Below are 143,211 nucleotides of genomic sequence, written 5' to 3'. Positions count from 1 at the left end.
CCTGAGTGTGTCCCTTATGGATCTGAGGAGTTGCAATCTGGATGGTCCCCCTCTGACCACTGGGTACAGTGGCTCCTGGATCTAAGGAGGTGCTAATTCAGCCTCTGCCTGAGGCCACACAGCAGGAGCCACGAAGAGGCTCAGCTGTGAAGCAATGCAAGCCGCTGCGGGGCCTTGGGCCTTCTCTTGGAAGTTCCGGGTCTGCCTGGTTTGGCTGCAGTTAGGTACATTCACATGCAAAAGCCTCTGCCGCAGCCTGGGTGGGGCGGGGTCTCAGGGAGTCAAAGGGCGGAGAAAGCAGCTATGGCTGATTCTCCACCCGGAGTCGCGGGTCTCAGTGACCCGCTAATTGCTGCAAGCACCTCTGAGGGAAAGCCGCCTTCAAGTTCGCCCGCTGCCGGACAGTCCAGCTTCTCCATGTATGAGTCCTGGGTCCCCAGAGACTTCCCGGAACCGGAGTTCAGAGCAGTCGGGAGCTTGTGATTCAAAAAAAAACAGCCTCGTCCTCAGGTGCCACCCCCTTCCCGTGCGCGCACGCGCTAGCCGCTGTACCTCTGCACTTGTACCTCTGCACTTCACCTCCGCAGTTCCTCTCAGTGTGCTTTTCTTTCCTTCTAGTTGTAGAATTTACACTCAGCCAGCCTTCCTGTTGTTCTGGGTGATGTCCACTCTGTCCTTTGCGGTATTTTTCAATTGTTGTGGGAGCGGCAATTTCCCGGTGTTTATCTATGCCGCCATCTTAGTTTGTTCCCCAATTTTTTTTTTATTAACCCTTATCTGAGGATATTTTTCCATTGATATTTAGAGAGAGTGGTAGTAAGGGAGGAAGAGGAGAAAGAGGAAGAGGAGGAGGAGAGAGAAACATCAGTGTGAGAGAGACACATTAATTGGTTGCCTCCCGCCCACAACCTGACTGGGCCAGTGATTGAACCTGGGTGGAGGTACTTGCCCTTGACCGGGAATTGAACCCTGGGCCCTTTGGTATGCAGGCCAACACTCTAACCACTGAGTCACACCAGCCAAGGCTCTATTTTTTTAATTTTTGAGGACCCTTCATACTGTTTTCCACAGTGGCTGCACCAATTTTCATTCTCACCAACAGGGCGCAAGGGTTCCCTTTTCTCTACATCCTTGCCAACATTTGTTTGTTGATTTATTGATGATAGCCGCCAATGGCATTCTTGAGACCCATGTTTAGATGTCTCAAAGGGACCTCAACTGAACATAAAGGTCAACTCATAACCTTCTTCCTCACTCTTCCTCCTCTCTCAGATGTTGGCCTCCACCATTGATATATGTTTTAGTAAATGACCTCATAATCCACACAATGGCACAGACCAGAACTCAGAAGTCATTCCTGATACCTCTTCTCTAGTCTCCTCACCCCCACCCACTCCATCACTTTTCCTCCTACCTATCTCTTCAACCCACCATAGCCTAGGCCAGTGGTTGGCAAACTGCAGCCCCTTGTGTGTGGCTCTTCCACAAAATACCACGTGCGGGCGCGCATGTACAGTGCGATTGAAACTTCATGGCCACACTCAAGGGGCCAAAGAGCCGCATGTGGCTCATGAGCCGCAGTTTGCCAACCAATGGCCTAGGCCACTAGCATCTCTCACCTGGATTACTTTCTTTCTACCTGGTCTTGCTCTCTTCAGGTTGTTCTAACATGTAATAGTCAGACTTTTTAAGAAACACAGACTTTATCACATTACTTTCATGTTTAAATTCTTAATGGCGTCCCATAACTTTTCAGATAGAGATCAATTCCTTAATGTGATTTAAGGAATCTTCTGGGCCATGAGTTCCTCAGCCAGTTGGTTATCTTTTAGCTGTAATACCAGGCTTTCTCCTGTCTCAGGACTTTAGCACTTGCTGTCCTCTCTGTCTGGAACACTCATTTCCTTTTCTTTACTCACTTGCTCATTCTTCACACCTCAATTCAAACATAACTCCCCAGACCCCAAGGTTAGAGTGGGTCCTGCTACTATATGCCTTCAGATAACCCTATAAATTTATAACTTGGTACTTATCAGTTTACAACATATATTTCTGGGATTATTCAATTACCATGTTTCTCTCACTAGACTAGTAGGCTTTATGAGGACAAGGACTGTATTTTGTTCATTATTATCATGAATTTTACTATTCATCTTTATATTTTATGGTGCAAATTTAAAATGGAAACATGAGCAATTAATTCATATGTGGAAGCACCAAAATGACACAATTCATAGTTTGTAGCTCAACCATGTGCATGTATTTTGTGTCTAACAGAACAGTGGAAATGCTGCACAAAATAAACTCAGATGTTCTATTTCACTTCTTGACACACACACATTCTACCCACACACTCTACCTTTGAGGTACAGATGAGTGAGGAAGGAGTGAAGGGAAAGGAGCTATGTATTACTCTAGCCTTCCTTTTCCTTCTATGTAATCATTTTGGCATATGTGTTGGTTAATACAGGGATTATCAATAGTAGGAAAGGAGATGATAGGGTTCCTTGGTCATTTCTGTTTCTTTAAATGCCATTGTCTTCTTCCTGTAAGCAGAGTAAATTCTGGTTTGAATGGGAAGCATGGCTTCATAGGCTTTTGAGCATCCCACTCAAAAGCCTATGAACCAACACCCTTGTTCTCAGCTTGAGTGTCCCAGCACTCCCCTAGAAGCTCATGGGATATGGAGAAGGCTATATGTGGATGGGGCGGCAAGGAGTGGTGGGCACTCACTTGACCTGAATCTCCTCTATTGGTGTAACTGCTCCACTATCCCACTGGACTTCACTTACAAATCACAAATATAAAGATAAATTTATTAATAATCTTGACATAGTGATAGCAGAGCATTTAAACCAAGTAGTGGGCCCTTCTGAGCACAGGACCCTATCTGACTGCACATGTCCCACACTCATGGGGGTGGCCCTTCCTAACACGTATAGTAGATACTTAATACATGTATTAAATGAATAAATGAAGGGTTGTTACTTGATAGAAGATAAAGAGTTCATTTGGTTTTGATAAAAGCCAAAGGCCTCTCTCCTCTATCACCTTGGAGATTCATCATAAACACCACTGCTTATAATTGCATGTCTTGGGGAGAGACACTTCCTCCAATATTTCACAGCGAGAGTGAGAGAGAAGGAAGTGAGGGGGCAGAAGAAACCTGTCAATTAATCAATGCACTTTTCACATACAGCATGTAACACCTTGTAGCCTTAGCTCTTAAGACATGGCCTAAGTGTGAATTAAGCTTCACAGCTCACTGCCTTCATTCATACCCTCTCACCCCATTCAGCCTCCACCCCGACTGCAAGATAGAGCTGAGGTTGCTACTTCATTAGCAGAGGACCTGTGGGACCCACCCTGGAGGGGAAGGCAAGCAGGGCAGCCCAGCCAAGGTCAGGCCACTGGTTGCTGGGGGATGCTCAGATTCCTTGTCTCTGGCCTTGACTTCTGGTCCACAGTTTGGCACACGCAGAAAGATCTCTGAGAACTGCAAAGGCCAAGAGTTAAGAGGCCTCAGCTCAGGATCTGGCTTTACTATACACACTCCATTGTGACCTTAGGCAAGTGATGTCCCCTCTCTGGGCCTCATTTTCTCCTCTATTAGATGAGAAAGTGAACCACATAACTGGTTCATAAGTAGTGTTCCCAGACTTCCAATGTCTCAGGAGTCATAGTAGTTGAAGCAAGGGGAAGTCTCCCCAACTTTAATCATTGGTGGTAATAATAATAATAAAAAAAATAAAAAAAATAATAATAGGAAATACAGAGCACTCACTGCTCCAGGTGTTTCATAAGTGCTTGATATACACCAACTCATTCAGTAGTCACAATATTCCTATAAGATAGTTTTAACTATTTGTCCATTTTCAGATGAGGAAACTGAGGAGTTAAATGGTTAAGTGACTTGCTCATAGTCGCACAGCTAATAAATGACAGCTGGAATTTGAACCTTATAGTCTGGCTCTAGAGTACATCTTCTCAACTACATTATCCCCATTTTATCTACCTACTTATCCGTCCATCCACCCATCCATCCATTCATCTGTGTTTCATGTAAGAGTTTATTTGATAAAAGTATTCTTCTAGCCCTAACCGGTTTGGCTCAGTGGATAGAGCGTCGGCCTGCGGACTCAAGGGTCCCAGGTTCGATTCCAGTCAAAGGCATGTACCTTGGTTGCGGGCACATCCCCAGTAGGGAATGTGTAGGAGGCAGCTGATCAATGTTTCTCTCTCATCGATGTTTCTGACTCTCTCTCCCTCTCCCTCTCCCTTCCTCTCTGTAAAAAATCAATAAAATATATTTTTTAAAAAAGTATTCTTCTAACAAATAATAAAAATTTAAAAACTACTATTGCCATTCAAACTGGAAAAGCCCCAAGGGGTGGGGTGCTGTGACTTTTTCCCATTTCCTGGGTCATTTATAGAGCAATTTCTGTGGTGGGGATGAGGAAGAATTGGCAGCAGTCAGAAAAAGAGAATATTTTAAACCAATTTGTCAAACATGATACCTTCAGCTTGTGTGTAAACATGCTACATAAGAAAGCTCAGATGGCTTGGATCTGTCTTCCTCCCTGCTTCCCTTTTTCTTGTCTTTCCATCTCTTTCTGGAAGGCGGAGCTGGAAGGAGTTTAGGAATTGACATATAGGATGAGACTTTAGAGGGCTGACCTGGGCCAAATGGGAGAAAGGTAAAAGAAGGCAGATCACACTCAATATAACAAAAATCTCCCTAGCCCTTTCGTCATCCTAAAATTAGATAACGATCCTGTGATGCAGGGACCTGTTTGTCCTGGGAAATTTTGGCAGAGTCGGGGGATCAGGAACGATGTGGTGGGGATGCTGGCATTTGGGTGGCAGGATGTCCAGTAGGTGAGCTCCCAGGTCCTTCCTTCTCCTCGGTCCAGGGATTCTGCCCAGCCCCGGAATCCACTGTGGGACTGCAGAGAATGGTGGACCTTGGCCCCAGCTCATGCAGCTTGTCAGGGGCAAGAGGGCAGGTTAGAACCAGTAACCAGGGTTCCCAGACCTGTGGCTCCAGCTTGAAACTTTCTCATGTATTCTCAATGACAACCCACAGTCCTCCCTGCCCCCATACCCCCCAAAAGAAGGAGGAGCGCTGACCGGTTTGGCTCAATGGATAAAGCGTCAGCCTGTGGACTGAAGGGTCCCAGGTTCGATTCCAGTCAAGGGCATCTACCTTGGTTTCGGGCACATCCCCAGTAGGGGGTGTGCAGGGGGCAGCCGTTTGATGTTTCTCTCTCATTGATATTTCTAACTCTCTATCCCTCTCCCTTCCTCTCTGTAAGAAATCAATAAAATATATAAAAAAAAAAAGAAGGAGGAAAATTCTCTCCATGCCCTTTTCACTGCAGGGCTTTCTGGATGGTCACAATGTGCCCGTGAAATTTGTAACCTTCTCCAAATTTGAGGCCGGCCATGAACGGGGCTGGAATGGGGGAACCATGAGGAAGGGCTACTCTCATCTTCACCTGGGCCCACAGGTTCTGTGTGGATCTGGGTTTATGCCTCTAACACTTTCCTGTTCATATGGAACAGTCACAGGTGTGAGTTCAGGGGATTCCCATTTCACAGATGAGGATGGGGAAGCTCAGAGAGAGTAGGTGACTCACCCAGGCACCATGACCAGCAGTGTGAACTTTGTCTTCTGACTCTAGGGAGATATAACAGCTCCTATTAAATGCTAAAAACAAATAAACATGGATATTGTGCTACCATAACAACCCCATGATACCCATTGCATAGGTGAGGAAACTGAGATTCAGACAACTCAAATAACTTCCCCAAGGTCACATAGATAGGGAGGAGGAGAGTGAGGGTTCAAGCCCATGTCTGCCTTTTCTAAAACCCATGTTCCTTTTCTATGACTCTATTCCATTCCTAAATCCAGAGACGCCCCTAGGAAATGGTATCTTGGGAGAAGGGGTGTGATGACTCTATTCAAGCCACAAAGCTCAGGGTGCCTTCAGAATACCCCCAAATCTGGTAGGACTGGCTTGATCCATCTGGTGGGCAATTAGGTATGAATGCGGCTTTCCCAGTCCAAATACGACTGCGAGACAGCCTCAGAGGCTCCTTCTGAGGCCCGTGCCATGAACTGCATCCCTTCAACCGACCTTTGCTAGGCAAGGTGTGGAAAAGTCACCTCCACGGCTGCATTTAAGAGGAGCTCTGGTTGAAAAAACCTACAGCAGCCTTGCCTGAGTGGGATTCTGCTCTATATTTGCTAGTCTTGTTGTGTCACTTCTTTGTGTGTCCCTGTTCCTTTTTCTGTAAAATGGGGTGAGTCAAAATACTCCATAGGCTTTTGGTGAGAACTAAATAAGATCATGTATCTGTGAAAGTACTTTATACATAGTATAGCCCCATCGTCGGCAAACCGCGGCTCGCGAGCCACATGCAGCTCTTTGACCCCTTGAGTGTGGTTCTTCCACAAAATACCACGTGTGGGCGCGCACGTACAGTGCGATTGAAACTCCGCGGCCCATGCACAGAAATCGGTTTTCGGCCTGGGCGAGTCTATTTTGAAGAAGCACTGTTGATATTTGGTTCTGTTGACTAATGAGTTTGCCGACCACTTAGGAATAAAGCTGATTTTTACCGAACATGTGTTCTTTGCCAGACCATTGTTCTAAGTAAGGTAACAGGAGTTACCTCATTTAATCATACACACACAAGTATAAGGCCATTGCTGCCCCCCATCTCTGTCCCCAGCTTATCTGCTTCATGTTGGATGTCCTAACATGTGGTGAAGAAGAAAAGACAGTGGGGGCTTAGGAGATTTGAGTTCCAGTCCTGGTTCTGCCTTTGCCGGCTGTGTAACTTCAAGGAAGCTATCTACCCTCTCTGAGCCTCATTTGGCACATCTGAAAACATACACGTCTTGCTCACCACTCACCAAGAATCAAATACAACGAAAATGTGTGACTGTGCATTACATGCATTATTTATTTATCCTTACAGTAACCTGTGATGTGGACTCAATTATTATTCTCATTTTATAGTTGAAGAAACCAATGCCTAGAGATATTTAAAACGATACAGTGAAATACAAATGCTGGCTAGGAGTTTCATCACTATTATTATATAACAATAAAGCAAGTTTATGTGAAAACAGACCCGAAAGGTCACAAGGAGAGACAGTATTTGCTTTACTTCCCTGTAGGCTGATAGCCTGATTTAGTTCTAGTCTTGGAAACAGAGTACAGAAAAGCATGTGTGAGCAAGGAGTTCTGGCTGTGTGAGGCCAGAGGGCTGACGAAATGATCCCAAATGCCCCCTCTAGTCTAGTCTAGCATCCATCAAATCTTCTGGGCAGGAGCAGAAACAGCCACTTGCTTCCCCAGCCCCACATGCCCATCTGGACAACTGTCCAGTCAGAGCCAGGTGTGAAACCTGTGAGCCTTCTGTGCTGAAGCAAGAGGGTTTCCCCTCAGGGTGATGCAGCTGGTGGGCAGAGGTGGCAGCACCTTCTGTTCTTGTCAGTTTGTTGGGGGAGAAAAGAGGCTGAGTTATTAACCCGAGCCAGAAAAAAGAAAGCCTTGCTGTTCCCGCAGGTGGTTATTAGACATCAAAGCTCTCATCAGTAGCCCTTCTGCTCCCATCAAATTATCCCAGGATTACAATTTTACAAATATATATGTCGTAGCTAAGAGGAAATGCAGAAATGACCTTGCCCATAGTCTCAATTTTGAAACATTTTATTGTTGATTATATATATACATGTGTAAACAAGTACACATACACGAGTCCCACCAAATGTCCCACCATGTCATTTTATTTTGTTTATTTTCCTATGTAGCTTCCCTTGGCTTGGATTTTGCTGATTACATTCCCTAGGTGTTTTGACATGTTTCTGTTTCTTCTAAAAATTTTTGGTAAATTAATAATTGAATCTAGAAGCTTGATAAGGTTCAAGTATGATTTTTTTTCACCATTTTATTTTAAAAGAGAGACATCTGAGGCCTAAATGGGTAAAGTGTCATTTCTATGGCTGAATTCTTCTCTATAGCTAAGCATAACTGTTCATTGTCCTCTTTTTCCCCCACTTCCATCTGCTACTTTATTCTTTCCTTGAATACTTATTGTGTCCAAGGCCCTGGGATAAGGCACCAATTCTTGCCCTCAAGGAGTCTGCAGTCCAGGAGGAAAAGGAAAAGAGCAACACAGATAACCACACGACAGGAGAGAGAGAGAGAGATAAGGTACTATAGAATCTAAAGAAAAGGAAAATGGAAGATACTCATGGCATAAGTGGCATTTATATTGAGCCTTGATGGGACAGGGTTTGGACATGTAGGGATTCAGGAAGAGCACCTAAGACAGTAGAAAATACTTTTTCAGGATAGTGAGAAGCTAGGAAAATTCTAGGGTAGGAGGAATAGGAAACGGAGACAAGAAAATTAAACAAGGCCAAACATGCAGCCAGCTTGCTGCAAAACCTTATCTTGAGAACAAATGACACTAAGGAATGCCAGAAAGCAAGGGGGAAGGGAAGGAGAGAAGGGGAATTTAATACTTCTTCTCCGCAACCAGAGTCTACATAGTGTAAATCACCCTGGAACTGCCAAGGTAGGAAGGAAAGAAGGGAGAGCCTATCTCACTAAACAAAGAAGTCAGCCATCGTGGGGAAGGAGGAGAAAAAAGGGAGTGATCGTGTCACTGTTTAAACAGTAGAGCCAGCAGGCTCGTGTCACTGTTTAAACAGTAGAGCCAGCAGACTCGGGGCTTGTCAATATAAAATTGCCAGGTACTTCTCATAAATTCTAGGAAAGCCGTAACAAAATAAAAGAGGAGACCTTGAGAGTTAATCTGTACCAAGATATTTGGCAGAGGAATTTTGAAACCTAGAGGCAGAAGGATATATAACCCACTGAATCCCTACTAGACTCACTCCTCAAATTAGCTGAGAGAGCCCATCCCCGCCTTATAGGTTGGGTGTATTTTGATAAATTTGCTTGCCTTGCTTCTTTAATAAAATTATTTGTTTTATTTCTTTAATAAGTTACCTTTGTTACAACACTGCTGTCACTAGTTTGAATTCATTCCTATGAGACTAACAAGAACTGAGGAGGGAACAGCCCTCTCCCTTCAACTCAGGGGCTGTCTGATAGCACCTTTACTGGTGTCTGTGAGGTGCCTGTAACAATATGAGGGAAACAGAAGAGTGTGGGTTGATCTGAAAGGAGCAAATGGTCCCATTTGGTTGAAAGCTAATATTCACTGGGAGGCGTGCGGCAGAGGGGGCAGGGGGGTGCAGTGGCGGGGAGGCACAACGCTGGAGGAGAAGCTGGCATGCAGTGGCAGAGAAAGGTAGAGCAGCCAGAGTTCTGGGAAGCAAACATGGGGCATGGCTCAGGGAAGGTGAATCCCAAGCTCACTTGTAGGCTTTTTCCTCTAGGACTCCTCACTTCTGACAATGTGTGGGAGACAAGACTGCATTAAGGTCTTAAGACTAGAGTTCCAGTTCCAGCATTCCACCTATCTACAATTCTGTTTCAGGAAAGTTAAGATTTCCTTGGACCTCAAATTTTGTGTCCTAAGAGGGTAGTAATAGTTTCTTCCCTGCCTTCCTCAGAGGTGGATGTGAGGGTTAAATGATAATAAATATGAAAATGTTTTGTAAACTGGGAAGTGCTACACAGATGTAAGTCATTAATTTTTTTGCCCTCTGTCTAGCTCAGGAGTGCACAATATTGAGGTGCATCATAATCACTTGGGTGCTTATTAAAAATGTAGTTGTTGCGGTTCTGGTCAAGATGGCAGCATAGTTAAAGATGGTACTCGCCACCTCCCACAACCACATCAAAATTACAACTAAACTACAGAGCATACCTGAAATATAGCTGAACGGAAGTCCTACAACTAGGGAATTAAAGAAGAAACACATTGAGACTGGTAGGAGGGGCAAAATCGTGGAACTGACTGTCCCCACACTCACATTTAAATCAGGAGGGATGTCTTGGCTGTGGAGGTTTCCCTGAGGAGTGCCACACTCAGGCCCCCCCAGCACCGATTCCAGTGCTGGGAAGGGAAGTACCCACAACTTCAGGCTATAAAAACCAGCAGAGATTGGTTTAAAGGGCCCATGTATGGACTTACTTGGACTCACTCCCTCTGAGCTCCAGCACTAGGGCAACAGCTTGAAAGGATCCAGGGACATACAGGAAGGACTAACTTATCTGGAATCAGGGCAAGAGTTGTAGGGGCAGCTTTCTTCTACCAAAGTGCTGACAGAGACTACTGTTCCTTTGCTGAGCCCTCCCCACCACAGAGCCCCAAAGTAGGAGCCATATCTGCATCTCCATCAACCTGGCTCACACTTTTTGCCCCACCCTGGTGATTCCCTGAGACCTCTCCCCTTTCTACTTGTCAGTTCATCCATGCCATTTCCAGTGGCTTTCCCATACAACTGGCCTCTCTTGCCTCATGCTTCAAACTTTCCTAAAATCTCTCAAACAAATAGCAGATGGCCTCAGCATGCCCTGTACCTCTCAATAAGTGGCCCCACGCTGGGCACTAGTGGCAGCCCACCTCGGTTCATAGCTCCTGCTAGACACCTTCAAGCCCAACACAAGTAGAAGCCATCTGTAGATTGCTCTGTGGCCCTGGGTAGGGCACAGGTAGTGGCTGACTTTGTACCTCCCGGGAGGCTCCAGAGCCAGTGCACCCAGTAGTCAACTTTGACCACACTGGATTACAACCGTATCACCTTCATGAGTGACACACTCTAAGGAAGACTTTGTGAGCACCGAAGCCACACTGAAGCAAGTCCTGCTCCATAGGGTTGGATCCTGAACAGAAGCTCTTCTGCTGTAGTTGCAACTGGTCTTCACAACCAATCGGCCTGGGGGTCAGTGCCTCCCAGTGAGACCAACATCAACCAAGGCTCAACTATAATAAGACAGCGCACATAGCTTACACAGGGGAGCAACCGAAGTGCCTAGCTCAGGTGACTGGGGAGGCTGAACCACTGGGCCCTACAGGACACCTACTACACAAGGTCACTCTACCACGTCTGGGAGACATAGCAGATCTACCTAATACATAGAAATAAACACAGAGACGCAGCCAAAATGCAGAGACAAAAAAAAATGTCACAAATGAAAGAATAGGAGAAATCTCCAGAAAAAGAACTAAATGAAATGGAAGCAAGAACAGTATCAGATGTAGAGTTTAAAACAATGGTGGGGAAAACCAAGATGGCGGCATAGGTAAACACCAGAGTTTGCTGCCTAGAACAACCACTTCAAAAATACAACTAAAAGACGGAATGGACATCATCCAGAACCACAGGAAGGATGGCTGAGTGGAAGTTCTACAACTAGGAGGAAAGAGAAAAACATACCGAGACTCAGAGGAGGTGCAGTGCTGAAGTAAAATACTAAGGTGCGGAGTGCATGCGGAGCGGGCTGGCGGCTGAGGGTGTGGTTGTCGTTTTCAGTTGGGAGGGAGTCTCAGGCTCTGAGCTCCAGTTCCGGGTGAGTCTCTAGGGACCCAGACTCATACGGGAGAAGCAGGACTGTCTGGCATCGCTCAGAATCCTAGGGCAGCGTTCTCTCTGTGGGGCTTGCAGCGATTACTGGGACACTGAGAAGCAGAGCCTCTGAGGGCAAGAATGAGAGCAACCATAATTGCTAACCCTGCCCTGTTGACCCCGTGGGAACCGCCCCGCCCAAGCCCTGCAGGGAGACTTTTGCTGGATAGCCTCAGGCAAAGGCTAGATTAGCACCTCCCTAGAGATCCAGGAGACAGGAAGCCCAGAGGTCAGAGTGGGACTATCCAGTTTGCAGCTCCGTGGAACCTTAAAAGACACACTCAGGGGGCAGACTCAGTGATCACCAAAGCCCCATCGAAGCAAGTCTAGCCCCAGAGGGGTGTCTCCAACACAGAAGTTCTCCCACTGCAGACACAGCTGATTCTCACAGCCAATTGGCCTGGAGGTCAATTCCTCACAGTGATACCTACAACAATCAAGGCTTAACTACAACAAGACTGTGCACAAAGCCCACAAGGGGGTGCACCAAGATTGTCTACCTCAGGTAATTGGGACACTTAGCACAGAAAGCCACTCTATCGACACAGCAAAGCATAAAAAATGCTGAGACAAAGAAACAGGACACAAACAACAGAATTGGAGGAAAGCAAACTGTTGGATATAGAGTTCAAAACCACACTTTTAAGGTCTTTAAAGAACTGTCTAGAAGCCACCGATAAATTTAATAAGGCCCTCAAAAAGACTGGTGAGACTGCCGATAAATGTAGTGAGATCCTCAAGAAATCTAATGAGACCCTTGATGTTGTGATAAAGAACCAACTAGAAATTAAGCATACACTGACTGAAATAAAGAATATTATACAGACTCCCAACAGCAGACCAGAGGATTTCAAGAATCAAGTCAAAGATTTGAAATACAAAGAAGCAAAAAACACCCAACCGGAAAAGCAAAATGAACAAAGAATCCAAAAATATGAAGATAGTGTAAGGAGCCTCTGGGACAGCTTCAAGCGTACCAACATCAGAATTATAGGGGTGCCAGATGATAAGAGAGAGCAAGATATTGAAAACCTATTTGAAGAAATAATGACAGAAAACTTCCCCTTCCTGGTGAAAGAAATAGACTTCCAGGTCCAGGAAGCGCAGAGAACTCCAAACAAAAGGAATCCAAAGAGGACCACACCAAGACACATCATAATTAAAATGCCAAGAGCAAAAGACAAAGAGAGAATCTTAAAAGCAGCAAGAGAAAGACAGTCAGTTACCTACAAGGGAGTACCCATACGACTGTCAGCTGATTTCTCAACAGAAACCATGCAGGCCAGAAGAGAGTGGCAAGAAATATTCAAAGTGATGAATGCCAAGAACCTACAACCAAGACTACTTTATCCAGCAAAGCTATCATTCAGAAGTGAAGGCCAGATAAAGAATTTCACAGATAAGAAAAAGCTAAAGGAGTTCATCACCACCAAACCAATATTATATGAAATGCTGAAAGGTATCCTTTAAGAAGAGGAAGAAGAAGAAAAAGGTAAAGATACAAATTATGAACAACAAATACACATCTATCAACAAGTGAATCTAAAAATCAAGTGAATAAATAATCTGATGAACAGTATGAACTGGTGATTGTAATAGAATCAGGGACATAGAAAGGGAATGGACTGACTATTCTTGGGGGGGGGGGAGGAGTGTGGGGGTGAGGGAAGAGATTGGACAATAATCGTGCACCTATGGATGAGGACAGTGGGTGGGGAGTGAGGGCGGAGGGTGGGGTGGGAACTGGGTTGAGGGGAGTTGTGGTGGGAAAAAAGAGTAATTAATGTAATAATCTGAACAATAAAGATTTAATTGAAAAAAAATAAAACAATGGTTATAAGGATGCTCAAGGAACTTACTGAGAACTTCAAGGAATTTAGTGATAATTCCAAGGACCTTAGTGAGAACATCAACAACATAAAAAAGGATCAGTCAGAAATTAAGCACACACTAACTGAAATAAAGAATAATTTACAGGGAATCAACAGCAGGGTAGAGGACACCAAGAATCAAATCAAGAATTTGGAATATAATGAAGCCAAAAACACCCAATCAGAATAGCAAAAGGAAAAAAGAATCCAAAACTATGAAGATAGTGTAAGGAGCCTCTGGGACAAGTTAAAGAGTACCAACATTCAGAACATGGGGGTACCTGAAGAAGAAGAGAGGGGATAAGAAATTGAAAGCCTATTTGAAAAAATAATGACAGAAAACTTCCCTTACCTGGTGAAAAAAATAGACATACAAGTCCATGAAGCACAGAGAGTCCCAAACAAGAGGAACCCAAAAAGGCCCACACCAAGACACATCATCATTAAAATGCAAGGGTTAAAGACAAAAACAGAATCTTAAAAGCAGCAAGAGCAAAACAGTTAGTTACCTTCAAGGAAGCACCCACATGACTGTCAGCTGATTTCTCTACAAAAACTTGGCAGGCCAGAAGTGAGTGGCAAGAAATATTCAAAGTGATGAATAGGAAGGACCTACAATCAAGATTACTCTAGTCAGCAAAGCTATCATTTAGAATTAAAGGTCAGATAAAGAGCTTCACAGGCAAGTAAAATTTAAGGAGTTCATCACCATCAAACCAGTATTACATGAAATGTTAAAGGGTCTTCTTTAAGAAGAAAGAGAAAAAAGATTAAAAATACAAGTAATAAAATGGCAATAAATACATATCTATCAACAATTGAATATCAAAATGAACAAACAAGCAGAACAGAAACAGACTCATATATACAGAGAACATGCTGATGGTTGCTAGTGGGAGAGGAGTGGGGGATGAGTAAAGGGATTTAGAAATACAAATTAGTCATAGCCCATAGACAGACAATAGACAGGTGAAGGTCTGGGATAGAGTGGGAGATGGGTGGGTGTAAACAAAGGGTGGGGGAGGGGACATTTGTAATACTCTCAACAATAAAATAAAATTTTAAAATGTAGTTGTTACCTTCTGGCTATTAAAAACTAGCCAGAAATAAAAAATTGGGATTACATTTGCCCTCCTATTATCAACAACTAGATATTGTTACATGCCAATATATTCACACTAGAGGGCCGCTGCATGGATTCATGCAACCATGGGGTCCCTGGGCCTGGCCTGCACCCTCTCACAATCTGGGACCCCTTGGGGGAGTTTGGAGGCCTTGTGCATGGATTTGACCCAATCCCCACAGGCCAGGCCGAGGGACCCCCACTGGTGCATGAATCCATGCACTGGGCTTCTAGTATGCATATAAGATCTTTGGTTAATCACTTCTCGCTCTCTCCCCCTCCCCACTTTCCTCTGAGACTCATCAGTCTGTTCCATGTTTCCATGCCTGTGCATTGAGGGTCTGCCCCCTGGTGATCAGTGCGCATCATAGCTACTGGTCACACAGTTGCTTAGGCTTTTATATATATAAATATTTTAAAACCAATTTTCTGACATTGGAGAACTAGCTTCATAGGACTATGATCCCTAAGAAAAGGAAAACTAGGAGAGCCCTACAATCCCCTTGGCTTACTTACTGCCTGAGGACTTTCAACATTGCATTCAGGAAGAGGGAAACAAAGCAAAGCATAACAGACTTTCTGAGTTGAAGTCACAGAGATTGAAGTTTGGGGAGGCTGAGGTAGCTGGAATTTATAGGCCTGAGTACCAGAGAAGAGGAATATAAAGAAAGAGCTCTCTCTGCAGAGAGCCCTCCTTTAATCTGAACACTAAACTGCACACGTGTAGCATAAAATTCCACATACCAGAGCAAATAATGACTGAGGGATTTGGACTCACACAAGGCTGGAAGAGATTAGAGTTCCAACCAGCCAAACTGAAAAGACATTGATGGCATTCAATCAGATGACAGAATGATCACACTATAGTAGTAGAAATAAATTAGTCCTGGAATAGTGATTACTCTAGACTTGCCCTAAAAACAAACAAACAAAACAACAACAACAACAAAAAACCCTTAAAAATAAGTCTTTTGAAAGTATCAAGTGGATCCTTAACTACTTGCAAAAACAAAGTACAAGTCCAATACTCTTTAAGAGAAAACAACAAAATACAGCATTCAATAAAGTCACGTGCAAAACGCCCAACAGAGAATAAAAAAATTACTAGACATGTGAAAAAGCAGAAACATGAGAGTCCAAACTGGGAGAAAACATAAACATAATGAAGTGAGAAATGAAAGATACAAAAAAGAAGTAATTGAAAATTCTAGAGGCGAAATTATCCAAATTGAAGCACAGAGAGAAAAAAGGCAGAAAGGAAAAAAATGAATAGAGACTCAGTGACCATAAAGTAATATTAATCAGTTTAGTTTATGTTGTTGTATCTTTAAGTATACTGACTTTTTTTAAATTCTGCAATATGTATCTGCTCTTTATTCTATCCGGTAAAACTTTCATTTCAGATGTTATAATTTCACCTCTAGAAGTTCCATTTAGTTCTTTTTTGTATCATCCATTTCTCTCCTCATTGTGTTCATATATTTATTTAAATCTTTAAACATACAGGGTGGGACAAAAGTAGGTTTATAGTTGTTTGTATGGAAAATAACACAATAATTAATAAATAATAATACAAGAATAAACTGTGTTCCACGTACTCAAAACTATAAATCTACTTTTGCCCCACCCTGTATTTATGATAGCTATTTTAAAATCTTTGTCTGCTAACTCCACCTCTCTGTCATTTACCATTTCATTTCTATTAATTACTTTTCTCTTCATCTAGATCATAACAATGGTAAGAATAATTACAAACTTCCTGCCAGAAAATGCAAGCCAGAGACATTGGAACAATATCTTTAAGTGCTGACAGAAAACACAAGTCAACTTAGAATTCTACATCCAGAAAAAAAGAAATTTCAACAATTAAAAGGAAATAAATACTTTTTTTAGAATAGAAAAAGACCTAACTTGCCATCAACAGACCTGACTATAAGAAATGTTAAAGGAAGTTCTTCAGGTAGAAGGACAATTAAACTACATGGAAACTTGGATTTACAAAGAAATAAAATGACAGAAATGGTGTGTATGTATGGATAAATATAAAAGATACCTTTTCAATTTATTGAAAAGATAATTGATTATTTAAAGCAAAAATGATAACAGTGCAGCCCTTACCAGTTTGAGTGAGTGGTTAGAGCATTGGCCTGCAGACCAAAGGGTCATAGATTTGATTCCCAGTCAAGGGCAAGTACTTGGGTTGCAGGTTCCTCCCAGGCCCAGTCAGGATGCATGCAGGAGACACCAATTGATGTGTCTCTTCCATATTGATATTTCTCTCTCTCTTTCTCTCACACTCTCTCTCCCTCCCTCCATCCCTCCCTGTCTTCCACTCTCTATAAATCAATGGAAAAAATATCCTTGGGGGAGAATTAACAAAAAATAAAAAAGGATTACAATGCATTGTGGGACTCATACATAGATGTAAATCTATAATGATAATAGCACAGAGGATGGAAGAATGGAAATAAACTGTTGTAAGATTTTACATGCAAAATGTTATCATATTTGAAAGTAGAAAATGAAAACTTAACAAGTATTGTAAAACCTAGAGCAAGCATTAAAAAATAAATAAACAGGTATTGTCAATATGGCGATGAAATGGAGCACCAGAAAATACTCAATTTAAAAGAAGGCAGGAAAACTGAACAAGAACAAAGAACAAATGGGACAAATAATAACATAGCAAGATGGTAGATTTAAATCTAACCATATTGATAAATTAAATGAAATGTAAATGATCTAAGCACCCCATTAAAAGACAGATTGTCAGGCTGGATTTTCAAAAAGCCAGATCCCACAAAATGTTATCTATAAGAAAAAAAACACTTTAAATTTAAAGATTTAGGTTAAAAGTAAAAGGATGGGGAAATGTAATGTTCTGTATTAGTTTTCTGTTGCTGCCATAACAAATTAACACAAATGTAGTGGCTTAAGCCATTCAAATTAATTATCTTACAGTTCTGTAAGTTAGAAATCCAACATGAGTCTCACTAAGCTAAAATGATGATGTTGGCAGTCCTTCATTTCTTTCTGAAATGCTCGGGGAGAATCAGTTACCTTGCTTTTTCCATCTTTGAGAGGCCACCCCATGCCTCATGGCCCTTTCCTCCATCTTCAAAACAAACAAAGTAAGTCTAGTCCTTTTCACATCACACTACTCTGACCATTCTTTTGTAGTCACTTTTTCCTGTGACCACAACCAGAAACGTTCGTTATCTTTAAGGATCATACAGTTAGGTTGGACAACCTGTATAATTCAGGACAATCTCCTCATCTCAAAGTCTTTAATTTTTTTCTAGTATCTGTGAATTTTTTTGTTAAATTTATTGGAGTGACATCGGTTAATAACATCATATAGGTTTCAAGTGTACATTTCTATGATACATGATCTGTATATTGCATTGCGTGCCCACCACCCAAAATCAAATCATTTTCCATCACCATATATTTGGCCCCCTCTACTACCCCCCATACGGTAGCCACCATACTGTTGTCTGTTGATGAGTTTCAGTTTAATATTCCACATGTGAGTGAAATCATATCGTTCTTAGCTTTTTCTGACTATTTGGCTTAGCATAATATTCTCAAGGTCCATCCATGTTATCGCAAATGGCAGTATTTCATTTGCCACGCTGTCCAGAGCGATGTTAAGTTCTTTACTTGGAATTTTTCTTGTTTCTTGAGATAGGTCTGTAATGATAAAAAACTTTCCTCTTGTTATTATTTTTGCTGTATCCCAGAAGTTTGGTATGTTGTATTGTCATTCTCATTTGTCTCTCTATATAATTTGATTTCCCCTTTTATTTATTCTTTGACCCAGTAGTTTTTTAGTGGTATTGATAGTGGGCAAGGGCACATAATTAGAATAGAGCCACAGTTGTTTAATAATTATTCACCTTACTAACTATAGATAAGAAGTTTTCTTACAGACCCTGGGAAACTAGAGGATGAAACAAGGCTGTAAAAAGATAAGATGCCTCAATGAGTCCATTACTCAGAAAGGAAATACATTTGCAGAACAGATCAAGGACAGAACACGTTTTGATTTGGTTGCTATGCCCAGACCCTGACCCGCTTCAGGAGTTTGCCTCAGGAATGGTGACCACTCTCCGGTCCCAGGAATGGGCTGAGCTGTTTGTAACATCATAGAAGCCACCTTGTTACTGGACTTTGAGCTACTGAAGTAGCTACTGAAGGCCTGCCTGCAGACCCTCCTCTTCCCTTTCACTGTGACACTCGGAGCTCAAAGCTGCATGTAGTTACCTTCTCCCTTGCTGTATATATTCAGCCAACTGGCGAGGGGAGTCAGAACTGAATTTCCAGGGTGACCGACTGCTCTCCCCATACTGCTGGCATTATTGGAATAAATGCTCATTATGATTCAACCCTGTCTCTGCTTAATTTGGCTCAAGTAGTGACAGTGGCCTCAGAGCCATAGTGTCCAATATCAATATGTTGTTTAATCTCCACATATTTTTGCATTTCTATGCTTCCTTTTTGCAGTTGATTTCTAATTTCCAAGCATTGTGTTCAGAGAATATGCTTGGTATAATTTCAATCTTCTTGAATTTGTTGGGGCTAGTTTTGTGACCCAATCAACATATGGTCTATCCTTGAGAATGTTCCATGTGCGCTGGAGAAGAATGCATAATCTGATGCTCTGGGATAAAAGTCTCTGAAAATGTCAATTATGTTCATTTGGTCTAGTGTGTCATTTAAGGCCAATATTGCTTTATTGATTTTTCTGATTGAATGATCTATCTAGAGCAGTCAATATTTAGGTCTCCAACTATAATTGTGTTTTTGTCAGTGTCTCCTTTAGTTTTGTTAGTAGTCCGTCTTATATATTTTGGTGCTCCCTGAATTGGGTGCATATACATTGAGAAGTGTTATATCTTCTTGATATAGTGTCCTTTTTTAATTATAAAATGTCCATCTTTGCCCTGGCCAGTGTGGCTGTTGGTTGAGAGTCATCTTGTGCACTAAAAGGTCGCTGGTTTGATTCCTGGTTGGGGCACATGCCCAGGTTGCTCGATCAGTCCCCTGGTCCAGGCTGTGTGTGGGAGGCAATCAATTCATGTTTCTCTCTCTCTCTCTCTCTCTCTCTCTCTCTCTCTCTCTCTCTCTCTCTTCTTCCCTCCCTCCCTCCCTCCCTCCCTCCCTCCCTCCCTCCCTCTCCCTTCCTGTTTCTCTAAAATCAATAAAAACATATAAAAATAAAATGTTCATCTTTATCTCTTTTTACCTTTGTTATCTTGAAATCTATTTTGTCAGATATGGCTATACCTGCTTTTCTATGGATGCTATTTGTTTAGAGAATCATTTCCCACCCTTTCACTTTTGAGTCTATCTTTTTCTTTGCAGCTTAGATATGTTTCCTGAAGGCAGCATATTGTTGGGTATAGGTTTTTGATCCAATCAGCTACTGTGTGCCTTCTTATTGGTGAATTCAGTCAATTTACATTAAGTCTTTAATTTTAATGGCATCTACAAAGTCCCCTTTGTCAAGTCAGGTAACATACTCACAGGTTTCCAAGATAGGAACCATTTGGGAGCCACATGCAAACATTATGTATTATTCTTATTATTCTTTAATCCTCACTCAAGGATATGTTTATTGACTTTAGAGAGAGAGAAAGGGGGAGGGGGAGAGAGAGAAAGAAACATTGATATGAGAGAGAAGCATCAATCAGTTTTCCTCCCATATGCACCCTGACTGGGGGTCGAACCCAGAACCTTTTCGGTGTATGGGATAACGATACAACAGAGCCACCTGGCCATGTGATGCGAACATTACTAATGAGCAAGCTGAAGTAGATATCAGACAATTGTACATGAAGCATTCAGCAAAATGGACCATAAATTGCACCATTTAAAAGTTTCAAAATAATGTCAATAAATTTAAAAAGATTAAATTAGAACTCAATAATAGAAAGATTTGAAAGTAATTGGGAAATTATTAAATATTTGGCACTGAATGAAAATGAAAACATTTCTGGAATGCATCTAAAACAATGCTTAGTGGTGACTTTAAAACTTTTAAAGTGTTTAAAAAGAAGAAAAGTCTAAACTCAATAATGTAAGCTTCCATCTTAAGAAGATGGAAGAAGCCCAGCCAGTGTGGCTCAGTGGTTGAGCATCGACCTATGAACCAGGAGGCAGGGCACATGCCTGGACTCAATCCTCAATATGGGGTGTGCAGGGGGCAGCTGTTCAATGATATTCTCTCATCATCAATGTTTCTGTTTCTCTCTCCGTCTCCATTCCTCTCTGAAATCAATAAAAATATATATACGTTTTTTAAAAGATGGAAGAATAGCCCTGGCCAGTTTGCTCCGTGGTTAGAGCATCAGCCCATGGACCAAAGCGTCACAGGTTCAATTCCAAGTCAATGGCACTTACTTCAGTTGCAGATTCCCCAGACCTGGTAGAGGTTCATATGGGAGGCAACCAATCAATGTGTCTCTCTCACATCAATGTTTCTCTCATGTTGATGTTTCTCTCTCTCCCTCCAGCCCTGTCTCCCTTCTACTCTCTCTAGAAATCAATGGGGAAATATCTTCTGGTGAGGGTTTAAAGAAGAAGAAGGAGGAAGAGAAGGAGGAAAAAGAGGTGGAGGAGGAGGAGGAGGAGGAGAGGAGGAGGAGGAGGAGGAGGAGGAGGAGGAGGAGGAGGAGGAGGAGGAGGGTAACGAGCAAATAGACACAAAAGTAGGTAGAAAAGGGGAAAAATATAAAGAAAAGATATTGGTGTAATAGAAAATGAACAAACAATAGTGAAAAATCAATGACACCAAAAACTGGTATCATAAAGATAGATAAATCTCTATCCAGTATAATTTTAAAAATACACAAATTAGCAATATCAGGAATGAAAAAGGAGACATCACCACAGAGACTACAGACATTAAAAAGCTAATAGAAAACAACTTCATGCCAACAACTTTGACAACTCAGACGAAATGGATACATTCATGGAAGACACTTGGACACATTTCCTACTACAGCTGTTCAATTACCATAAGCATAGTGACTTAAAATAGCACAAAGTTATTATCTTACAGTTCCAGAAGTCAGAAGTCTAAAATGGGTTTCACCTGGCTAAAATCAAGGTATTGGCAGGATTAAATTCCTCCTTCTGGAGGCTCTCAAGTAGGATCTGTCTATCTTCCTTTTCCAACTTTTGTAGGCTACCTGCATTCTTTGGCTTCTATTTCCCAGCTGTGGATTGCTGATAGCTCCAAACAGAGTACTCGGGGCCAGTCACAAATAGTGTCTGACATTGTCCTGCATTAGAGATTGGGAATCATAGCAGCTCTACTTAACACATAGACACAAACCCAAACAGACAGCCAAAATGGAGAGACAAAAACACAACCTTCAAATGAAAGAACAAGAGATTTATCCAGAAGAAGAGCTAAACAAAATGGAGATAAGAAATTTATCAGATATAGAGTTAGGAATCATGATGGCAAAAATGTTCAACAGCATGCATAAAGATATAGTAACTATGAAAAAAGGCCAGTTGGAAATAAAGAATGACATTGCACTAATAAAGAACACATTGGAAGGAATACACAGTAGCCCATACACAGAAAGTAGGGGAAGCTGAGGATCCGATCAGTGAATTAGAAAAATGGGTAGAAAAAAATCATTCAATCAGAGAATCAAAAGAAAATACAATTAAAAAACAGAAGGACAGCTTAAAGGAGCTATGGGACAACATGAAATGTAACAATATTCACATAATAGAAATGCTAGAAGGGGAAGAAAGTGAGTAAGGTATAGAGAATATGTTTGAAGAAATAATGGCAGAAAACTTCCCTAACCTGGTGAAGGAAAAAGTCACACAAGTCCAGGACCCACAGAGAGTTCCAAGCAAGAAGAACCCACACTCAGACACGGTATAATTAAAATACAAAAAATTAAAGACAAAGAGAGAATCTTAAAGACAAAAAGAGAAAGGCAATTTGTTACCTACAAAGGAGCTTCCATAAAGATGTCAGCTGATTTCTCATCAAAAACTCTACAGGCCAGAAGGGAATGGCATGAAGTAGTCAAGGTAATGAAAAGCAAGAATCTGAAACCAAGATTACTATTTCCAGCAATGCTATCATTCAAAATAGATGGTGAAATAAAGAGCTTCCCACACAAAAAAGGCTAAAGAAGTTTATCATCACCAAACCAGCACTGCAAGAAATGCTAAAGGGCCTGCTGTAATGAGAAGAAATCTACACTAATAAAAAAGAAAAATGGTAATTGGCATACGGCGCTACCCTTTTCATTGGCTAATCAGGGCTATATGCAAATTAACTGCCAACTAAGATGGCAGTTAACTGCCAACAAAGATGGCGGCTAATTTGCATATGTAGGCACAATGCAGGGAGGCGAAAGGGAAAGCAGGAAGAAGCCCCCTGACACTGACAGTGATCGGAAACCCAGGGGGGAGCTAAGAGCTGGGGGGCAGGGCAAAGGCGGCCCTGGGGCCACCTTTGCCCTGCCCCCCAGCCATGATCGGAGAATCAGGCGCCTTTGCCGCCCTGGCCAGTGATAGCAGGAAGTAGGGGTGGAGCCAGCGATGGGAGCTGGGCACGGTCGAAGCTGGCAGTTCCGGGAGCTAGGGGTCCCTTGCCTGGGCCTAAAGCGGAGCCCACGATTGTGGGGCCGCTGCAGCTGCGGGTCCCCGCTGCCCGGGCCGGGCGCCTAGGCCAGAGGCGTTAGGCCTGGGCAGGGGCGGAGCCTGCAACCGCGGGGAGCTGGGGGTCCCCTGCCCAGGCCTAATGCTTCGGCCAGAGGCGTTAGGCCTGGGCAGGGGTGGAGCCTGCAACCGTGGGGAGCTGGGGATCCCCTGCCCAGGCCTGACACCTCTGCCAGAGGCCTCAGGCCTGATCAAGGGGCCGATCCGGTGATTGGTGATCGGAGGGTGATGAGGGTCAACTCCTCTGGCCTAGGCATCAGGCCTGGGTGGGGGGCGGAGCCGGGGATTGGAGGGATATGATGGTCCCCTTGCCCAGGCCTGAAGCCTGGGTCAGAGGCATCAGGCTTGGGCGGGGGGTGGAGCAAGCGATCAGAGGGAGATGGGGGTCCCCTGCCCAGGCATGATTCCTGGGCCAGAGGCCTCAGGCCTGGGCGGGGGTCAGAGCCAGTGATCGGGGGGAGATGGGGGTCCCCTGTCCAAGCCTGACACCTCTGGCGGAAGCGTCAGGCCTGGGCAAGGGGCTGATCAGGCGATCGGAGGGTGATGGGGGTCTACGCCTCTGGCCGAGGCATCAGGCCTGGGCAAGGGGCAGAGCCAGCAATCGGAGGGGTCTGGGGGTCCCCTGCCCAGGCCTGACGCCTGGGCCAGAGGCATCAGGCCTGGGCTGGGGGCAGAACCAGTGATGGGGGGAAATGAGGGTTCCCTGCCCAGGCCTGACACTTCTGTCAGAGGCGTCAGGCCTGGGCAAGGGGCCGATCCTGCGATTGGAGGGTGATGGGGGTCAATGCCTGAGGGCTCCCAGTATGTGAGAGGGGGTAGGCTGGGCTGAGGGACACTCCCCCCCACACACACACCCAGTGCACGAATTTCATGCACCGGGCCCCTAGTATATACATATATACATACTAGAGGTGCGATACACCAAATTTGTGCAAGAGTAGGCCTTCCTTCTCCTGGCTGTTGGCACCAGCTTCCCTCTGGTACCCAGAACCTAGGCTTCCCTTGCAGCCAGGGCTTCATCCGGAAGGTCATCCAGAAGGATGTCCGGTCTAATTAGCATATTATGTTTTTATTATTATACTAGAGGCCCAGTGCACAAAAATTTGTGCAATCGGAGGGGGTCCCTCAGATGGGCACTTAGGCTGTTTCCAAATCTTAGCTATGGTAAATTGTGCTGCTATGAACATAGGGATGCATATATCCTTTCTGATTGGTGTTTCTGATTTCTTGGGATATATTCCTAGCAATGGGATCACTGGGTCAAATGGGAGTTCCATTTTTAACTTTTTGAGGAAACTCCATACTGTCTTCCATAGTGGCTGTACCAGTCTGCATTCCCACCAGCAGTGCACAAGTGTTCCTTTTTCTCCACATCCTCTCTAGCATTTGTCGTTTGTTGATTTGTTGATGATAGCCATTCTGACAGGTGTGAGATGGTACCTCATTGTCATTTTGATTTGCATCTCTCAGATGATTAGTGACTTTGAGCATGTTTTCATATGTCTCTTGGCTTTCTGAACATCCTCTTTTGAAAAGTGTCTATTTAGGTCCTTTGCCCATTTTTTGATTGGATTGTTTATTTCCTTTTTGTTAAGTTGTATGAGTTCCCTATAAATGTTGGAGATTAAACCCTTATCGGTGATAACATTGGCAAATATATTCTCCCATGCAGTGGGCTTTCTTGTTGTTTTGTTGATAGTTTCTTTTGCTGTGCAGAAGCTTTCTATTTTGATGTAGTCCCATTTGTTCATTTTCTCTTTAGTTTCCAATGCCCTAGGAGCTGTATCAGTGAAGAAATTGCTTTGGCATATGGCTGAGATTTTGTTGCCTTTGGATTCCTCTAGTATTTTTATGGTTTCCCATCTTACATTTAAGTCCTTTATCCATTTTGAGTTTATTTTTGTGTATGGTGTAAGTTGGTGGTATAGTTTCATTTTTTGCATGTATCTGTCCAATTTTCCCAACACCATTTATTGAAGAGACTGTCTTGACTCCATTGTATGTAGAAGGATCATACCTCAACATAATAAAAGCCATATATGACAAACCCACATCATACTCAATGGGCAAAAACTAAAACCATTTCCCCTAAGAAAAGGAACAAGACAGGATGGCCACTCTCACCACTCCTGTTCGACATTGTACTGGAAGCATTAGCCATTGAGATTAGACAAGAAGAAGAAATAAAAGGCATCCAAATTGGAAAAAGAAGAAGTAAAACTGTTCTTATTCGCAGATGACATGATATTGTACATAAAAAACCCTAAAGACTCCATAAAAAACTAATAGATTTAATAAATGAACTCGGCAATGTAGCAGGATACAAAATTAACACCAAGAAATCTACAGCATTTCTATACACCAATAGTGAACTTACAGAAAGAGAGACTAAAAAAGCAATCCCATTTACAATCACACCAAAAAAATTAAGATACCTTGGAATAAACTTAACTAAAGAGGTAAAAGACCTCTACTCAGAAAACTACAGGACGTTGAAAAAAGAGATAGAGGAAGACATAAATGGATGGAAGAACATACCATGTTCATGGATTGGTAGAATCAACATCATTAAAATGTCCATACTACCCAAAGCAATCTTTAAATTCAAGGCACTCCTCATTAAAATACCAATGGCATATTTTACAGACCTAGAACGAACTCTCCAAAAATTCATCTGAAATAAAAAAAAAAAAGACCCCGAATAGCTGCAGTGATCCTGAGAAAGAAGAACAAAGTAGGTGGGATCTCAATACCAGATATCAAGCTGTATTACAAAGCCACTGTTCTCAAAACGGCCTGTTACTGGTGGCACAGAACAGACATATAGATCGATGGAATAGAATAGAGAACCCAGAAATTGACCCTAAACAATATGCTCAATTAATATTTGGCTGGTGTTTTTGTTTGTTTGTTTGTTTGTTGTTGTTGTTTTGTTTTGTTTTTTGTTTGTTTATCAGGGAAAGCTGTGTTCCATGGCAGGCAACTTTCAGCAGAGCTCCCATCATTTGCAATGGATTTTTGATGAAAAAGATCTGTGGATTGAATGCCAGGACTTAACGTTTCTCTCAGAAGAAGAATATTGGAAATTACAAATATTTTTACAAATGTTTTACAAGCATTAGGTGAACATTTTAAATTAAGACAACAAGTTATTGCCACTGCAACAGTCTATTTCAAGATATTCTATGACAGGTATTGTCTGAAAAGTATAGATCCTATATTAATGGCTCCTACATGTATGTTTTTGGCATCCAAAGTAGAGGAATTTGGAGTTGTCTCAAATATAAGACTGATTTCTGCTGCTACTTCTGTATTAAAAACTAGATTTTCATATGCCTTTCCAAAGGAATTTTCTTATAGGATGGACCATATATTAGAATGTGAATTCTATATTTTAGAACTAATGGATTTTTGCTTGATAGTGTAACATCCTTATAGACCTTTGCTCCAGTATGTTCAGGGTATAGGTCAAGAAGACATGTTTCTTCCCCTTGCATGGAGGATAGTGAATGATACCTACAGAATGGATCTTTGCCTACTGCATCCTCCTTTCATGATAGCTTTAACTTGCCTACATGTAGCTTGTGTTGTACAGCAGGAAGATACCAGATAGTAGTTTTCTGTGGATATGGAGAAGATTTTAGAAATAATCAAGGTTATTTTAAAACTATATGAATTGTGAAAGAATTTTAATGAGAGAAAAGAGATGGAAACTATTCTTAGCAAGATGCCAAAACCCAAACCTCATCCAAACAGTGAAGGAGAGCAGAGTCCAAATGGAAGTCGTAATTCTAGCTATAGCCAATCTTAAAACATTCCTAAGAATTCCGAAGTGGACCAGTTGGAAATAAAACATTGGACAGATTTCAGTAATGTCTTCAATGGAACACAAGTAAATATGAATAGCTTGTTTCTATCAAGCATATTGGGAAGTGGCTTTATTTTTGCAAAATAAGTTTTTCCTTATCTAATTTGATTCTAGTATATAAGTGACTAAAGGCACTTGATCATAAAAGTTTGGAAAGGCTCTAAGGGGACCTACAGCCAGACATTTCAAAATTAATAGCTTTTGCCAAGTATAGTTTTTTCTTAATCTGGATAACAGTAATTGTAGTCTTTTATTAAGCCAGGAAACATACAGCATAACTTGTTTAAAATTCTCTTTGGTCATTGAAGGACCAAAAACAGGACATAAGAAGTGAAATATATGAGGGTGCTTCCCCTTCCTTAAGTTAAATTTTGAAATGTATTTAAGAAATCAAATCCTACAAAATCTTGGAAGATTTTGGCAATGATGTTGATAATTTCAGGGTAATTAATCAAGTACCTATTGATTTTAAAGTGTATTTTATTCAGTAGTTTTAGTATCTTGCCATGGAAGATACTAGCCCAGCCTAGCAGAAGAGTGTAATCTGTATAGCATACTTTGATGTTTTTAAATTTTAAAAAGTTATATTAATTCTGTAACTATTTTGAAATTCTGAGCAAACTTAAAAAAAAACCTATATGAAGTTATTTGCATTTGATTCACAGTTAAATCAGGCATTAAGAAAGATAATTGGATAAAACATAATATGGTTGAAATTTGGTAACATTTTAATGTTAATTTATACTCTACTGTGAAAAGTTTTTTGTATGACATACACGCTCTAGTTTATTTTTATGTCTTAATTTGGATCCTGAGCCAGAAACACAATCAGGTTTCAGACCAGTTTGATACTGGCTATTCTTAATTCTCACATGAGCATAGGACTTAAGACTAAATGTAATGTCAGTGGGACTGTGCTGTCTGTGGAACTTAATAAATTAATCATTTTCTTCAAACTTGAAGAAGAATGATAAATAAAATTTAGAGTCATAGGATACTGATGTACAATTTAAGGATTAAAAATTTTTATAAATCAATTGTGAACAATGAATTATGAAATTAAACATTGATTTCCTAGTATAAAACTACAAAAATAAAAGTATATTCTCTAGCTAAAAAACAAACACATAGTAAGTGAAGAGAAACCAATATATTTTCAGAACACAGATCCCTTCCCATAAGGTCATTCAAGATGGGCTTGGCTGGCCAGGTCACTAGACACATGTTACCTATGGATATACCTACCCTGGGGAACAGCAGATAGCCAGGGAGCCTGATGGATAACTGTGTGGAGAACAGAACAGTACTACAGTAGATATGCTAAGAGCACTCTTAGCCCAGAGGAAAGGGTCATTTCCCTGCCAAATTAAACCTGGGTGCTCAGTTTCCATTCCTTAGTCTGTTCCTGCTATCTGACATATCTCTATTCAGTCTATCCTTCTCAATTTCCATGGCCCAGCTTGAATAACACCTTCTCCTTATCAGGCCCCCATGGTCAAGCTCTCCTTCCCTGGAACTTGGCCTCAGAACTCTTACAGAAATTTTGATTTGTATTTTAGTCATCATGTGCATACCATATCTACTCTACCAGACTGTAATCTTGTTGATTATAGAAACTATAACTTATTATCTATGTTAGGTGTAGCCTGCCTACTTTCTAGTACATTACTTAGAACTTGGTGGGTGTGTTGTGTACATTTACTGTAGAAGTTAATGAATTATGCAGTTTATGTTGGTTCATATCTCTGAGCTTTTGCTTACACTGTTTCCCTTTTCTGGAAAATCCTTCCCACTTCAAGTGTTATTTCCTCCAATAAGCGTCCCTAGATCCCTAGGCTGTTGGGCTCCTATAGCACTTTGAGCATCTTCCTATCTTATCACTTATAACCACCGTTGTATATTAAAATTAAATATTGATTACCAGTTTGACCTACTTTACCATAAGCTTCAAGAAGTAAAAAAATTCATCCTAGTCATCCTTATTTTAGCCCAGTGTTGGGTAGTAGCATGCACTTTATAAATGTTTTTCAAACATTTATATAATCCCTCCAGAAGTTTCTGGAAGCATTAGCCCATGACACAGAGGCCCCGGTTTGTTTACTTTGTGTTCCTATTAGAGTGGGCAAAACTGTCCTGAGCTCCAATTCCCAGAGAAAACCCAGCATAAACAACCTTGTCATTCTAAGTTTCCTTTTGGCTGAATGAAGGAGTAGGACTAGGTGTTCTCTAGGGCCTCTTATAATCCCTTGATCCTTGTGTTCCAGGAATTCCCCAGCAGAATAGGTTGTTGAATACAAAAGAGGCAAGCGTGGCCTCTCTTCCGAAGGTCTATAAGATGACCCACTGCCTCTGGGATGGCTGGACATAGGGAAAAGAATTCGTGACTCTTCAGAGTACCCATGATTCCTCTTTTTAAATATCTCTCTCTCTCCTTTTGCCACCTTCCCTTTTCCTCATTCTCCCAGCCTCTCTCTCTTTTTCCCCTTTTTCCTTATCTGCCTCTCTTCTCCTACCCATTCCACTGCACTTTCCTGGCACCTCTACTTCTGCCTCTCCCGCTTTCCCTTTCTCTGCAGATTTACTTTATCCATCTCAGCTCTCCTTCATTTATCCAGCGTCTCTACCCACTCTCTCCCTTGCCTCCCTCCTCTGCTGTCAGCCCTGCAGGAAGCCAAGACTCCTCACGACGCCTGGAGGTGGGAGGGTGAGTGGGTGGGCCCCGGTGCAGCGGTCCCGCCCCTCGGTGCGTGTGTGAATGTGTGGTAGTGACGCGGCACAGGCGGCGGGGAGGGCGGCTGGGACGGCGGAGAGGGAAGCGAGCGGATCGCTGCGCGCCCTCCCGCTCCCTGCCGCCTGCCAAGGCGAAGGCAGCGCGCAGGCGGCGGCGGGCGGCATGGAGAGCCTGCTGGAGAATCCGGTGCGTGCCGTGCTCTATCTTAAGGAGCTCACGGCCATCGTGCAGAACCAGCAGAGCCTCATCCACACCCAGCGCCAGCGTATTGATGAGCTGGAGCGGCGGCTGGATGAGCTAAGCGCCGAGAACCGCAGCCTGTGGGAACACCAGCAGCTGCTGCAAGCTCAGCCGCCGCCCGGGCTCGTTCCTCCGTCCCCAGCCCCGCTGCCCGCTATCCCAGTCACCGCCGCCACCGCCACTGCTGTCGCCCAGGAACAGCTCCAGAACCACGGACAGCTCCCGCCCACCTCGCCACAGACTGTACCGGAGCAGCCGCCGATTCAGCACCACGGACAGTTCCTGGTGCATCCCTCACCGGGCCACAGCAGCAGGGCGCAAGCACCCCAGTCGCCCCACCAGCAGACAGGGGCGTCAGGGGCCATCGCCAACAAGGAGAAGGAGCGTCCCCCGAGTTGTTGCGCTGCCGCTGGAACCCTCCTTCAGCACAAATCCCCCGCTGCTCTCGGCAAGGGCGTCCTGAGCAGGAGACCCGAGTGAGTGGAGAAGAGGGTTTGCGGACAGTTGAGGTGGGAGAAAGGGAAGCAAATGGGTATGAGGAAGAGCCAAGGGGGAAATGGGTGCACTTAAGAATCTGAAGGACTAAGGTAACGTGAAGTGAAGGGGCGAGAAGATGCCTGAGGGTAGAAGTGTGTCAAGGAGATTTGGGGAAAAGGAGGAAATGATATCAGTGTTTGAGAGGGTTTGGGGGTTGTTGGAGAAAAGGGGAATATCCAAACCATCATTGGGGGCAAAGAAGAAAGAAATTTGGTTTAAGTGATTGGGGATGTTGAAAACTAGCAGTTCTTAACGGGGACAAGATTGAAAGAAAGTTGGGGTGAAGATTAAACTGAAGAAAAGGGAACAGTTGGAGAATGTATTTAAGTTGGAAAAATCTTAGAAGAGAGTTTGAGTGGTAAAATTATTTCAATGAGTAGTAAGATATGAAAAAGATGGAGGCTTGGCAAACAGGCATGTTAAGGGCTTTAAAAAGGCTAGGGTCTGGGAAGAGTAGACTTGGGTCTGAGGGAATTCAGGAGGCAGAAGATAAAGCAGGAATGATGTAAAAAGTCCGGGGCGGGGGGGGGGCCGTGCTGTAGATAGAAGATGAGCTGGCTCTTTAATTGATGCAGTGGGAATCAAAGCCAGGAGTGGCTCATTTGGGGAATCTTACCCTGCTCTGACCTGAGTGACTGCCTTTCTTATGAATCCCCACAGAACTAAAGGGGTGCAAGGTAACAACCCACCAAGCTAATGGAGGACTAAGTTATAGTATGAGGACTCAGTCTGGTTATAGCTTTCCCTCTGACTCAAAGAGGATTTCTGTGCAGGGTGGTTGGCAGTCGTACAAAGGGAACAATGATGAGAGAGACAGTTGCCAAACGGAGTTGGTATTTCAGTGTAATTCCTGTTTAAATCTCTCTGTTAGGTCTAGTGACTGCCAATCTTCTTTCCCTTTGGATTTTTGGTGATAACTGAAATCTCATGTTGAGTTGCGAGAGAAATAGTAACCCCCCACGAGGGACTCTAGGACCTTGAGCTCTTTCTTCACACACAATATCCATAAACTAGGAATATGGAAAGAAGAGATGAAAGGGGACTGGAATATTCTCCCCTGAGTATTGGGAAAGCTGTGATCATGTCAGTTTCCTTTCTCTGATTAGAGGTGATGGGATAACTGCATGGAAGAACGGCTCTGGGGAAATCAGCACCTGGTCAGCACCTGATCCTGACAATGATGACGCTAACGGAATTGATTAGGGGAAAGAGGGAAAAGAGCCAAGAATCTCATCTTCATCCAGTCTTGCTGTGCTTTAGATCTGGGGATACTTGTGAAGATTTTTATATATTTCTTAAAAACCCATGTTCTCCTCACATCTACTGTAGGTTAGAGAAGTTGGGTCAGGACATGTTAACTCACAGGGTAGATTTGACCAAAACCATGAGACTTAAGGGGGAAAGGTCTAGGCCAGTGATGGCGAACCTTTTGAGCTCGGCGTGTCAGCATTTTGAAAAACCCTAACTTAACTCTGGTGCCGTGTCACATATAGAAATTTTTTGATATTTGCAACCATAGTAAAACAAAGACTTATATTTTTGATATTTATTTTATATATTTAAATGCCATTTAACCAAAAAAAAAAATCACCCAAAAAAATGAGTTCGTGTGTCACCTCTGACACGCATGTCATAGGTTTGCCATCACTGGTCTAGGACCATCTGAGTTGGCTGACCTAAAGCATTTGATTTGAACCCCCAAGAAGATGGTTTTCTTAGCTCCCTCAGTGGTCCAATTGCCCACCCTTTGGTTTCATTGTTTTCTTTCCTTATCTAGCATAAAAAGCAGAAAGTCAGTTTTCCCTCATGCTCATAGCTAGTTAAAAGGCCCATGATACTATGTGGCTTTCCCCCCAAATAGGGAGATAAAAACTATTTCATTCCCTTTTCCTGAGGGCAGCCATGGCTTCATAAAAATGATGATTCTTCACCTGATTCCTTTCCTCTTGTTCTTTATTGTCTCCTTCTCTTCCATTGCACCCCACATTGTTTGCATCCCTTCAGGATACTATGTGGGCCAGAGAGGTTGAGAAAAGATCCTTTTTCTTGAATAAAAACTTTGCTGTGGCCCCCACAGTGGCTTAGAGAGCCCTAACTCTCCTGCCCAGGTGCTCTTGCTGGGAATTCAGGGGTTTAGGAACCATCTGGATTCCATCCAGCCTCATATGGCAAAACTGGAGAGGAAACATCGTTTTTCCTTCTCCCTTGTCCTGCTTCTGCTTCCCAGGAAAGCAGAACAAAAATAAGAAATAATTAGAGTGGTGGATGAGAGTAGAGATTGTTGGAAATCTCTCACGTAGGAAGTTGTGCCAGGCACTAAAAGGTTGATATCACTGGTAGCTCCTTCATTTATCCAGATCCTCCAGCTTTTTCTCCTGCTCCCAAGTCTGAACACCAAGAGACTTAGAGAGCTTGGGTATGGACATGCATGGCTCACCTCCTTCCCAAGGCACTCTCTCTTCCATAGATGTGAACTGTTGGCTTGCCGGATGCCTTTGGACCACTCATTTCTCCCCACTGTTTTGCTTTAACCCAAATTTTCCCCACAGGACTTCAGGAAGGGATTATCTTTGTTGACCAGATCTTTGGCCTCAGCCTGCTCTCTACCCATGACATCCTCCTTGTATGTCCATCCTCCTCTCCATGCCACTCAATGGTGCAGAGCTAGATGCAGCCAGCAGGCAGGGAAGATATCTCCATGGATAGAGTTAGGGGAGGAGAAGAGCAGAGCCAGCAGCTCTCTCCCCAGTATTTCTCCTAGGGAACTCCCTGCTGAATCAGTTCTCTACTGGGGGTGCTGAAGTGGAGGAAGAGATGACCGAGGGGGGGTGTCTTTGGATTGTAATTTTGCTGAACTCTTTTCTAATTTCATACTTTCCCTTCCCTGGCCTCATTATAGTGAAAATGAGGCCCTGGTGAGGTTGCTGAAAGGTAGGTGAGGGTTACGAGGGGCCAAGCACTGTGTTAGATGCGTTATCTCATCATACAGTTGTCTCTTATCCACGGAACTCCTCTTCCTGCCCAAATCCAGGAGAAGCAGGAGCCCTAGGGAACCTGGGACTGAGAAATAATGGATTGTTTAATTGTCATCAGATCTGCATTAATATGCAGCTTGGCCTCGCTCCCTCTTTCAGCTGAGGGAGATAAAATAATGGTGGCCTTGGAAATTAGGCCAAGGAAGTGACATTATGGAGATAAGTGATTGCAGAGACATCATGGAAGAAGAGACTTCAGGGGTTAAAATTCTTTCTTTGCATGTTTCCTGGCTCTTGCTACGCTTCAGCCCCCACTGCTTTTGCCTCTTAATGAAAGCAGCAATCTTAGCTTCCTCCTCTTTATTTTTTCAATCAAGGCTCACTACATCTACAGAATTGATTATGCTCTTCCTGGCTGAAGCCAGAACCTCAGCCTGACCTGGCAAAGTCTCCTCCTTGCCATGGAAGCATATGGCCCTACTTGAAGCTACTGGCTTCAGTATGACCACAGTTTCTCTGTTTGAGCACAGGTTTGCCCAGCCATCCAGATATGCATTTAGAGCACCTGGACCCCAGGGCTTGCCAACATACCCAAGCCCTTGGGCAGAGGATTTTTGGAGGCTAGGTAAGAACCTTGCATTATAATTCAAATTTAGCTCCTACCCCAAACTCTCCACCTCCAAGTGGCCATGAAGTCTGAATGGCTCAGTAGCGCCTGTCCTTTTTCTTTTCCTTCCTCCTTAGTTTTTTTTCTATACACTTCTTCCTCACTATCCACCCTTTCTCTTCTTTTCTTCTTTCTTGCCCCTTTCTTCCTGCCCCTCACACACTTTCTCTCTCCCATATTTTCTTCTTTCTATATTTTGCTTCTACTTAAGCTGCATAGGGAAGTCTCCCCCTCTCCACTCCCACCCTCTCAGCATAAAATAAATATTGGGTCATCTTTTGAGTTATTATACTGACTGGAGGCTGGAGGCTGGTTAGAAGATCATTGGAAGTGCTTTTTACCCTGTTATCAAGTTGCTGGTTGGAGTAGGTGTCTCTGTTTGGAGGTGCAACTCATGACCAACCCATCCTGAGAGCTATTAAAAGAGTATGAAGGTCTATCAGTCAGTCAACTCTATTGTATCAATTGTCCAGTTAATTCAAAACCCTGCATTCTGTGCTGTGGAAAGAGGAAATAAGCAAACAGTTGTGGTTCAACATGCAGGAGACACATATTTGGAAACATCCAAACAAGTGTAAGCAGATTGCAGCTGCCTAGAGCTACCCTCTATCAGAACAGAATGGTGAAAGGGGTGAGCATACAAATCACATTCAGAGTCCAGAGAGAAGGTTTTATTGGTTGGACTCAAGGGTTTGTGTCAGGAACAGTAAGAGTCAAGGCTAGCTGGATGGAGGACAGGGCCCAGAAGATTCAGTGCATGGAATCACTATAGCATCTGCATATATCCTGTCTTCTGATGACATAGTTCCCTAATCCCCTTATCCCCTCCCTCCAGGCAAAACCCTATCTATAGGGTAAGGAAAGCCCTGGGACTTGGGGTTCTTGTCTATCGCATGACAGAAGGCCTGGTTGCTGAGGCCAATGCTCACCAACCTGCCTATGCCCCTTCTCTTCCTCTGTCTGCTGCAAGGGGAGGACTTGTAGATGGTTAGCTGGAAAATGGGGCCAGAACGAAGGCTCACTGAGAGGAGGGAGTGTGTGGCTTTTTGCTCACCTGGAAGCTGACATGGAGTGGGCATTTGTAAAGATTTTCTGTCCCCCTCCTTTCCAATGGCCCAGACTGCTACGCTTCCTTCCCATTCAGCCAAAAAGAACACAATTCAAGAGAAACAAGTCATCCTGCCTTCTGGGAAATGCTGATGGCCTTTCTCCTCCTCACCAGCCCCCTTTGCCTTGCTCTACCCCTACTCTTTCCTTCCTTACTCCTGAGCCCTTCCCAGGCCCACATAGTCAACACCGTGGGGCTTCACAGTGGCAGCCTGGAGCATTTTCCTGTTGGCCCAAAACCAAGCAAGAGGAGCAGCAGTTGGTACTGCTGATTCAGCAAATATCTGTGCAGCCTGAGTTTCAAAGGTCACTCATGAAAAAAGGTAGAAGGGGTCAGGTCTGGGTGGAGAACCAATGAAAGGGAGGGTGATATGAAAAGGAAGAGGGGAGCTGGGACAAATAGCTCCGCTCATGATCTGGAAAGAGATTCGGATCCTGAATTTAAATCCTATGTAAAGATTTTCAGACAGACTGGCTTTGTTGGGAAACTTAAATATTTTTCATGGGGGCCCAAACATACCCTCAGTGAACTGGACACAGGGCAGCAGCAGCTTAGTATGGGGTTTCTTAGTAAGAGTTTCTGGGGACTCTGATGGCACCTCGCAGGTCCCCAGACACAAGGCCATCTGGCAGCTTTCCAAGGCTTTGGGCACTGCAGCTCTTTCCTCCTCTGCAGGTTCCCACAGGGGCTGCAAAGGGCTTCTGGTTTCAACAGAGGGAGAGGTAGTCATCTCCATTTCGTGCAATGAGGAAATAACAACCAAACGAAAAAGGATCAGGAGTGAGGGAGAAATTAGATTTTTCAGGCTGAAAAGAAAACCAGAGAATCACAGAATTGTCAAGATCTAGGGCCGTGGTCGGCAAACTGCGGCTCACGAGCCACATGCGGCTCTTTGGCCCCTTGAGTGTGGCTCTTCCTAAGCCTTAGGAGTACCCTAGTTAAGTTAATAACAAGGTACCTACCTATTTAGTTTAAGTTTAAAAAATTTGGCTCTCAAAAGAAATTTCAATCGTTGTACTGTTGATATTTGGCTCTATTGACTAATGAGTTTCCAGTCACAGATCTAGGGGATGAAGAACATGAGTTTTGGAGTCAGGCAAAGCTAAGTATGAATCCTTCTCTCCTACTACCAGCGCGAGACCCTACATTCATTACTTACCTTCTTTGAGCCTCTGATTCCTCATTTATAAAATGAGAAGTAGTATGTGCTTTGAAGGGTTGTTGTAAAGTTTAAAAGTTAAATAGTATCAGTTGCTTAGTATTGTTCTGGGCACATAGTAAGTGCTCAATACATTGAAGTATTTCTAGAGATAGAGAACCCAGGGCCCAGGACTCATCCACAGTCAGACCATAGTTACAGACTGGGATCCAGGCAGGATTCCCTCCCTTCTTACAGGCCAGCTATCCCACCTGTCCTTTCCCCATCTGCCCTTCTACCTCTGGACAATGTGCACCCAAGCGATTCTAGCTACATGAATGTACAGCTTACTGAAATGCAGCCAGGCAGGCCAAATCCACCATCCATTAGTGATCTATGTTGAAGGCTCACAATTTGATAGCTGAGAAATGTTTCCTTAAGCCCAACTTAAATCTCATCTGTTGTATTTGGGGATTTGTACTTAAGGTCATTGAAAGGATCTGAGTTATCACCCAATGCCCTATGGTAATAAGGATGATCACCCATTTTCTAAATGTAGAAACTACAGTCTCATCAAGTATACAGACTTATGAAGGACAGAAGGGAGGGTGGGAACAATGGGGCCTGAACCAGGAGACTGCCTCCCACCTGAAATGAATGAAAACTAAATCCACTCCTTCAAATTCTTCCAGCCCGGGGATGGAAGGGTAGACCTGCTCTTTTCAGGACTCTGAGGTCAGAAAGCTGAAAAGAATAGCAGGATGAACTGAGGAAAGGAGAGGCCTGTTGTGTTGTTGTGGGGTTTTTTTGGCGGTGGATGGGGGAAGTAGAGGTTAGGGGAGGATTCTGCTTTATCAGGTCAAGCATAGAAAGTAAAAGAGTTTCTTCTCGAGAAAGACTTTCTTAGATGAAATACCTCCTAGGAAAAACAAAACAACTGGAAAAGTAGAGATGGTGGGCTTCTAAAATTCTCTCCCAGGGTGGTTGTGGCTGTGAGGCCACCATAGGCAAAGGCTGCTGCTGCTGCTGCTGGTGTGTGTGTGTGTGTGTGTGTGTGTGTGTGTGTGTGTGTGCTGTTTTGCTGTTGCTCTTTGTTTGGAATATCCCATCTGGGAGGGTTATGTAACACTGCAAGACTGGTGTATGCACTGAATGGTGCCTCTTGTCTTCAGCAAGTGAGCAGGCTACTGTGGACAGAGAGCACGCAGGCCTGTCCAACTCCCTGCCCACTTCCTGTACTGGCATCAGGCCATTCCCTCTAAGCCATAGCTACAGGGGATGGAGGGCTTTAGGAAATGGAATAGGGTTCCTCAGCCCCTCTGAGGAGTCAGGTGAATGTCAGAGCTAGAAAGGTCCTATTAAAGGTCATTTGATCCAAACTTCTCGGCCCAAGATACAAGTGACTGGTGCTTCCAAACTAGTTAGTGGCAGAACTCTTCATCAGATATTCCACAATTAGGGATTCCTTGGTACTTCAAGGTTATCCCCTTGTTAAAATGTAAACTATCTGAGGACAGGAGAAAAACAACACATTTAGCTATATCAGCCTTTTACACTTCAGCATGAAAGAGTGTATTTGAGCCATGTCTGAGAACAGGTTTGATAAGGGCGGAGGTTGCCATGGTTGACTAAGGGCCAGGTCAAGAGGCTCATAAGGAGTTGAAGGGCCCATGAAGGGGGCTGTCCAGAACTTACATGATCTTTATCACTGCTATATTTTGCATGGAGTTGGAACTGCCTTGCCTGGACCTGGCAAGCAAAGGGGAGGGAACTGGGCACTCCCTCATTGGCTTGTCTTGGAAAAGTAATTATCTGAGCCATAGAAGGGATACTGTTCCAATGAGCTTCATGTGTAAAGTCATAAGGCAGGAATTTAAGGAGCACCTGGTGCTTGGTAACCCCTTTTGATTCTCTCTAGCATCTTAAAATAATATTTTGGAAGGAAAAATTTCACACAACCCTATTGGGGTTAGCTATGGAGCAGGAAGATGTGGGCAGGAAGGGCTAGCAGACAGTAGAGGCTGGTGTTGCATAGGCCTGAAGAGAATGAGGGATGAGAGGCTAAGTCAACATCTAGGAGGTATTTGATAAACACTGCTTGAATGAATAAACTCTTAGTGTGTAGGGCTCAGGCAAGCTCATAGGTGGTTGAATGGAGGGACAGAGGTCAGCTGGAGGGAGGCCCCACTGGGCAAATAAGTTGTGCTCAGGCCCAATAGCAGTTTCTGCAGCTGAGCCTGTGTGAAAACCTGGATCTGAGGCTCAGCTCTTAAGGATGTTTGGGGAGCGATGGGGACATGTGTGCTCCTCCCAGCTAACAACTCTATCCATGTGAGCCCTCCTCTCTTTCTGTGTCTGCTGCTGACAAGTCCAGTCCTCAGCCTGGGAAGCTGCATTATTAAGCATGACAAAGCACTTGAGCGTTTCATCTCAGACACACACACACACACACACACACACACGGCCTCCTCAGCAGGTTGAACTAGAAATGTGTAATGGGTCTATGATAATGGGAGGGAAAGGAAGCTTAAATTGTGGCCATGTCTCTAGGTAGAAAGAGACAGAGAGTGAGCTGGATACTGGGATCACCCTTTGGCCTGGGAACGCAGCAAAAACCAACAGCCAGGCTCTATCGAGGACTTTCCTTCCTATTTCTGCATCAGGCAGCGTCAGGTCTGTTCAGGGAAATGTTAGGGCACTAACAGGGGGCTGAGGGGTAAGCGGGGGTGTGTATGGTATGGATGTGTGTGTGGGACTGAGTGGATACAGCTGCGCATGGGTGAGTGTATTACTGATTTGGGCTGGGGGAGACTGATGTCACCCACACCATGCAGAAGATGTGTGGGCCTCACAGAAAAGCTCAACAGAGGTCTTCTTCCTGCCTCCCCATGACACCCTGGTCTGTCTCCCTGTCAGGACTCGAAGTTCCTTCTTCTTTCTCTGCATGGCTTGTTTCATCTCTCTTGGCTGGCCAGTTCCTTCTGGGTCTTTTCCTCTACAAAATGGGGTGAGTCTACAGTGCCTGGCTCTAGGCTTTCCCTGTCTCAAGGGAGCCTGGGGATCAGGGGATTTGCAGTCTCTGGAGGCTGTAAGCTCCTGGGAAGAAGGCTATCTGGAGGGTGGATGGGTGCAGGGGTGGGCGTCTGGGACTCTCTATTGAGCTATTATATTTGGAAGCTCATTAACCCGGCAGCAGGGAGATGCCAGGGATGCAGGGAAGGCTGCAGTGTGGGGTTTCCCTGCACCTGATTTGGCCTAGCTGTGGCCTTGGCCTTGCACCACATGACCTCTCAGGGATCTGGATAAGTCAGGTCAAACCGCTGTCTCCCTGCCTACAATGAGGAATGCACCCCACATACCAGGCAGAGAGGCAAGGTAAGTCTATAATTTCTTGATAAATGATTTGAATCGACCACGCTATTCATTCAACCCATCAACTCAACACAATGATTATTTAAAAACAGCAACAGCAACAGAAACTCTACAAAGTAGTTGGGAACCCCTTGCTTGCATCCAGTTTCAGTGACTCCTGTGGACAGCCTGGGCTTTACAAACAGATGCCCAGAATGCTTCCAAAGTGGCTATTTGCCATCTTTGACATTCTTAGAGCTACTTAACTCATAAGATCCCATTAGGGAAGGCCATAGGGAATTCCACGGACAGATAAGGGGGACACTTTCCTTCCAAGCCGTTGGTCTCCACCAAGAAGCCAGGACTCCTGAGTTCCGTGCCCACCTTCACAGAAGCCAAGTGTAAGTCTGGAGCAACCCTCTCCCTTTCTCTAGGCCAATAGGAACAATCACTTTTTGCCCCTCTCTCCACTCAGCTGACCACGTCTGTGGCAAAGCAGAGCTCTTTAGAGGTTGCTGCAGCACGAAGGGCCCAGCCTAGATGTGAAAAGTGATTTCCAAATGAGAAGAGCCTTAGGAAGGGAGCTCAGGATGGGGGACCAAGAGAGAATGAATTCACTCGTCCTTTCAGGAGAGAGAGAGAGAGAGAGAGAGAGAGAGAGAGAGAGAGAGAGAGAGAGAGAGAGAGAGAGAGAGAGAGAGAGAACAGACACCTGCGGGCTCTAAGTATGGCGGCCTTGCAGGTCTGCAAGGATGACGTGAATTCTGCAGGGCCTTCCAGCTCTACATACCCCAGGAATTTCCACTGGGCTCCTTCAGGTCATTACTGCTGAAAATCCGGGAGCAGCTGGAAGGTAGAGATTAGGTCCAACCCTCTCCCCATCTGGGGTCCCCTCTCCCGCCTCCGCCCGCAATCTCGCTCCGAAAGCCTGGGGAAGCCCTTCCTCCTCCGTGTCCCGGGGGCTTCTCGGTGGGAGGAAACGCGGAGTCAGGCTTGCTGCTGCGTGGGCGGCCGGAGCTGCTGACACGCAGAATGGAATCTCCCAGCCCACGCACTCCGCCAGCCCCGCGCGGCGGGCCCACGCCCCCACAGGGTGAGGCGGTGCTGAGTCACACACAGGGAAGCGCAGCCCTGGCGCCGTCCCCGCCCCGCCCCGCGCCACACCTGGGAGCGCAGGCTCTGGCGGCCCGCGGCGAGCGCGGGGGCCGAGGAGAGGGAGGGGCGCGGCGCCCCGCCGGCTTCCCGAGTCCTCGGTGCTCCCCTGGGTTCCCCTCCCACCCACGCTACCCCGGCCCCAGCGCAGGGCGGTCTCCCGACTGTGGCTGTTTCCCTGGGTCTCTCTCCGCCCCAGCGCCCTCGCCGGCTCAGCCGGGCGCGCACGCCGCCCGCCCACGGCGTCTGGGAGCATCCCCCGCGCCGCCGCCGCCGCCCCCGTCGGCGTCACCGCCCAGCCCTGCTGCTCCTGCCGCCGCTGCGCCTGGGATCCCGGCGGCCTCCGGCTTCAGATCACGACCCACTCACCCTCCACTCAGGCTGCTCCCCAGGGGTGCGGGCCCTCCGGGCTGACGTGCGCTCCTCTCCCCGCCTCCATAGGCCCAGCCCAGGCTGCTGTGAGTGGATTCCTTTTGAAGAAGGTGCGGGACCAGACGGCTAAGAAGGTCAGGGACCAGGATGGTGTCACCGAGGTCCAACTTCTCAGTATCCACCTTCCATAACCGTCCTTGTTCCCAAGACACCTTCGCAAGAAAAGCCCAGCTCTTAGTACCCCCATATTTATATTTTAATTTAATGGATCACATAATCTTAGAATTCTAAGCCAACCTGTGATGAAGCATAATAGCTCAGAGTGTGACACTGGGTTTGAATCCTGACTCCGTCATGTATTTACTGTGTGATCTTGATCAGCGACAGCCTTGGTTTTCTTATCTGCAAAATGGGGACACAATTAGTACTAACCTGGTAGGATTGCTGTGAAAATTGAGAGGTAATGCCAGCAAATCACCAAGTAAGCCAAGCACACAGTAAGGACTCCAAGTAGAGTAGTTGCTATTATTTTGGGATCCTTCTGGCAAGAACTGGCCAGAAAGTGCTTTTGAAGGTAGAGCACACTTCTTACCGTTCTGTGTCTTCCAGGGGACTCAGAACAAACTCCTCTTTTCCTCTTTGGCAGCCCCTCACGTATTTGAAGAGAGTCATACCTTCTTCCCTGGCCTTTCTGTCCACTATCTCCCCAACCCCAGCCTTTTTTTCTTTAAGGGGAACACACCTAAGCCTACCACGTCCTGCTGCAGTGGTTTGTGGGTTGCTGTGCCTTCTTATCACTGCTCTCCAACACAGGAGCCAGAAGGGAGCCCTTCCGTCCATGGGGTATGGCCAGACCACCCCTTAACCTCCTGCCTCAACCTGGCAAGTTCTGACCCAGCCTGGCTTTGAACGGTGATTGGTGCCTAGGAACTCACTGGCTTTCTCAGCCTCACGCCAAGAAGGGACCGGTCAGCTAAAGCCCTTGGGCTCCTTCTGCTTGAAGGACTCTGTTCTCTGACTCCAGGCCCCTATAGTTTTGCAGGTGGCTTGCACTTTAACATCAAAAAAAGGTGGAACTGTTTACAAGGACCTATTGGTTTTTATTTTGTCAATCTGGTTGTGTTCTTTTTAAAATTTATTTCACTCTTTACAAGTAGGTAATATATTGACATACTACAAAATTTACAAGATTCCAGAGTTTACAATGAAAAGTGTCTTCCCACCCATTTCCAACCCACTCACCCCCACTGTCACCCCACCAGCAACCAATGTTAGCAATTTCTCATGTATCTTTTCAGGGAATTGTATATACATTTAAGTGTGTATGTGCATGTACACATGCATGTATGTTCTTTTACACAAATGGTAGTATATTTTACACTGTACCTCACCTTGCTTTCCCCCCCCTAATAATCTGTCTTTATTGTTGAGAGTATTACAGATGTTCCCCTTTTCCCCTCCATTGCCCCCTTCCACCCAGTTCCCACCCCACCACTTCACCACCCTGCTGTCTGTGTCCATAGGTAAGATCTTTGGTTAATCTCTTCCCTCTCCCACTCCACCTTCCCTCTGAGGTTCATCAGTCTGTTCTATGCTTCCGTGCCTCTGATGATATTTTATTCATCAGTTTATTTTGTTCATTAGATTTCTTGTTCATTAATTTTGATGTTTAGATTCAATTGTTGATAGATATATATTTGTTGCCATTTTATTCATATTTTTTAATCTCGTCTTCTTCCTCTTCCTCTTCTTAAAGAATACCCTTCAACATTTTATGTAATACTGGTTTGGTGGTGATGAACTCCTTTGGTTTTTTCTTTTTTATTTTTTTTTATTTTTTTAATTAAATCTTTATTGTTCAGATTATTACATTTGTTCCTCTTTTTTTCCCCCCCATAACTCCCCTCCTCCCAGTTCCCGCCCCACCCTCCGCCCTCACTCCCCACCCACTGTCCTCATCCATAGGTGCACGATTTTTGTCCAGTCTCTTCCCGCATCTCCCACACCCCTTTCCCCCCCAGGAATAGTCAGTCCATTCCCTTTCTATGTCCCTGATTCTATTATAATCAACAGTTCATTCTGTTCATCAGATTATTTATTCACTTGATTCTTAGATTCACTTGTTGATAGATGCATATTTGTTGTTCATAATTTGTATCTTTACCTTTTTCTTCCTCTTCCCCTTCTTAAAGGATACCTTTCAGCATTTCATATAATCCTGGTTTGGTGGTGATGAACTCCTTTAGCTTTTCCTTATCTGTGAAGCTCTTTATCTGACCTTCAATTCTGAATGATAGCTTTGCTGGATAAAGTAATCTTGGTTGTAGGTTCTTGGTATTCATCACTTTGAATATTTCTTGCCACTCCCTTCTGGCCTGCAAAGTTTTTGTTGAGAAATCAGCTGACAGTCGTATGGGTATTCCCTTGTAGGTAACTGAGTTTCTTTCTCTTGCTGTTTTTAAGATTCTCTCTTTATCTTTTGCTCTTGGCATTTTAATTATGATGTGTCTTGGTGTGGTCCTCTTTGGATTCCTTTTGCTTGGGGTTCTCCGCGCTTCTTGGACCTGTAAGTCCATTTCTTTCACCAGGTGGGGGAAGTTTTCTGTCATTATTTCTTCAAATAGGTTTTCAATATCTTGCTCTCTCTCATCTTCTGGCACCCCTATAATTCTGATGTTGGTACGCTTGAAGCTGTCCCAGAGGCTCCTTACACTATCCTCGCATTTTTGGATTCTTTTTTCATTTTGCTTTTCCGGTTGGGTGTTTTTTGCTTCCTCGCATTTCAAATCATTGACTTGATTCTTGCGCTCCTCTGGTCTGCTGTCGGGAGTCTGTATAATATTCGTTATTTCAGTCCGTGTATGCTTAATTTCTAGTTGGTTCCCCAATATAAGATCGAGGGTCTTATTAGTTTTCTTGTAGATCTCATTAAGTTTATCGACGGCTTCTAAACAGTTCTTGAGAGACCTTAAAAGTGTGGTTCTGAACTCTATATCTTCCATTGACAATTTTGTCCTGTTTCTTTGTCTCCGCATTTTGTTATGCTTCCTTGGTGCACCCCCTAGTGGTCTTTGTTCACAGTCTTATAGTTAAATCTTGATTGTTGTAGCTAATTCCAGGGAGGGTTTGACCTCCAGGCCAAGTGGCTATGAGAATCAGCTGTGTCAGCAGTGAGAGAACTTCTGTCCTCTAGGGAGGTGCTAATCTGGCATTTGCCTGAGGCTATCCGGCAAATGCCTGTGTGCAGGGCTTGGGCGGGGCCGGTCGCACAGGATCAACAGGGTGGGCCGGAGAGAGCAGTTATGGCGGCTCTCAGTCCTGTCCCCAGGGGCTCTGCCTCTCTGAGTCCCAGCACCCGCTGCAAAGCTCAGAGAGAAAGCTGCACTCGCTCTGACCGAAGCCAGACAGTCCCGCTTCTCCCGTTTGAGTCTGGGTCCCTAAAGACTCGCCCGGGTCTGGAGCTCAGAGTCTGTGACTCCCTCCCGATTGAAAACGCCAACCGCGCTCTCGGCCGCCAGCCCGCTCGCGCACTCCGCACCTCAGAATTTGACTTCAGCACTGCGCCTCCTCTGAGTGTCCGTATGCGTTTCTCTTTCCTCCTAGTTGTAGGACTTCCACTCAGGCAGCGTTCCTGTGGTTCTGGGTGATGTCCCTTCCGTTTTTTGGTTTCACTTTTGAAGTAGTTGTTCAAAGCAGCAAACTCCAGCGTTAACCTATGCCGCCATCTTGGTTCTCTCTGGTTTTTTCTTATTTGTGAAGCTCTTTGTCCTTTATCTGACCCTCAATTCTAAATGAGAGCTTTGTTGGATAGAGTAATCTTGGTTGTAGGTCCTTACTATTCATCACTTTGAATATTTCTTGCCACTCACTTCTGGCCTGCCAAGTTTCTGTAGAGAAATCAGCTGACAGTCATGTGGGTGCTGCCTTGAAGATAAATAACTATTTTTCTCTTGCTGCTTTTAAGATTCTGTTTTTGTCTTTAACCCTTACATTTTAATTATGATGTGTCTTGGTGTGGGCCTCTTTGGGTTCCTCTTGTTTGGGACTCTCTGTGCTTCATGGACTTGTAAGTCTATTTCTTTCACCAGGTAGGGGAAGTTTTCTGTCATTTTTTCAAATAGGTTTTCAGTATCTTGCTTTCTCTTCTTTCCTTCTGGCAATCCCATGATGCAAATATTGGTATGCTTGAAGTTGTCCCAGAGGCTTCTTACACTATCTTCACATTTTTTAATTATTTTTTCTTTTTGCTCTTCTGATTGGGTGTTTTTTGCTTCCTCATATTTCAAATCGTTGATTTGATTCTCTGAATCCTCTAATCTACTGTTGAATCCTTGTAAATTATTCTTTATTTCAGTTTCTGTTTGATTAATTTCTGACTGATCCTTTTTCATGTCTTTGACATTCTCACTAAGAACCTTGAAAGTCTCATAAAGATCCTTGAATAACCTTATAACCATGGTTTTGAACTCTGTATCCAGTAGTTTGCTTGCTTCCATTTCTTTTATTGGTAACATGTTTCTTTGTCTCTGCATTTTGGCTGCTTCCCTGTGTTTGTTTCTACGTATTAGGTAGAGCTGCTATGTCTCCTGGAATTGGTAGAGTAGCCTTGTGTGTAATAGGTGTCCTGTAGGGCCCAGTGGCTCAGCCTCCCCAGTCACCTGAGTTGGTCACTCTAGGTGTGTCCCTGGGTGGGCTGTGTGCACAATCTTGTGGTTGAGCCACCATCTTCAGTATAAAAACAACTGCCTCATTCTTTTTAATAGCTGCAAAGTATTTCATTGTATAGCTGTGAATCTAGGTTCGTTCTTCTTGTCTGCTGAGAGTTTGGAAGGCTTGCCTCTGTGTGATCATTTGGGGTGGGTTTTCTGTGGGTCCAGGGGTGGGAGTGGGCAGATATTATCAAGGGGCTCCATTTGAACTTGGTCCTGCAACTGCAGACTTGCTACTTTAGTGTCCTACAGGTAAATTATGGTAGAAATAAGATTCATGGAGTGTGCTTCCCAGCCTGAAAACTTTTCAACACTCTTCTAGCTTGGCTCACTTTTGTTCCCTGGGGGTGGGAGAGCTGCCAGGGTGTTATAATCTGGTTCAAAACAAGCTGAAGGGGAGTCCCCAAAACCCATCTCTTCAGGAAGTTTTCCTGAACTGATTTGAGAAATAAACGGAGGTTCTCGTAGCCTCTTCCACTACTTACCACCCCAAGCTGAGCATACTCCAGTCCTTTCTAAGAATGAAATTAATTTTTTATTCCTGTGACTTAAAAGTGCTTGTTTTCTTCTCTAGGTAAGTTTATGTTCATAGCATCTATATCTTTTCTTTCACTTAACAAATATTGATTGATTGTCTTCTGTGTACCAGTTACTATTTCAGGCACTGGGTACAGCAGTGAACCCCAGATCCCCAAATCCCTGTGTGAAGCTTACAGAGAAAAAATAAGCGAGATTAATAATAAACACATATAGTACATCTGATGCTCAAGAGAAAAATAGAGTGGGGCGTGGGAATCAAGGGATTTGCAATTTCAAACAGGGTGCTCTGGGAAGGGCTCACTGAGAAGATCGTGCCTGAGCAAAGACCTGGAGAAAGGAGTTATCTGCAACGAGAGGTACTTTCCGGGTAGAGACCACAGCCAGCACGTAAGCCTAGCACAGGAGCCTGTCTGGTTGGTCCAGTAAAACAGCAGAGGACATGCAGGGAGAGTAGTCTGAGGCCAACTCAGAACCATCAATGGGATATAAGGGAGAGTTGGTGAGGACAGGGATGCAGCAAATCTTGTAGAGATTCTCAGCTGGGATTTCCAAATTTACCAGGCAGTGTTTGGAAATGTGTGGGGACATTTTAGTTATCACAGTGGCTGGCAGGGTTAAGGGGGAGGGCCTAGGTACTTTCATGATAGTATCTTTGCCATAGTCATCTTTGCTAGCATTTTTGCTGCAAACATTTTTGCCACATAACTAATTGACTGAAAGGCAATTTTGCTGTAAAAAATATAAAATAACTGTTGGACATTTTTTTTTGTTTTTTTTTGTTGGGATGAGGTTTGAGATTGGTCAGGTTGGTTTCATTTTTCCATTGAGGAAATGGTGGAGAAAGTAGTTACATATAGTGGTGTTTGAAAATAGTTAACATTGCCCAGCTGGAATGGCTCAGTGGTTGAGCGTCGACCCATGAACCAAAAGGTCACTGGTTTGATTCCTGGTCAGGGCACATGCCCAGGTTGTGGGCTCAATCCCAAGTAGGGGGTGTGCAGAAGGCAGCTGATCAATGATGTTCTCTCTCATTGATGTTTCTATCTCTCTATCTCCCTCACTCTCTCTCTAAATAATCAAGAAAAACATTTAAATAAATAGGCAGCATTGCCCTAGCTCAGTGGTTGGCAAACTCATTAGTCAACAGAGCCAAATATCAACAGTACTTCTTCAAAATAGACTCGCCCAGGCCGAAAACCGACTTCTGCACATGGGCCACGAAGTTTCAATCACACTGTACATGTGCCCGCACGTGGCATTTTGTGGAAGAGCCACACTCAAGGGGCCAAAAAACCGCATGTGGCTCGCGAGCCGCAGTTTGCCGACCATGGCCCTAGCTGGTTTGGCTCAGCAGTTAGAGTGTTGGCCTGTAGACTGAAGGGTCGTGGGTTTGATTCTGGTCAAGGGCATGTACCTCAGTGGCAGGCTTGATCCCTGGCCCTGGTTGAGGCACATGTGGGAGGCAACCAGTCAATGTGTCTCTCTCGCTCTCTCTCGCATCGATGTTTCTCTCTCTCTGTCTCTTCTCCTCTCTTCCATTCTCTCTAAAATAATAATAATAAAATAGTTAGCATTTCTTCCACATGAAGATTTTTGCCCCAAGAGTTCATTGGTTTCTTATTTTGAAACACACTATACTGGGAGGAGAAAGAGAGGCACTGAGGGGCCTCTTTTAGGGTACAGAGTTGAATCCGCCTTTCCTGTAGAATGAAAACAAATGCTTAGATACAATCCACAATATAAAATCAATTATTTGCACAGTATTATCATGAATCTATACACATTTTAAATGTATTCAAATATTCTGTATTTCACAATAAAGTCTTTTTCATTTTGTTACTCATTTTTAATGTCCCTCTGTTGTGAATTTATCTTTTTTTTTTTTTTTTTTTTACAGCAAAATTGCCTCACAGCCAATTAGTTATGGGGTGAAAATGTTTGTGGTGAATATGTTTGTGGCATAGATGCTACAGCAAAATAATACCGGGCACATGTAGGGAAAGTAGTGCTCTACGGGCATTGAGGGGACAAGGGCTATGTTAGACCTATACTGTCCTATAGACAGGATAGTACCCACATGGAAGAATTTTCCTGCCCCAAATAAGTGTTCCTTGTTGAGAAACACTGGTAGGGCCTGGGAGTCTGTTGTGAAGAGTTTGGCTTGTAGTTAAGACAAACAAGTGACAATTGGATAGTTTGAGCAGAGAATGCTTAAAGAGAACTTCAGATGCTTGGTTGAGTTTGGGTTGAGAATAGACGGAAGGTGGAAGAAAGCCAGAAGCAGAGAGATTGGGTAAGGGGTTGTTGCAAAGTCCAGGTAAGAAATGGAAGTAGCAGTTGAAGCAACAGTACTTCCTGGGGGATTAATGTGGAGTGTGAGAGAAAGAGGAGGAGTTGAGAGTGATTCCAAGAGTTTGGGTCAAAGTTATTGGAAAGATGAGTTGGGGGAGTCTGTGGGAGGGAAAATGAGTTTTAGACATGGTAAGTTGGAGATGCCTGTTCAATATTCAGGTGGAGACCACAAAGGGACCGGAGATACAAATTTGGGGTGGCTTTTAAAGCTTTGAGACTGGATGACACCACCTAGGAGTGAGTTAAGAAGACTGAAGAGGAGCAAGGATGGAGCTTTGGAGCACTCCAATGTCAAGAGGTTGGCATAGAAGCCGAGAGGAGGGGGAAAGCTGGAGGACCAAGAGGTGTTTCAGTGAGGAGTGCAGGAACATAGAGTCAAACACTGGAGCAGGGTGAGGAATGAATACTATCCACTGGCTTTAGCAACACTGAGGTAATGGGTGACCCTGAAAAGTTTGTTAATTTCTGCTATGTGCTAGGCATTCATGTACCTTTATTATCTCATTTTATCTACACCCCTATTTCACAGCTGTGGTAACTGAGGCTCAGAGAGGTTAAGATGACCCACCCAAAGTCACACAGCTAAAATGCATCTTCAAGCTTTAGCCTGTTATACCCTGACATAGCTATCCCCACTCTATAGGGGGTCCCCTGTGGTGTCGGAAATGTTTGCCCTAGGCAAGGCCTGATCCAGAACATGGCTCACTGTTCAGAGACAAAAAGGCTGGAGGCACCATGCCCATGTAACAGTTGTTCATGTTGCTGCAGCTCAGAACTTGGCCCTTGGCCCACTCATCTGTGCATGCCATGCAAGACTGGTCTGGAGGACTGCCAGAATGCCATCCACATGTAGCCAGAAGATGGATGATTTACAGGTCCTTAAGGGACATGATATCCTTCTATGGCCCACACACTCTGGGGGCTCACATAGGGGATAGAGCATTCTTGGTCTCAGCCCTGTGTGTGTGTGAATGTGTGTGTGTACACACACCTTCACATACAGGGTTGTATGCGAAAATATGTACATGTGTATCTACATATCCAAGAGTGTGTGCACACTCATGTGAATGTGTGTGCAAGATTGTGTGTGCATATGTTTGGGAAGTTTATATTGAGTGTGAGACTTGGATTACAGTCAGCCCTCCATATCTAAGGGTTCTGCATCTGTAGATTCAACTAACCAAGGATCAAAAATTTGCAGGGAAAACAAGTTATGTTGTTGCTGATGTGTATTATGTAGTTAGGCCTACATGTTTGTGTCTGTACTGAACGTGTACAGACTTTTTATTCTTGCCATTATTTCCTAAACAATACAGTATAACAACTATTTACATAACACTTACATTGTATTAAGAATTATAAGTAACCTAGAGATAATTTAAAGTATACGGGAGAGTGTGTGCCAGTTATATGCAAACTAGAGTCTCAGTGCACAAAATTTTTGCATGGGAGGGAGTCCCCTCAGCCCAGCCTGTACCCTCTCCAATCTGGGACCCCTCAGGGGATGTCTGACTGCCAGTTTAGGTGGGGATTGGGCCTAAACCGGCAGTTGGACATCCCTCTCACAATCCTGGACCGCTGGTTCCTAATCACTCACCTGACTGCCTGCCTGGTCACTCCTAACTGCCCCCACCCTGCCAGCCTGGTTACCCCTTACTGCCCCTCATGCCGTCCTGGTCGCCCCCAACTGTCCCCCCTGCTGGCCTAGTTTCCCCTCACTGCCCCCCCCCCGCCAGCCTAATTGCCCCCAACTGCTCCCCCTGCCAGCCTGCTTGCCTCCAACTACACTCCCCCGCCCCCCGCTGGCCTGGTTGCCCATAACTGCCACCCCCACCAGCCTGGTCACCCCCAACTGCCCCCCTGCCAGCCTGGTTGCCCCACGCAGCCTGCTTGTTCAGTCGTTCGGTTGCCCCTCACTAACCCTCCTGCTAGCCTGGTCAAGGGCGTGAGGGTTAATTTGCATATTACCTCTTTATTATATAGGATACTACATATATATGAGACTTGAGCATCTGCAGATTTTGGTATCTGTGGGGGGCTCTGGAACCAATCTCCTCCAGATACCAAGGGACAAGTATATATTCAGGACTTATGTGCATTTTTATGAGAGCTCTGGATGTGTTCATGAAGTGAGGTGTGCATATTACGGAGTGTGTATGTGTGTGTACACCAAGAAGCATGTGTATATGTTTACATGTATTAATATTTGCACATCAAGCAGGTATAAAAAGCATGTTGCATGTTAGCATGTAGCTGGTTTACCAGAAGTAAGAGATATTTCTGCAGGTATGTGAGTTGGGTGGGTACACATGAGCAGGTGGCTAGGAGGTTGGTTGAAGCTGTGAGATTGGGGATTGGCTGGATGAGGTTTTATGTTTTTGTTTAACTCCAAGAGTCTGCCTGTGCTATGGAAAGCAAGATCAAGCCTCTTCCATTCACAGCCCAGTGGCCACCTCACACGCAGATGCCTGCTGTGGGCTTGAGTGACGTAGTGAGAGTAGGTGCCGGGGGCAGCGCACAGCAAGGAAGGGCATGGGCTAGAGTCTCAGCTGTGGGTTCTCAGGAGGTCATCAAACCTTGCTCAAGTCAAGTGGAATTAATATTAACATTAATTACTATAATATATAATAATATTACTACCATTTTCCATAAATCAGAACTACTGCACAAATGCAGTCATTATTATTGATCGCAACTTATCTTCACTATTCCTGGAAATGCAATGCATGCTCACCATTGATTAAGGGTGTGGGAGTGATGCCATGTGGGCTGCTCCTCTGGCATCCTGAGGTAGGCCACAGTGTGAAGCAGCCTCTGAGGCTGCATGGGCCAGATGGCCTTGATCTGTCCTCTCAAGCTGGCTTTGCCCAGCAGCCAGGTACCCGCCTGCCAGGTAATAAAGAGATCTCTTGTGAAGGAAGCTGGCAAAGTGCAGCCAAGCTCCAGTCCTGTCATTCACGCTGAGCCACCCCTGCCTGGTGCCGGCACCCTCCTGGCTGCCTACAAAGGTGTTGGACTTTATACAAATAGGCTTGAGCTAGGCAGCTAAAGGGCTCTGAGGTTGCTGGCAGTGCCACCCCCTGGGAAGGAAGGGGAGAGGGCAGCATGCAGTGTGAGGACTGAGGAAGCCTGGCAGCTCTAGGGCTGGGCTGGGGTGGTGAGTGTGGAGAGGAGGAGCTCTGGGCCTCCTGACACACTCAAGTTACAGGCTCAGTTTCCTGGTCTGAGTTAAGCTTCCCCAAGATTGCCAGGTTGATGCCAAAGCTGTGTGATATTAAGCAAGTGTCTTGGTTTCTCTGAGTTTCCTCATCTGTAAAATGAGGATTAAAATGAGGGAATGTATGGAAAGGGCTTGCACACTGCTTTGCACGTATGATGATGGTGTCTCTGTGGTAACATACTTGGGCTTTTTCCATGCATGTGCCTGTTTCATGCATGTGCATGTTTAATCACCATTTCTCTCCAGAATCCTCAGAAATAGAGACTTACTCATGCATTGAGTTGATAAATGGCATCTACTACCACGAGCCAGGCTACATCTGTACTGGATGTACTTAGACATGAATTGGTCACAGAGCTGGCTCTGAGCTGGAAAGCTCACTCTAGAATAGGGAAGTGCAAATGCATATAGACATTGGCAATATGATGTTTTAGCCTGTGCATGTTGCAGGGAGGCTGCTGTGTGCTGTGGGAATCCGGAGGTGTGTGCTTCCAGCCTGGGCAAGGGCAAGGGCAGGGGCAGGGGCAGGGGCAGGGGCAGGAGGGGTGGACATGTTATGAGCGAGGGAAGACTTTGCAGGGGAAGTGTCTTCGGCCAGGCCCGGAAGAGTGGGCAGAATTGGGAGATTTGGAGATTGAGGCAGCCAGGGATCTCTGACTGAGGCTTCCATCCACTTTAGCCTGTTTCCTAATCATAAAATTCAAATATAGATGGAAGCTATGCCATCCGCACAGCATTGTTGTGAGGCTTTTGAGTACTCACCTCCAGGGCTGAGGGTGAGGGACTCTGAGTCTAGGAGCAGCAGGGGCGGACTAACTGGGCCTGGCACAGTTCTAAGCACTTTAGATAAATCTGCTCATTTAATCCTCAATCACACTTGGAGGTAAATGCTAACAGTACCCTGTTTTACAGGTAAGGAAACTGAGGCTCAGGCAGACCAAGCTGTTAACTAAAACTGGGCTTTAAACACTGGACTTCCTTTAAACACCAGTGCATGTTCCAGATGTTCTATGTTGCCCTGTTATGTACTAAGCATTGTACACTAAGCAAGTATGGATTATCTTGTTGGACCTTCACAGCAACCCTATGAGACTGTTTCTTTTATGACCTCCAATTTACAGCTGGGGAAACTGAGGCTGAAGAAGGTCAGATAATCTGTCTAAGATTTCAGAGCCATCCCAGTGGCCCAACCTATAACCTGCCGGCTTCCCGTGGAGCTGAGCTACCTACTATGGTTTGAGAAAGAGCCTGATGAATGTCCTCCTTCCAGTATTTGTTCCTCCCTCACTGCTCCATGACGGAGCACTCCTAGGACCAGAGGACCTCAATGCAATACTGTTCCCCTTGTGTGGCCACTGGAAAACCAGGTCACATCTCTGCAAAGGGGAGTACCTAGGTGTAACTCACAAGGGGACAAAGATGAAAAGAAGCTGTGTGAGAAAATGCTGTATAAATGTTGAGGTGCTGTAACGGAAGGAAGAGACAGCACTGTGCCCACCACTGTGGTGAATGTGATAAGGAATGCAATAGGCCACAAAAGCAAAAATCAACAAGTGGGACTACATCAAACTAAAAAGCTCCTGCACAGCAAAGGAAACCATCAACAAAATGAAAAGGCAACTGATGGAATGGGAGAAAATATTTGCAAATCATATATGTGATAAGGGGTTAATATCCAAAATATATAAAGAACTCAGACAACTCACTAGCAAGAATAAACAATCTGATTTAAAAATGGACATGGTGGTGGTCCATGGGATGGGCTATTGCAGTAACAACCAGCAACCCCATGCTGCCTGCACTCTGCATCAACCAGAGTTTCATGCCGGTTACCTCTTACAACACTCAAAGCAGCTCAGTGAGGTAGTGGACTTCATAGGGAAGGGAATAGGCTCAGAGAGCTCAAGTGACCAGCCCCAAACCGCACAGCTAGATCTCTCTAGAATTTGAACCCAGGCCTCTTATTTGGCCCACTGCACATCAGAGCCTCTTCTGTGGGTGTAGAATCATGTGGGGGCTGGGACCAGGCCTGGGTTCAATTCCTACCTCAGCCTCTACTTAGCAGTGTGCCTTTGACCGTGTTACTAAATTTCACTACTCATCTGTAAAATGTAACTCTTGTGTTATAGTTGCTGTATGTCAAGTTCCTGCTAGACAGTAAGTGTGCTCAGTAAATCATTGGACAAGCAAGCAACTATGGAGTGTTCATTGTCTTCTGAGCTCTGTGTGGAGACACTAAGGAGGAGAGATGATCTTTTCTGTGGGGAAAGGGTCCCTTGGCGCCTTCTTAAGGAATTGTGAAAAAGAGATGGGGCCCACTGTTTGCAGTTTGAATAGAGCCACTTCCTTTCCCTCAGCCTCAATTTTCTTATCTGTAAAAAGGGAATAATGGCAACATTGATACCTACCTCACAGGGCTAATATGTGTCAATCAATATCTGATGCAGAGATGTCTCTCCCTGAAGCAGCTTATAGTCTAGATGGGGAGACAGGCCCACAACTATCAACCACTATGAGATGCATAATAAAGCACCCCAACTTAGTGTCTTCCAACCATCCCGGAACTTATACATCAGTAAGTATCTGTTTTGCTTAGAAATCTGCTTGTTAGGGACAGTTCTTTTCTGCCCACGTGGCATCAATTGGAGAGGCTTGACTAAGGCTGGAAGATTCGTTTTCAGGATCGTCATCAAATGGCTGGTGAGCTGGCGGTGGTTGTTTGTTCCTTCCACATGGACCTCTCTGTGGACTTGTTTGGGCTCCTCTCAGTGCGGTGGCTGATTTCCTCCTCACCATGAAAACAAGGAGGAGCAGGCAGAGCACTTCTCTGGAAGTCAAGGGAGGAGGGTTACAAGAAGGAAGGTTTGGCCAATCAATAACTAAGAAAAGTCAATTAGGAACTGACAAATTCCACTGGGTTGGGCAACTAGATCCTTGGAGACCTCCCCAGTGAGAGTTCTGGGGGAAGAACTGTATGCCAGCAAGTTGGCAGGAGATTGAGATGAAAGAAGTCCCTGGACACAGCTCTTCCTGAAAGGCTGGTTGAAGAACGAAGGGAAGAGTTGTAGGGAAAAACAGTAGTTTAGGGTGAGAGATCTGAGCATATTTATATGCTGAAGAGAAGAGGCCTAGGAGAATGACAGCACTGAAGACAGTAGGGGACAAAGGACGAAGAGCAGGAGAGACTGGATGGGGCTTGGAGAAGAGGGAACACCTCTTCCCTGAGATCAAAGGGACAGAGGCAAGACTGGCAGAAATAAGATATGAATAACAGCTGACATTTATTAAGCATTTACTATGTGCCAAGTTCTATTAAGTGCTTTACATGTTTTAACTCATTTCATCCTCAAAACAATACTGTAAAGTTCTGTTACTAACCCCATTTTACAGACAAGGAAACCAAGGCAGAATTTGTACAGAGGAGTTAGGTAGGAGTACCTAAGGGGTCTTCCTCCAGGCAATGAGAAAGAGAGGGCAAGGCACCACTACCCAAAGGGCGGCCAGCAGCTCCTCCCCAAGAGGAGCTGTGATTGGCTGAGATCTAGGGGGCTGCAGTAGCTGCAGTAGCTGCAGTAGCTGCAGTAGCAGGGCTTTGGGTTAGAAGAATCCTTTCCCAGCTGTCTTGTTGTTGTTGTTGTTTTTAAACAAAAAAAACCCCAAAAAACAACAAGGAAACTTTTATCCCCAAGTTAAACCTAAGGGGCATCCCTAGTAGGTAAAACAGACCAAATCAGAGCTGTGTGGGTTGTAGTGTAAGGTTCTATGCCCTATCCTCCCTCTCCACTTTCCTCTAATCTCAGAGTGTCTCCTGGGGCCACTCCTGGGGCAGTGGGGCTCCTGAGAACACAGGAGAGAAACACTGGGTACCACAAGACCAAAGGCCTTCTCTTCATATGAACATCTGAAGAGCCTGCAGCGTGTTTTCAGGGAAAGGCTCTCTGGAAAAGAGAGGCAGGAACTCTCTCTAGGAGTCCGTAACCTTCTATTCCTTGGGGGCATGGACTAGGTGACCTATAAAACTCTCCCAAAAGAAAGTGAGCAGAGAATGAAAGAAGCAAATCCAGGTGAGTGCGAGGTCCCCACGGAGATTTCAGACTTTGTCAGGACTGAACAATGAACACTGAGCCGGGTTGTCCTCCCAGACCTGGATACCACCAGGATGATACTTTCTGTTACCTTTTGCTCCTGGTTGCTGGAACAGCTGTAATCACCAGCCTTGTTAAGGTCTTTCCAAAACTTTCCGTGGAAGACCGTGCAGTGGCAGATTCTACCAATGAGCAAAGGAAATCTACCCTCACAGCCCCCAGGCCTGCCTGGAGGAGGGGGTGGGGACCAGAGAGAAGGACTTCAAGATGACATCCTGGGAGGTCTCTGCTGAGTTCCATGGTGGCAAAGACTAATAATATCAGTTATAGTCATGATAAGATTTTGCATCTATGCAAGGTTGATTATGTTTCTCCCAAGGCAGTTTCACATTCAAAGTCTTACTGAGTCCCCACAGCTCAGTGAAAGAAACCAGGCAGGAATAAGAGCCCCATTTACCAAGACTGACCCAACACTCCTGAGGGCCAGCAGTGGTGGAGTGGGGCGGGGTCCCCATCTCCTCAGCACTGTTGCTACTGCACTTCCAGGGCCTGGTCCACATTTTTCCCATTCAATCATCTCAACCCCTGATTTTCTCATTGTCCTAGTTTCTGGCCTCCTGGACTCCTTTGGCTCAGTTATAAACCATCTGGTCTCTGAAAATCCGATCTAGCAGTTGGAAGGAAGGGAAAATACAGTGTTTTCCCCTGCTGCTTGGAGGGGGGTTAATAATTAGGTGATCTGGGGAGAAATGGGAGGAGGGAAGTTAGGAAAGAGATTATTCTAAAGCCTCCTGGAGTATCAAGAAGTGAGAAGGGGAAGAAAAAGATTTTGGTCTTTTAAAAATGTCAGTTATATTAAGATACAATCCTATCTAATAAGGAGGTAATATGCAAATTGACTGTCACACCATCACAAAATGGCAGCGCCAGTCCCCTCAACCCCACCGGAGTCCCCAGTCCTTTCAGCCCTGCCTTGGGGGGGGGGGCGGCTGGGGGGGGGGAGGAGGGGTGGCAGGCACACAATGCACCCGGACCCACCCTCAGACCCCCATCCACACAGGGCCACCTGAGGCGCAGGCAAGCCTCGGATGGCAGCTGCCCAGGGCCGCCCAAAGTGCAGGGAAGCCTCAGATGGCGGCTGCCCGGCTGCCCAGGGCCGCCTGAGGCTCAAGTAACCAGGGCTGGCTGAGGCTTGCACTGCTGGCAATGGCAGTAGCAGAGGTGTTACGGGGGCTTTGCCTTCCCCTGATCACTGGGTCACCTCATGCCCCTGAGGGCTCCCAGGCTGTGAGAGGGGGCAGGCTGGGCTGAGGGACCCCCCCCCCATCCAGTGCATGAATTTTCATGCACCGGGCCTCTAGTTATATATAATAAAATTTACCCATTTTAAGTGTATAGTTTGATAAGTTTTGACAAATGTCTACAGTTGTGTAACCATGATCTCAATCAAGTGATAGAAACTTTCCATCACCCCAAATGACCCTTCTTCCCTTTTGTAGTTTGACCCTCCCTTATACCAATAAAACTGATCTGCTTTCTATCACTATAGTTTTTTTCTATTTTAGAATGTTCTCTAAATGGAATCATACAGTGTGTAGACTTTTGTGTCTAGTTTCCTTCACTTAGTATAACGCTTTTGAAATTCATCCATGGTGATGCATGCATGTGTAGCTCATCCCTTTTTATTGCTCACTAGTATTCCATTGTATAGATGTACTACAATTTTATCCATTTACCAATTTATGTTGTTGTTTTATAACATCAATCTTTATTTTGTTGATACTAATTCTTCTGCATCCATTTAGAATACAACATCCTTATGTGTGCAGGATATATCACTAATTTACAGACAATGCTTGGTGTGCATAAATGTTTGTGCACTCCTTGTATTAACTCAGAACCAGCTACCTCTCACTCCTACTCTCCTGGCAGGGCTCAGGTGCTCACAAGGTGGGAACCACTCATTTTAGTCATACAACTCAAGAAAAAAATATTCAAACCAAAGCATTGATGTTTAACTTCTTAATTTTATTTTATTTATTTTATTGTGGTGGGAACACTTAACACAAGATCTTCCCTCTTAACAAACTTTAAGTGTACAATACAGTATTGTTAACTACAGATACAATGTTGTACAGCAGATCTCGAGAACTTCGTCTTGCATAGCTGAAAGTTTATGCCCATTGATTAGCAGTTTCCCATTTTCCCCTCTCCCCTAGGCCCTGGTAACTGGCATACTAGTCTTTGATTCTATGAGTATGACTATTTTAGATACTTCATATCAGTAGGATAATGTAGTATTTGTCCTTCTGTGACTGGTTTATTTTGCTTAGTATGTCTTCAAATTTTATCCATATGATGACATATTGGAGAATTTCCATTTTTAAGGCTGAATAATATTCTATTGAATGCATATACTTTTTTAAAATTAATTCATCCATCAATGGACATTTAGGTTGTTTGTGAATCTTGGCTATTGTGAACAGTGGTGCAATGATCCTGGGATGCTAGTATCTTTTCGAGATCCTGATTTCAGGTTTTTTAAATAAATACTCAGAAGTGGGATTTCTGGATCATATGGTAGTTCTATTTTTAATTTTTGAAGAACCATCATACTGTTTTCCATAGCACCATTTTGCATTCCCAGCAACAGTGTACAAGGGTTCCAATTTCTCCACATCCTTGCCAACACTTGTTGTCTTTTATTTGCTTATTCTCATAATAGTCATCCTAATAGATATGAGATGATATCTCACTGTGGTTTTGATTTGCATTGCCCTGATGAGCAGTGACTTTGAGCATATTTTCATATACCCGTTGATCATGTGTATGTCTTCTTTGGAGAAATGTTTACTTGAGTCTTTAGGTCATCTATAGATATAAAAGCCTAAGTGACCATTTGACTATTTGGCTGGTAGCTATGATGTGCACTGACCACCAGGGGTCAGACGCTCAATGCACAGGCATGGAAACATGGAACAGACTGATGAATCTCAGGGGCAAGTGGGGAGGGAGGAGGAGAGGAAGAGATTAACCAAAGATCTTATATGCATCCTAGAGGCCCGGTACGTCGATTTGTGCACCAGTGGGGTCCCTCAACCTGGCCTTCAGGGATCAGGCCGAAACCGGCAGTCCAACATCTCCCGAGGGGCCCTGGATTGTGAGGGGTGCAGGCCAGGCTAAGAGACCCTGGGCCTCTAGTGTAAAATAATAGTGAATGTCAACGATAATTGAAAAATGAAATTTAAGAAAGAATTATTTATTTTTCTTAATAGTGTCTTTCAGAAAGAAAATTTTTGATGAAGCCTAACTGATGGATTTTTTCTTTTATGGTTTGTGCTTTTCATTTCCTACCTAGGAAATCTCTGCATATTCAAAAGTCCCAGATTTTATTACATGTTTTTTTTTTTTTTAGCAGTTTTATAATTTTATCTGTATGGTTGTTTTTTGTTGATTTTAGAGAGAGGAAGAGAGAGGGAAAGAGATACAAACATCAATGAGGAGAGAGAATCATTGATGGGCTGCCATTCCTGCACACCCCCTACTGGGGTTTGAACCCGATCTGCCAGGGAATTGGGGAATCCAACCATGACTTCCTGTTTCATAGGTTGATGCTCAACCACTGAGCCACACTAGCTGGGTTATCTGTTATTTTTTTAAATCTATAATCTATTTTGTATTAATTTTTATACATGGGGCAAGGCATGGGTTAAAGTACTTTTTTCCCCCCTATGGAGACCCAATTATTTCAGCACTATCTGTTAAAAAGGTTATCATTTTCCTTTCAATTATCTTGGTACTTTTACCAAGAACCAATAGAAGTTGTTTTTTTTTTCTATTTCCAGCCCCTCTATTTGATTCAATCACTCTGCATGTCTGTCCTTATGCCAACACCAAACTGTCTTAATTTTGGTAGCTTCATTGTAAATCTTGAAAGCACACAGTGTGTCCTACAAGTTGTTCTTGTTTTTCAAAGTTGTTTTGTAGATTTACCCTCTCCCCGCACCTTCACTCACCCCCTGTAATAGCAGTGATTTCTGAGGAAATGAGGGTATCTTTTCCTCCTATTCATCATGTTTAGCTAGAGAAGGCTTCTTTGAGGAGGTGAAAAAATTAAGAGAAAGTTGGGGGGAAAGGAACTCAGTCTTCAGGCTCTCCCAGCACTAGTGATGGTGGTACCAGGATGAATGGGGGTTGGGAGGTGACTGGAAATGATTTTAGGTTTCTCCCTTTTACTGGAGTTCAAGACAGCACCTGTAGAGACATTCCCTGACTGCTTCCTTTCAAAGACTGGGGGTTGATCTGCCTTCTTCTACTTGGTGAAGGGGAGGGTTTGTTGTTGTTGTTTTTTTCATTCAAAGTTGCCTCACTAGGTCCCTGGCTTTTCCTCCTTGATTCTTCTCCAGGGAATTCCCTTCTCCATCCCTCTGCCAGCTTCACCCAGGCAGGACTGCACACATCATCAGTTCCTCTAAACAACTCAACTGTTCTCATGGCCTTGCAGTGGAATCCTGAGCCTCAGACTAAATATAGATGTGGGAGTTATAGGTGTGCAGCCCCCATAGTTTCCGACTGTCCCTGGCAAGCTGTAATCAGCTCCTTGCAGCACTGTTTTCTTCTCCTTCCAGCCACAACCTGGCCCTGCAGGTCTCCGCAGCACCACCACTCTCTTCCCAGCTTCCTAGTTGAGAAAAAGGGTCCTTTTCTAGCTGAGCCCGAGGTTCTCTGCCTTCAGGTCCACAATGTCTTCTTTGAGGACCCTTAACCCCATCTTACTTGGGTGATGCCTGAAGTTCCCTCAGCCAGCTGCTTCTCGCTTTACTCCTCTCCTCCCCAGCCCCACCCCCAGCATGACCAGGGGTAGAACACACATCACTTTCCTCTTGGTGGGTCTGGGCTGCCCCACATTTAGGTTTCATCACTTCCGCCTACAATCCAGCTATCCCTCAATATTCATCAGTTTGGGGCACTTGAGATTGCTAAAACCAGGAAGGACTGGATTCTGCCTAAAAGCGTGGGCCCTGGAATTAAGAATCCAAGAAACAAGCTTTTGGCCTGGATACCACAAACTTCCCTCCTTCGGAATTTCAAGAGCCAAGAACTCAGAATGGGTCGTGTTCCTTCTTCAGAGGGGCTCTTCCATTGCCTAAATCCTTGGCTCCCCTCCAGCTCCAGAATTCCCAAGGGCCACAGCCTTAGGCTGTGAACCCCACAGACTACAATGTCGATGATGCTTCCAGAACAGTGGGACATGGGGGCTCTGAGAAAGCCCTTCCCAGTCTCATACTCAGGGGTGAGCTGAGGGTTATATGATTCCAAAGCCTGACTGGGGTTTAGGCTCTCCTACTAACCAGTTGTGTGACCTTGGGCAAGTCACTTACCTCCTCTGAGTCTTGGTTTTCTCAATTGTAAAAAAAAAAAAAAGGGGGGGGGGGAGGAGACTATAAAACATACCCTAAGAGTTGCCATAAGAAATGAAGCATATATTGAATGTATAATATTTCATCAGCAGTTCACAAACTCACTATGCCTCACTTTCCTCATCTGCATAGTGATGAGAATGTTTTGTTGGATGTTTTGTGAGAATTAACTCATTACATGGAAAGTGCTTAGAATTATATGTGCCATATAGTAAACATTATAAAGTGGTAAAATACAATTATTAGTCCTGCCAGTGTGGCTCAGTGGTTGAGCATTGACCTATGAACCAGAAGGTCTCGGTTTGATTCCAGGTCAGGGCACATGCCCGGGTTGTGGGCTTGATTCGCAATGGGGACGGCGTGCCCAGACAAACAATGATATTCTCTCATCATTGATGTTTCTATCTCTCTCTCCCTCTCCCTTCCTCTTTGAAATCCATAAAAATACAGAAAAAATATACAATTATTAGCATTTTGCTGCCCCACCTTTATCATCTATTTATCTATCTACAAAACTCTAGACTTTGTTCTTATTAATTTTGTCACTAATATCCTTTTCTTGTTCCAGGATTGCATCCAGGGTACCACATGACAATTGTCATGTCTCCTTACTTTTCTCTGGTCTGTGACAGTTTGTAGCTCTTTATGGTTTTCATTAACTTGACAGTTTTGAGGAGTATTGGTCAGATATTTTGTACAGTGTCCTTAATTTGGTTTGGTCTGATGTTTTTCTCAGTTAGAAACGTCAATGTTGCCTCCTGTACTCGCCTTGACTGGGGATGGAACCTCCAAGCTAGGTATGTGCCCTGACTGGTAATTTAACCCTCAACCTTTGGGTACACAGGATGATATTCCAACCAACTGAGCCACACTGGTCAGGACTCCAATTTTTGTTTTTAATGGCAATTAATTCTTTGGGTCGCTTTGTTAAGTTTCTTCTTTAGGATGGAGGGAAGGAGAGTCTGGGAGGCTTAAAGCAGTATTCAGCCAACTTAAGCTAAGACTTGGCTAGGTCAGGGCACTTGACCATGACCTTGGGCAGGAGAGGTGGCCAGACTGGTCAGAGGTGGGCAGAATAGGACTTATAATTCATCATGAATGAAACCCCAAGTGAAGGCAAAAAGGGAGGTTCCACGTCCAGGATTAGGAGGCTCATGGGATAGGAGGTGGATAGAGGAGAAACTGGAGGAGGGATGAAGGCAAGCTTCTCCTCTCAGCTGGACTGTCCTGAGGGGCCCCATTAGCATGAACCGCAAAAGAGAGTATAACGCCAATAGCACCGCCCTCCCAAGCCTGAGGTGTGGACAGACTTGGGGACACCCAGGCTTATGTCACCCATTGCATGGTCCAACACAGCTGAGTTTGGGGACCTGGAAAAACCATCTGGAGCCTGCCTCAGTGCCTGGTCTGAGGAGCAGCTCCCAGCCTGGGAGGATGCTTCTCAGAAATGGTCAAGATCAAACAGCTTGTGACGGTGTCTGCATGCGCTCTCTTTCCTGAAATGAGAGTGTGGCGGGTGGTGAACAAACTGTGCCTCTCTGCCTAGGTCTCACAGGCTTTTGCCAGATTTCTGAACCTGTTCTGGGGCAGAGGTGCACTTAGTGGTAGGAACTGGGGTGAAGAGGTAGGTTCTCTGCATTAGCTACACACCTGGGTCTACCCCTCCATTGTTTGGCCTCTGAGCCCATCTGCCCTGTCTCTTCCTTCCTCCTTCCCCCTTTTCTCATGCCAGGTGGCCCTCAGGGGTTATCACAAGACAATTCTCTAAAGGCTCTGATTTGCCCCTGAATGTCTGGGCTGGGTGGGAATGGTAGGGTTGACTGGAAGATTGAACTTTGGTCAGGGAATGTCTAGATAATCACTTCCCCAACTCTAGGCCTAAGCCTTCTCAATTGTAAAATGAGGGGTCAAATTCAATTATTGCTTCATTGCCCTTTAAAAAAAAAGCTATATTAGTTATAATAAATATCAATCTGTAATTTATAGATTATTCATAATCTATAATCACTAATCTATTAAATTAATAAAAATCCAACATAAAATTGCCCCTGCTTCATTCTGGAGTGACATTAATATTTGTGTTGGTTTCTGACACTTGCTAGTCCTTGTTCAGGTACATATTCAATTTTAATGTATTTATAGTGCAGGGAGCGGCTATAGGGTTAAGCCTTGGACTGACCTGTGGCAGGGCCACAAACAAGTCCCAGCTTGGAGGGCAGAGCCCTGTTAGTGTAATTAAGCTTAACCTCACAGCCCTCCCTAGTTCCTTGTAGGTAGCTAATGGGCTGTGGGAGATGCAGCAAGTGCTGCCAAAACAAGTGAAACTCACAAGAACATTGTAAATATATTAACCACTACCTTGTTTTTCTCTGACTATAAAATAAAGCCTCAGCTTGCTGGCTGGGATTTTTCTGTGTTCTCATCCAGGCATGGGATATCAGCCAAGCCCCAGCTATATTCTCTTGTCTGTCTTTTCTTTAATCCTTCACCGCCCCTCCTCAGGTTCACCGAACCCTTGGCTGTGCTGGCACGGCACATATAGTAATAGCATAAGTATATTTAACATTTTCAATTAACATTACACTGTTTTTTTCCTTTTCCTTTTTATACTTACACTCTTTTTCCCCCATTCTAATCTTGCTGAGGTAACCAATGTTAATAGCTTAGTTATGTATGCACACATATATGAATATAGTACAATGTATAGAATTTACATTTGGGGGAGACAGGTTAATATTTATTTTACAAAACTATATAATTTCTCTGCAATGTTCGTTTCTCATTTAGCCATATATTGTGGAAATCACACCAGGCCAAGAGATACAGCACATAATTCCATAGTATGGATGAAGCTATCGCAGTTTACTCAGCCACCATTCCCTGATTGATTGGGATTCGGGTTATTTCTAGTGGTTTTATTTCTCTTCCCCTCACCCCCCACCCCCAGTCCTGTAAAAATAAGGCTGTCACAACATTTTGTACAAAGACCTTCATAAATTGGTACTTGCTTATCTAGGGTATAAAATTCCAGAGGTGGGATTGCTGGGTCAGAGGATTTTTTATGTTTGCCAGTCTGGGGGATGGGAAGTGGCTTCTCTGTGTTCCCTTAATTTGCATTGGCCTGTTTTCTGTAAGGTGGAGCATCTTTCCATATATTCACCAGCTCTTTGGATTTTCTCTTGTGTCAACCGGAATTCATATCCTTTGCCCGTTTTTTTTTACTGGGTTTGTCTTTGCACTATGAATTTGTGGGAGTTCGAAGTAGGATATTAACGTGCTTTCTGTCACATGTGTTGCAAATATATTTTCCCATTCTGTCATTTTTCTTTTGATTTAATAGGGTATCTTTCTTCATACTAGATGTTTTTATTTTGTGTAGTCAGATATGTTTATCTTTTTCTGACTGGCTTTTCAGTTTCTGTTTTGTTTTAAGCCTCCTTAACACATAGGCTATATTCCTAAGGTTCCTTCTTTATTTCCCCTTGTTTTATTTTCTCATTTAAACATGCAGTCTCTCTGGAATTTATTTTTGTCTAAGGTAGGCTTCAACATTATTTTCTTCCTTGAGGATAGCCAGATTTAGCAGCTTCCAGTACAGAATGGGTTTGGACAACGTGTCCTGAAGCTAAAGAAGTTTCAAAATCCCTTTCAGGTGATCTTTGGGGGCCCTTCCAGATCTGACATTCTCTGACTCCATAATGCCCAGTACAGCGACTGCTTGCTAAGAGAGAGAAGGCAATGCACAGCATTACTTATGAAAAAGTAATTTCAATATTAAATCCCAAGTTGGCTCAAAGTGGATATTAGAATCACAACATTTTAGAGGCGGAAGGGACCTTGGAAATTAGGTAGTCTAATTGCTCTCAATTCTGGCTGAATTACCTGGGAATCTATAACAAGTCCTGGCGCCCCCTACCCTCCTACCCCCACCCTCCCACCCCGAGCCAGGCCAGACCAAGTGAGTCAGTCCTTGGGGATAGGGCCCATGCAGGGGTTGATTTTAAATCCCCTGGTGATTCTAATAAGCAGCCAGGGTTGAGAACCACTTCTCTAGTTCAACTCCCTTATTTCACCAATGAATAAACTGAGACCCAGAAGAGGTGAACTAGGTGTCACACAGCTGGCTAGCTGGCGCTGAAGCCCAGGTCTCTGCTCCTGGATTGCTTTTCCATCCGTGTCAAACAAATCCATCAAGCACCATACCTTGGATTTTCAGCTGGCAACACTAAGATCTCTGTGTGAGTGCTTTGTACCTTTGCATATGATCAGCTTTAAAATGTTTACTGTATGCAATTCTGTGCATCACAGGTGGGTAGACTAGTTCTGCCTTGCCAGACGTTAATGGGGAACAGGGTTATAAAGAACTATGATAATGATAAAAGACAGAGGAAACAAATGGCTCATACAACTGGAGGAGCCTACTGAGGGGATGGGGCTGCAGAAGTAGGAAAAGTTCCCTTGGCAGGAAGTCAGGGGCACTGCAAGCAGGAGGTGGTATTTGAATTGGGCCTCGATGGCAGAGCATCCGTGCTGCACTTCCTTCCCTGGAGCTGTGCTGGCGACCTCAGTGACACAGGGGCAAGGTTTCAGGGCAGAAAGGCCTTGGGGTGAGAGAGCCCTGCTGGGCCCAGCCTGTCCAGGCCAAGCTCTGACCTTCTTCCTCTGCTCTGCCCTCAGGAATGAGACCGTGCTGCACCAGTTCTGCTGCCCAGCCGCCGATGCCGAGCAGAAGCCCTCCTGCGCAGACCCTGCCTCCCAAAGGTGGGAAGTCATTGGTGGATGGTCCTCCCCTCCCCACCCCACAGTCCTTCCCCTCGGAGCAAAGCACACACCACTGCACCATTTGGCCTCTTCCTTGAGTCTTGTGCTGTTACTTGTTTGTTTTTACCTCCTTCCTCATACTTCCATTTCTCTTTGCTTCCTCTGGACCCCAGATGAGCCATTCCCAACTTTTGAGGTCATTATGCCCTTTCCTATACTGCTCCCCTCTAAATGACCAGTGTAAAATACATTTTTAAACATCAAGGGAAATGAATGTGGTTGTAATTACAGAGCACAGTAGGATGCTGGCACCTAGGAGTTGCTCAACCAATGAGAGTGCCCATCTTTCCTCTTATATCAAATATTTCCATTTGTCTTCCTGATTTTTCTCCTTCCATAACGACGACAAGATGACTGACTTTAATTTCAGGGATTTTTCAGCCTTTGATGAGTTAGCTGACAGCTTGGGAAGGACGGGGAGCAGTGAAAAGTCAAGATTTGGTGTCACTGTCCCAGGCTTTCTCCTTCATCTTGTTTTGGGTTATTCATACGCACTCTTTCTTCCTGTCTCCTTCCCCAATGTTCTCTCTCCATCATGCTTTCATCTTTCTCCTCCCACATTCATCTATCTGGCTGCCCTGCTGCTCCTCCATTCCCATCTTTTCCACCCACATCAGTTTCCACTCCCTCTCATCTTGATGTGTGTGCTGTCAGTCTCTGTCCTTATCCCACTTCATTTCCTTCTCTTTTCCACCAATTTTTCTGTCTCACAGTTCTGCACATTTCTCTTGTTCTTTACTTCACTCAGTCATGATCCTTCGATTTGGGACAAAAATTTCCCCCATGTATAGTCTCCTGTTGTCAGAATGAATTTGGGCAAGTGACTTAACTCCCCTGGGCCTCAGTTTCCACATCAGTATAATGAAGGTGTTGGTCTGTCTAGAAAATGGCATTTACATGTAACCTCACTGAGCTTCTTGCCTGCTTAGGAGAACAAGACCAGGCAGATTTATAACCGCTGTCTTACCTGAGAGGCGAGTGAGCTCAGAGACTCAAGGGACTGGCCCACAGTCACACAGCCAGGAAGTATTGACGCCCAGATGCACACTTACGGTGTTCGACTCCCTGCTCGCCACTTCCAGGTTTAAGATTTAACAATCCCATAATCGTTCCCTTTCTTCCTTGGAAAATAACTAGATGATAATCAGAGATGATGGCTGTCCAGCTAAGGACAGAAAATGACCCCCTGGAAGGTGTTACTACTCATTTCCCTTAAAGAAGTTAGAGGGGGCTGGGCATGAGGCAGGACTCTGAGGAGGGAACTATGGCAGTAGGGCCACAGTAACACCTCCAGACCCTTCAGTCTGGGGCTTCAGGAGGCATGTGTTCCCTGCAGCCGACCACGTTAGAGGACGGAAGGCAAAGGGAAGGACCAGGCCCTGTGCCATGCCCTGGGTGGTCTCTGTGCCATGTTCTGTGCCGGGACACAAGGAGCTCCCCATCTAGCGGGACATCACGATGCCTCCAAATGGGAAATGGCTCACCTGGAAACTGGAAGGAAGAAGAGATGTGGGAGAATGAGAAAGTGGAGAGAAAGGAGAAAGGACAGAGAGTGAGTGGTGTGAGGGTGGTCTGGGAGGAAAGAGATAGGGAGCCCTGGCTGCTTCCATGAGCTGTCACTGTTCAGACACGTGGCTGTGTTTTCTTCCTAAAAAATGTCCTCCCTGGCAGCGAAGGAGAAGAAAGGAAAGCTGTGTAGTCTGCCTCCCACCCCCTCAGTCCAACTCATTTCGGTGGACAGGCAATTGCTGCTCCCTGAGCACCAGGCATTGGTGAGGATGGGTAACTTCATACCCTCACAAAGTCAGTGCCAGGGGCCCTAGCAACAGAAATCTTCCCTTGAGTTTTCCTTGGTCCTTCCTCTCTCTCACACTCACCCCTCCCACTCTTTCACGTGCTAACACTCTTCTGCTGGTCCCACCCTGCAGTCTGGCTCCTGGTAGGAAGGGGTGGGAGAGAGGCCGGTGTATGTGGAGGTGGGGAAGGGTGCTGCCCCTATGGGACCTGGGCTCCAAGGGAATCGGGTTCTTTTCCAAGATTTGGGGTGGGATGGTAGGAAACTATTGAAGGGAAGGCCCCAAGGTTGGGTGGAGGTGCTCTAAGGAGGGAGGGAGGTGGGTGGAAGGTTCAGGGAGGGGCTTGTAAGTGCTGCCTATGGCAGCCCTCCCCTCGGGGTTGGGCAGGGAGGCTTGCACCCAAGTTGGTCCAGCTGTTGTCTGTCTCCGTTCCCAGGTATTCCAAGTTGTCCTGTCTGTCTGGTTTGTAGTTTCCTAGAGTGTGTTTCTGTCTGTCTGTCTGTCTCTCTGATGACAGTTTCTTGGCTTCTCTGGAAGAAGGCTACCTCAATGTTTTCTAACAGTGTATGTGTCAGTCAATCTGTCTATTCTTGGATTCTTGGGAGAATTGCATCCTGAGATAAATTTTCTCCCATCAGCCTCCCAACATCCCTGCTCCCAACCCTATCCATGACTCCTTCACAGCTCTGAATCCTTCCTGCCTCCAGTGTAGCTCAAGCTCCCCCCCTCCCACCACCACCCCTTGAGTTTCTCTACAAGGAAGTAGAGGTCAGAGAACAGGCTGAGGGCGAGCTCAGGGTGGGCGGGTCACAAGCCTCCAAGACAAGCCAGGCTCCTCCCCACTGGTCAGTCTGGTTTCCCACCGGCTCAGCCAGCCTCAAGCTCCTTCGAGAATTTCTAGGAATTAGGCAGTTGATCTCTAGAGAGGGCACCAATATAAGGAATCCAAACCAATCATCAGATCTAGTGTCATTGGGGCCTTTCTTGTGTGACCTCAGAGCTGGCCACAGAGACCCCCTCACCTTCTTCCTCTGTACTCTGATGCCAGTGGTGACCAAGGCCAGCACAAGTGTGAGGGGGTACCTGTCCCCTCCCTGCACCCACCCCAAGCTGTGGGACTGAGCAAGAATCCCTTTCCATGAGCCACTGGGCTCATGCCCTGGGGGCTGCAGTGGCAGCTGATCTGTGTAAGCCTATCACCCACAGCTGATCCTCAGGTAGAGAGGAGCTGCTGCTGCCGCCTGAGGCAAACCCTCAGCCCAGGGGAGAGCCCCAGGGCCCCAGATAGATCCTCACTTCCTTCCAAAGAGGGGGTTGCTCCAGCCTGTTAGTGTGTGCTAGCACAGCCTCCCCCGCCACCTGTAGAGCAGCCTTTGGGGGATGGGCTCAGGAGAAATCTCTCTGGGGACCTGGAGCCTGCCAGGAGGTGATGCTTCCAGAAGTGGGAAGAGCAAGTCCGGCAGCTGCTGTCTCACAAAGGGGAGGCTGAATGGTAGGCATTGTGTCCTGGGTACAATGGAACAGTTATGGGGCTGGCACAGAGTTATCATGGGCTCCATTGTGCTTAGGCACACACATCCCTAGGCAACAGCTTATGCTTACTAGGGTAATAGGCCCTCAGGTGAGAACTGGGCCCAGAGCCAGCCAGGGGGCAGCAGGCCGTGCCAGCCTCTTTCATCCCCCTTCCCAGCGCCTTCCTGCTGCTAGCTGACAGCAAGGCTTTATTCTGGGGAATTGAATAGACTAGTAATTGCAGCCCTACTTTTTATGGGGGGGGGGGGCGCCTCCCTCTCAGGCTCTTGGTGACATTTGGAACAACGACCCTGGTGCTGGCCAGCTGCCTCCCGGCATCTAGCCCATTTGTCTCCATGGGTGGCAATGAGGCAAGATGAGGAAGACTGGCTTCTATGAGGGCAATTTCGGGAGGCTGGAGGGGTGGAGGTCAGAGAGAGGAGGTGCTAGGGAGGAAACAGAACAACCCGCAGCCTTGGGGATGAGGAGGGGATAGGAGTGTGGATGATGGCATTCTGGGCCCCAGCAGACGAACTGACTCACCCCCAATATTTGGTCCTTCCTTCTCAACCACCCTGTCCTGCTCCAGGATGGAAGAGAGACTCACATTTATTCAACACAATATTTATTGGACATGCCAGAGTTGTTGCACTGAGCACGCTCAATATTTTGTCTCACCGAATTCTGTGAGAAACTGCTACTGCCATTGACAGATAAGGGAATCTGGGAAGGAGAGAAGTTCGGTACCTTGATAGAGGGACCACTGAGAATCAGTCTGGAGCTGGAAGGTGAGCCCAGGTCTAACTCTAAAACGTAACCTCTTTGCACAGAGCTGCTGCTAGGAGTTTTTTATTGAATAGCATAGGAGAAGTTCTTTGAGACATTTCATTAAATCCTAAATAACATTTATTTTCTCTGATTACAAGATACACACTTGCTAGTTGTTGGATATGTGGAAAATACAGGAACATAAAGAAAATAAAAATTGAATCCAGTCAGATAGAGTTAACCACTGTCAATATGTTAGTGCACAAGCTTCTGGGGTTTTATTTTTCTCTGTACTGGGTTTTTCATGTGCCCCCGTTAAAAAATAAGGATACTGTGGCCTGCATGTCCCACTGACTGCACACATTCATTGAGAAAGCCTCCTGCCCTAACCAGAACCTCCTGGTGCCTCCACCCCTCTTGTCTGTCACCTGCTAACCAGCCCGAAGAGTGTGAGCGGCAGAGGCTGAGGCCCCTGAGAAAGGGACACCCTTCCAAGGATGGCTGTCAGGGGGAGCCCTGTGTTAGCTGGCGCTGTCCTGTGCATCCGGGAACTTCCCTCTCTCCACAGCCTGCCTGAGGCATGATCAATAGACCCTCCATGTTTACTCAGCCTTTATGGAGCAATTAAATTCTCAGTCAATACAGCTTAGTCTTCAAACCGCTGGGCTTGGGAGCTTTGGTGTCAGTGCCTACTCTGTTTGTCACGTCTGAGCTAAGAGGCTGCTGGGAAACCTGCCCACCCACCAGTAGGAGGGGGTGGGTTGTTCTGGGGCTGCAGAATTGTGTGCTCCCAGTCCTTAGAGGCACAGAGAAACCTCAGCTTCCCTCCCAAGCCCTGGGGTGAGGGTTTGCTGGGGGCAGGCCAGTGGTTAGTTCCCAGAAGCCTTTGCAAGCGTTGGGATCATGGGACCTGACCCAGGGCTGTAAACCTTTCCATGCCCTGCCCTGGAGTGAGGCGCCTGCCTGCTTGGCCCACGTGGGACTCTGGAGACTGAGGACTCTGTCTGGTGTGGGACACAGCAGGGCTAGGGGAGGGGCTGCTCCTTCTTATTTGGGCTTTTTGAGCAAATGTGCTTGCCAGTCTTCTGAGGATCTCGTGTAGTTAAGCAGAGTCCACTTTGGCTGGGCTCCTTACCTGCGGGTGCCACACAAGATGGCAGAATTTGATCCGAGAGCTAGTGAAGTCTGTCCCCCAGGGAACTGTGTGGCCTGTCACTTCACCTCCCATGCCTTTTGCTCCAGCTGTGTCTTCCCTGCCAGACTCAGTAGGCACAAAAACAAGAGATGCCAAAACACTGTGATGCCTTGCAGTGGGCACCCACACTACTTCCAGCAAGTGTTCGGGAAGCTTTGTCTTTTCATGATGTTTGACCTTTTGTTCAGAGGACTTTCCTCAGCTGGGCTGTGAAACTCGTGTTCGGAGTCAAGTACTTGTCCAGCCAATTTCCTTGTGTATCTTCCCTCCCAGGCCTTGAGCCTTCCTCTACAACTGGTCTCCTCATGAGGCCCAGGCTGCCACCAGAGGGTACTTAGGAAACTATGGTGCTGAGCAGAGGGCTACACCGTGTGAGTGAGGCTAGGTCGGGGCCCACCTTCAAAGAGCTGCTAGTGAGGACAGACAACTTCCTGTCAGCGGCATTTGGAGATGATCGGAGAATTCCTCCCACTAGTTGTATTTTGTGTCCCTCACCCGTGGGAGAGGGAAGGAGAATACAAGCTGTCATTTATTGAGCACTTGCTTAGGTGCGACACAAGTATTATGTCGTTCTCACTAAAAGCTTATACAATGTTATTATTATTCCCATGTTAGAAACAAAGACTGAGGATCAGAGATAATGAATGACTTATCCAAGGTCTGGTAAATGGCAGAGTGAAGATTTGAGCCAAGCATCTGTTGCAGCTTCTACACTGGAGTCAGATAACCAAAGGGAGGTGTTTTTAGGCACAGGAAGTGAATGTGAGGCTGGGGCGTGAACAGCTGGCTCCCGCTTCCCAGCCACAGGAAGCAGGCTGCTCAGGGCCAGCTCCTTGAGAGAACTTGGCTTGTCGTCAAGGGTTGAGAAGGCCTGGCCTTTCTTTCCTGCCCGTCCACCTTGTGCATGAGGCTGTTTTCAGACTCCAGGCAAATTAGGTAAACATGTCATAGCAATCAGACTGAGGAGAGAGATGACCCAGATGACATTTTTAGGGATAAAAAAGCTCTAGACTTTATTATTTAAAGAAATAGACATAACTAAAGATAACACTTTCAGAACAACAAAGTGAAATATACCACAAGGAATGTCTGGGTATCTCTGTTCAGTCAGCCTTCATTAATGTAGAGTTTTGAACAATTTTCTGGGAAAGAAATTCTTGTTTCATTAACCGAAAACTTCCTGTTTGAGTTTTGTGGCTATATATATTTCTCTCTTTCCCAGAGAATCACTTCTCTTCGCAGGCCTAGAGATTTTTCACCATCTCCTGTGCTTTTCTTGTCTTGCTTTTCTCCTCCGAAAGGGCATCTTTACTTATTCATTTAACCAATACTATGAATTTACTTTACTTTTAACCAATACTATGACCATGAACATAATTTATAATTCCAATAAGTGTTTCTGATGTATGAAAAAGGGTTTAAATTTGTTTTATAAAATAAAAAAAAGAGGAAACAATCTTGATCTATAGCAAGAGTGATTTAATCACACCAGGCATCCTTGAAGACGTCACTGCCTCTCAGGGGCCTTGGAACAGCTTAAGAAAGGAGATTTTCAGAGATTTCTTTTGTGACAATTAAAAAGCAAAACGGGGAAGACAGCTGTGTCTGAGGGAAGACTGGCATGTGTTGTTGTCTCCGGCAAGGACAGGTGCCAGCGGGAGCAAAGAGAAGCGTCTGTTCATTTAGAACCTCAGAATGTCATGGCTGGAAGCGAGCCAAGGCGTGCAGCGGCCCTCTATTGAACAGAGGAGACCGAGGACCCGAGAAAGGTTCCTTGCCCAAGGTCTCACAGCCGGTCAAGTGCAGAATGAGGTAGAAGTCCTGATGAAGCTGGTGCTTTGCACCACCTCACTTAGACCAGGAACTCCCCTTCCCTGTGCCTCAGTGTCCTCAGCTCAGGCGTGATGGGGGGAGGGGCGCTGTCTAAGCCCCAAGGCCCCTCTGGCAGCGCTTCCATAAGAAGGCACTGTGCCCAGGCCAAGGATGAGACATACACATGGGGAGACAGGAACATCCACAGCAAAACAAAGGGCAAGTGATACGACACCGACAATAGACCCGAGAGGCAGATGAGAAAGGCAACGTGCAGACTAGGATGAGCACACGTGGGAAAAAAGCCTTGGATGGGCTTTTCATTTCTCTGTTTTACTTATTGTTAAAACACAAAAAGAAATTTTAAAAAAGGAGAACAACCTCACCTCACTCATAACCTACAGTCCTTGTACAAGCACCTCCTCTCATTTCCCCTGTTCTCCACACATTTGAGCGCTGCAGTCTGGACGATGTGCCCCCAGAATGCCACAGGGAGAGCATGGTACCCCCTCCCCCCTCCCCACCCTGGTGCTGGCGGCTTCAGCATTGGTCCTAGACCCAGGTGCACTCTGTTCACTCCCAGGGCAGAAACGATGGGGATGAAGAAGGCTGAAGTGCACAGTCAGCATGAACTTAACACTCCAAGGACAGAGGACTGAGCACCAGAAGATTTCCACAGATTCTCCCTTCTAGGTTAGAAAGGAAGAGAGGCGAGGAGGTGGTAAAGGAGTGCCCTGGGCTATGAGACCAATTCAGAACGACTTCAAGGAAGCACTAGAATGTGGAGCAGCTAAGAACATAAGACAGAGCAATTCAAATCCCAGTTTACTTATCTGTAAAATGGGGCTCACAATACCACTTACCTCTTAGGGTGGTTGGGAGAGTTCATTGAGATGATGCATGGCAAGGTATCTGGCATATAGTCAGCACGCAGTAAATGCTAGCTATTTTAAAGCTGGATTTTCAAGAGCAGAGAGGAGGTCAGTTAAGATCTAGGAGTCCCAGGAGAAGGGGTCTAGAAACTCAATTAAGAGAGAATGGCTTGAGTACTTCAGCGCATGGGAACCTAGTGGCAGAGCCCCTGGTAGGGCAAGCAGCAGGGGATATACTACCTTGCAGTTGTTTGGGGTCATTGAGCCACGCCCTTCACAGCGAGGGTTCATTCCTTCTTTGGAGGGCGGGCAATGGGCATGGAGGAGGAGGAAGCAGTCTCAGATGTTTCTATTCCAACCCAGCCCAGGAAAAATAGCATGTTTGGCAGGAAAGAGCCCAATATCAGAGAGAGAAAGAGGCTCTCAGAACTGAGGGACTAATTAGGGGGAGAGACCAGAGAAGCTAATGGCCCAGATGAATGCCAATCAAGCAGGGCCACGGCTGGGAAAAGAGCTTTTCTAGACGTCAGGGCAGGAGAAGAAATGATTTCTCCCTGCACCAGGCCGTCACAGTGCAGGCTGGGATGAGATTAAGAGCATAGGCACTTTTATCAGGAAAATCTTCTTGCCAGTTTGACTGTGTTCTCCTAAGAGAAGGAAACTGTTTAACCCCTCAGGGAGAGGTTTATGGCCTGGCCCTGACACCTGCCCTGCCTGTGGAGGGCTCCCCAAGCTGGGATTTCTGGGGCTTCTTCCCAAAGCCAGTGGGTCCTGCAGTGTCCCTTTCTCCTAAACACTTTTGAAATCCACAAACATGTGGGAAATAGTAGGGCCATTCTCGTACTGTAAGCTGTGAGTAGTTTCTACTGTAGCAAGGAAGACAGAAGCTAGACATTAGGAAGGACTTCTAGTAGGAAAGGTGAAGATAAGGAAGGTGTTTCCCTGATAAGGGAAACAGATAGGAATCTTGCTACATAGGAACTTAATGAATGTCCAGAGCTATAGCCTATGCTACAGGTAATTCTGCCATTTCTATCTCTGTGTCCTGTTTTGGCAAGCACACACCTGACCACCATAAGTGCTGGGGTCCAACCCCAGCAGGTCCAGGGGTCCCCAAAGGTGTGGACGGAGTCGGCGAAGAAGGAATGACACAGAGACAGCGTTCAGTTGATCAGCAGCCTAGCCAGGATCTCTAGCCAGGATCTCCAGCGAAGTTCTGGTGTTTATTGTCTTGTTACATCCGTATTTATACCAGTTGATTTTAATCCTGTCAATTTCTATTGCAAATGTTAGGGCATTTCTTATCTCCATTCCAGGGAGTAAAGATTATGTAGTTTAAGCGTGATTGTTTGTAGTTAAAGTGATTAACTACCCGCCTGGCACTTACTTAAGGAGTTCTATCCCCTCCCTGACTTCAGGGAAAAATCCCTACCTGGGGAAACAACCTTTCTCGGAGAGGTGACCTTGGTTAAAACACACAGCGCTAAGGGGAGCAAACATATTAAGAACAGTATGCTATATACGCCAGGTCCCTTGAAACATATGCTGTGCAGATGTTTCTTTCCTGCAGTGACTGTGTCAAGCAGCAAGGATGGACCGGCTTCCGGCAAATTCCCCCTTTTTTATTTTTTAAATGATAGCTCATGCAAATCAGTGGCCACCTCTCAGATTGGGCCATTTAAGACTCGGAAGAAGACTGGCAAGCAATGACAGTGAGCATAGCTATAAACATAGTGGATGGGCCATCAGAGACCCGTTCCCCTGGCACGTAGTGAAATTGAGCCTGTGAGGAGCTGGAAGGACATCCTTCCCTGGAAATGGCTCAGGACCAAAGAAACATTTACTCTGGGGTGAGGTAGGGCTGATCTGGGTTGCACGAGGAGGAGGGTGAAATGAAGGGACTTTAGGTCTCATGCCCTGCCTCTGGGTTGGGCTGTATGCACACATGGTTTGTGTAGGTCAGCATCACAGGGTTCTATGACAGATTCAAGAAGGACAAGACCAGGTCTTTGTTCTCCAGGGAGCAATTGCCCGTGAGCCAGGAGGTGGGGAAGCACAACTGGCCCAGATTAGGGTAGGAAACCTACCTTTACTGAGCATCAAATTGGTACCAGAGGCTTAGTGGACATTATTTTGCTAACTCTCCCAGCAAAATCATGTGGCAAGCATCTTACCTTCACACATGAGGAAATAGGCTCAGAGAAGTTAAGGAACTAGCCCAAAGCCACACCGATAGGGAGTGGCCAGATTTTAACCACAGTGGGTCTGTCTGGTTCTCAGTCTCATCTCGTTACACTCTGCTGCCTCTCAGCCCTTACTGCCTTCTGGTGAGCTCCTCTTGGCATCATCTCTAGCTCAGAGCTTCAGTAATTACACCATAGAGAAAAGTCCAGTACTTCTCCATTTAAAGAATTCTATCACAAAACACCAAGAACATAAAAAATGATAGTTCAAGTTAAAGGACTGTTTTTTATTCTGAAATTACATCCTTCCTACTTTTCATATTCTTTTATAATATATATAATATTACTAGAGGCCTGGTGCATGGATTTGTGCACCAGTGGGGTCCCTCAGCCTGACCTATGGGGATCAGGCTAAAACTGGCTCTCCGACATCCCCCCAGGGGTCCCGGATTGTGAGAGGGTGCAGGCCAGGCTGACGGACCCCACTGGTGCACAATCAATTGAGGCAGGGGAGGGACTGTGGAAGAGCTCCAGGGCATGTCCAGCCTGTCTTGCCCAGTCCTGCTCAGCTGGACTCCAGCAGCAAGCTAACCTACCAGTTGGAGCATCTGCCCCCTGGTGGTCAGTGCACATCATAGCGACTGGTCAAACAGTCCACTGGTTGGAGGGATGATTAGCCTATTAGGCTTTTATATATATAGATAGGAAAATTAAAGAGCACTTTTAACAATTTCTCATATTTAGCAAAATAGCATGTTGGAAATCGTAAAAAGAAAAAAGATAGTTACTACTTATATAGGGCTTACTGAGTGCTTGATATATATCACTACCTAATTCTTTCATAGAAAGGAAAATAAGGCACAAGGAGGTTAAGCAACATGCCCAAGGCCACACAGTAGGTGAAAGGCAGAGCCAGCATTCAGACCCAGGCAGCCCAGCCCCAAGCCCACACTTGGAGCTGCCATAGTACTGCCCCTGATCATGAGTTGGCCAACACTGCCTGAAGCCTCATGTGCTCCCTCCTTGCAGGGACCCCTGAGGCTCTCACACCCTGGACCCAGCTCCCAGATGCTAAACAGCTGATGTCTCTCTTTAGCACACCTCTCCCAGCCTCACCCGTGTGGGTCCCGACAGTCACCATAGTCCATTTGGAGATCATTACACACCCAGGCCACAAAGGGACAGTAGGGGGGTGGGCCCTTAAGGGACAAGTCCATTTTCTTTCCTGAAAGTCTTCCTTGCTGAAGTAATGGGCACACCCAGCTGCAGTCAGACCCGGGCCATCTCTGCAGTCCTGCCACCACAAGGAGGGGCTTCCTGACCCCCTTAGGGTCTGCAAGACCAGGAGTGCTCCTGAGCCTCCCACCCTGCACATTGTGCACACGTGTGCTCCTGCCAAGCAGCCACCATGCTTACACAGAGACAGAAGGGACTCTGCCCCGAGGAGAAAGCTGGGAAATGATGAACATGGATGCAGGACAGGGATCCCTCTGAGGAGGGAGGAGGAACGCACGGGCATTAAGGCTTCTGATGGGTGATTTCTTGAGCTGGGTGCAGGTGTATATTTTCCTTTATACTTCATGTATGTTCTTCATATTCACATTATAGACTAGTTCATAGTAAAAGAAAAAATGAAATGAAAACCAGAGTTCACTGGGCTGTAACTATTAGGTCAGTGGTTCTCAACCTTCCTAATGCCGCGACCCTTTAATACAGTTCCTCGAGTTGTGGTGACCCCCAACCATAAAATTATTTTCGTTGCTACTTCATAACTGTAATTTTGCTACTGTTATGAATCATAATGTGAATATCTGATATGCAGGATGTATTTTCATTGTTACAAATTGAACATAATTAAAGCATAGTGATTAATCACAAAAACAATATGTAATTATATATGTGTTTTCTGATGATTTTAGGCGACCCCCAAAGGGGTTGTGACCCACAGGTTGAGAACTGCTGTATTAGGTGCTGCCTGTACCAGTTGTTGCTGACTTAGGTCATGTGTCCCAGGAGAGTTTGAAGGGGGGCCGTTCTGGAGCTTCATCTCAAGGTTGGTGAGATGAGAACGTTGGGAGGAGGAAATATCCCATCTTAGGGGTAATCACATAGCACACATAAAAGTGCACCAGGTACACTCGGGTGCACACTGAGCCTGTCTGCCCAGGTGAGAGAAGCACGCATTTCTGAAACTCTTGTTTGTGTGTGTGTGTGTGTGTGTGTGTGTGTGTGTGTAGGGGGGAACAGGGAAGATGTCCTTAGAGCTTGATTTTGCTATCAGTCCATGCCTATTTGTGAGAAAATAAAGCACTCAAAAATATGAGGATTCCGGGGGCAATAAGATGGCATTAGTCAGTGTAACCAGCTGGGGAGCCTGTGAGGGCGCTGTCCTGAGGAAGCTTCTAGATAAGGCCTCTCTGGGGCATGCCAGGTTCTGACATGCCCAGGGGCTAATGTTCCACTGTGGAGTGAGCTAAGCAGGGGTGCTTCCACATTGGATGTCTGGGCACAGGCTGCCCACCTGGAGTGAGCCCCTTGGTATTGTGGGCCTGGGTGTGGGGCAGGCACAAGCTCAGGGAAGTGCTAAGCCCTACAGACAAACCAGACTGGCCAGCGCCTTCTGGAACAACTGTGAGACCAAAGGCGGGAGTCTCCAAGGAGCCGACAGGAGAGAGAATAACTTACTCTCTCAGGGCCCTTGGGAGGTGGGAGGGAGGCTCTTCTGTCAAAACCGATGAAGTCAGGGCAGCGTCTGCAAGTGGATGAGCCCAGAAAGCCACAGCTGCCCTCCTCCAGGGGTTTCTATTCTGAGACCTGGCTTTCAGCTCAAATAATGGAGGTCACAGAGCCAGGGCTGGAGGAGGTGCTGGTGTGTATTAAATGACGTAGGGAGGCAGGGGGAGGCTGGTGCTGTGTCCTTGGATGTGGAGGGCTGACTGGTGGGCGTAACAGGGAAGGTGCGTGTGGGACCTGGGCCAGCGCAGAGGAAGGGGAGGAGGAAGAGGCTGGCCCTCCTTCCTTCCAGATGTCACAGCAACTTGCTCAAACTGCCCATTTCATGGTGAGGAAAGAGGTCCAGAGAGAAGGCGGTACCTAAGGTTATGCGAATGCTGCGGAACGGAGGTGACTGGGCCCCGACTCCCAGTGCTCTCTCCACCACCTTGAGCAGCATTTCCAGCCTGTGCTTTGAAGCAGCCCAGAGTGAATTTGTTTTTAACACTGGCCCTCGGTTCACCTCAACTCTCCCCAGTACCACCTGAACCTCGAAGGGTACCTAGCTTCCCTTGTTCCCTTATTCTGATCACTTTATTGATTCGGACAAGGGAGAGAAATCTCGAGATGTGAGGCATGTTACTAGCTTTTTGTCTGGAAAATGCCTCGTTTCTTCATCCCGGGAGAGATTTAAGAAGAGCTGGCCGAGTCTGGGATAATCTAGTGTGGGGGAATCTTCCAGCCTGAGGAGGCCTGTGGCCTTCAAAACACTGTAGCAAGTCTCTAGTAATTACTGTTCTAGCCACTGCGCCCATGGGAAAGCAGCCCACAACCTGCCCACCACCATCAGTACCAACAAGCCTCAGAGCTTGGCCTATAGTCCTCCTCATTCCTTTTTCCACCTTTGTGCCCAGGGCCACCACCACCCAAGCCAGCCTCTGGTATGGAAGCCTGAGGCTGGGCACCCCCGCCCCTGACACTTTCTCTCCAAGCAGAGCCCAGACCAGCCGTGCCGGATCCGGCCCGTTTGAAATGAGTAAAACTAAAAAAAAAAAAAAAAAAAAAAGACCGTACCCTTTTATGTAATGATGCTTACTTTGAATTTATATTAGTTCACACAAACACTCCATCCATGCTTTTGTTCCGGCCCTCCAGTCCAGTTTAAGAACCCATTGTGGCCCTCGAGTCAAAAAGTTTGCCCACCCCTGGCCCAGACCCTCTCCTCGCCCTCACATAGCCCTTTAGTTCCGGCCCTTCCAGCTCCTCGCAGGCACTCAGCTTCCTGGCAGATGCCTTCCTTCTCCCTCATTCCTCTTACAGAAAGGCTCCATTTCCCCTGGTGGCCCACATGCCAATCTAGGAAGTCATTTCCCTTCATCACTCTTTTGGAAGAGAGATATTTACAGCCTCATGTTGCAAATGAGAAAACTGCAGAGCTGAAAAGGAAGGTATCTTGCACAAGATCACCCAGTTAGTAAGTTGCAAAGCCAGGGGTCTCCTGCCACTCAAGTTTTCTTACTTGTGAACGAGGATTCCCTCAGGGTTGAGGACAGCAGTGACCTGTGTCTGAAAGCTCTGTGGTGTGTGGTACAAACATTTTCTTTGTATGGGCAGAGCTGCCTGCAGCCCTTGGCACTGTCCTCAGCATATGGAAGATCATCCATGATCATCTCTTCAGAATAGTGTTTTTAGGCTGGGTCCACGGAGTCTGTAAGGCCTCTGATCGTGGAGGTAAAATTTGGCATGCATGAAATAATGTGCACTTTTCTGGGAAGAGAGCCCAGAGTACTTATCAAAGGTATGTGAACCCAAAAATGTTCACAGATCTGGGGGTAGAGAGACCAGGGTAATCTCGGTGTTGAGGAAAAGGAAGGAAATGAAAAGCTGGGCATCCGTCACTGACTGGGTTCTTCAGGAAGCCGACTCTGAGCTCAGGGTGCTGAATGATTACTAGGGGATACACTCGGGATCAACACCCACGGAAGGGCGGAAGGGCAGGGAGGAACACAGCGTGGGGCAAAGGGAGAATGCAAATGCAACGGAGGTGCAACAGAAGACTTGGCCAATCCTCCGCGAGCTCTGGAACAAGAACAACCTATCAACTTCACGTTGGGTCGAAGTGGCTGAGCCTTTATATCACCACCTCAATTAGTCATTAAAGGCAGACAGCCCTGGACGTGACTTTGGGCCAAGTAGCTCTCTGCAGCTGAGACAGTCCTGAAGTAGCAGATGGGGCTGACTCTGAAGGCAGGCTCCAGCAGCACTCCCAAAGCCGAACAGGAAGTCACTTCTATTTGTTCATTTATTTTGTTCTTTAGATTTCATTCTTTTTTTTGTAGCTGAGTAAGGAAGTCATTCTTTGAAGGAGGGTCTGGGTGGTGCATCACCAAACCCAACCCAGTAGCTCTGCCTTGGGAAAGTAGTACAGATTAAATGATATTCATCCACCCACATATCCATCCATCCTTTCATTTGACATTTATTAAGCATGCTTCATCAGCCAGCTCACTGTGATAAGCACCTGTGAGAAAAAGATGTGTATGGCACAGTCTAGTGGAGGAGAAAGACAGGCACTTCATTGAAAAATTAGAGTGTAAAGTGGTTGTTGCTGGAATAGAGGCAAGTGTCTAGAATTATTAGAACACACTAGAGGGTGGATGGATTCTTTCTGGGGGCAATGAATGAGTCAAAGTCAAAGAAAGGAGTAGGTGGTAGGGTAAGGGCATGAAGATGAGAAGGCATTTCAAGCAGAAGGAAGTCATGTGAGGGGCATGGTGGTCTGAGAGGGCTTGGCAGATTTGGGGAGTGTTTCAGTGTGGACAGAGTGGTTAGTCACTCAGTGGAGATAAGTCTGGAAAGGGAGGTTGTGATAAGATCATGAATGCTCTTGGGTGCCGCACAGGTGGACTTTATCCCAGCAGTACTGCACTGGAAAGTCTCAGATGGGTTTTGAACAGAGAATTGATATCAAAGCATCTGCATTGTAGGAAGTCAACTATGGTAGCAGACATGATAGATAGGCTGGAGTGGTCATCGGAGTCCCAGGGCAGTCGCATATGCGCCAGGACTAGCGTGCTCAGCAGGCACCCAGCATCCTTCTGAACACGAGCTGGCTTTCCACATGAGTGGCCCTCCTCCGGTTCAGCAACTCTTGTTTTCTCAATTTCTCAAAGATTTTCATTTCCCATACTCAGATCCGATGTTCTCATGCATAGAATAACCTCCATGGATGGCCTGGACTCCTGTATATGTATCAGCCTAATATCATGTGGTCACAACCAAAGCCTTCTAAGAACCTCTCACTTTGGTGCCACTCACATTCTACTTTTCCCCTTCTCAAATGGGTGCCTTAACCCAGGGAAGACTCTTGTGACTAGCATCGCCCATATGTCAGCAGTGACCTTAAGTGTCCCCGGGCTAGTGGGCTGCCATTCAAAGATTCTGTTTCTGGAGATGGACATGGAGCCCAAGACAGCTATGATCACCAGGATCCCCCTCCAGCAGCTCAAGGGAGAGGCTGCAAGAAGCTATGCAGGTCACAGAGTAAATTCCAAATGATAATTGTCCAAGTGCCCGGCTGCCTGGAATCTGATCCACTGGGGTGGCAGCTTCATGATGTGAGATCAGCCCAGCAAACTCTGGAAGCTTAATGGATACACAGACTGGGTCTTGGGAGGAATGATGTTCCAGGAGCTGGAACAATGGGCTGCCAATTCCATAAGAGACTATGGATTGAAGGATAGTCCTTCCAGCTATGACAGCCTAAGATGAAGATTAAAACCTCTTTCCTTGGACTATTTTTATAGGTGGAGTGCAGAGAGGGAAATAGAGGCTGGGAACATTCTACTGATGCTCAGTCTTTAAATAGAGGTGCTGAACACTCAGGCCTCCACTGCTCTTTGATAAAGTGACCAAAGCACAAATCCACACAATAGGCACTGGACAAATGCCCCCCTAGGGATGCCCACACTGTGGTGGCTACAGTTAAAGGGATGACCTGTAGGTGGTGAATACAGACAGATTCCTCAGAGGCCATGGGGTTTCTATGGGTCCCATGACTTGGTGACATTCCAGAGCAAGGCCCTTCACTACGTTGTTGCTCCCATGGATGGAGAACAGAGGTGGGAGAAGCCTCAAGGAAGCCAGCCCATCTTCAGTCTTCTCCCTGAACACCCTGGGAGTTAGTCTGGAGGGCTGGGAAAGGCCAGGAGGTGTGATAAAAAAAACACACACAAATTCTATTGTTTCTGTTTCATGAAGGTTGACAGGAAGACTAAATGTTCAGAACCCTTTCCACTTAGGAATTCTCATGCTATTTTTCTGGGATTCTTTTGAGATTCCATGCTGGAGGGTTCCAGCTCAGAATACAACTACCACTGCTATCACCACTTAACAAGGACTACTGTGTGCCAGGCACTGTACTAGGTGCCTTGCAAACTATATTTATTTCTCACAGAAATCTTGCAAAAGAGTTATTAGGATGCCCATTTTGTAGATGAGGAGGTTAGATAACTTGCTCAAGGTCATGTAGTAGGTAGCAGACCAGGGTTCTACCCCAGGTCTTCCTGAAATCAAAGCCAATGTTCTTTGCCTTCCATTATATAACCTTAAACTTTGCCATACACACTGATACAGCAGTCCTGGGCTTCCATAGTCACCTTCTACCACACAAGTCTGTGGAGAAGTTTAAGGAAGGAGGGCAAGGACAGGGTCCTCTTTCTACACTCTTAGTCATATACCTGTGAGGAACACAGCCTCTTAGGTCCCTGTGCACATAGGTGGGAGTTGGTTCTACCAGTAGAAAGCCTGGAACCTTAGAATTGGTGGGCCTGGCTGGACAGGTCTCGGCACTGCAACCCAAGCTCCCAAAATGTCTGAGCTGGAAGGTCCTGAGAGAGGAGTAAACTGCCCTTATGTGACTGGTGAAGAAACTGACCCAGGAGGAGGACATGAATTACTCAAAGCCTCATAGCTATTTAGAAACATTGTGTGTACACGAGTTTGTGTGTATGTACACACAGACATGAGTGCACGCATGCACACACACATGCATCTGTGCACATGTGTATGTGCTGGAGATGGCAGTGGGGGCAGCCTAACTCCTAGTCCCTGTGAATGAGTTCAGGTGAGAAGGCCTCAGAGCCCTTGTCAATATCCAGAGGGGTGGCCCACACAGAAGGCTATTTCAAAATTTTGTTTTGTTTTAACATAAGTCGTATATTTGGGGCAAGGTAACTTTATAATGTGTCAATAGGAGAGTTGGGAATGAGACACAGAAAAGAAGGAAACAAATTCATTCAATGATTAGATCATTGCTTTGGCCAACCAGAGCTCCATTGCACTGGGCACTTTGGGGAGATGGCATGGAATGCACCTCAGAGTTGTTTAGCCCAAGGGAGGAGGAAGCTGGTATATTTATCTGCCAGCCTCTAGTGTTGCTGGTTGAGGCCTGCTATTGAGTGGCATCAACTCCGCAGAACCTCTTGCCAAGCACACTCTAGCAATCAGACAAAACAAAGGGCTACTTTTAAAGATATCTTTAGCCCTGCGTAGCCACCAGTCTCTAAAGCGTTGAAACCTTTTGGGGTGGAGAGACCTTGGCTGTCAGTTCCAAGGACAGACATGGGGGAGATGGATGTTGGTAGAGGAGATGGAGGAGACTGGATGTTGCCCTCCAGAATCTGGAGGCAGGCTGTGCTCACAGAGGGAAAGGGCTGTTTCCATGTGCCCCGAAGGAAGAACGGGCATATACTTTAAGCAAGAGGAGTTGAAGTCAGAGCTTTAAAAGAACCTCCTGGTGATACTAATTAAAAAGAAAATCGTATCAGATATCTAGAGCTCATCCAACTGTGTAGCTTCATTGGTGGCCACACAAGAATTGACAGAGCAAAGGAATGCACAGTAGCAAAGAAGGGTACCTTAGGGAGTTTGAGGTTCCTGGTTCCAGGGAAAGTCAATGAGCTCTCCTTTATCTGGGGGATGCTGAGAGGACAGATGGAGGTTTAGTGAAGAGAGGCTTCTTCACTCTGCCCCTAGTTATTCTTAACACCAGGAGGCTCCAACATTGGGTGGAGGCAACAGGAAGAGGTCTCCTCTCTGGTACGATTTGGGGCATTTTAGATGGAGGCAAAGCCATGGAGGAAATAAGCAAGTCCTGATGTTGCCTAGCTCTCTAATTAGGCTCATGCCACCTCCTGGGCCCCTGCTCCTCATCTGTGAAAAAGGGAGACTGGAAGAGTGAACTAGATGACCTGAGGGTCCCATTCAGTCCTGGCCTTCTGTCACTGTCCACTCCAGAGGTCATCCTCTGGTCCTTGGATTCTCTTTAACTCTATAATCAGCAAATATTTATTGAGCACTCATCCCTTGCCCAGAACTAAGTGCGGGAAGAGAACCAGGTGGAATATAGGTCCTGGCCTCTGGGAGGGGACAGATGGGGAAAACAGGAGTTGATGTTTTTTTAAAACTTACTCTGCCAGGAACTGTGCTAAACACCTTTCATATACTGACTTCTTTACACTCACCCCCCAAAATTCAGTAAGCTAGGTACTAGTATCTCCACTACACAGATAAGAAAAAGCAACTTGACCAAAGCCACACAGTGGAAGAGCTTGGATTTGAGCCCATACTGTGAGCCATGATACTTCTCCTCTGTGAAATAGACACTGACTCTCTAAGCACAGCTCCTAGTATTCCAGCAGATAGGACAGAGAAAGCTGGAGTCACCTGGGAAGGCTTCATGCAGGAGGTGACTTAGCACTGGGCCTTGAGGGAAGTGAAGAACTTGGAGGCTGACTGGGGAAGGGAGAAACCTAACTGCATTAACACTCCAGGGCAGGCTGGGGTGTGGCTGTCCAGCTAGCAGGTGTCTTCTTATAGTGGGCAGGCAGGCAACAGCTACAGCTCAACCTGTATGGTAGCTTCACGGGAGAAGAGGAGGGCCCAGAGAACAGATGCTTCCCAAACCCAGCAGGGCAAGAACCCTCCTCTTCACAGATACAGCCCAGAAAAGCTGGCACCCACCTGCCTTGAAGGGGCTTTTGCCCCAGCCAGGCCTGTAAACATGACTCCTTCCCCAGACTCATTTTGGACAAAAGAGGGAGTTGGTCTAGTGTGAGCCAGCTTTCTCCTCACTATCTAAGCCAAGAATCTGATAACTATGATAGCTAACACTTACACAACAATTACCATGAACCAAGCACTGTTTTAAGAATTTTAACTAACTTAAGCCTTCCAACATTCCTATGAAGTAGATACTATTATTATGCCCATTTTATAGATGGGGAAATAGGTACAGTGAGGTTAAGTAATCTGCTCAGATACCCACTAGCTACTAAGAGGCAGAGCCCACATTTTAACCCAGACAATCTACTCTTTGCCACGCTGCACTACTGCTCCTAAGTAGAGGTTCATGAGCTCTGGCCATAGCTGCTTCTTTCCTCGATGTGGGATTCCCTCCTCAAGTTTAGGTCCTCCTCCTTGCCTGGGGCTATTTCATGCCAAGAGATCCCCTCCCCAGAGGGGACTGCAGGAGACATCTCCACCAGCCCTCACCACTAGAAAGGCCCATTGCTGCCACACTCCCCATGTTCTCCCCCTACCCCTGCACCCACATGCACCCTGTCCCACTCTCCGCCAACCGAGCACCGTTGCCTTTTGTTCACAGTGACGGCTCCTGTGCCCAGGCCAGTGGGGGCATGGAGGACTCCATGGTGGCAGCCGGCAGACCCAGTGCCCATGCCCCGAAGGCTCAAGCCCAGGAGCTGCAGGAGGAGGAGGAGAGGCCAGGGGCGGGGGGTGCCTCCCCAAGGGCTGGCCCCCACCGCGGGGCCTCCCCTGGCCGGCAGCAGCCTGCCCTGGCGACAGCGCTCTGCTCCCACGCCCCTGCTGCCTCCGATTACGAACTCTCCCTTGACCTAAAGAATAAACAGGTACCCAGGGCCTCTAGGGGGGTGGGAAGGGTGGTGAAGGGGCCCTGCCTTTGGGAGCTGTCCAGGGTACCAGGGATCTCCCCATCTGGGCCCACCTTTGCTGCAACTGCATCTTTTTTGCCACGAGTTCTCTCAAAAAGAGCTAAGTAATCTGCCCTTCCCTGCAGCCCAGTCTCCAATGTAACCAGCCTCCACATGGTAGGGTCACACCCTTGCAATGCCAGGCCCTTAAGCACTGTGTCTAGGGCTCTGCTCCTCTCACCATATGGAGGAAGCCTAAACTGCCCCACACAGCATTAGGCAAGTGGCCTATTGTTCTCTGGGGAAATCCCACCTCAACTCAGTACTTAGAAGAGATAGCCTAGCTTATATGCCCACTCAAGGGGCAATCCCATGCCTAGGCACACACAGGCTCAAATGAAGTTCAAAGACAGTGGTCTCCTGGTAGAGTGAGGATTCCCAAGGTAAACCCAGGTTGGGGGAAGTCCACAGCTTCCCTGCTAAAGAACAAGTCCCTTTGAGGGGTTCTAGGCCTTATCTTCTGTTCTGTGAAGCAGGAGGAAGAAGTCATCAGTTATGGGGTCCCAGCTGAACCCCTAAATGATAATGCCACAGTTTTTCTTGGTGGACAATTAAGAGACCTGAAGGGAGATCTATAAGTATGTGTGTATGTATGCATGTGTGTGTGTGTGTGTGTGTGTGTGTGTCCATATGCACGCGTGTATGAATGTGCTTAGAGAAAGGCATTATGACTTGATGTTGCTATGCCTTGTTCTTGCTCTAGTAATGCTGTGACTTCAGGAATGCCAGTTAAGCACTCTGGGTATTGGTTTCTCATCAGCAAAATTGGGAATGAGATCTTGAATCATCTCCAAGGTCCCTTTAGCTCTGAAATGAGTAGGTCCTAAAGAACCAATCTTTAATACAGTGGACAAGGTGAGTCTCAGGAAAGGAAGCTAATAGAAAGGTCAATAAAGCTGAACCAAGCGAAACCAACCTATGTCTTTCTTTAGGCATCAATGCAAAGCTATTGTCCTGGACCGGGGCCAGCTGCAGTTCGGTGCACCTGGCTCTCAAATGGTATTTGATAAAATCTCTTATAGCTATGCAGACATGATAGAAAGTAGATTAGATCACAATATAATCAGGTGGGTTGTTCTCAAACAGAATTCTCAAAACCGTTTATTTTCCATCAGTGCCATTTCCAAGGTGAGTGGGGCGCTATCCTTGGTCCTGTCTGGTTCAATCATTGTAAAGAGGCAGAACTTTCTGATGACACAGCTAATAGGGGACAGCTAATACCTTGATGATAGAATCCAGGATAGAAAGATGGTTTATGTGAAATAAGTCAAATTAAATAGAAAAAAATTGAAAGTTCTGCTCTTCGCTTTGAAAAGCCCACAGCACTAGTATAAGATGGGTAGGTTTGGTCCTGGAGAAAGGCCTTAGGGCTTCAGTTCACTGAAAGCTTAAGATGAGTCAACAGACGGTGAAGCAGCTGCCAAAGAAGTGAGCACAGCAGCCTTCACGGGAGGGTAGGCAAGGCCCCAGAATAGGGAGCAGGCGCGGAGCCCCACAGTGGCTACTGCTTGGGCCTGTCTGGAGCCCGTGCTTGGCTCTGGGGCTTCATTTAATGGGGAAATGAGAATTCTGTAGGATTCTCCAGGATTGTCTGGCGACATATGGTGAAACTGTCTGTAGACATGAAGACAAGCTTTAAGTATGGAAGAGCTGGCATGTGGTAAAGGGATTAGATGTATTTTCTGTCATTCTAGGCAAAACTAGTGGTACTACTGTATGAAAGCTATAGGAGAGGAAGATTTTAGCTTGATTAACAACTAGAGCTGTTACAAACTCAGAATGTCTTGCTTGTGAGGTAGTGAGTCTGTGCAGTGGCTGGAGCACAGTCCATCTGAACACCATGGGGTGATGGGAGTGGCCAGTTGGCCCGGATGAGGAAGTCCTCTCAATTCCCCGTGACTCTGCTCCTTGGGCACAGAGACCATCTCTTATTCATCTTTTTACCCTCCCCCTAGCATCTAGCAGTGTGTCTTGGACATAGTAAGGGCCCACTGAGTGAATATTTTTTAATAACTATGATGTGCAAAGCAACAAGGAAGGAGGGTACGAAAAGAAAAGAAACATGGTTTCTCCACAAAGAGATTACAGTTCAACTTAAGGACTGTCCAGTTAATAACAGCACAGAAAACTCATGCTTCAGCTTGGGCAGGAGAATTCCTTTAATGCTGATGACGAGGTGGGAGATAGAGTGCACAGGTTCTGATTAGTACCATGGACACATTTTTAAAAATATATTTTTATTGATTTCAGAGAGGAAGGGAGAGGGAGAGATAGAAATATCAATGATGAGAGAGAATCATTGATTGGCTGCTTCCTGCACGCCCCCAACTGGGGATTAAGCCTGCAACCTGGGCATGTGCCCTTGACCAGAATCGAACCTGGGACCCTTTAGTCCACAGTTCGACACTTTGTCCACTGAGCAAAACCAGCTAGGGCCCATGGACACATTTTATAGGACATGACATAATTCTAATAGATGGGCTTGCACATCAGGCCAGCAGGAGTGGGGCAGGAAAGGTGAGGGTGAGTAGAGGTGACAGGATCCTCATGCGAGGTGGACCCAGCCCTGGGAAGGAGCTCACCTCCCTGGCTCAGGCGTCTCTCTGGGCCAAGCTTATCTGGAGGTAGGAGAAAGGAGCGAAAGGGATTGACAGGCTAGAGCAAAGTGATTAAAAACATGGCACACATTTACTACAGACCGAGCTCTGCTCCTCGCTCTTCTGCAAATGAACTATGTGACCTTGGAAACGTTCCTTAACTTCTCTGGCCTCATTGCCTCACATCTCTTTGGGGCTTTGTACATGCTGTTCCCTTTGCCTCCACTGCTGATGCTCCTACTCCCTCCACACTTCTGCACTGGGCCTCCATCACTCCTCCTCTTGCTTTGGGACTCACTTTCCGTGCTCCTTCTTCCCCTGGCAGCTCTCCCTGCCCTCCCGACACTGCACTGGATGCCCCTTCTCAGCGCTCCCATAGCCAGGGGTTCTCTGTCATAGCTGTTCCACCCTATATCATCGTTTCCTGTTTACTTGACTCCCTCTCAGAAACAGGGCACCTGACTTATATCCCCAGTGCTGGACATGGTGCCCGGATGAAGAAGATGCTGGAAAGATGAAAAGGGGAAAATGATAACTCAGTGACCTGAAGGGGGATGGGGATGGGCACGAAGCCTTCAGCCAGGACCTGACTCTATTTTTCTTTGAGATCTTGGTTTTAGTATTCTGATCCCATGATTTGCACCAGTCACACAAATCCTATAGTTCTTGGGCTGGAAGGAATCTTGGACAAGCATCATTCCCCCAGGCCCCAAACCTGCCAGCCCTACTCCATCAGCCAGTCTAGAATCCTAGTCACTTTCTGTGGCTCCTCTCTCTCCCCTGCATCTGCTTCAACCCCACACCCCACTGATGCTACCTCTCAACTATTTTCCAAATCCCACCCTCTCCTGCCACCTCCTGCCTCTACTCTAGGCCAGCCCACTACCATCTCTGGCCTGCACCCCTGGACAAACCCCCACAGAGCTCCCTGAAGGCTGTGCCTCTCCCAACCTATCTCCACACTGCAGCTGAGTCCTCCTTATAAAGATCATCGTACTCCCCCCATGGTACTTCCATGGCCCCTCATACATGTAGGACAAACTCTTCTCCAGGCTCTTCTATCACTCCATGTCCTGGCCCACTCAGGGTTCCAGCCATTCCTATGTACCTTTCTCTGTCTCCATGCCATCCTTTGCTGTTGGGCCTTCACATATTTTGTTTGCTGGGAATACTCCCCACCTGTCCCCTAATCACCCTCACCCGGGTGATCTCTCCTCACACTTCAGGTCTCAGCCCTGCTCTCCGATCCTGGCTGTATGCTTTCACTGGGTGCTCCACTGCTGGTGCTGCACTGTCTGGTGGCTCTCCCACTCTAAGGCAAGGACTATGTCATCCTCAGGGTTATCAAGGAGTTCAGCAGCTTGTGCACTGAACACCTCCAGGGGTGCTATTCACTTCATAGTCTGTGTGAGGAGCAAACACTCCCTAGAGCTGGGCACTAGGTGCTTCCCTGCTCTTTCCCACCATTGTTTTCCTACACCCAGCACAGTCTCTGGTGCCTAGGAAATGCTCAGTATTGAAGGAATACGTGAATGAGGCCTGCCCCAGGCTTCCCTACTCTCCCCGCCTCCCAGTACCTTCCCCATAGTCACACAGTGAGCAGGCCCTCCTGCAAGCTTCTTCGTCCTCTGCTCCCTCTCCCCTCGCTCACTTCCCTCACAATGAACCTTGGAACTACGACCTTGAGGGACATGCAGGTCGCTTTGGGGGGCCTTTTAGGAAAGTGGCTGTGGTGATTTCCAAATTCACTGAGGCTCTCTAGAGAGTTGCATCCTGTTCCTGCCACTGTTGGAGCCCATCTCAGATGTCCGTATCACATAGCTCTCTGTGCTGTCCAACCAGGGCCATGGAGCTGTAGTCAGCGGCATCCAGGTCCTGTTCCCCAAATTAGGGTCCTGGATGGAAGCCATGTCTCTTCTGGAAAGCAGCCCCTTCCCCAGTGGGTCCCCTATACCCAAGGCTCAGGGTCTGGCTTCACTATGGGATAACTCTCAAGGGGAGAAGTGCTGGCTTCCAGTTCTCTGGGCCTCAGTTTCCTCATTTCATCTTAATAACTATGATGTGAAAGGAGGGGTTTACCAGATATATCTGAGGACCTGCCCACTCTGAAGGTGAGAGCTCTACCATGGGAATGAGGAGGGAACCCAGGGGACCAGCTGATGGCGAGGCACATCAGGGTTCACTCCGCTCAATTGCATTCCGTGCAGCTGCTCTGTTCAGGGCCTGTGAGAGGCCTGGGGACACCACGATGCAAAAGACACAGTCCCTGTGCTCAGGGAGCCCACAACCTAGTGGTGGGCACTGACATGTAACCAGGACTAGCTGGCATGAAGGGCACTATGTGTTGGGCATAGTACTAGGCATTTCCCGTGCAATATGTCCTCAGCTCTGCACCATATCCCAGTGAGTGAGGTACTATTACTTTCCCCATCCAAGAAGGAGAAGACTACGGCTTAGTGATAGAAAGTAACTTGCCCGAGGATACATCCCAGGTATGGGTCATCCCTCGTGCAGCCACGACTTGAACTTCACAATCTAAGAATTTAACCCAGCACCTGCCACTATTTCCTGTTACAGTGAAGGATAGTTCCATGGAAGTGGCACCCAGTGCACTGTGGGAGCACCGAAGAGGACAGCAGCCCAGCTGGGGTTCAAAGCAGCTCACCTGAGGGCGTCTGTGACCTAGAAATAGCTCAGCTGCAGCACCCACTACCCCTACCGGATTGTAATCAGGGAAGGTCCGCAAGGGTGGCCCTGCTGGTGGACAGGTCTCAGTGCCCTGCCATGTTGAGCATTTCTGTATTTTGGACAGTGGGCACACAGAGAAGACACAGGGGCCACATCCTTCCCAGTCAGGCCGACCTCTCCTGGGCTGCCCCGAGCATTTCCTAGGTTCCTCTGCCCTCCCCCGACTCTACTCCTCAGCCTCAGTAAGGTTTGCGTTGCCAAGTCCTGCAGGCTTTTTCCATGTAATGTCTCAATGTTCTCAACTGAGAAATCTTGGATCAGAGGAAATCCTTGCTCACATCAGAAGAAAGCACCCCCATCTCCACCTCCCTCCCCCACGTTCCTCAGCACGGTGGCTCTCTAGCTAGCTGCTTCCTTCCCCACCCTGACTTGGCGGCCATCTCTCAGTAACAACCTGAAAAGAAGAAGCATGTTCTAATTAACACTGAGAGGCTCATTAGAGACTAAGCCCAGAGCCCCCTCCATTGCTTCTTCTGGCAGAGGCAGAGAGATTGCTCTCTTGGGATGAAGGAAGGCCACAATTACCCATGATTCAAGGGGTTTAGAGAGAAGTGAGCAGAGCTGCTCCTTGGCCCAGAGGCCCCTCCCTCCCACATCTATCTCTCAACTCTCTGGCCTGGCCCTGCTTAAGAATAGGGTTAGGGTGGGTGGCACTGACCTAAGGCACTGTCAAGACCCCAATCCTTATGGGAAGCACAAGGTGGGGGGCGGTGTGTAGCATTTGACTCCAAGCCCAGTACCGGAAGAGAGCCTGGATTTTTATTTCCCCTGGAACATAAGAGAGAGTTCAGTTTAGTTCATGTCTGCAAACATTTATTAAGTCCCAACCGTGGCCCTGGCTCAGCGCTGGGCACCAGGGATGCAGAGACTGTAAGTCCAGTCTGTAGGTGCAGAGAGAGCATTGAGGGTGGGGGAAGGAAGTAGTGGGGAGACATGCAGGCTGGGGGGTGCAGCAGGCACAAAGCTGGAATAAATGGGAGATGGTTGCATTCAATACATTGAAACAAATGGAGAAGAGCCAACAACTGAATTTAAACATGACAGTGAGCAGTTGTTCCATGCCAGGCTCTGTGCCGGGTGCAATACATGGGTCAGAGGATGAGTAAGACATATCTGAGACCTCGAATAACATATGCTCTGTTGGAGTTTGGGGGAGAGAAGGAGGGATTAGACAAATATCACAAAGATTAATGGGAAAAAAACATTCCCCATGGGACCCAAGGCAGGGAGACCTGGTCTATTGGGGGACTGAAAAGGCTTTGTGGATGAGGCACACTGGAGATAGGTATTAAAGAAAGGAGCCAAGTTTTACCTGGAGGGGAGGGGACAAGAGTAGGATTTGAGGGTGGGGAGAACATTGCTGAGCAAATGCTCAGAGCGAGAGAGCTGAGCAGAGGGGAACTGCTGTGTACATGGACTCCGTGTAGTAGACTTTCGGAGGTAGGCTGGGCCAGATTGTCAGGGGGAAGCATTTATACTTCTTTTGGGCACTGGTCTCAAGCAACAGAAAGCCTGTGTTTATACCTGCTTTTTGAGAGCAGTGATCGGGACAATCGGGTGTAAGGTAGATAGTGGGGATGAGGAGGAAGCAGGGAGGCAGTGAGGAGACTGCTGGAGTGGTCCAGGTGGGGAGTCAAAGAAAGCCCACATGACACCAGTCTGGTGGAAAGGTCAGGGTGATTGCAAAAGATATTGGGAGGGGGCGTGGCTATAGAACTTTGAGGCTGATATATGTAGATGATGGGGCAAAGGAGGACCCAAGGACAAATGAAAGGTTTCCCAACTGGATGGTATATAGCCAAGGTGCTATTAGGCAAATAAGGAAGTCATTGAAAGCTGGTTTGGGGAAAGACAATGGCTTTGAATAGCTGGATAGGGGACCCATGGGCTGTTGGAAATGCAGGATGAAGGCTAAGAACAGAGATTTGAGAGTCATTCATAATCATCATTGTCATCATCAGATAGCTACCACTTACGGATCACCTATTATGTGCCATGTGCTATGTGAAATAACTTAAGCCTCACAATAAGCAACAGAGTCAGCAGGATCAGCCTTATTTAACAGATAAGAAAACTGAGAGACAGAAACATGTCCAAAGTCAACTAGCAGGGAAGAGGTAGATCTAGGACTGAGTATATCCCCTACGGCTTTCTCATCAATCCATTAAAGTAGAGTGAAGTTATGGTAGTGTGGACGAGGTTCTCAGGCAAGAGGTAAGAACAGCCGGCAGAACATCTTAGAGTTGCCACAAAGGCTCTGCCAGAGATAGTTTCCCTCTTAATTACTTGTTAATTATCAACTACCAGGAGCTTCTCTAATGACTTCCAACATAGAAACATAGAAATCATGGAAAATGTCCAGAAGTGCATAGAAAAATAATTAAAATGTGTCTGGAGAATAGAAGACGGCACATATATGACTTGTAACTAACATGCTTAGGGATTTGGTGGTCAAAATGTAGGATTAAGGAGCTCTATAGAGACAGGAGAGCTGAAGATAGAGTTTCAGGGTGATAAAAATATCAAGAGCTGCAGAAAAGAGGGAGGAGGAAGATTGAGGATGGGCCATTAGATTTAGTCACTAAAGATCATTTTAGAAGACTGGTGGGGGCAGGAGGCAGCCTGCAAGGAGCCAGGGCATACAGGGTTGGATCAGCAATTTGGCATCTGCTCACAGAGTGAGGCAGAGGGTGTAGACTGGTTCTCTAAGAGGTTTGGTGGAAATAAAAAGAGATTGAGCTAGTGCCCCAGAGCAGGGGAGCCAAGCAGAATTGTGTTTTAGCCTGGGGAGATCTGGGAGTCTGTAGGCTGGTGGAAAGGGGCAATGGAAGGGTAAGGGTGGGAAATACAAGTAAAAGAGAGCCTAGAGGATGAAGTAAATGCACAAAAGAGGTAAGAGAGGGTGAGATAATCAGTTCTAGGAGAGGAAAGTTGCAGGGCAGATTAGGAGGGTTTTGGAGAGTCACAAAGATAACTTTGGAATTAATTCTTTAATTTATTCAATAAATATTGATTGAAGTCCTACTATGGATTGGGTATTCTCCAAGCATTGGGGATAGAGCAGTGAACATGGCAGGCAAAGTTTCTGCCTTCATGAGGCTTATAATCTAGTGGAGGACTTGATGGAACAGATTCAAGAATTTAAAATCAGGTTTTCTTCTCTACTTTGATGAAGCATGGACAGTGGCTGGTAGAAGTCTCCTAGGGTCATCCCAGCCAGCCTCCTGCCTCCTTGATACCATGCAAGGAGGATGGGACCCCTTTACTGTTTTGGAAGCATTTCAGGCAATGGGATTTCATACTTTCCCTCTATTGTCAATAGCATCTCATAACCTGAAATGAATGCTCTTGGATGTGGGGTTTCCCTAATGAATAGACCAGGTAGAAAAGAGGTATAATTTCCACCTGGTGTCAGTTTCTCTTGGGGTGCTTGGGGAGGGGCATGAGGGAGACAGAAATTGAGAGAAGGGGGCAGGTAAGTGGTCAGTTCCCCTCACTCTATACTTCTCCTCAGAGGACTTTCCTGCCTAAGCCAAGGCCAATCTACATTCCAGGCCTCAGGAAACTTGCCAGAGTTCTGCAGGGAGAACAGCTGAGCTACAGTACTCTTTCCTTTCTGGCACGATTTCTGCAAAAGGAGGAACTGAATGCCTGGAAGGCAGGTGTGTCTCTGGAGCTCCTGGGTACATGAGGTCATGCTCAGATCAAGACCCAGTAAGCAACTGTCCAATTGGTATGGTGGCAGAATTCTAAGAGGGTCCCCAGACTCCTGCCCCTTTGTGTACACATCCTGCACAACACCCACCACCAGTGTGGGTGGGACTAGAGAATGGAGAGAGAGAACACTCCTATCATTAGGTTACCAATTTGCTGACGCTGAGTTCATCAAAAGGTTGGTCATCCTGGATGGCTTGACCTGATCAGTTGAACCCCTTAAAACAAGGCGAAGCATCAGAGAGACTCTCTCCTATTGGCCTTGACCGGGCAAACAACCCTGCTGTGAAGAGGGCCCTGTGGCTGAGAATAGCAGGCAGCCTCTAGTAACGGAGGCCTCAATCTTAAAATCTCAAGGAGCTGAATTCTTTCAACACAATGAGCTTGGAAGAGGACTCTGAGCTACATGAGATTGACACTTTGGCTTCAGCCTGGTGAGATCCCATGGACAGAACCCAGCTGAGCTGTGTCCAGACTACTGACATGCAGAACTGTGAGAAAATAAATGGGTGTTGTAAGCTGCTAAATTAGTGGTAACTTGCTACGTAGCAGTAGATAACTAATACACTTAGTATGGTTTTTTAAAGAGCATATTGAAGGCCCCTACAATATGAAGATCATGAGGACTGGGAGAGCTTTCTGCCTTCTGTTTAAGCTCTTGTACCTTATAAAATGCAAATACTTCTGGGAGGAGTCATATAGGAAGCCTTTGGGCCATCCAAACCTTAATATGAAGTTTTCCAACTGTCTTCAGAGAAGAGGGTTGGATGTGGGAGAGAGACAGGAAAGGGCACTGCCGCTAGGTTTGAGGATAGGTAAGGGCACTGGGTGGTGGGAGTAGGAGAGAATCTTGAAGATAGGACTGTGGGCATTCATTTTAGCTGGGACTGTTCCAGAGGATTGGGATTATATCTGTGAGGTCTCCTAGGGCAGGAAGGTGCCTCCACTGGTCCAGCTGTGGGGTACCCACAGGGTGGGAACAGAGAGGACTGCTGGGATTATGGGGAAGCAATCACGCCAGCTGCAGTCCCTGGCCGGTTGAGTGGAGCAGGAAGTGAGTAGAATGATTCTTCCTATTGAGGAATGAAATTTGGCCTACCTGTACCCCTCCCACCCCTGGTCCTGGGGGAACGTGGGAGGGATAATGCTGTTCTTGCCGTAAGTTGTTTATCTCAGCCCACTTATCCTGATTCTTAATTCAGGAGTGACACTTCATGTATGTGGAGTGCATGGTTGTGACTAGGACATAATTTCAGGGCCTCGGGACACTTTCTCACTTTCTAAACTTCCCTAAGGACTGATTGGAGCCCACAGTGCTACCATTTGTCCATCCCCTTAACATAGTCCTTGTCCCTTATTTAAATGCAAAAATCTCCAGGAAGGGGCATGGCTAAATGTTATTGGTCATTCACATCTCAGTGGGAATATCTTTCAAGTCCTTTTCTGAGAAGTTCTGATAAGAGAGAAGTAAGAGCATAACCTAAGGGGTAGAAAAGACCTTAGACTGGGGTCAGAGCTGAGAGGATGTAAGTAAAGTAGGACAGATTGGCCCCTTGTCAGACATTTTCCTGGGTTCAGATCTACCCAGACGAGGCTGTGTGCCCCCACCAGCAGCCCCACCAAGCTGGGCCCTGGTGGTACAGCTCCCATCCATGAGCACAGAGGTGACGGGAATTGTAAAACAGGGCAGCCTGGAGGGCCTTCCACTCTTGAAACAGCCATCCATCCTCCATCCTCCACCCATCCATCAACCTTATAATTAAAGTAACATTTATTCAGCACCTACTATGTGCCAGCCCTTGGGCTGGGTACTGGGAACACAGAGATGATCAAACCCCAATCTCAACCCTTACGATGCCCGAGGGACTGCCCCAAAGCAGCGACAGGAATGCTGAGAGGGAGAGCCGAGAACAAGAGTAGCAGCAAATTTTTAAAGCATTTCTGTTTAATTTTTAAAAATTATTTTTAAATGTGCACTAAAGTAGAAAGAATAAACTGCCTTACAACCATCACCCAGCTTCAACAATTTTTATTAATATTGTTTCATCTAACCCTTCCACTTTTTTAATGGAGTATTTTAATACAAATTCAAGATATTATGCATTTCACCCATGAATACTTCCATATGCATCTCTGATAGGAATATTTTATTTTGTTAATCCTCACCCAAGGATATTTTTCCATTTATTTTTTCTTTCTTTAGAGAGAGAGAGTGGAAGGGAAGGAGAGAGGGAGAGAGCGAGTGGGAAAGCGAGAGAGAGAGAGAGAGAGAGAGAGAGAGAGAGAGAGAGAGAGAGAGAGAGAGAGAGAGATCGACATGAGAGAGACACATCAATTGGTTGCCTCCCGCATGCAGTGGGGGATCTAACCTGCTACCCTAGCAGGTGGAGGCTCTGATCACTGAGTAACACTGGCCAGGGCTGATAGGAACATTTTAAAATCACCCCCAAACCAGCAATATCTTACTACAATCAGCAATGCCTCTACCCCCTGCCTGAGACCTTACCAAGCCCTGGAACTCATTCCTACATCCTATACTTCTGAGGGTTTTGCCAAGGACCTGGTATCTCCTGCCGACACGCTAGTTTTCAGACCTGAGCCCCTCAGTGTCCCCCCAGTTGTGCAGTCTGGGTCCCTGCAAAGTTTAGCCAGGCGACTCCCTGCATTGATGGACAGCCATCAGCCCCATCTTTTGGAAGGGCTGTAACACCCCTTCCCTAACCGTGCTCTTCCTCCTCTCTGTCCTCGCAGATTGAAATGCTAGAACACAAATACGGGGGCCACCTGGTATCCCGGCGCGCCGCTTGCACCATCCAAACCGCCTTCCGCCAGTACCAGCTCAGCAAGAACTTTGAGAAGATCCGCAACTCGCTCCTGGAGAGCCGCCTGCCGCGTCGGATCTCCCTGCGCAAGGTGCGCGCCCCCACCGCGGAGAGCTTGGCGGCCGAGAAGGCGCTCATGGAGGGCTACGGCCTCCTGGGGCTGCCGCTGGTGCGCTCGCCCTCCCTGCCGCCCACCTTCGCGGGCACGCTCACCGAGCTGGAGGACTCCTTCACCGAGCAGGTGCAGTCCCTGGCCAAGTCCATCGACGACGCCCTCAGCACCTGGAGCCTCAAAACCATGTGCTCCCTGCAGGAGAGCGGCGCCTACCAGATCCACCAAGCCCTGCACGCGGGCGCGGGGCAGCCCAGCCGGGAGGTGGACACCCGGGAGCAGGAGAGCGCCGGCCCAGGGCCCGAGGAAGAGGCCGCCGAGGCCGCGGGCCTGCCCCAGGGCCACAGCAGCACCCTGATGATGGCTTTCCGGGACGTCACGGTGCAGATCGCCAACCAGAACATCTCCGTCTCCTCCTCCACCTCGCTGTCAGTAGCCAACTGCCTGGGCGCACAGACTTCTCCGGCCCCAGCGGAGTCCCTGCGCGGCCAAGCCGAGCTGGGCGAGGCCCGGGGTCAGGAGGCTCCCGTGACCCCAGCCGCGGGCCAGGGAGACGCGCCCGCCGAGACCACGTGCGCAGAGGCGGGAGTTGGGGAGACGCTGCGCGCCAACTCGCCTGAGGCAGAGGATGGGGCGGCGGATGCGATGGTGGAGGAGGCCCCAGCCGCGCAGGTAGAGGAGAGAGAGGAGGAGACCGGGAAGGTGGGGAAAGGGGCCGGGGCCGAGGCCGAGACGGAGGCCGGCGACAACTCGGAGCAACTGAGCAGCAGCAGCACGTCCGCCAAGTCGGGCTCGGAAGTCTCGGCTGCGTCGGCCTCCAAGGAGGCCCTGCAGGCCATGATCCTGAGCCTGCCGCGCTACCACTGCGAGAACCCTGCCAGCTGCAAGTCACCCACGCTCTCCACTGACACCCTGCGCAAACGCCTCTACCGCATCGGCCTCAACCTCTTCAACATGTGAGTGAGCTCCGGCTCTGGAGCTGCAGTGCGTCCTGGGGGTGGGGAGGGGGTGGGGGAAGTAGGGGCCCTGGAGGGAGGGAAGACGGATTAGCGGGGTGCCCTGTAATTTAGCACGTCATCCTGTGTCCTCCCAGATGGCATCTGTGCCATGCCTGCTCCTTGAGATACTGTGTACATATACACATTTTACTTTTACTTGTTATTCATTTATTTTAAGAAAAATTAGGAACAAAATAGCATCTCAAACCCATGCTTTCACCACTGTCACTGCTTAAAATGAAGCTAGAGTTCGAAAAGTCAGAGACTTTAAAAGAAAATACAATATTAAGTAAATAATAGTACGGGTAACATGAGGATTGAGCAGAAATCCCTCAGGTAAGATAAGAAGTTAGGGACACACAGCAATCCCCTGGGGTTGATGAAGAGAGAAACAGACTGTGAGCAAAGGAGAAAGTGAGGAAAGGTGAGTGAGGGACTGGGTGAGGGAAAGAGAGGAGGCCTGCTTTAAGGAGTACAGGGAGAAAGCGGAAGAGGGTGTGGGACAAAAGGGGTGGAGGGAGACAGAAATAGAATGCGAAGCAAGCAGGGGTGTAGTACACAGAGAAGGGGAATGGAAGGAGGGAGAGAATTGACTGGTAGAGCCCACAGCCAGAACCCCCAACCTTATCTTGCAACCAGAATGTATAGAGCTGGTGGCAAGCAGAGGGCACACACATGGAAATTTCAAGTATTTGAGGCACTGATCTCCACCCTCCACTTGGCCCTTTCGCCACAGACCTGAGCCAGGAAATACAACATCCCTCCTGCCCACATGCATTATTTATTGAATGCCAGGCACCATGACCACAAAAATGAGTAAGACATCCCCTGGTCTCCAGAAGCCTATATCCTGGGGAGCACAGTTACTGTTCATAAAGCATCTGCAATCTTCCCAACAGTATTAGAGAGATCATTGTTATGCCATTTTACAGAAAGGAAACCGGCTCATAGAGTAAGGTGAGTTGCACACTGACACAGCTAGTAAGCAGCAGGCTTAGGTAAAGCCAGATCTGTCTGACTCCCAATCCACTGCTTTTTCTTTTTTTTATTTTTTTAAATATATTTTATTGATTTTTCACAGAGAGGAAGGGATAGAGAGTTAGAAACATCGATGAGAGAGAAGCATCGATCAGCTGCCTCCTGCACACTCCTCACTGGGGATGTGCCCACAACTAAGGTACATGCCCTTGACCGGAATCGAACCTGGGACCCCTGAGTCCGCAGGCTGATGCTCCATCCACTGAGCCAAACAGGTTAGGGCTAATCCATTGCTTTTTCTTTTACCTCAGGCTGCTGTCCTGGTGAGCAGCCCCTACCGGACACACCCCAGCATCACTTCGGCATGCACACAAATGCTCACACAGATACTTGGATCCCTCGAGACAGTGGTTCTCAAACTATCTGTGGTGAAGGACCAGTTTGGGTTTTTACCCAACACATTGTGGGTCAATACTTTTATAAACTACAATAAAAATGAACTGCTAGAAAAACAATCACATGCTTGGTTGTCCTGAAAATGTCAAAGTGCTATAAAAGGTTCTAAATGCTTACCCTCTATTTCTGTACTTATATTCTCCTGGGCCAGTAAAAAACAGTTCAGGGAGCAGCATGGATTTGCAGACCAAACTGTGAGCACAATTGCCTTAAGACACAGCACCCACACCCACACCCACACCCACACCCGCACCCGCACCCGCACCCACACATAGACTCACGCCTGAGAAAGTAAATGCTGGGGAGCAGGATTTTTGTGTATCCACCATCCACAGGGAAGAGGGGGTGTGGGAGAGATCTCACTGCTGTTTCCCAATCTCATCCTCTCCAGATTCCAGGGTGGGTACTGCATGTAGACAGCAGGATGCAGGCAGAAAGGACTTTGGGGACCTCTTGGCAGGCCTTGGGGACCTCAGGATGAGATCCATGGAAGTGAGGCCAAAAGAAAGAGGACACCTCTTCACCTGCTCTGGAATTCACTTTGCTTGGCCAGACTTCCCCTCCCCCCCTTCCTGCCCCACGCGACCTTCACTCCTGTGTGGGTTCAGGAGAGTGAGGCTCAAGTGAAAGGTGATTCTGATGGAGAAGCCCTCTGTGGAGGAAGGGATCCTGGCATTTCCTGAGAATTCTTTCCAAGGGCCTCCAAGCACTATTTTGGGTTCAATTGGCTGGAAGAACAGAAAAAGAAGTCATGGATGGCCTTGGCTCACTCTCTATTCCTTCTCCCCACCCCCATCCGCACCCCCAGAAACCCGGACAAGGGCATCCAGTTCCTGATCTCACGTGGCTTCATCCCTGATACCCCCATCGGAGTGGCCCATTTCCTGCTCCAGCGTAAAGGCCTCAGCCGGCAAATGATTGGAGAGTTCCTGGGCAACAACAAGAAGCAGTTCAACCACGATGTGCTAGAGTGAGTGCCCCGCCCGCCTGGCACTCTCCCTCCACTCCACTCCATGCCCCCTCTCCCCGCAAGGATGTCCAGAGGAGCAGGGGAATCTCAGCTGGGGAAGGACTCAGGGAAGGGAAAGGGACCTCTGAAGTCTTGGTCACTTCCAAGAAATCCTCTCCCCAGTCCTAGCAGCTTCCTGATTGGCCCCAGGAACCAGAATATCAATGACCTTTAGCCAGTCTCCGCATTTTGACCAGCCTGTTTCCCCTAGAAAGTCTTCTATTTATTGGGCACATCGTGCACAGAGTACCATTGGTACAGAAATAGTCAAGGGTAATAAAAAGACCACCCTCTCTGCCACCCTCAGGGGCAAAAGAATGAGCCTGGAAGAGAAGAGGGCTGTCAGTGTTGGGGCCATCTCGGCCTGGGGAACAGACCCTCAGCCCACCCTCTCCCTGCCACCTGTTCAGAACCCAGACCCCCCACAAGCATCTGTCTGCTCCCCAAACAGGGTCGTTTTCATATCAGTAGAGGCAAACATGAGACAGAAAAAAAGGGGGGGTTAGACTGAGGGTTTTTAGAGCAGGAAAACACTGACCACCCAAATCACAACAAAGAAAATTGCTTTAAAGTCTAATAGATGGGGGGTAAGGTGAGGGGCTGCTTTTGCCAGTGCTCAGCTTTGTCGGTGTGGACGGGCAAGAGTCTCTTCATACTCACTCCCCTTCTGGAGATGCAGGGCAGAGGTGGCATTACTTGGGGCTGAGGAGCAGGGCCTTGGAGCACCCTTCCCCTGGCAAAGAGAGGGTGAGGTCCTAGGAAGTCTGCTCCAGGCCCCCACCACTTCCTGATGCTCCTTCTCTCTTCCACTAGGCCACCTAGGCTCAAATGTTCTTGAAGGTCATTATTCTATAGCACCCCCACTTCCCTCCCCTCTTTCTCCTTGGGTACAGTCAGCAGGAGTTTTTCCCTGGGGTGCTAGGAGAACCTCTCCTTTTTGTCCTTGCTCTTGGAGCAGCAAGGGTCTGCTACAGAGGAGCAAAGGGCTTCTGATCGAGTCTTTGGAAGCGTGGAAGTCACCCAACCTGTCTGGCAAGGTTGTCAATGTCAGAGACCTGGCTTAGTTCAGGGGTGGTCTTGGTGCTGTGTCTTCTGATAAGTCACTGCCCTCTGGGCCTGCGTTTCCCTGCCTGTAAAGTAGGGATGTTGGATTATGAGGGGTAGACCAGTTGCCCTCTGGAATCCTTGTCACATTCCTAAATTCACTGATAGGATGGTTGTCTCTAACTGAGCACAGTCAGAGAGTGGGGGCTTGGATCCATCTGAGGGACCATGAAATCCCCAGATGGCCCTTAGTTGGCAGAACCCAACTCTGCCTGTGACTCTCAGTGGCCTTGGACAACTTGCTGTCCCTCGCAGATGGTTGAGATGCTCTGAATGCCTCCCAAGGAAAGTAAACCAATGCATGTGCAGCATTTCCCTGCACCCTCCTTTCCTCTCCCTCTGTCTCTGGCTCCTCTTCCCCTTTACCACACCCCTGCTGTGTAGGGTGCCCCGGGAAATAGGAAAATAGAAAGAGAAAGATCGAGTTTTCCAGGTGCCTTCCTTCCCCTGTTTTTCCTCCATCTGGTTCACCTCTCTGGCTTTCTCATTGGCTTTTGCCCCCCTTCCGTTTTGTAGGAGGGTGAGTGGAGGTGTTGCTCCCTATGGCTTTGTTCTTTCAGATGCTCCAACACCCTGGGTGACCCTGCTTTGTCTCCAAGCTTCACTCACAGTCCCTGACCTTCTGTGTCCCAGTCCTGGTATTGCCTGGTCCTGGGATTTTAACCTGTCAGGCTCACATTGGCCTAGAGTATTGGGAACACAGGGTTTTTCTCCAGTCCAGGTCATGCTGAGCAGCACAATGGAAACTAATTGCCATCTTCCCTGGGAGACGGAGTGTGTGGGCTGGAAACTCAGACCAGCCATGCAGCCTGTGCTGTCAGGGGACCTAGGCTAGGGACTGGGCTAGCAGCTAAGGCAGAGCGAGGCCTGGGATGAGGAGGGCAGTGCGAGTGGCGGGGAGGCGGAGAGGAGGCAGTAGAGGAGAGATGGCTGGACCTGAGAGAAAGAGCCCTCTTCTGAACCTGGCTCTGCTTCTAACAGGCTGTGTAGCTTTTGGAAGGCACTTTGCCTCTAGGCCTCAGTGTTCTCATCTGTAAAGTCAGAGGGTTGGGCTGTGTGACCTCAGAGGTCCCTCCAACTATCTATCATTGTTCCCATTGCATTCGTAGCACACTGGCATCGTGCAGAGTCATCTGCCCTGAACATGAAGGTCAGGCTCTGTCCTCCTGCCAGAGCATCCCTCGGGCTCCAGGGCAGCGTTGGCACCAAAGTTCATGGAAGAACCAGATGACCATTCATCATTCATTCAGTGAACATTGAGTGCCTACCATGTGCTGGAAATGGGGCTGAGCCTGCCGTCCAGTGTGTGCGTGTGTGTGTGTTGGGGGGGGGGGGGGAGGGGGGAGAATTGGGGAGGAATAGGAATGGCTCATGGCCTTAGGGAACTTACAGACCCAAGTGTCAATTGGGAGAGAAGAATGGAAAAGCCAGGCGTGGAAAGGGAGGCAGGGGGCGGAGCAAGCTCCCGCGGGCATTGTGGGTTTGGGGAAGACTGAGTACAGAGCTGAGCCCCAGTTCAATGCCTCGGTCCCCGGTGCTTTATTCTGCAGCCATGCCGGCTTGGGCTCTGAGGTCTCTGCACACTAGCCTCTGTACACAGAAAGGAGCCCTCTTCTCCCAAGTCCGCAGTGTACTGACCTGCAAAATGCCAGGAGAAAGAAGGTGGAGAAGCAGGAAGAGGCAGGCATTAGCAGGGGAGCCAGGCACTGGGAGTTTGGGCATTTCTCTGCCACTCACACCAACTGTCCTGGTATCTGTCGGATCCTCTGCCTCTTCCTTACTCCCACCAGGGAGAACACACAATAACCACGTCACCGGTGCCATTTTGCCCAGGACTGAAAGGCTTCATTGGGATTCCACACGACTCCCCTGCCCCCGCATGGTGGCATTCAGCAAGTTGCATTCATTCTGTACAAAGCTGTTTGCTGAATAAAAGGACATAAGTCACCCATCCTCTTGGAGACTGAGACAGCCCAAGCCACAGCATTCTCCAAGAAGCAGCCAGACAGGAAGGAGAGAGGTTGAAATCCTCTGGGAGGGGAAAGGATGGGACCCCCAGGCCCCCCCCCCATTCTTATGCCTGTGGGGGACAGGAAGAGGGGCTGAGCAGGCTGCCCTGTGTCTGAGCATCATAGATGCGGTAACATTTGCCTCCAGAATCAGGTCCCCAGGGCTCTTAGAAGCTGACCTCTCCATCTCTTTGTGTCCTACTTCCATAGAAGACACATTCCAAGAAGGAATGTATTCAACTGGGCTTCATTCGAGTAATAATAGAAGGCCTTCTGAGCTCAAAAGGTCCTGGCCATTCGTGTTTACCTGGAAAGGGCAATTTTGTGTTCTCTTAAGGAGAAACCAGCCACACTTTCCTCATTTGTCCAAAGGAGATTATAGTACCTACCTCGTATGAATTAAATATTTTAGATGCATATAAAGTGTTTAACTCAGCACCTGATGCTTAGTAAATTCTTTTTTAAATGTTACCTATTTCTATTATCTTTCCTACTTGAAAGCACAAGGCATTAGATACGCCCCACCATGAACCTACCTACCCCCACACACCCCACCCCCAACACAGGGACACCGCAGACTCCTCAGGTCTGGTTTGAACAGCAAGAACTTTCGGGCTTCTGGGGAAGGAAGGGACCATGCTGTGCTCTGAGGAAGTCCTCTGGGTACTGAGGACACAAGGGCAGTGACCGCCCAACAGCGGGAGCGGCAGTGGGAGCGAGAGAGCCCCAGGGATTGGGCTCCTTTGGGACTGATAGCTTCTCCCGCTCGGTGTTCACATGGCTGGGAAACGGCTCTGCTCTATTTCCTTTCTGAAATGTTCGCTTCAGCAGGTGTGAAGGCCGGTGAGCGGGGACAGGGGGTGCTGGCTGTGAGTGGTCTCTTCTCCAGCCCGGCCCACGTGATCTTTGCAATGTGAACCTCGTGCACATGGAGGGCATCGGTATCTGTCATTCCCACGGAAGTGCCCGAAAAGGGCAGCTTTCGGTTTGAACTGCTAGAAGGAAGTTTCCTGAGTGTTCCTTCTCTCACTGTGTCTACTTCATTCTTTGTTAGATATTAAGAGTTTGACATTTTAGTCGGATTTCATTATTTAATTCCCACAGAAATGTGTTGGCCAGAGTGTAACAGATTTGTTCCTAGGGGACATTCAGAAATGAAGACAGGCTGTCTGTCACACTCAGCAGTCTGGAAGGCTCTGGCCTTTCGTCACCAGGAAGGAAGGATTTGAGGACTTCCTGCCCTTAGTGCCCTGTGCAACCTCAGAACCGCAGCCTGGTCCCGAGGAATTCCACGAGGAGAGCCCTCAGGGCCCAGGCAGACCCTTATGTGTCTGGAGAAGCGTGGAGAGAGGCCTGGGGCAGAAAGGGACAGAGACTTTGAGGTGATCGCCACTGCTCTGAAAACTTGAGGCTGTCACCACCACAGGAATGGAAGGAGGGGGTCTCTTCTGAAAGTGATGTCTTGGGGTTTTTATGGCCTTGACCTCTTATTTCTCCACTGCCTTTCCCCCATTCCCAACCACACTCCCTCCTCCCCCACCCCCGCACACACATAGATGAGAGATTCCCCCTAACAGTAAAGAGTCATGGGCATTGAAGAACCACTTACTCTGTGGAGATCTTGGGATCCTAAGCGTGGGGTGAACGAGTCCAGAGTTGAGACTCCTTTGGCTTGGCCACGTTATCATATAAACTGGGCTTTTACACAAAAATGAATATACCTACCACCCAGTTCCTTTCTGATTAGTCAGGCTCTAGCCCTGGAGGGGTCTCTCTTAATCCGGGTGTGATGTTCAGGTGTGGTGTAGACTGGCCACTCTGATGCGGGACTTTAGAAGAGGCTTCCTGGGAGTTACGCTCTCCTGGGGTTTTAGGAGGATCGGCTGTGAGTGAGCAGGCCTCAAAGCGTAATGATCATGGCTCACATATATGTATTAAGCATTTACTGTGTGCCAGCAGGCACTGTTCCAAGACCCATACCATGCAAAACCTCATTTCATCTTCACAGCAACTCTGAGAGGTGAGTGCTGTCAAACTGTGCAAATGAATGCCCCGAGGAGCAGAGGGTGGGTAGCTTGTCCACAATCGATGGTTGAGATCTGAAGCCAGGCAGGATGGTTTCATAACCTGAGCTCTTAAGCCTACAGCGTTCTATCTCTGCACTGTACCCCAAGAGAAGTGTGGGCCCCTTGCCTTTATAGTCCCCGTCAGACCCAGGTGACACTCGTTGTACCAGAAGACCCCTTGGGTAGTTAGGTAGTCCAGCCCCCTCATTTTACCAGGTGGAAACTGAGACCCAGAGAGAGGAAATGAGTAGCCCCCTGGCCAGTGGCAGAGAATTGAACGGAATCAGGTACTATCCATTGACTCACCTTTATTTGCTATGTTCCGACCCTCTCATCTGAGAAGAAAGCAGAGCCGAAAAATTGATTCATAAATCTCAAGAAGTCTGAGCTAGGTTCAGTTTCCTCTTTCTGGAATACGTATATTTTAAAGGGTCAGTGGATGAATGTCTGATAGTGTAATTTCAGGCAGAGTTAATTGGTGATGAGGGGGAGGGTCTTAATGCCTATGCTAGAGGGAAGGAACTTCAAGTCCACTTAGTCACCTGGCATGCCAGTTCACACTTGGTCTCCAGGTACATAATGGAAACTACCTTTATTAAGCTCTGTTATATACCAGGAACTCACTTAAAACTCATAACCACCCTGCCCCTGAGGTGTTATAGGTATCAGCTCCATTCTACAAATGGGGAAACTGAGGCACAGAGAGGCTAAGTGACTGTAAAGCTAAATGATAGAAACAAGATTCAAACCCAAGGGCATCTGACACCAAAGACCTGGCTTCTCATTCCTCCCACTGTGACTGGCATAGAGCAGTGGTTCTCAAAGTGTGTTCCCCAGAACAGCAGCAGCCCCTGGACACTTGTCAGCAACATCAGTTCTCAGACTCCACCAGACCCAGTGCATCAGAAACTCTGGGGGCAGCAATTTGTGTTTTAATAAGCCCGCCAGGTGATTCTGATGCCCATTCAAGTATGAGAGCCACTGGCAAACAGATGCTGACAGGCCCAGCAAAAGGGAAATCATCTCAGGCATCCACACTGACTTCCAATGTGTTTGGATAGTTTATACTGAGTTCTTCTGGCTCCTGAATCCTCAAGGTGTCACTGGCAGCCATCTCTTCTGAGGCCCCTCAAACGATTTTCTTTGTCCTCATGTCATCACCAGGAGCACGGCAGATCCTCCTGCGTCCCGGGACCTTCTTCTGCTCCATTTCCTTAGCCACATCGCACTTTCCCAAAAAGCCTTGACCTTTGTTGGGCACGTTGTGAGTTCCGTTAACAGAAATAACTCTCTGTGGATGGGGATATTTTTAATTGAATTGTGTGAGCCAAGAACTGCAGAAATAAAACCAGGGTTCCTGCATCGTGGCTGTGGGTGGATTCGTTTTCCACCCTCATCCTGGAACCTGAAAGCAGTCTCCACCAGGAGCACAGGTCCAGGTCTGCAGCTCAGGCAGCTCCTCCCCGCCTCGGCCTGCGCCTCATCTGCCAGATCTCTGCTGTCTGTTCTGCTATCATTACCTAGTTTCAGCTCCCAACCAGTTCCTTTGTCTGCCAGACACTGTCTTGCTGTCATTAAAAAAGAAATCATTTTTGCCCTGGCTGGTTTGGCTCAATGGACAGAGTGTCGGCCTGTGGACTGAAGGGTCCCGGGTTTGATTCTGGTCAAGGGCACATGCCTGGGTTTCTGGCTCAATCCCCTGTGGGAGGCGTGCAGGAGGCAACCAATCAATGATTCCCTCTCATCATGGGTGTTTCTATCTCTCTCTTTTCCTCTCCCTTCCTCTCTGAAATCAATAAATATATATTTTAAAAAAAGAAATCATTTTTGATCACACATCATGTGGATCTCCCTGTAACACAAACTGATTCCACACATAGATCAGGGCTGAGCCATTTTATGCACGACTGTACCTCTTTACACAGGTGCAGGGGACATCTGTGCGGAGGGTTCCCCCCTCTTGTGGGCTACTTGCTGCAGCCCCTGCAGATACCCACGGGCACGGGAGGCCTGCCCAGAGGAGCCCGGCACTACTCCCGCCCCGCCACAGCGCCCATCAGCAGCACCTGCGAGGCAGGGCCAGACAAGCTCTGCGGGAAGCCCTCTAATTGCCCCCGGTGCCCCATCATCACTCACTCACTCACATGTGCAGCTGACGGGGGAGGGAAGGACCTGCGCTCCGCGCTGCCTGCCGTATGGAAACCACGGGGCCATTTCCCTGGCAGCTTTTTCAACTGTCAGATCAGCTGCAGATGATTGTGCACAGCCAGCCGGTGAGCCCAGCCATCCTGGGTCACAGGGCAGAGCTTCCAAAGGTGCAGGCCACTGAACTCCTTCCCCAGCTGACCATGTTGCTTGAGGTCTTGTTCTTTCACTCAGTTGGCCTCTTACTCATTCACTCATCTTACAAGTGTTTGTTGGATTCATCTTTGGACAGGGATGCCAAGATTCAGAGCACTGCCTCTTCCTGCAGGAGCACGTAGCCTGGTGGAAAGACGGGCAGCTAAATATTAGGACATGTGCACAACTGTGGTGGTAGACAGAGGCGTGCCCAGGGCCCAGTGGTGGTGGAGGAGTACTCCTGGGGAGACTGACAATTAAAGGAGCTGCAAGGTTGGGGTTGGGTGGCAGGAAGGAAGAGCAATGTGTACAAAAGTGTGGAGGCATGATAGTGAGATGGCAGGAGGGCGCCAGTATGCCGAAGGGGCAGGGACGCTGGGAAGCTAACAGGGCCTGGCTTGCTTTGCTGAGAAACTCGGGTTTCCTACAAGGGATGTGGGAAACCCGTGACAAAATGTAAGCAGAGGAGAGACAGGGCCAAATGATGTCCTAGCAGGATTGTTCTGGGAGATTATTTAGAGGCAACAAGGCTGGTTCGGAGGCTATTGCAGTCACGCTGTGGAGGGAAATGATGTCCTAAATCTCAGCAGTGGCCTTGGGGAAGGTAGGAGTTGGTGGAGCCAGAGGCATGGCGAAGCAGGGCCTGGTGGCAGTGTAGAGGGACGAGGAGGCCAGATCCCAGTGGACAGCCTACCGAGCCGCTGAGAATTCAAAACACTCAGTCTTTGATATGAATATGTTTGTGTACAGTGATGCGTGCAAATTATACTAAATAACGTGCATGTAATTTCAGTTTTGGGGGGAGGGGGATGCTGGGTTTGGGACTTTAATCTGAAGAATCCTGAAATCAGACATTGTCAAATATTTACTGAAAACAAGTTAAAATAATAAATACCAAGTAAAGCATAAAACATATACAACCTGACTTCTCTGCAAGAGATGCTAGCACAACCTCTGGTCATGTGAGTATTGCCCATGACTGACATTCAGACAAGAGCACCCAGATTCAAACAGCAGGCAGGACTCAAAAGGGGGCTGGTTACGCCCTGGCTGGTGCTGCTCGATGGTTAGAGCTTCGGCCCACAGAGAGGAAAGAGTAACCTGAGGGAGGGTGGTATGGTGGAAGCAAGAGAGGAGTATTTTATGAATGGAGTGATTAACCATGTTGATGCTGCCAAGAGGCTGGTGGGACGTGGACAGAAGTTGGTGCCATTGGACGTGGCAGCACGGCGGCCAGTGGTGGCCCTGACAAGAGAAGTGTTAGTGGAATACTGTGGGTAGGAGCGTGGCCGGAGCTGGGCGAAAGTGAATGGGGTTGAGAAAGTGGAGACAGCACGGAAGGGACGCCTTCTGGAAGTTCGGCTCTAAAGAGGAATAGAGAAAAGAGTAGTTTCTAGAGAGCAAAGAAGGGTCAAACAGGGCTTTAATTTGTAAAATAGAAAATAAAATAATTTACTAATGAGAATTTAGTGGAGGGGAAAATTGATACTGTGTGAAAGAACATCTCAAACTTAATGTGTCCAAAACTCCCTGTCTCCTCCAGCATCTGTGTCACCCTATCATCGACTCGTCCTAAAAAATGAGCAACAGGCCCCCAGGTGCCAAGCCAGAGCTGAGACTCACTTCCCACATCCCCTCCATCACCTGGTGCATCTGTTCTTCCTCTACGATGTATCTCAGGTTGTCCATTCAGCGTGTCTCCATTGCTTCCACCTCAGCCCAAGCCCCACCCTCTCTAACTCGGACCTCTGCAGTAGTGTCCTAGCTGAGCCCCTCCCTTGTTCTTGGTTCCCTGCCCTCCTTTTGCTGTTCATTCTCTTCCCAACAGCCAGAGAAGCCTTCTTCCAGCAAACTGGTTCTTATCAGACCTCTGACCATACCCTTCCATTGTCTCCTACAGCGTTCAGTATAAACTCCAAAATCCTTCTTGTGACTCACAGAGGTCTTAACCGGTCGGGCCCCTGCCCATCTTCCCAGCCCCACAGTCTGCCATTCTCCGTTCTCCATTCTCCCCTTTACTCTCCACATTGCCGCCTCATTGACCCTTTCTAGGTCCTTGAAACTTCTTTCCTACCGCAGGGCCTTGGCATGTTCTTTCCCCACTCTGCCTCCAAGCTCTCTCCCACCCTCCTCTTCCCTTGGTCAGCTCCTACTCATCTTCCAATCTCAGCTCAAATGTCATGTCCTCAAGGAGGCCTTTCTGAACACACCAGTATAAAATATGTCTCCTTCATCCTCTCATGGAACCTGTCTTTTGCCTGCATACGACTGATCACAATTATAATGAAATAATTATTTCAAACTCCATTTGTTTCGTTCATCAGGACAGGATCTGTGTTTGTGTTGCACTTATATCAGGTCCTTAGCACAGTGTCTGGCACACAGAAGACACTAAATGCATATTTGTTGGAAGGAAGGGAAGGAAAAGAGGGAAGGACTGAGGGAGGGAGAGAGGGGAGAAGAAGGGAGTGAGGGAAAGATGGAGGGCAGACCAGAAAGGGGAAGGTAGGAGGGCAAGGATTTAGCCCCTTCCGTGGGCTGTGTGCCCAGGCGAGCTCTGAAACTTCAGGGTAGTCACACAGCCTCATGCTGACTGCATGAGAAGTGGCTCCTCACACATGACTCTATGACTGTGGCCAGTTGTCCCCCCTTGTCCCGTCATAGCTCCCATCAGGCACCTGGGTAAGGGAGCAGCCCCAAGGGAGAGACACATTAGCATCAGACATTGAGAGGGGGAGGGGCAGGTTTGCCTGGCCCTGGAATTGGATGCATGCAGTCTCCCTGCAGGGCCAGCTCTCCTGTGAGCCTCACTTTCCTGTATGTAATAAAAATAACAGGATAATTAACATCGTACAGGATTGAGGAGATTGTCATTGTGCACTTAGTGAGGCACTAAGAGCAGTACTCAGTAAGTGAGAGCACAGAGGCGCTTCTCCACTAGTGTTAGGACCCCCTGTGAAGTGGAGAGGGCCCAGGGATGCAGAGAGGCTCACAAGCAGGGAGCCAGACACCTGCTCTTCCTAGTGGTGGGAGCATGGAGCAAGCCCCTTTGGGGTCTCAGTTTTGCCTTCTGTAAAATGGGGAGATCATACATCAAAAAATACCACCCAGAAACATGTGATATTTTTCACCTTAAAGGTGATCTAAGAGAAGAAGTGGTAGTTGGTTGTCCTGGGTGGAGGCAGCAGAAAGGATTTGGAAAACTGTCAACAATCTGCTCCCTACAAGAATTCGAGGGTGGCAAAGAGGACAGGGAGAGGGAGATTCTAAGTGCTGGTAGATACTGCAAAATAAGAGAAGCGATGGAAAAGGTGAGAGAGAGGAGAGATAGCAGAAGTCAAGGTGCAGGCCCACACTTCTACTTTGGAGGTGAGAAAGCAATCAAGCTGTGGGGACGGGCGAGGATTATGGGCGATCCCAGGATGACGGAGACCCCAGAGGTGAGGTCCCACCAGAGCAGGCTTGTTAGGGAGCACCTGCCCCAGGAGGCACAGGCTCACCAGGAAGGCAAGTGATGGTTCTCTGGGAGGCATGGGGAGAAGCAGTCATCGTGAGCTGTATTCCAAAGCCAGCTGGAAATGATGCCTCTCCTGCCAGCCCGGAGCGTCTGCAGAGCCGTAGAGAATGGCTGAGTCCTTGTCAGAGATTGTCAGATTGGGAGGTCACCTGGCCCCACGCCAGCTCCGCAGAGAGGAAAACGTTTGTCTGCTGGAGGTAATAGTGCCTTTCCCCCCTGCAGCACGGTTTCTCGCTGCCATCTGGGGGTTTCACAGAAAACACTGATATTCCCCCCTCTCCCCCCGGGATCCAAGAATGCCAGGACACGAGCTACCCATTAACCACTGCGGCCCCGTGGTGGCAGTGGCAGGGAGGAAGCATGAATGTGTGTGTGGTGGGGACTGCCTCTGTCTGTACCTCCATCGTCCCCCCCTCACCACCCCCACTGCAAAGGCAGCCCCTGAGAACTGATGGGGACACATGTGCCCCCATGAGCTGTTGCCTGTTGGCCTGTGAGTTGCTGGACTCACATTTTAAAGGCTTCTACATGGGCCAGATCCCCCTACCCGTGCACTCAGCTCAGCTATTAGTTTTAATTTTTAAAGAATCTTTGAAGGATGCTGATTCCCAGGCCTTGCCTCCAGATATTCTAGTCGGTAGATCTGGGGTAGGGTTCAGGGATCTACATTTAACAAGCCTCCTTCCGCGGGGTTTTCATAGGTGTGAGATGTAGAGACTGTCTGCCCCACGGCCCAGGTGTCTTCCCCTGAAGTCATCATCCCCGTGGCCGTGACTGATTTATGTAGTGCTCCCCATCGTGGCTGGTGTTTCCACCAGCTGCGTCTCTGTCCCAGTCCTTGACTTGCAGGCTATGGGCTCATTACTGAAGCTTTTAGCTGCAGCCCTGAGAGCGAGTGAGCTGGCTTCGTGTCACCTGAGTGAAGGGCTGGAAACTAGGCCATCGTGCTTCGCTGAGCAGATCCCACCCTCTCCCAGCTGCTCCACCGCCTCCTCTGTCCACTGTGCACAGTGCCTGGGCCTCTGGGCACCCACCCTCCTCCTCAGGGTTGAGGCCTGGACCAGAGTGCGGTACCAGAAGACGCATGCACAGAGGCTCTGGGAGGGACACTGTGAGGGGTGCACTGTGCCAGGACCTCAGAGGCCTGCAGGGAGAGGTCAGGGCCAGGTGAGGAGTAGGTAGATGGACCACAGGGACAAGTGGTCCTGGGGAGGCACCCAGATTCCAGACCAGGGGAGCCAGGGGCCATTCTGGGGTCTACCAGGGAGGCAGGCCCCAAAGGCAGGGTTGACCAAGCTGGGGTTCAGTGCCCTTCCCCTTGGCCTTGCAAGGCCCCCTTGTCCCCCACCTACTGCCACTTCACGCCGAGGCCCACCAGGTCCCGTCTTTGCTGTTTTCCTCCCCTCATTGCCTCTGTCTTGTCCTGTCTTTGTCTCCTCTTCCTCCTCCACCTCCACCTCTCCTGCCTCCCTCTCCCCCTCCTTCATTCCCCTCACCCCCTCTTTGTCTCCCCTTGTTTCTGTTTGTCTCTTGTTCTCTCTCCCCCTTGTTTGTCTGTCTCTCTCTCTCTCTCTTCATCTCCTTGACTCTCTTTGTGTGTCTCTCTCCCTCTGCCTCTCACTCCTTGTTCTCTCCATCTCTCTCACTGACTCTCTGTGTCCTCTGTGTCTCTGTCTCCTCCCTTCTATTCCTCCCTCCCTCTCCTGTCTGGTTCACCTCTTCCGGACAGCGGCATCCCTATATGGCTCAATCGTGCTGGATTTATAACACCTGACCAGGCGGGGCTACGGGGACATGCAGATGTGGGCCCCATGATGCTGATCTCAGAGCTCACGTTCCACTGGGAAGGGATCAGGAGGAGGCAACAAGAGCTGCCAAGAAATCAGGCTGAACCTGGAGGGCCTACTACCCAGTTGTCCGTCTCAAATGCTCAGACACTGACGTTGCCAATTCTCATGCTTGGGCCAAATTCTTGCCTCCTGCTCCCAGCCCCACCCTCTGACTCACTATCCAGCTGGACAAGCCTGAGAGAAGGCTGGGTTTGACCAAGCCAAGGACAGGCTCCCAGAGTGAGATGGCCATCCTCCTTGTCCTAGAGGGTGGGGGAAGGACAGCCCCTACCAGCCCTTCCCTCTGAGGAAGTCCTTGGTGCTCTCTTCAAGGTTAGAGGTGGCATTAAGAGGTGGGGGGGGGGGGGGACCCTGGGGGAGCAGGACTCCGACCTCCTTCTTCTCAGAAGAAACTGAGGCTCCAAATGGTGAGTCTGTGAACTAAAGTCACAAAAGATTCAGTGCTGGGCCCAGGCTCAGGGTGGCTGTGCTTCACACTGTCCCCTCCCACGTTAAGATGATATGTCATTTCCTCCCAGTGGCCACAGCTCCCCTGAGCGCTGGGGCTCCTTGGCTACAAAGGAAGGACCTGGGAGCCCATGGGAGGGCGGTGCAGGAGGGGGTCCCCTCACCAGAAACCCCAATGGGACCTGGAAGGGGAAGCAAGGGAGACATGCATGCTCCCAGCAGGTCTCCGAAGACTAGGAGAGTGAATTGCACGTCTTAAACTTTCATCTGCGTCTGAGACGCTCTGAGTTTGAGAAGAAAGGACCTGGGCTTTGGAAGTTCAGCCTCCTCCTAGCTCTGTGGCCTGGGCAACCTGCTGGCCTCTCTGGGCCTCAGGTTCTTAGCTGTGAAGTGGAGACAACAGTCAGCCATCTGCCTCACAGACCATTGTGTTAGATGAGAGGTCTGTGAAAGGGTCTCTTGGGTTATTAAAGGAAGCCCCTCGGGGTGAGTAAGGCCTGGGAGGTCCCAGGGAGCAAAGTGGCTCCCTCACCCCAGCAGGGTGGGGTCCTCCAGCCACTGGTGGCTGCACCTTTCTCAGCTCCAGTGCGAAGGGGGTGTGTGGGCCCAACCTTTCCTCATGTCCCTCCTCCCGCTGCCTCAGCTGCGTGGTGGATGAGATGGACTTCTCAGGCATGGAGCTGGACGAGGCCCTGCGCAAGTTCCAGGCGCACATCCGCGTGCAGGGGGAGGCCCAGAAGGTGGAGCGGCTGATAGAGGCCTTCAGGTAGGACCCCCTCTGCAGCCCCTCCCTCATACACTTCAGAACACACACCTAGGGAGGTGGGGTGGGAGAGGTGGGGTGGAGAAGGAGAGCTGCTGTGGGCCTGGGGGCTGGGAGAAGCCCTTCTGGTGAGGTGAGAGAGGTGGGCTAGTAGAAAGGAGGAAGGGAGAGAAAAGGGATAGAGCCCTCGAGCTCTCCAAGCTGGAACAGCACTGGGTTCTCAGGGGCCTGCGTGCATTTCACTCATCCCACAACAAGCAAATCTTTAATGAACATCAGTGCAAGGTTGGTGTGGTGGGATCCGTGGGTGTTTGACACCTGCCCTGTCCCCTCAGAAGGGAAGAGGACCAGGCTTCGGAGTGTGAGGGGCTGTGCGATCGGGGGCGAATGGGGGGGACGACAGGAAGGGAGCTGCCCGGACCTAAGGCCTGCAGAGAGCCTGATTCCTGCCCCCACAGTCCCCCTTGCTGGAACTGGGGAGGTTGGGGAGAGGCCTCAGGCCCCGCTCTGTGTCCCCCACCACAGCCAGCGCTACTGCATGTGCAACCCCGAGGTGGTGCAGCAATTCCACAACCCTGACACCATCTTCATCCTGGCCTTCGCCATCATCCTCCTCAACACTGACATGTACAGCCCCAACATTAAGCCTGACCGGAAGATGATGCTGGAGGATTTCATCCGAAACCTTCGAGGTGAGGAGGTGGGGGCAGCGGGGTGGATGAGGCCACTGCTCCCGCCTGTCCTGTTCAGTATTAATTCTGTGAGTCTGAGCCCAATTGTAGATTGTCACTCAGCAGCCAAGGGCACTGGACGCTGCTCTCTGGGCCTGGTCATGCATAGCAGGGAAAGTTGCCTGCATGCCAGGCACCTGGGGAGTTTCCAGGAGGCACTGCCACTGCCCTGTACCAAGCAGCAAGGGCCCGTGGGCAATGTCCCTTGCCCTGCATGGACTGTCCTCCATTGGTTGACCTCTAAGCCCCTGGCCCCAAAGCTACTGCCTAGGTGGCACCAGCCCTTCCCACTTCACAGCTTCTGAGGTCTCTTCAGTCTTGGGTCCATTTAAGTCAGCCCTGCAGATAAGGAATGGCATCTGCCAGCCAAGTCCTCTTCTAACTGATACGGTACCCCACCTGGCAGGGTGTGGTGGGCGCACAATTGATTTTTTCTTTTTTCAGCATTTTAAAAATAAAAGTTATGCACAAACATAATTTAATAAAGTCAAATAATTCTACAAGGCTTATTAAAAATATCGGTCCCTGCCCCTATAGCCACTCTCCTTCCTTAGGGGCAACCACTGTCATTTCTCCCTCTTTCTTGTGTTTCCTGTATGTCAGTGGTCGGCAAACTGTGGCTCGAGAGCCACATGCGGCTCTTTGGCCCCTTAAGTGTGGCCACAAAGTTTCAATCGCACTGTACGTGCGCGCCTGCACGTGGTATTTTGTGCAAGAGCCACACTCAAGGGGCCGCAGTTTGCCGACTACTGCTCTATATCATTAAATATAGAGCATGCTTCCTTCTGCTTCTTTTTTCTTATTCCTTTTTTTATTGGTAAAAAATGCATACTGTAAGGCTTATACCAGTAAATCTGAAATCTTGATGAATGTTTATATTCCTGTACAGCTATGTAATCACACCCAGATCTAAATATAGATCACTATCCTCACCTCGGAACATTCTCCCATGTTCTGTTCCATTCAATACCCCTGCCCTTGAGTAACAACTCCTCTGACCTCCCATCATCATTGCCAAGTTGTGCCAGTTCTGGAATTTCATATGAATGGGATTACACAGTACATATATTTTGGTATGCGGTTTCTTTCACACTCTGCTACTTATTCATTTTAAAAAATTTTAAGTGTTATCTATTAATTTCTGTCTTAGTGTGTTCAGGCTGCTAAAACAAACTACCACAGTCTGGGTGGATTATAAACAACAGACTTATTTCTCACAGTTCTGGAGACTGGAAGTCCAAGGTCAAGGCACAAGCAGACTCAGTGTCTGGTGAGAACCCACGCCCGGGTTCTAGCTGATGCTTCTCGCTGTGTCCTCGCAAGTAGAAGGAGCAAGGGAGTCTGTGGGGTCTCTCTCATAGGTGCACTGATACCGTTCATGAGAACTCCAACCTCGTGACTTAAGCACCTTCTGAAGGCCCTGCCCCTAATACCATTGGGCATTAGGATTTCAACATATGAATGTGACAGGTTCATAAACATTCAGACATACAGTGGAATAAAAGGAGTTAGCCCTCTTTCATTTACCTTCACTAACCCATTCCCACTAAAATTATGTCACAACCCATGCATCATTTGTAGCATCATATTTGCGATGTCATTGTTTATATTAAACACAACCCAAAGCTGAGCAAACACAATACAAAGCTGAGTCTTGAAGTATATAATGATTACAAAGCCTTTCAATTTCTATTTTCCTTGGAGTGAATACTTGTATTCTTTGTCCATTTGTTTAGCTCTTCATGTACCTGCCATTAATTCATCTCCAAACTCTTCACCTCAAGTGTCAAGTTCCTCTAAGCACATTGAGCCCCAGCAGATATTCCCTGAGTTTCATATTCTGGGAGCTGTGTCTCCTGGGTCCTCTAGTTCTGCTCTAGTCTGGACAGCTGCATGGCTGTCATTCTGATATCTCCTTTCACCGTCGTCTGGGGAATCCTCACCTTGCTCCTGTGTTAGATTTCTGTTGCCTAGATTTCATAGCTTCCTCTTTGAGAGAGAAAAGGTACACTTTTTTCCCCCAGTAAAAAGGTACACTGGAGGCAAACTTTTTGAGAACTTGTGTGTCTGAATACTAGTATATCTTTTTCTATCTTTACTCTTTTTTTTAAGTAAATGGGGTTAATTCCAACACTTTTTAAAAAATATATTTTCATTGATTTCATAGAGGAAGGGAGAGGGAGAGAGAAAGAGAAGCATCAATGCTGAGAGAGAATCATTGATTGGCTGCCTCTGCATGCCCCACGCTGGGGATTGAACCCACAACCCAGGTATGTGCCCTGGCTGGGAATCAAACCATGACCTCCTGGTTCATATGTTGACGCTCAACCACCGAGCCATGCCAGCCAGGCTTCTATCTTCACTCTTGATTGGCAATCTGCTTGGGAATAGAATTACAGATTGGAAACATTAACCGCTGAATTTTGAAGTGTTACTCTATTGTCTTTTTTTCTCTCTCATTAGATTATATTTTTATTAGGATTGTTTTAAAAATCAGAGATGACAGTGATGCTAGACTCCCAGTAAGTCCCCTTCCAATGAGGAACTATTAAGAACAGAAATTGACATTTCTAGAGAGCAGCTTTATTTTTATTCCATAAGAAACTTTTTAAATTTTTTTCTTTATTGATTAAGATATTATATATGTGTCCTTTAACTGACAATGCTAAAACTGCCATTCCAATTCCTGACCTTTTGCTATTATTTTTTCTTGCTCTTTCTGAAAAGTTATAGGTTCTTCTCTGTCCTTTCTGTTCTGAATTTTCATGAAGGTGTACCTTGTGGGGTTGTGTGTGTGTGTGTGTTTTAAATCTATTGTACTAGGCACTGTGTTGTTCCTTCAATCTAGAAACACAAGCCCTCCACTTGTGGGAAGTTTTCTAAATATTGTATTTGCTCATTTCGCCATCCATTTTCTCTGTCCTCTTTTTCTGGAACTCTTATTACTCAGATTTTCGATCTCATACTTTGATCTTTTAATGTTTATAGTTTTCTACCTGCCATCTTTGTCTTCTAGTTGACTTTCTTAAAGATATCCTTACCTTTCAAGTCTCTTACTAAGTTTTCCATTTCTGTTGTCATACTTTTCGTTTTAAATAACTCCTTTTTTGTTCTCTAAATGTTCTTCCTCCATAGCATTATATTCTTGTTTTGTAGATGCAATATCTTCTTATATAGCTCTGAAGACATTAATGATATATTTTTATTTGCTTGTTTCAGTTTCTTCCTGCTTGCCTCTACTTCTTCTGGCTTCCGTTTTCTGTTTTCCCATACTTCTTTCTCATATATAGTTGATGAATGGTTGTCCATTTATATTTAAGAGTGAGCCACTAAACAGCTGATTAAATACTCTGTGAGTGCGGGCGGGCTGCTGAATGGTGGACTAATCATAGGGTGCTTTAGTTGAGCTGTTTCACTGGGGGACCCCTACTGCAGTACCTTTTGATGTTTTCTCTTGTGCTGGTTGGAGAGAAATGTCCATTCTGTTGTCCAAAGGCTATGAGTCTGGCTGCCAACATTCTGAGATCTTTGTGGATGAATAGGGTTGAGGGGGTCTTTTAATATATAGACATCAGTTTTACCCCCCAGTTTTCAGCACAGACTCCCCCCTTTGGCTGGGCTTAAAGGAGGGATTTGCAACCCAGAGTTTCTGGTTCATCCCTTTCAGAGGATTAACCTTCAGTGTTCTGCTGTAGTGGAAGGGATAGGAAAATCTAAATGTTTTCTCGATTTTCAACCTATTTTCCCTTCAGCCCACCTTCACCTCCACTTTAACAGATCTTATTGCTGCCAACTCTAGAGCCCTTCTAGGTTCTGTGGTGCTTCCGTGTCCACTTTCTCAGGTTTGCCAATCCAGTCACTCCTTCATCTGCCTTCCAAACCCCATGGTACCATCGCCTCTTCCCCCTCCTCTTCGTCTTTGTGGGTGTAGCCTCTTTTAAAAATTCCTTTGTACCGAATATTCAGAAAGAGAAGATGTACAACCTTCTATCTTTACCGGGGGCCCCTGTATATTCTGTCTTGATCCCAGCTTTATCTTGCCGCAGCCACATTCCTTCAGGCCCCCAGGGGTGCTGCATGGCCCATTAGCCCACCTTTAAGGACCAGATACAGATATGGAAGAAACAGGGTCAATACAGAGAATTGCTCATAGAAGGTGAATGTCCTCTCAGTTGTAGGAAAACTCCTTTAAGGACACTTGCTGTAGTTGATTAATTTTCAATTTTTTCCTCTTATCAAAGAAGTGTGGTGTTATTAAAGACTTAGAAAAAGTAGAATTTTTTATTGCATCTGTTTCTGCTTCTAAAGAAATATGTTTTCATGTTGATGTATTTCCTGTTAGTAATTTTTGTTACCAGAGTTTTACCATTACTGTGAAGTAGGAGATGGGCACAGGGTCTCCTTACCTGCATTGCACACAGGGCTGCCTCTGTCATCCAATGTCTAACTACCTCCACCTTCCCAGTGAGGGAAGAATCTTGTCACCCATTCAACAACTAATCACTGAGCACCATTCTCCCTATTGGAAGGGAGGGGAAAGCCCAGGAGGGGGGAAATTCTAAAAGAAACAAGACAGAACATTAGCCTTCAAGATGCTCTCATGGTGGGATGGGGGAAGGGAGATGGACTGCAGAAGCAAGGCACATGGCAGGAACAGGGAGGCTGCATTTGGAAAGGAGGGAAAAGGCCTGGGAGGTGGGAGTGCAGGTTCTGGAACAGCAGAACCTTGCCTCATTGCCTCATTCCAGGTGAGGCTGGAAATGTGGGGCCGTATTATAGCAGTTCTGGTGTCTGGCTAAGGAGTTTGTCCTTAATGTAATGGATGTGGGTGCCAGCCATTGAAGGCTTTGGAGCAGGGACAGGGCAAAATCAAGGCTACCCTTTAAGGGCTTCAGTCTGGAAGGGGGCTTCCCCTCTCTGGCTCCAAGCCTCTGACGCCTCCTTCCTCTACCTCCCCGCCTCCTTTCTCTCACCCCAGGTGTGGATGATGGCGCAGACATCCCCAGGGAGCTGGTGGTGGGCATCTATGAAAGGATACAGCAGAAAGAGCTCAAGTCTAATGAGGACCATGTCACGTATGTTACCAAGGTGGAGAAGTCCATCGTGGGCATGAAGACAGTAAGTGCCTGCTGTAGAACAGTACCCCTGGGGGATCACTACCTCTCCTGTGTCTGCTAAGCTCCCCCATCACCTCTCCTCTCATTTCTTTCTTCCTGACATCTCCTCCCATTCTCCTCCTTGCCGTTCAAGAACACTCTTCCCTTACTCTTACTGAGTCCCTGCTGTATCTCATAGACTGCACCCTCTTTTTTTCCTTGCGTCATTGCCTTTTGCTCCAGCTGCTGCAGCAGGAGAGACAGAGGTGAGGTGAGGGGCAGACTGCCCAGTGCTCTAGGGTTGAAGCATCTGGATGGCTAAATAGGGAGGTTTAGGAAGGGGTGGATCCTGGGCATGCCTGGCTGGTCCTACTGGATAGACACAGAGAATAGGCTAACGTAGGTTTTGGACTGTGGTGTCTTGAACCACTGGGGCCACAGAAAATATGTTGTGGTTTTGCAGTGATTTTTATGTTGTGGTTTTGCAGTTCTCTGTAGTTTACTGCTCTACTTACATGCCAGCGGGGGCTCTTTATGCCATAAATACAAAGGGTATGGAGTCAGTTCTGAGGTCTGTCTCCAGTTCCTCCTCCCTCGATTGCTGGGGGGCACTTCAGGGACCTTGTGAGGCTGTGCACTGGGTCCGCTGCCCAGTCTGTGCAGGGAGAGCCCTATTCTGCCCAGAGCCTATATGCTGAGGTTTTAGCATCTATCTGATCTGCAGATGCCACTGGAGTGGATAGTTTTACACCCTGGAGCAGATTCAAGGTGTCCCTATAGTCCCCTCCCTCTTGCACACTTGCGTTTAGATGTGCAGTGGAAAGGGGTGGGGTGCTATCCTGCAGGCCCCAGCCTGGGACATGGGGTGCCCTGAAGAAGGTCTTGGAGGGCAACAGTTGACAGTGACTGGATATGAACAGTCTGACAGCGCTTATCAACTGTCTTTCCCATCCCTTCACGTCCTCATTTACTCCAGCATCCTGAGCCCTTCACCCCAGCCTTGCTCCCTAAGAAGCGTGATGAAGGGGAAAGGGCCCCAGTGAGGAGAGAGGGGGTTTAGGGTCAGCTCGGGCCTGTAATAGAGCCCTGGCCCTCCATCTGCTGGGAAATGGGTGCTGTGGGGCGGGGAGGGCCTTGAGCTCTGGGCGCCTCCTGCTGAGCACGTGCCTCTCTCCAGGTGCTGTCAGTGCCCCATCGCCGCCTGGTCTGCTGCAGCCGGCTCTTTGAGGTGACAGACGTGAACAAGCTGCAGAAGCAGGCCGCACATCAGAGGGAGGTGTTCCTCTTCAACGACCTGCTGGTGGTGAGTGACCGGCCCAGGGCTCCTCTGCCCTGCTCAGCCTCAGCAGGGACCCCTGAGAGGGGCCGAAGGGGCCTCCCAGATTTCACACCGAGTGTTGTGTGCTTAGTGGCTGATTTAACTTGTTCGTGGCGGTTTCACGTTGTGGGTGAGGGAGCTCAGGTGGATAGGATCATTTCTACCTTATAGGTTATGAAACCGAGGCAGCGAGAGGTCAAATCATTTCCCCGGTCACAGTGGAAATGAACTAGATTCTGATCCTCCTTCTCTCCATTTAGCGGAAGCCTGGGGCAGGCAGGGTAAGGGATGCACTTCATGTCCCACAGCCAGGGTGTACGGTGCTGGGCGGTGGACCTCAGCAGGGCATGTGCTGTTCCTGGGCCTGAAGGGCTGCTTGTGTGTGTGTGTGTGTGTGTGTGTGTGTGTGTGTGTGTGTGTGCGCGTGAGCGCACCTACATCTGTATGGTACTCATTCTTTGGTCTTTGAAGCCAGGTATCCATTCCACACATGTTCATTGAATGCCCACTGTGTGCCAGGCATTGTTGTAAATGCAAACAGTGTGAACAGGATTTGGTTTCTGTCTTTCCTTCAATCCCCACACCCCCTCTATCCATGAGTCGTGTTGGCACTAAATCTAAAACTATCCCAAATCTAATGCTCACACACAGGACCCATCTGCCACAGCCAGGAGTGGTCCTTCCAGAGTGCAGATCAGGCCTGTCTGCCATGCTTCAGACCTGACCCTGGCTTCTGGGGCAGGAGAAGGAAGTCCCACGGCCCTCCAGGACCTCTGACCTCTGACCTCATGCCCCCCTCCCTCTTCCCTGGCTGCTCTGGCACCTTGGGCCCCGCAGGCTGCCTCTCATGGGCCAGGCTCATTCCATCACCAGCCTTTGTGCTTGCTGCTCCGTCTGCTTGAAAACTCCTCCCCTCACCCCACCTCCCCCACGTGTGCCTCCCCAACCTGCGCCACCACCCTCCCTGCATTCAGTTTGAGCATCACCTTCTTACACAGGCCCTCCCTGCCCACCTAGCAAAGTAACCTGCCAGTCACTGTCTAATCTTTACTCTATTTCATTTTCTTCAAAACACTTCTCAGTTTCTGAAATTACATTATTTATCCATTTCTTCACCTTTTTTTGCTTATTGTGCATTATTGACCCAGCTGATCCTCTTCCACTGATAAGCATCCTGAGGGCAGGGCTCTCTGTCTCCCATTCTCCTGTGTCCCCGAGTCCAGCTCAATATTTTGTGTATTGAGCAACTGGCTTACAGAGTTTTCATTTTAGTAGAGAAGGGAGATAAAAAAATAATTAAGAAGACAAATAAAGAAGATAATACCAAATTGAGAGGAAGGTGCTATGAAGAAATAAAACAGGTGATAGGCTCAGGAGGACGGTGTTCAGGTGGACTTCTTTGTTTGTTTATTTTGTTGGTTTTTTAGGTAGGATGCTCAAGGAAGGCGTCTCTAAGGAGACACATTTCATTTCAGGTCTAACTAATGAGAGTAACCCAGATGTGCAGACAGCTGCAGGGAGAGCTGCAGAAAGGAAATAGCATGAGCAAAGGGCCTGCAGTGGATTGAGCCTGCCCTGTTCAAGCTACAGAAAGGGCGAGAGTGTGGCTTGAGCATAAGTCAGAGTAAGGCAGGGACCAGATCAGGTGGGGCAGGAAGTGTGGCTTGGCTTCTTCTAAGTGCAGAGGGGATAGCCACTGTAGGGTCTTATGTAGTAAACACACACACACACACACACACACACACACACACACACACATTTTGATGCAGGGAGTGTTTATATACGAGGATATGTGTGTGTGTGTGTACATGTAGATGTATATGTACGTGTGTGAATCTATCCTAAGTACATAAGTGTGTATGTGTGTGCATGTATCTTTGCGTGCGTCTGCTTGTGTGTTCAGGACTGTCCTGGGGGTCCATGCCTCTGGGCACACGCATGTGAACACCCGCCAGTGCATCTCTGTCTCCCTCTCCTGACAGATCCTCAAGCTTTGCCCAAAGAAGAAGAGCTCCTCCACATACACCTTCTGCAAGTCGGTGGGCCTGCTGGGCATGCAGTTCCACCTCTTTGAGAATGAGTGTGAGTCTCCGTGGGACCCAGAGATGCCGCAGAGGATGGTTGGGGGGGAGTTGAGGGCTGTAGGGACCGGCGGGGAGGGGGGGGGGGCAAGCATGCCAGCTGACTCCAGCCTCACCCGCTGCTGCTCACGGCCCATGGGCCTGGGTCTGGTTTCCAGATTACTCTCATGGCATCACCCTGGCGACCCCGCTCTCGGGCTCCGAGAAGAAGCAGGTGCTGCATTTCTGTGCCCTGGGCTCAGACGAGATGCAGAAGTTTGTGGAGGACCTGAAGGAGTCCATCGCGGAGGTGACGGAACTGGAGCAGATCCGGAGAGAGTGTAAGGACACAGTCAACCCAGGCTTTCTGAGGTGGTCGGCAGGGAGGGCGGGCCAGCTCCCAGTCGGCAAGGGACAGAGTGGGCTTGGAGACAGACATGCTCTGCCTCCTCCCCCCACTTTGGACTGAGTGTGGGGTGAGCCAAGGCCCCTCCTGCCGTCCTGAACCCTCCCCGGCCCACTGCACATCACGGCTCCGTGTGGCTGCACTGCTCTTCTGTTTCTTCTTGGGTAAAACAAGGTCGGCCAGAGCTGCGTGCGTGCGTGCGTGCATGTGTGTGTGTGTGTGTGTGTGTGTGCACCTGGCCAGGCGGTGGGGCGGCAGATGCGCCCCTTGGAAGTGAGAACTCCCTGTTTGGACGGGACACTGAGCGAGCTGGCCAAGGCAGCCTGCAAACCAAAGAGGTCCGGGACCCAGCTTCTCTCCCATCAAATTCCCTGTTCAACCTCTTCCCCTGGATCCAGTCCGGGTTCACACACTACATCTGGTTGTTTCATTTCTTTCGTCTGTTTTCATCTCAAATAGTCGTCCCACCTAGTTTTTCATGGCGTGCTTTAGAAGAGCCAGGCTGGTTCTCCGACTGCCCCTCACTTGGTCTTTCCGTCTCTCTAAGGAAAACCTTGGTTCTTGACTGTTCCAGTTCAGGCGATTAGAACACATGGGACTCTGCTTTACTGGTTGCTTTTTTACTTGTGTCCATTTGCAAGCTTTTACTGTTGAAGCACTGCTGTGGCTTCAGGCAGCCTTTCAGACAAGAATGGATTCAGAAAGTAAAACAGAAAATAAAACTAAACTTCAGGTCTGCCTTATTCAGCCACTTAGTTGAAAAGTATTTCTAAAATCATAAAAATCTACCCTGGCTTGGTAGCTCAGTTGGGTGGAACACCGTCCCATACACCAAAAGGTTGCAGGTTTGATTCCCAGTCAGGGCACATTCCTAGGTTGTGAGTTCAATCACTAGTAAGGGAGGCAACCAATCAATGTTTCTCCTCTCTCTCTCTCTCTCTCTCTCTCTCTCTCTCTCTCTCTCTCTCTCTCATTCAATAAACATATCCTCTAGTGAGGATTAAAATAAAATCATAAAAATCTACACAACAGGAGAGGCAGTGGGAGTTTTTGAGCCAGTGCTGTATTACATAGTATTGCTTTTTAATCAGCGTTTGGGATCACCTACTATGTGCCAGGCAGTTTCTTATGTTCCACTAATCCTCACACGGATGCTGCACAGTGGGTGCATTGTCCCCATTTGCCTGATAAGACAGAGACATTAAGGGGATATGTCCAAAGTCATGCATATTAAAAGCAGAGGAGCTGGAATTTGCAATTGTCCGATTTTGAGGTACTTTCCACTCTGGGAGGGAAAGCAGAGGCTTTGTTGACAGTTTCCTAAGAACACAACCATAACTAAATCAAGTTAAAACAAGAAAACCGCACGAGACCAGACTATATAACTGGAGTCACTGGGTGGAGGGAGGTGTGTAAATTCCCTTTTGGCGCTCCGTTGCAATGCTGGAGCTCAGTGCAACCAACAGACTCTTTAAAGAGGGCTGGGCTGCATGCTCAGAGATGCTACTTCGGCCATTGATCTTGAACATTCTCGAGGACACACTCTGAAATGGCTTCACTTCTCTCATCATCAAAATGTCACAGGTGGCTCCACACAGCCCCGAGGAGCCACAGTGGGCCTATGGGCACCAGCTTTGCTGGGAGAGGCACCTTTTCCCATCTGCCTGCGAGCAGCCCATCGTGTATCTCCCCAGAGTACAAAGGCGTAGACATCGCCAGAATCTGTATGCCAGGAGCGGAATATCCTCTCCTGCTGTCTGGAGGGAAGGGACTTAAGGAGAGACATCTAGCTCTGATTCTTCACACGAGGAGAAAGGAAAGGCGAGTTGAGGGAAGATGCAGTGCTGGGCAGGGAGGCAGGGAGTCAAGGAGAAAGGAGGAAATGAAAATCAGCCACAGCTACTGCTTACTGAGCACCAATTTCCCCAAAGCTGAGAAAGCCCCTCTGCGGGGAGAGGAACGAAGCTCAGTTCAGTAACAGTATTTCGTATTGATTGATGCTGTGATTCAGGCAATCAGGACAAATGGTTTTGGTTCGGGGCTTGCAGTCTGTGTCCCTGGATTATAGACAACCAGAGAGGCAGGAAATGGGACCCAGGAGAATAGCTTTAATAAAAGAAACTTGAGTTATGTCTCCTGGAAGAGAGAAGCTGGAGTGATTTAATAATGACTGTCAAATCTCCAAGGATGGTAACTGGCAGTTCTCTAGCAGCACCCAGAGAACAAGGAGGAACAGGTTTACAGTCTAGAGAGAAAAATTGAAATTGAATACCAAGACTCAGTTGAGTACCAAGACAGATGCCCTGGCCATGCGGGCTGTGCAGCACTGACAGACCCCCTCCTCCCCGGGCACGTGGGTCTCTCCTGGGGAGACTCAGAAAACTGTGAAAGCACAGCAGGCTGGGGGCTCAGAGCCCTGGGGCGCATGGCGGGCGGGCTAGACGTCACCAAAGTCTGCTGTGCCAAGTGATCTTACACATTGTAATGAAAGATGTTTATTGAGCACTTGCCACCGCCGGGTCTTGTTCTAAGTGCCTTAATATATTTCCTCCTGTAAATCCCCTTAATGATGCTTTGAACTGGGCACTGCTATCCCTCAGGTGAAGCATGGAGGAGTTCAGTAACTTGCCTGAAGTGATACAGAATGTATCAGAACCAGGATTCAAACCCACACAGCCCACCTTCCTCTTCTTAACCTCTTCTACAGTCAAGCAGATATTTCATCCCCATATACAGATGAAGAAGCTGAGGCTCCAGAGGGTAGTAATTGCCATGAAGTGGGGTGCCAGACCCTGAGGCCCACCTTTTGTAGCATGTGTCAAGGATTCGTTCTCATCCTGCTCTCTCGGCTTCTTCGTTTTTTTCCTTGTGGTTGAGGTTAGGGTTTCTCTCTGTTCATGAGCCTCTCCATTCCCTAGGGGAGCTGGAGAAGCAGCAGGGAGCAAAGACACGCTCCTTCAAGTCTGGAGGAGCCCAGGTGGACCCGCAGTTGAAGCAGGGATCGCCTACAGGTGAGCCTCGGCCCTGCTCTGGAGTTTCAGACCCCAGGCCTGGGTGGCTGGGCCAGGGAGGGCATGGAGGCCACTTACCGCCCCTGGGCATGGGATCCTGGGGATTGGGGACGAGGGAAGTGCTGGTTTCCATGGCCATTTCTCCCTGCTGAGGAGCTCCAGGCTTCCTCTCATGGGGCCTTCACAGTGGGAGTGAGGAGGAAGGAGAGAGACTGCCCCAGGGCCCGGCGTCCACCTGCTGCCCACCATGGGGAATCAGGCCCAAGCCCTGATAACCTTGGCCCTAGTGAGGACACCTTCTGCCCTCACACACCCAGGCTCTCGGAAGACTGCTGGTTCATGGGGTGTTGAATTATTCACTCCACACAAATGAAGCCAGCTCTTGGCTTTATACCCCCATTGGCCATGCTCCTAGGCCTGCTTCCTTCCTCCCACTGACACCTCTACCTACCTACACCTTGCTCTCCCCTCACTCCCACCTTCAGGGAAGACTTACTCCACCTTCACAGTCCCAAATGAAAAAGAATTAGGAGAGGTGGCATGAGAATTAAACCCCATCACATCAAACCCCCAGCAAACTACCCAGAACTATGCGCTCATTAATTCATTCAGGCACCTATTCTTATGTGTAACAAACATTTACGAGTGCCTGCAGCATGTCCCGCGTTGAGCACTGGGAAGCCAGGGTCCTAGCAAGACGTCGGCTTGAGCCTAGAAACTCCATGCTGGTCCACACCCCTCAGTGACGGCCAGGATGCCATGCTGCTGCAACATACGTGCTCACAGGGCGAGTCACACCAGCTGGGAGATGTGACTCATTTTCTAGGCAGGACTGAGAGCTCTTTGAGCTGCATGGAGATGCTCACTGTGATGTCACCTTCTGTACTGGAGTTTGACCTGCCATCATGCATTCATGATTCTCCCCCACCTCTCGCCCCCGCCTGCTTTTCAGCCAGCCCCTTTCTTTCTGTCAGGTCACAGCTGCTTGTTTCTGCAGCTGTTTATCCAGAGCTGAATCGCAGCTGTGATGACTCCCCGACAGCCCACTGCACGCTCTGCAGCCCAGCTGCCTCTTTGAAGCTGCAGCCCTGGTCAGACCAGCCCTGTCCCCCAGGCCCTGTCCCCCAGGCCCTGTCCCCCCAGGCCCTGTCCCCCAGGCCCTGTCCCTCCAGGCCCTGTCCCCCAGGCCCTATCCTCCAGGCCCTGTCCCCCTGGCCCTGTCCATCAGGGGCCTCCACATGGAGTGCTTCTTGATCCCAAACACTGGCCCAGCTCCCTTTTGTGCTACAGAAGGCAGGGGGATGAGTGCAGCGTGGGAGCTGACAACCCCCAGGGGTGTGAGAAATAAGAGGGGTTCTGGCAGAGGAGCCCTGGAATGCCTGCTGGGTGGGATGGGGAGGGCAGGAAGATGACCGAGCCAGAAAAAGTCATCAAGTTGTCCCTGGGGGTTCACAGGGTCTCTGGTGCTGCACCAGGCCAGTCAGTCCACCGTTGTAGCAATTACAGAGCCATCACGGGCTCTCCCGTGCCAGGCCCTGTGGTGAGTGCTTGGAAGCCTCACTTCACTGAATCCCCACCAGTGGGCCAAGCAGCGGGGATGGGAACAGAGAAGGAACTTGGCCCCTCCTCACACAAAGGAGCCTGTGTTTGAAGGAGGCCGATGAACGTGGTGCCCACAAATGCCCAGTAGAGCCTCCTTGTGTTTCTGGGAGCCAAGAACCAATGCCAGCTCATAACCAGCCTGCACAGTCCATGTCGGGAAGGCTCCACAATGGCCAGGTTAGACGGAATCTCAGAGGTCTTCTGGTCTGTGGAGGCTCAGAGAGGCGTGACATCTTGCCCAGGTCACACAGCTGGGCTCCCCTGCCAGTCCACTGCCCTGGCTGCATCTCAGTCAGGGCTGGCATGGCACCCAGAGTCTCACCAGCCACGCCCTCTCGTTGTAGGCATGCTCAGTTTGAGGGGTCGGATGGGGTAGGGGTTTGTATCGGGAGGGTGGAGAATGAGCCCTGTGCTCTTTGCATTCAAAGCCAAAAGGGAAGCTGCGCTGGGCGAGAGGCCTTCGGAGAGCACGGTGGAGGTGAGTGGAGGCCTGGTTGCCCCGGTGAGTGGTTCTGTGCCCCCGCTTGTCCTTCTCACTGTCTCTGTTGTTTCTCTTCTCAGGTATTAATCAATGCCTCCCCAGCCCGACTCACCATTTTACCAATTTCAAGAGATACAATTAAAAGTTACTGCTAGCATGGGTAATGCCACTGTTCAGCGCCTAGTTAAGCTGCAGCACTTCCTCCCACCCCCAGCCTGGCCAGCTGATTGCCCTCCCAGTCCCAGCTCCCTGACTAACACCTTACAGATGAAGCCCTCTCACACACCCCCAAGCCCACACCACCAGCACACTGCTCACCGATCCCCTAACACCTGCTGTATCAGAGAACCCAATATTCTTATCCGCCCCCCCCCCCCCGCACCATGCCCCTTGGACCCTGCCCACCAGTGCCTCTTGGAGAAGCTGGAGGACAGAGCTTCTCCCTGGAACAGCTGGTCCATCTGGAAAGTGGGCCACAGGGTAGGGTGTGTGCAGGAGAAAGTGAAGCAGAATAGATTGGGGTTGTCTTAGGGGTTTTGAGGGGAGAGCTGATCTCTCTGAAGACTGTCCATGTGAGAGGGAAGCCCATCCTCAAGCCACATGGGAAGGACTGGGGAGTAGCCGCAGCAGCTACTCCTTCCCAGGCACTAAGAGCGTCCCCTGCTTGCCCTGCGAGCCTTGCTGGGCCCCTGTCCTCCTGCACTGGCTCCCCTCAAACCCCAATGAGCCTCCTCACTCCTGTTCTGCCAAGCCTCCAGGGACCACTAGCTGCTCACACAGATGCCTCCTTTCCCACCGCCCCCCGACCCAAGCTGGAGGAGCCCCCATGTAGAGATCTGGGGGAGGAGCCCTGCCACCTATCAGCCTGACTAAGCTCAGGGAAGCCCCAGGATACCCAGGGGAGCCCAGTTTCTTCTCGCTCCCCACGGCCCCCATCTCCCACACACCTGTGTCTGGAGGAGGCACCTTTACACCGAGGAGCTTCCTGCCCCAGCAGCTGACAAGCCCCCAGGGTGGGTATTCCATCCCCTGCCCCCTCCGCTCCCCATCTTCCTGCAGCTGCCCATTCTCTAGCCTTGCAGATAAACACACCAAGTTACCAGCCCTCAGGTTTGTTCTGCCAGCCCTGCCCGCACCTTAGCCAGACCTGCACAGGGAGGACAAGCACTCTGATGGCCCGTTCTCCCCTCCAACCTTCCCCAGAGGGCCATGTGGCTATCTGCAAGGCTGCCACCCCAGCTAGCCCCAGGGCCCTGCCAGCCTCTGTTCCCGCACAGAGGGCAGCCTCGCTGCCCCACCCTCTCAGCTGGACCCTGAGCTCCCTTGTCCTCTGCCCTCTCTCTGGCATTTCCTCATTGCCTGGCCAAGCCGCTCTGGCAGGCGCTTCTCCATCTTCGAGCTGCTACTCATGTTCCATCCTCAATCTCTCTCTCTCTCTCTCTCTCTCTCTCTCTCTCTCTCTCTCTCTCTCTCCTTTCTTTCTTCAGCAAGGGGTCAGAATGAGAAAATGTTTTGCTGTCACTTCCTGCTTTTCACTTACTATTAAAGATAAGGGATCAGGCTGGGGTGGGGAGGAGGGAGGTGAGACAGTGGAGGTGGGATCAGAAAGGGGAGGTGAAGAGGAGGGGCAGGATGAGGTCCAGAGCTGTGGGCTACATGGAGGCAGCTGGGGAGGGGGAGGAAGAGGGCTCGGCGAGTGTGGACTGGGCAGCTAGGCATTTGCCTGGGGAGGGGCAGCCATAGAGTCTTGGGGGGGGGGGGGGCGGCGGGGAGCAGAAGGGACACAAGCCTGCCCCTGCTGTCTTGGCCACTTTTCTCCTGGGAAATAGGTCAGAATATGAGCAGATAGGGAAGGGAGCTTTTCCCCGCCACCCCCCACCCTGCCCCCAGCAGCAGTGGACAGAGGCCTTCTGCCCAAGTGAGGGCCACAGAGGGCTCCCCAGGAGGGAAGTGGCCCAGCCACGCTCTCTGCTCACCCTGTGTCTTGTCAGGGCAGTGCAGGGCTCAGGGGCCCCTTCATTAGTTTGGGGGAATCTCAGGCCTGGGAAGTGCTGCCAAGGCTGGAGGTTGAGAAGGAAGAGTAAAGACTGCAACATGCTGAGCATGGCTGGGGGCTTGTGACTATGGAAGGGCAGACAGATGGGGCTCAGGAGCTGTGGAGAGGGACACAGGCCACTGGGAGAGGGGACCCAGGAATGGGGGGGAATCCCTGAAATTGCACCTTTTGCCAATAAATGGGGTTAAGATCTGCTGGTTAGGGCCCCAAGATCGTTTTGGGCTGGGCCTTCCTGGTCTAGGCCTGGGGATAAGGTCCCCTCCCTGTAGCCTGGATCCTCCTGGGCTTGGCACAGCCTGTCCTGGGTGGTGGTTCCAAGGACAGTAGAAAACATCCTCAGAGAGAAGGGTCTCGGCCACCCCCAAAGGGCTCAGGTGTCGGGAGGGGGTTGTAGTATCTAGAGACTTGTGGGGTGGGGAGTTAAAGCCCTCTCCTTCCAGAATCCTCTAGCCGCTCTGCCACCCATTTCCTCCCCTCCCCCTGCTAGCAAGAAGAGGCCAGGCTGGTTCATGGTACCTCCATGGCCTGAGGGAGGGGGCCACCTCCTCATGCCCCACCTAGGAGATAAGGGTTAGAATCCTTTCTGGGCAACCCCCTCCTGCAGCAGCAGAAGTTTAACCAGGATCCAGGTTGGGCCATAAAGGCAGCTGGGGATCAGACTCTGGCCTTTGCTCTCTGGGCTGCTCTTGGATGTGTGATCATGGCCTTGGGAGTCTGGGGGCGGGGAGAGTGGGGGGAGCTCCAGATCACCCCTCAGGGGTCCCTGGCAGTCTGGGGTTTGGGTGCCTTCGTGATGTTTACAGTGACAATGAGGCTTCCCCTCTAACAAAGCCAGAGGAAGGAGAGGGCTGGAAAGTCTCAGGTGTTTAACCCTGTCCCTGAGTCCTCCCTTGGCTCTCAACATACCCTGGGAGGCAGGAAGGGAGCAAAGACCCTTACCCCAGTTTTTCAAGCTCAGAAGCTGGTAGAGAGGAAGGTGGGGAGAAGTTTACCCATAGCCCAAAGCCACCCAGCAGGGCCATGAAGTCAGACTGCAGAGCTATGCAGAACCTCAGTGAGTCTATGGTCCAAACGCCCATCTCACAGATGAGGAGACTGAGGCTGAGAGAACTGAGGCTGCTCATGGTCAGTGGCAGAACACGCCAGTCTCTTGACTGCAGGGATGGAACCTCTGTTGGCTGCCAGTTTTCGTCTGGTGGAGAGATGGGGAGTGGGTCAAGGTGAGGGCTGAGAGCCCCTAATGGGCACAGGAGCCAGGGAAGGGGAGAAGGGAGGCTCAGGGTAGCCAGTCCTAGTAGCTGGGAATTAGTCTTGTAACATTTCATGCTTCTCTGGCTGTTTCTAAACTAGGTGTCAATTCACAACAGGCTTCAAACGTCCCAACACAACTCGGGGCTGGGGGCCCAGAGGAGAGCTGCGGTGCCACCACCAGACCCGCAGCCTAGCCCCCTGAGAGAGCAGCCCCCGCCGTTGCCGCCATCACCACCCACGCCCCCAGGGACCCTGGTGCAGTGTCAGCAAATTGTCAAGGTCATTGTCCTGGACAAGCCCTGCTTGGCCCGCATGGAGCCCCTGCTAAGCCAGGCTCTCTCCAGCTACGCCTCTTCCTCCTCTGACTCCTGCGGCTCCACACCCCTGGGCGGCCCGGGCTCCCCGGTCAAGGTCATCCACCAGCCCCCGCTGCCCCCACCCCCGCCCCCCTACAACCACCCTCACCAGTACTGCCCGCCAGGCTCCTTGCTGCACCGGCGCCGCTACTCCAGCGGCTCCAGGAGCCTGGTGTAGACTGTTTCCCACACTGCTGCCCCAGGGGGCTGCCACCAGGGTCCCTGGGCTGTACCCAGGAGCCCCTGCCGCCCCTTCACTGCTCCCCACACCCTGGCACGCTGTGTTCCTGGTCACCATCACCATTGTTTTGGAAAAGAACCTCCATCCCTGGCACCTGGGTTTGCCTCACCCGACATGCTTCCCATACTCAGCTGAACACCCCCCGCCCCCTTCAATCTGGAGACTCCACCACACTCCCCTGGGCCCTGCACAGCTGCATGGCCAGGCCTCCTCCTCCTGCCACCACTCACCACGTGGACCATGGACTTCTGAGGACAAGAACTGAGGGCTTACCCAGCTTCTGCGTCCTGAGTCTGAGTCTGCTGGGCCCTGGGCCGCAGGCTGGGAGGTGGTACAAGGGGAGCCAGCACCCAGCACCGGACAGAAAGTGGCCTGGCTCCCTGCTCAGCTCTAGGTGCTGCACTGGGTGGAGGAGAGTTGGCCCTGGATCCCTGAAGGGACCAGGGAAGTGGGAATGTGAGGAGGGGTCTTTTTCTGCTGCACCTGCCCCGCCCCCCACAACTGGCATATGCAGGAGGTCGGTCTGTCCCCAAGGATGTTGGTTGTCCTGACCACGTCCTCCCCCTCCTCCCAGGGCCTGCCCTTCCTCTGGAGCTGGGCACTGCCTGCCCAGGGCTGCGCAGACTCCAGGAAAGCTTTGAGAGAGGGAGGGAGGAGGGGGACTCGTCTCAGCTCTCTCTAGGTCAATTCAACCAGCTGTGGAACCGTGAGGTCATTCATCTAAAATGAATCTTTTTAGGGTTTTAGTTCCCCAGCCCCAAATAACACCCGGCCAACGCGAATGTGCACCGGGGCCTGGAATAAGGGGGGTCTGGGAATAGAGTGGTTAGTTCTCTCCCCTGCAGCAGTGGAGACAGGGAGGAGGGGCAGTGGTTTGCCCAGGGGCAAATGCAGCCAGAGGAGGTGGTTGGAGAGGCCTGGCTCCCTCTTGCATGGTTTCCATGGCCTCTGCGAGGGATTGGATGCAGAAGTGGGTGGGAGAAGCAGGTGCTCCACAGGCACGTGCCTTCCCCCTGCTGCCATCCCAAACGTGCCCCTCAGCCTTTAAACCTCCCCCCTCTTCACCTCCCCCAAGAAGTGGCCCGCCTCCTGCAGGGGGCACTAAGAGTCCCTGCCCCCTCAAAATTGCAAAGAGCGCAAAGTGGGTCTCACCGACCCCCTCGGGGCCAAATAGCATTGGGGAGTCAACCTTTAGGTGACCCCACAGAGCCTGGGCAGCCCCCTCAAAGACCTCAGAAGATACCCGGGCCCCAGTCACGCCCTTTCAGGAAGTGTCTGTCCAAGCCGGGCCAGGTTCCAGTCCTGGGCCGTCATTCCATTGCTGTCCCTCATCGAGCTCCCCTCCTACTTGGAGCCCATTATCAAAGTGTCCCCAGAGGTGGAAGTGAACGTGGGCCAGGTCTAAAGTGAATGTGCTTCTCCCTGACCGTTCCTCACACCCCAAATGCAGTGCCCTGGGCCAGCTAGGAGACCCTGATCCTTGTCCCGCGCTCTCGGAGCTTCCAGATGACCTGGTTTCATTTGTATGTGTGGTCACCAAACGTCATTATGGCGTCACCCAGCGAGTTTATTTCTAGCCCTGTCTTTGTCATCCTGGGATCTGTAACTTGTGACCAATTTGCTGTCTCCTCCGTGTGGCTCCCCAGCCGAGCTGCTTTTGTCCTTATTGTCTTGGTCCCTCTCTTGTGTCTCTACTGTAACAAGGACATGCCAATAAGAGGCTTTCAGAACAGAGTGGCTGACAGATGGGGCCACACACTACGACATTTCTGATGCACGTGGCCAGGGCAGGGATCGCCCGTAAAGAGTGCGAGCGGGAAGAGGAGCAGAGTTGGGGTGGGAGTGAATGGATCTTGAATAAGGGGGCCTGGAAATAGAGTGGAAGTTAATGGGTGGGCAGCAGGGAGTATGAGTTGTGAAGGAAGGGGTTGGGGGTTGAGGTGGCCAAACCTAATTATGGGATGGGGACCATGAATGCCAGGGGCTGGTGAGGAAGCAGCAGCCCCTACCGTCAGGCCCTTGTCACCACCCACATAGTGCTTCTCATTGAAAAGTGCTCTCCTCCCTGTCGGTGGGCATGGCAGCCCTGGCCCCTTCCTCCCACCTCTGCTGCAGCCCTGACTCTGCAGACAGACTCTCAGAGGTCTTGGGGATGGAGCACACAGAGCCTTCCCTGAGGACCCGGATGCTCGGGGACTGGGACTTGCTCCCGGGCACTGCGGTGGCTTCCCTGGGACCCTGGCAGCACTGGGAGTCCCGGCCCCGGAAGCAGACCAGCCTGGGCTCTGCAGCACGAGAGCCAAGCTTGAGCTGTGAGGCTTTTCACCCCAGTGGCCTGAGCAAGGGGCAGTTGGCCCTCCTCCTGTTAGGGAAGCAACAGTTCCCACTGTCTGCATCCTCCTGCCCCTGTCCTGCCAGCAGGCTAAGGCTGGGACCCCCTCATCCCCGCCCCCAGAGCCTAGCCCCAGAAACCTTGGACAAGCCTCCTGCCCTTGCAGAGGCCCCGCTGGAGATGCTATGGGGCCCCTACTCTCCCAAGGCTGAAGGCACTGGAGTGCTGATCGCCCCGGACACAGCCCCAACATGGCCCCACTCTATCAACTCTCTAGGCCTTACTTTGGGGGACCCGAGCCCCTTTCTCAATTTTATCCATTTGGCTCCAGCTCCAGAATCAGGAGTGGAGATGAAATGAGCTTTCCCACCCACTCTTGGGCAAGTCCCACCTCCAAACCTGGAGCGAGACCTGCCCGGGCAGCTTGACCTGGAAGCTTGCCTGCTTGTGTCCAAAGGCACACATGTCTATCAGCCCCGGGCCCTTGACCCCACCCCACCCCACCTGTTCCCCTGTAGCCTGCCAGAACGTCTCTTGTACCCGATAGCTGCTCTGATAACCATCTGTCTGTCTGCCCTGTGTTCTGCTGTGCGTACCTTCCTGCTGCACCTCCTCCCCGCAGGCACCCCTCACCCTGTTGGAGAGAAACCTCTCTAGGGAAGGCAGGGTGGCTGCACCCAGCGACTACTCCAAATGGCAAATATTTTGTAACAAAATAGCCCAGAGGTATTTTATCTGTTCAATTCATAGAGTTTTAGAGATTATATTGAAATATGTCACTTGAGCAAACTGTCGGTTGTGTTTCTTTTGTTCTGCAAGAGGGAGGGTCCACCTTCACTCAGAGGGTCTAATTGGGGAGGGTCCGAACAAGAGGACAGTCTGATGTTCTTAGCCCTGGGGTCTTTCAGGAGCAGCTGGGCTGCCAGGCTGTTCTTCTCCGGCCATAGTGGCATCACCCCTTTACCCCAGAGTGACACCCTTCTGAGCCATGCTGTGACAAGACTAGGAAGTCCTGTCTTAAGTTAATGAGGCTTGGGTATGTGGGAGAGGGTCATCTGATGGGTGGGCACAGGGTTGGAGCTAGGGGTGCAAGGCCCACTAACACACACACACACACACACACGCATACACACTCAGCTTTGAGCCAATTGAGAGAGCAGGTTATAACAGGGACGAGGGGCACTTTTGGAGAAGGGATCACCATGACAGCCAGGGTGCACCCAGCAGAGTGAGAGATGGGGGCCAGGAACCCATGGGCCCTGCTTGGCTTTCTGTCACGGGAGTGAGGGACTGTTGGGAGGTCAGGGTCCCACTGACCATGCTGGGTCATCACCCTCAGGTGACTCACCAGACATCAGCTCCAAACACCTGACCTAATCACAGCATGTGCTGTGACAATCCCTAGGGTGTGCTATTTGCCATGGAGGGGGCGGCAGACCCAGGTAAAAGGATTAGGGGAATATTGTTGGGAAAAGTGCACAGAGCCATAGAGTGCAATGGAGCAAACGTTTACCGAGCCCCACGGTGTGCCAGGTGCCCTGTTGGTTGCCGGAAGGGAGGCCAAGGTTCTGCAGAGGATACAACAGCAGCCAAGTGGCTGTAAACCAGGAGAGCAGGCTGACACAAGGTCGCTTGGCGAGCGTTCACAGCTGCGTCAATGCTCAGATCAGGCTCCACAACAGGCTTGACACAGAGTGACCTCTTCTGGCTGCAAGAGAGGAGAACCTTCCAGCCAAGCTGAGGCCAGAGGCGCCGCCTGTGGGAGAAATGCAACTGGCCACAATGGCCGGTCCAGGGACACCTGTGAAGACACACCCAGCTCCCCCGGCGACTGGAACTCTGAATACCCCGAAATCTCGGTAGCCCGCAGGCTGGGTCCCCTTATTCCTTTAAAATGAAAGGAAACCTGACCTCACCCTCCTTCCAGAAAAAGGGAAATTCCAGGAGAAGCCTGGGGCCAGCTCTGACCTGTCACATCCTGGGAACTCGCTGACCCGGGAAGCTGAGGACTAGCCCCTTGAGAGCACCCCTGAGGGGACCAGCTCAGCTCAGGCCTGGGAGAGGACTAAGGCTCAAAGGACCTGCTGCCGTCTGTGCGGGTGTGGAGTGCTGCCACCATCCTCCCAGCCGCTGCCCCTGACAGAGCCCCCGGGGGTCCCAGGCCCTCTGTTCCATCTGCCATAGGAATGGAGAGCTATGGCTCCTTATAGTGACCATTTAGACGGGGAAACTCAGCCGTTGACTTGGAATGTTTCCAATAAGGTGCTTGGAATTCCCCGGTTTCTGGCTGAGAGCGATGGGCCAGAACATGAGGCCAGCGCTAGAAATCAGGGAAATGCGACCAGCTCATGACCACCTGGCGTGTGCCAGGTGCTGGTCTAGGTGTCGGAATAGGCCCAGAATGTGACAAGCCATGCCTCTGCCCTCGAGTTCCCACTGGGTAGTGCCCTCAGAAATCAACAAGCAGACCGGCTACTTTCACACAGATGGTGGTGCAGCAGGGGTGCTGCAGGGGGGCGGCTGAAGAGCCTTCAAGGAAGGCCTCTCCGAGGGGGCAGATTCAACAAGGCGAAGGTCAGGTTCCAGGGCAGGTGAGCCGTTCAGACACCACCTCTAGGGGAGAGTCTGTAAGGACTATTTCCTGGTGTATGAATTTACTTACGTGAAAATTCTTATTACACCTTACTGAGGTGCATTTTACAGTCTCCTTTATTAAGGAAATAATGAAACTGGGCTTCTGGGAAACCCAGGGCAAAGGGTCACCACAATCAGCGGGGAAGGAGGGGCTGACAGCAGCAGGCTGGCCACTGGAGAAGGCGGTGGGTGAGGTAACATCAAAGGCTGGGCTGCAGCAGGAGGAGCCAGACCCCCAACTAGAATCTGAAGGACAAACCCCAGCCATCAGGACAAGCTGTCAGGGCAGCTCCTGATCAGGAGGCACCACCAAGGCCTGGTGGGCCTGCAGGAAGCCCTCTGTTCATCTCTTCCCATCACCCCCATCCAAGCAGGTCAGGTTTGCTATCCTAGATAATAAAGAGCTAATATGCAAATGGTCATCACACCCTCTTGCCGTCATGCCGTGATGCCCTCATGCCGTCATAATCCATCACCAGGAGGCTGCATGCACAGCGGGTGCACGTGGGTGGGCGGGGACCTGATGCTGCATGCGCGGCTTGGAGGCGGGTCCCAGCAGCTCCGTGCGGCGAGGCCTGGGGGTCCTGGCAGCTCTGACCTACCTCTTTGGGGCAATCCATCATGGGGCTCCTGCACTGTGAGAAGGCACAGGCCAGGCTGAGAGACCCCTCTGCCCCCCGAGTGCATGAATTTCGTGCACCAGGCCTCTTGTTTAAAATAATAACAGGGTGGACTTCGTATCCTAGTTCCCATGGGTTTCTGGGGTTGACAGCCCTTCACAGCTCAGCAGGAGCAACATGAAGCTGTAGTAAGACTAACTTGCCCTGCAGCAGGCCTGGCACCCCTCCTTCCTTCCCCAGCCTCCACAGACATGCCTAATGGATCAAGCTTTCCAGGAGTCACCATCAATCATTGTACATCGACACCCAGCATGAAATTAACTTGCCAACCTGTCACCCTGTCATCCTCCTTGAGCCACCTTGAAGGCAAGCGTTTTGGAAGCTGTGGGCTGTGAGACCGAGAGCCCCGGAAAAAAAGCGAGGAATGGTGGCAGAGGCTGCTCAGGCCCGGCCCACTGTTCTCAGATTGCTCATGGAAAGGGCTTTGCTTTGCTTCTTAGCTCAGCAACGCTCTGCCCAAGGGATGCTCAGGGCTGCGTCCTTCTAGGACTCACCACTCTGGCAGCTCTAGCTCACCTCACTTGCACCACTCACCTCCCACCAGCTCCCTCTGCTCTGACCAGAGACGGAGCCCTTGAGGTACAGATGGCAACCGGTCACAGCTGCAGATTGGGAATGCCAGGGAGAAGTCACTCAGGGGCTGTCCATCCCGGGGCAAAGCATGGCCTAGAGAGGCCACACCCAGGCACTGCAGGCCTTGGGAGAGACCCTTCATGAGGCAGGAGAGGTGTTTCCTCCAGGACTGAGGTGAGGCCCAGACAGAGCCCAGTGGCCTGGAGTCACAGCCTGAGTCCTTATCCGCTCCCCACCCCTTCCCAGAAAGGTAGTTGATCCCAGCTCTGAGACAGAACTGCTACTGGGAAAATTCCATTCGGGAAGAGGCTGGAGGATGAGGGAACTGGGCTCAGGAGATGGGGAGGAGGGATGGGAATTCTTTCCTCCCTGCAGGTCTGGATGGCTTCTTTCCCTAGAGAACCAGGCACCCTAACCCCACTCACCAGCCCCTAGCACCTCAGTGCTTCCTGCTCCCATGACCCTAACGAACCTCAAGCAGGCTCTGGAAAAACTGTGGGAACCAGCTGCAGGGAAGGCAGGGGACCACCAGGAGAGCGGGCTCCTGTTCCCATATTCTCAGCTGCTCTGGACAAACTGCTGCCTCCCACCCTGCCCAACCCCCTTTCCTTCCAAGACATCCGGGCTAGGAAGTAGCCTCCCTCCCTACCTCCACAGAGAGCAGAGGCAGGGCGTAAGAGAGCCCTTTCCACTAGCACAGGAGGCCACCGAATCCCTGAATGTCAGACTTGGAAACAGACAGGTCAGTTAGTCCTACTGCTTCCTTTCATGGCTAAGGGGACTATTTAACTTAAGAAGATACAAAAAGAACAGCAGAATAATCCCAAAGTAAGTAGGAGGAAGGAAATAGCAAAGATGAAAGCAGAAATAATGAAATGGAAGATACAGATACAATAGAAAAGATGAACAAAACTGAAAGCTAGTAGTAAGAAATGACTAATAAACTTACAAGCCTCTGATAAGACTAATATGAAAATAGAATCAGCACAGATAAGTAACAGGGGGACATGCTATCTATATTGCAGAGGTAAATTTAAATAGAATACTGCAAATAAACTAGAAACCTATGACAGTAAGTTTGAAAACCTTCACAGAATGAACACTAGCCTAGAAAAATATCTTACCAAAACTCACTCAAGAACAAATAGAAAAGTTGAAATGTAAACCCCCTAAAGACATTTAAATGGGTAGTTAAAAATCTACCCACACACCTCCCCCCTAAAAAAAAACTCACAATACCATTCCAGATGATTTTACAAAATTCTACTGTACAGTCAAAGAGCAATAGTTTCCATCTCTTATTAACTCTTCCAGAGAAAAGAAAAAGAAAGAAAACTTTCAGACTCCTTATAGGTTTAGTGTAACCTTATTAACAAAAACTAAATCAGGCAAGGACAGTGTCAGAAAGGAGCATAAATACAAAATTCTAAACAAATTGTTAAGAAACT

At 48.2% G+C, this 143,211-nt stretch overlaps 1 protein-coding gene and 1 pseudogene across 5 annotated transcripts; both read left to right on the top strand.

Moving 5' to 3' along the window:
* The first annotated feature begins 26,214 nt into the window (after positions 1-26,214).
* On the top strand, positions 26,215-27,068 carry LOC118652109 (annotated as a pseudogene).
* Positions 27,069-29,913: 2,845 nt separating this feature from the next.
* Positions 29,914-138,660, top strand: IQSEC3 (IQ motif and Sec7 domain ArfGEF 3). 5 transcript variants are annotated; one of them, XM_036301730.1, is made up of 14 exons: positions 29,914-30,572; positions 66,400-66,483; positions 87,060-87,324; positions 99,216-100,354; positions 102,639-102,800; positions 116,816-116,938; positions 117,461-117,627; positions 122,645-122,784; positions 123,940-124,065; positions 126,063-126,162; positions 126,320-126,481; positions 129,465-129,557; positions 131,588-131,637; positions 135,047-138,660. In XM_036301730.1, the coding sequence occupies exons 1-14, from the start codon at positions 30,019-30,021 to the stop codon at positions 135,479-135,481; spliced, it is 3,600 nt and encodes a 1,199-aa protein (XP_036157623.1). In that variant the 5' UTR covers positions 29,914-30,018; the 3' UTR covers positions 135,482-138,660. The 5 variants fall into 5 exon arrangements, with proteins under 5 accessions (XP_036157623.1, XP_036157624.1, XP_036157625.1 ...); XM_036301731.1 differs by having other exon boundaries at positions 135,064-135,256; XM_036301732.1 differs by lacking the exon at positions 135,047-138,660 and adding an exon at positions 131,721-131,888.
* Positions 138,661-143,211: the final 4,551 nt, after the last annotated feature.

This window comes from Myotis myotis, unplaced genomic scaffold (genome assembly GCF_014108235.1).
Source record: "Myotis myotis isolate mMyoMyo1 unplaced genomic scaffold, mMyoMyo1.p scaffold_m19_p_3, whole genome shotgun sequence".
Classification (NCBI taxonomy): Eukaryota; Metazoa; Chordata; class Mammalia; order Chiroptera; family Vespertilionidae; genus Myotis; species Myotis myotis.
The sequence above is the reverse complement of the archived record's forward strand: the minus strand, read 5'-3'. Positions and strand labels throughout refer to the sequence as shown.

Excerpts from the sequence above, each read along its gene's own strand:
- IQSEC3 (XM_036301730.1), top strand. The coding sequence starts at position 30,019 with ATGGAGAGCCTGCTGGAGAATCCGGTGCGTGCCGTGCTCTATCTTAAG. Across the intron at positions 100,355-102,638 it reads GGCCTCAACCTCTTCAACAT|AAACCCGGACAAGGGCATCC; the intron begins GTGAGTGAGCTC and ends CCGCACCCCCAG. Across the intron at positions 126,482-129,464 it reads GGAGCAGATCCGGAGAGAGT|GGGAGCTGGAGAAGCAGCAG; the intron begins GTAAGGACACAG and ends TCCATTCCCTAG.